The 137500-nt window shown below is 43.8% G+C and overlaps 4 protein-coding genes across 9 annotated transcripts in view; 3 read left to right on the top strand and 1 right to left on the bottom strand.

The window, feature by feature from the left end:
• Positions 1-23819: 23819 nt before the first annotated feature.
• On the bottom strand, positions 23820-87393 carry kdm6a (lysine (K)-specific demethylase 6A). 5 transcript variants are annotated; one of them, XM_080785627.1, is made up of 31 exons: positions 86920-87393; positions 86714-86777; positions 78735-78843; positions 78390-78439; positions 76000-76058; positions 74003-74047; positions 70844-70964; positions 67111-67165; positions 66350-66384; positions 59655-59748; positions 51597-51723; positions 49201-49299; positions 47902-48121; positions 47161-47295; positions 44757-44843; positions 44326-44406; positions 43707-43814; positions 42833-43294; positions 41102-42057; positions 38644-38773; positions 37872-37977; positions 35167-35372; positions 33865-33917; positions 33294-33368; positions 31665-31813; positions 31268-31382; positions 30451-30638; positions 29236-29377; positions 27058-27184; positions 25777-25947; positions 23820-24927 (listed from the first exon to the last, which is right to left on the bottom strand). In XM_080785627.1, exons 1-31 carry the CDS (start codon positions 87087-87089, stop codon positions 24901-24903), a joined length of 4566 nt encoding a protein of 1521 aa, XP_080641753.1. In that variant the 5' UTR covers positions 87090-87393; the 3' UTR covers positions 23820-24900. The 5 variants fall into 5 exon arrangements, with proteins under 5 accessions (XP_080641753.1, XP_080641754.1, XP_080641755.1 ...); XM_080785628.1 differs by lacking the exon at positions 74003-74047; XM_080785629.1 differs by lacking the exons at positions 78735-78843; positions 86714-86777; positions 86920-87393 and adding an exon at positions 76355-76422 and having other exon boundaries at positions 78390-78411.
• Positions 87394-89163: 1770 nt separating this feature from the next.
• fundc1 (FUN14 domain containing 1) lies at positions 89164-94624 on the top strand. Of its 2 annotated transcripts, XM_080785632.1 has the most exons (6): positions 89164-89254; positions 89659-89818; positions 90336-90411; positions 91319-91447; positions 92742-92816; positions 93725-94624. In XM_080785632.1, the coding sequence occupies exons 1-6, from the start codon at positions 89236-89238 to the stop codon at positions 93800-93802; spliced, it is 537 nt and encodes a 178-aa protein (XP_080641758.1). In that variant the 5' UTR covers positions 89164-89235; the 3' UTR covers positions 93803-94624. The 2 variants fall into 2 exon arrangements, with proteins under 2 accessions (XP_080641758.1, XP_080641759.1); XM_080785633.1 differs by lacking the exon at positions 92742-92816 and having other exon boundaries at positions 89165-89254.
• A 471-nt stretch (positions 94625-95095) lies between these two features.
• Positions 95096-111198, top strand: efhc2 (EF-hand domain (C-terminal) containing 2; the record flags this gene model as incomplete). The annotated part of the gene is made up of 17 exons (XM_080785257.1): positions 95096-95137; positions 95784-95972; positions 96327-96477; positions 96709-96932; positions 97042-97293; positions 98328-98438; positions 98518-98656; positions 100083-100248; positions 100427-100569; positions 102613-102809; positions 103487-103620; positions 103866-104060; positions 106626-106718; positions 108448-108547; positions 109674-109774; positions 109886-109895; positions 111067-111198. The coding sequence occupies 17 exons, from the start codon at positions 95096-95098 to the stop codon at positions 111196-111198; spliced, it is 2379 nt and encodes a 792-aa protein (XP_080641383.1).
• A 10297-nt stretch (positions 111199-121495) lies between these two features.
• ndp (norrin cystine knot growth factor NDP) overlaps positions 121496-137500 on the top strand; it is a 25306-nt gene continuing 9301 nt past the window's right edge. Inside the window, exon 1 of the mRNA XM_080786500.1 lies at positions 121496-121622. The gene's annotated coding sequence lies outside the window, so the exon portion shown is untranslated. The remainder of the gene's footprint in view (positions 121623-137500) is intronic.

Below are 137500 nucleotides of genomic sequence, written 5' to 3'. Positions count from 1 at the left end.
CACTGTCCACAGACAGGTATATACTGTATAGGGACCGGGAGCATCAAAACACCTATTCAAGGGCCCTCGGAGATGCACGGTCACTATTCTATTCCATTATCATCAATAACAATTGCAAATTGCATGCACTGACTGCACACACAAGCCCAGCTTCTAGAGCTGGGCTTGTTTCTGCGGTGAAGTAAAAGGACAGAGATGAGAACTACTACACTGGGGTCAGTCACAGTTCAGCCCTCATAAATGGGATTAATTGAAATGCTTATATAGGAGAGAGATGGTCTATGTGTTCAGGTGAGTGCCAATGTCTGTATAGGCAAAAAACACCTACCTTCAGAGTAGTAGCTGACACCTGCATGACGTGAGACCGGTCCCAACTGGAAACCAAGGATGCTCTTCTTCTTCAGAGAGAGAGAAAAGGACAGAGATGAGAACTATAGAGACAATGTGGAAGCTCAGTTCCAACAAACACAAGGTCTGTGACAAGGACTAAAAAACAATCACAGATTACAAGGGCAAGCAGCAGCAGTCGATGGGGAGTGCTGATGCTGTATACTGGCGAACAGACTGAATGCTTTCTACAGAATGTTCAAGGCTATACACAGATGCCAGCACTATAGCCTGGTAGCTGGAACGATTAGCTCTATGGACAATGATGGAAGTTAGTACTCCGACCTTGTAGCAGACAACATACTCGTTTTCTGAGGCCTCGTTCACACGTACCAAACACCAATCAGGCAAATGTTTGGTCGTTTTTTTGTTTTGCTATGAGCTTGTAGATCTGCTATTTTTAATTAGCTAAAACATAACATAATGCTAACACCACAAGGGGTTCCCGCCCAAAATGGGTTAACTGCCAGACCCCAAGTGGTCAGGGTGGGTAATGGCACGTCTACCACCCACTCCCTAAACACTGGAGCCCACCAGGGGTGGGCATTGAGTCTTCCGCTCTACTCCTTGTACAGCCACAGCTGTGTGGCCAATTAAGACCACTTGCCATGTACATGTATTATTGATTAGAGGACCACAATGGAAACAATACTTTTTTTGTGTGTTATCCTTTTAGCCTAAATATCTGACTGTATACCTCGTGCCGTTTACATTCCTGACTAATATTGAATCAATCAAGAGGTGGATTTATCTGATTCTAAACCACACATTTGGACAGGGGGAATGGGACTGTAAATTGCATTTTCATGTAGGGAAGAAACTGAAGGGGTGTCACTGGAGAGGAAAGTGTTAAGTTCCCATGGCTGGAACCATGAAATCTGAGAAGTGACGGGAGGAGAAGGAGAAGGAAGGAGAGATTTTGTGGGGACCGGAGAAAAGAGGAAGAGAGCTGTGCGGAAGACCCAAGAGCTCTTCCATTTACTATGCTCACTCTCTGGTGGCTCTGTTGCTCAACCCCACACTGTAAAGTCCTGAGTGTCCAACTGGAGATTTTACAAATGGAGATGCGTTTCAAATGAACACCTTCACTAAAACAGCCGGGACAGTGCTCCACGCTACTCGCTCCCTTCTGGCTGCAAAACTATGGAATGAACTTCCCAGGCCATTACAATCAGAACGGCAGACTAACTCCCAATCTTCTAGTCTAAAAACCTCTTCCAGACCTCTTCCAGACTCCACCTTAGCTTGCAGTACTTGCCCTAGCCTCGACGACCTTGCAGGCATATCACCACAAAGGCTAGAATTATGCAATTTAGATAGCATATTATTTAGACATAGAATTCTATAGTGTATACTGTTGGATGTTAGCTTTTTAGCTTACTTATGACACTTGACTATTTGTGTTGTTCTTGGGTTACTGTACATCGCTCTGGATTAAGAGCGTCTGCTAAATGCCTAAATTTTAACACTAAGAATTTTATACTGTGTACCGTCACATTGTTTCTTCTGTTTTCTCCTGGCTTGTCTCACTCCTTCTTTTTGAGGTTTCGTGAGGTTTCTCTACTGGGTGAGCAGAATGCGTGCACATGCCAACGTGCGTGTGTGCTCATGCGGGAGAGTCTTGGCAAAGAGCACGTGTTCACGCAGCCCGCTTCACCACCGGGGGACACTTTTGACAGTTACACCACCACCCCAGACAGGGTTCTTCTTTCCCTCCTGGTGTTAAAGCATCGGCTAGCGAACGTTTCCCCACTTCCTGTTCAGCGGCTGAATCAGCCCCTAGGAATGTACGAGGCACTGACTCACACTTCCTCCTGGATATGACAGAGCTTCCTCTCCTCCAACCAACTGATTTAGCCACCTCTCTCCTCTCCTCCCTCCCTCTTCCTTTCACTCCCCACACACACACGCAACCTCCTTCCTTTTTACAGTTGAAGGTTCGAGGAGGGGACCCGGGGAGTGGAAGAAGTGACTCCAGAGTCAGCGTAGCTTGTGTGTGTGTGTGCATGTTTGCCAAGGGGAGTGTGGCGGCCGGCCCGGCCGCGAGCGAGCGAGGCACTAAAGAGGGGCAAGTCACTCATCCCTAACTCATTGAGCATCTGAGTCATCTGAGTTTAATTCATGGTGTCTATATTTAGATGCCTCAGCCCTGCCCGATGACCATTAGTGAGCAGAACAGATGGATCTCTTGTGTCACGTCGCTCCAGTTAGCAACAGGTCCACCATTAACTGGTCCTGGGCAGGGCTGGCCTGGGGTCAGTCACAGCAACAGGTCCACCATTAACTGGTCCTGGGCAGGGCTGGCCTGGGGTCAGTCACAGCAACAGGTCCACCATTAACTGGTCCTGGGCAGGGCTGGCCTGGGGTCAGTCACAGTTCAGCCCTCATAAATGGGATTACTTGAAATGCTTATATAGGAGAGAGATGGTCTATGTGTTCAGGTGAGTGCCAATGTCTGTATAGGCAAAAAACACCTACCTTCAGAGTAGTAGCTGACACCTGCATGACGTGAGACCGGTCCCAACTGGAAACCAAGGATGCTCTTCTTCAGAGAGAGAGAAAAGAGAGAGAGAGAGAGAGAGAGAGAGAGAGAATGAGAGAAAGAAAAGTTAATAAATGCCATATTATAGATATATTATTATCTTCATATTGAAGGCGAAGCATAACATTGTTGTTAGAATGGGATAAAACAAATCTTATGGGAAAACATTCTGTATGAATCAAGGGTTTTCCATAATCCAGACCAGTATGCTTTATAATAAAATACATCTGACTGGACTTTTATTCTGACTTTGACTATTATTCAAGTATTTATATTGAAGTTTGTACATAAGATAGGACAGACAACAGATACATGACAGATACAGGACAAACCAACAGTACAAACCAACCAGTACTTTTTGTATACATTCATGTATAAAATATAAAAGTCTGAAACACAATGTAAATATAAATAATATTAAATAAAAATACAAAAAAAGTGGGTAAATAAAAAAATAAATTAAAAGGGGGGGGGGGGGGGGAGATGGCCAATGACTAGGTAGAAAATACTACCGCAAAGTAGGTTAGAAGCGGTTGCCAAACTCTGGTATATTTCTGAGTGGAGCCCCTGATCGTATATTTAAGTTCTTCGAGCTTGAGATGTGACATAACATCCTCCACCCAACGTTTGTGAGATGGCGGCGCTGCCTTTATTTCCAATTAAATAGTATCAGGCGTCTGGCGAGTAAAGAGGAGAACGCTATAGCTTCAGCCTGATGAGTTGGTATTTGTAACCCTCTAGGAGGGGCAGCAAACAGCGCCGTTATTGGATTGGGATCTATAGTTGAGTTACATACAAATATACGAGAAGGTATTAAATATCTCTGTCCAAAATGCAGTCATATACCTTTGACTTAGCTTAAAAAAACATCACAACACATTCCCCACGCAGTAAAATCCTCATTGTTAATTCATCAATTTGTAGACACTCAGATTGTACTTAAACCCCCCCCTCCCTGCTGATCCCCGTCCCTTACAGTCAGCTAGTCTTGACTGTCCCTCTTCCAGATACGCAGCGAGAGACGTGCATCCCTACTGTGCCTGCAGATGGAATAACAGCCTGCACAATTGTCTCTGCCACTCATTACTGCCCGGCGGTCTCATCTGTAAAATGTAGGCCATTCGCCGACGACTACTCAAGTGTGAAGCGGACGTCTTTCTTTGAGAGCACAGTGGAAAGTTTACCTTGTGACCAAGGTGCGCTTGCGGTGCTGATTATGCAAACATCCCACAGCCAGTATGACCCTACATGCATGCACACACACACACACACACACACACACACGCACACACTATGTACGCACAGAAAGAAACGCATGTATTTGCCTGAGTCATAGGTGACGTCACCTGCAACAGGTGCCTCGTTGGATACAGCAGGATCTGGAGCAGCCCTACTGTAGGTGTGTAGATGTGTGTGTGTGTGTGTGTGTATGTGTGTATGTGTGTGTGTGTGTGTGTGTGTGTGTGTGTGTGTGTGTGTGTGTGTGTGTGTGCGCGCGCTTGTCGGGATGTTTGCGGTGTTTACACATAACAGTGCAATCGTTAAAGGGAGCGCACGTTGCACGTCAGGGGATCTGGGAAAAACGGCAAACGCTAAGAGGACCTTGTGATGTCACACAGTCATAACCAAGGAAAATGTTGTGCAACACCTGCGTCACGATCTGTGCCGGGACACAACAGCAGGTCACAGCAAGGAGCGGGGTGGTCATCCTCTAAACAACATCTGTCATGTGAAGTGTCCGTGGTCCACGTCCATGCATACGCAGGGAACCACACAGCAGGCACACCACAGAGGTGTAGGGTTTGTCATTAGATCACGACTGGTGACTTATAATGCATTAGAGAGGCTGGAAAGCACCGTACTGTCCGGGCAGAAGGGCAGATAATGTGATGACTGCGAGAGCCTATACTTCAGATGAACACAACTTGTGGTATGTTTATAGAGAGAAAACTCATACAGTCCAAAACTCAGCTGAGACTGATTCTGACATGCGTGCACGCGGAGTCGCACACACAGTCACACACACACACACACACACACACACACACACACACACACACACACACAAGGAACTAGGCTCAAAAGAAGTCATGTTTAATGGGTGAAACCTATACTCATCTGTGCTTCTCATCCAACAAATGCATGTGCCTTACATAGGCAATTGGGCAGCATTATAAAAGTTACTGCCAAGGAGCGTTGTTACAATAGAGAAATAATCTAACGTTTGTGTGCTCTATCTATCTATCTATCTATCTATCTATCTATCCATCCATCCATCCACCCATCCATCCATCCATCCATCTATCCATCCATCCATATGCATAGTGTACACAACAATTTGTGTTGCGTTGGACCAATGAGATGATTTGTCTGCATTAACATGAGACCATCTGCTGCATCAGTGGAATTCCCCCTTCCATTTCAGGTAGGAGAACACCTGCACATCAGGCGACGTTGACTGAGCAACAAACACACCCCTCACTGGAGCACTGACCTATAAGCAGAGGAGCAATTGGGAATAGGTTGCTTGCTCAAGGGTATCTTGACAATATTGTTCAAGAAGGCTGAGGTTTTCTCAATCGCTTTTTTCAACCTGGTCCAGGGATTCCGACCTTCAGATCAAAAAGCCTACATGAATCCCATGTCCCTATTCTGAGGCTAACATTCAGCAGATTGTGTTGCAACACGTACATTTGTAGATCAGCTATCTTAGGCAAAGAGATTTGACGTAGAGGGGGAAAAAGTAGTGTACCCAAGTATAGAGCCCTGGGGTACATCGGGCTACTAAGTATATACAGTAGGATTTAACCACTTAAAACACATATTCTGGACCAGAAAACATTGCAACATAGCAGATCTATGCCCATGCACATATTTTTGTTTTTTTATCTAGCACTTTGAGATTTGCTTAACATGTAAAGTGTGTTGGGGCGCCCGCTGGCCAAGCGGTCCAGGCGCATCATGCTACATAGGCTTTGGCCTGACAGCGTGTCGCATGTTCGAGTCCCGTTCATGACAACCTTTGTCTCTCCCCTTCAATCTCTCTCTCCCTCTTTCCTGTCAGTCTTGATACTATCAATAAAGGCAGAGAATCAAAAAACTAATCTTTAAAAAAAAAAGAAAAAATGTAAAGTGTGTTACAAATAAAATGTATTATTATTATGAGTCGCAATGCAACAAATTGTGAGCTAGTGTATTTTCGGTTTATATGAGATTTGGTGTAGAAAGAAGAGAACCTAGTACAGACCCCTGAGGGACTAAGTGGCTAATGGCATGGATGCTTTCCACGCCAGTAAAAAGAGGATGACACACACCTCTGCATCTGTTCCTCAGTAAAGGAACCAAAATGATTAGTCAATGTTGTTTGGGCACATATTCAGTGTGTCGACCTTTTACCTACTGTAAAGTGTATGTGTATGTGTATGTGTAATGCTAATGGAACCTAAATGTGACTAAAAAATGACTAAGAGGCCAGAGTGGATTAATATGCCCACTGTTTCAAATGAGTCATGTAATCCATCCAGAGGACGGATACTGTTACTGAAAGTCACTGTCACATTCATTAATACCCACAGAACAACAGTTGTCCCTTTGGTGAGTGATATTACTCAGAATAGAAGAGTCATGGTGATTCATGCATGAGGGATAGAACCGTAACAGTTTGCCCATTTAACCTGTGTCAAGTTGGCTGCCCTTTTTCCATTAACTTTATCTCCATCTAATTAACGATGGTGATGATACTTTTTTGCACTCACGTTAACTAAACATTCCTATTATCAGGCACAAGGACAATGACAGAAATTATACCTCCTGCCACATTGGGAGAAAGCTCTTAAAACTGGTCCTTATTTACCTTGCAGACGTTGGGATGGGATGGACTGCCGACCTTCGATTATGTTCGTCTTACAGTATTTGTGGACACTGCCACCATGTGGCTTCCATCCAATCTGAGAGCCTGGCTGCAACCAGAGTGACCAGATGGTGGGTGGTCCTTGGCTCTGCAGTCCTGTATTCACTGAGCATCCATCTATATTCCAGACACAAAGTATGCACAAAACATGGATTAGGAAACATATAACATTTAATTCAGGTGCATTAGTGGAATGGGGTTAGAAAGGATGCCGTTTGCAGCATTATAAGTAACCCCAAGTGGTTCAGCTACTTATGACAAAACATTTTAAAATACAGAATTAAAACATAATGATAATGAAAAAGTTTGAAAGGTTCCACTCAAATTCTCCTGAAAGATTAAGCCAATGGTTTTGCTGAGCTAGATATTTATTAATTTATATTTATGCAGAAATCCAACATAACAATGAAAAGAGTCATGACTTTCAAATAATTATGTTGTGGTATGGTATCCATTTAACAGTAAGTGTAGAATGCAGCTGAATTAATACTAATAATAAAGCATTGAAATTGATGGCTATCCCTTCATCCATGCCTAGCTCTGGTCCATAGCTCTAATGCGTAATGAAACACATTAGAGCTATGGACCAGAGCTAATCCATGCCATAGAATAGCCGCAATTTGCAACTCTAGATGTTTTGATAATGGGATGAATCTAGAGTTGCAATACCCTCCATTGACTCTCCACTCATCTTTTTTGGTTTGCGATTTGCTCGTCTTAAACGACGTTAAACTCACCAACATTGCAGCTGTAGTACAAGCTTGAATTATCCTCTTTCAATCTGCCAAGCTTGTTTTTCATAAAATTCCACCGTAGAGATGTTATGAGCTACTTTCTGTCAAGACATCCTCTGCAAGTGATTATTTTTTCTAAGTGCTGGAGTTTGGAAGCACTCGTCGTACGTCACTGAACGGCCCTGCGTTCCACCTGTTTCGAATTGGCACATAATGCAGGAGGCAGCAGCGCGACCCGTTAATAAAAATGAGTGCTTCCAAACTGCAACACTCACAAAAGAATCACTTGCAGAGGATGTCTTGACAGAAAGTAGCTCATAACATCTCTACGGTGGATTTTTATGAAAAACAAGCTCAGCATATTGAAAGAGGATAATTCAAGCTTGTATAGGCCTACTACAGCTGCAATGTTGGTGAGTTTAACGTCGTTTAAGACAAGCAGTTCGCAAATCAAAAAAGATGAGTGGGGAGTGTGTAAATGAGCCCGTTTCATGAGGGCTAGGTGCACAGAAAAATGACATACCAAAAGATCTCCATCGTTGCCAAAGGTTTATTTCTCAGGAAAATATTTTTCACAAAAATAAACTATAACTTTCAAATAAAATCAAAATAACAAAATTAAATTACATGCTTAAATTCAAGCATCCAGTGTGGACATTACCAGTCCCTACACTGTGCTAGGGCAGAGCTTCCCGCATTGTGCCCCCTCTCTCCATGTCTCACCATGGACTGACTACATGAAGTCCAACTCAGGCCTCTCCCTAGTGGCCCATACCAACTGTCTAAAGACAGGTTTCCCCAAAGCATTCACTTACCCAACTAGTGAACATGTAACCTAGAAACATTTCCAAACATTTACAGTATAAATTGTCAATCCTAAAATGATTAACAAACCAGGTTTTAAATAACCCGTCCCGTTGCAATCATATTAAATAATATGTATTGCCAGACTCAGGCACCCCTGCAACATGGTGCCACCCAATTGAACCCTCCACCTACAAAAGGAGCAGTGGATGCAGTAGTGACTCTTTTGTGACCAGGAAATGAGGATGGTGTGAGTAGTGGGTGTTTGACAACATAGTAATGGTAACTTAAACTGTTTGACTTTGAAATAAATAAAAGTATGTTGACCAACCCATCTGTGCAAATGATTATGAAATGAAATGAATATATGCATATAAAACGGTAGAAGTCAAGATCAACTGATTGCTAACTTAGCCGGCATAGTTAAACAGCAAACTGTTGGATAATGACTGAATACCGACATGTGGGAATACTGAGTGTGAAATGAGGTTATGCCAAACAGAAAATGAAAAACAATTAAACATGTGTGGCTCAAGAGGAAAGTGAGAAAGCATTCTGTCTTTATCACAGAGTCAATGGAGGGTATTGCAACCAATTATAAAAAAAATCTAGAGTTGCAAATTGCGGCTAGCCATAGAATAGATGCTAACATGATTCATATAGTACCATCATATAGTACCATCGAAAGAAAATGTTTGTTAGAGAGAGAGAGTGTGTGTGTGTGTGTGTGTGTGTGTGTGTGTGTGTGTGTGTGTGTGTGTGTGAGCTGCTTCACTTCACACTGCCAGAAAACCCCCCAGACAATATGAGTTACTAATCAACTAGCAAGGAGCATCCCATTGGCTAAGGCTCATTAATACAATTAACTCAGAAGAGTTGCATTAACCTCCTAATAACACACAGGTGAATTGTATAGGACTTGTTAACCCCCACTATGGATCTTGCAGTGTATGCTCCAACACTGCCCATTGGAAAGATACATTTGTCCCGTCAGTATAACTATATGGCAATAGAGAAAGTGGAAGCTGGTGTTCCGATGTCAGCCCTTGCTGGTACCATTTCGAAACATTGGACCAAGTTCTGTGAAGTGGCCATGCCAGGAAGACAACAGCCCAAAAAGACTAGTGTTGACATCAGATCTAAACTTGAAATAAAAATCATTAAATAAACAAAAGGAACGTCAATTGGAGGAAGTTAAAATGTTAGGAAAAAAAGGTACTTTCCTAAGGCTTGACAAACTGTCATCATTGCTGACAATATTATGATTTTGTCATGTCATTTAATTGTGCCTCTTCTATGGACAAACAATGGATTTTGACAATCATTAGCTATATGGCAGTGCACGTTATTAAACATTAACACTTTGTTCCTCAAAACTAGATTGGACTGAATCCAGTCCTGTTTGTTGCCGCTGATCAGAGCAATGGTCACCCAGTTCTGGGCATTTTAAATGTTAAACACTGCCCTGGGGCCATGTCTAGTTAGACCCCTGAACAGTGTTTGTATTTTGTACCAAGTTTGGTGCGGATTGGGGGCCCCGGGGGTAACATGTGTGCCTTAGGTGTGAATGTCATGACTCATGGCAGACCCCTGAACTGTGTTTGTGGCAAGGCCCCCCTGATGTAACCCCTGTGCTGCATGCTATTCTGCTCTACTGCCATTGCTTATGGCATTTGAACTACAGTTTTGGTACTACAGCTTTATGCTTAACATTCTGCACATTTTGCATATCATGTTCCATGTAGGCAGCCTATCATTTCCACATTCAGTACCATCTTCTAATCTTGTTATCTGTGTAGCCTAATAGCATTATAAACTACTACTGTAGTGCATGTGTTTAGTGGGCGTGACAATTTAGCCCCATATTTCTCATTTACCTACACACAGTAACTCTTAGATGTGAGTAAAACAAGGCAAAACTTGTGTAGCCTATGACTATGACTCACAGCTTCAAGTTCAAACCACCAGTAACCACTAATCTGAGAGGAATCCAGGGGACTTTCACCACATGGGGACCTTAGCTGGGAATTTGACAGAACCATATGTTTTAAACATTGTTCGTACCTCGTAAGTGGTATAGGCTATTATAAAGTTGCCATTCCCACAAACAATAAGATTGTGCACGCTTCCTTACCTCAATTTTGCAATTTTAAGTCAATGTGTCGCAGACTCGCAGTGCTCGTCTTCTTTCAAGTTCTTTGTCGATAGGTTGCCAAATGCCAATTAATAACATCCGGTAGCCTACTAAACAAACAAACGACAGCAAACAAGCGCAACGCACGCATCCGGTAACCTATCTATAAGTTTCCTAAAATAGGCTACAGTACATTATGCTCCATTATAATCTTTAAAGTATTAAAGCTTGTGTGCGGCCGTTTCAACTTTGCGGTAATTTATTCATTCCAACAGTAAACGGCGTTGCCGCCTGCGAAGCACACGCGACCGACCGCAACGGCGATGAGTCCCCGGTGAGTCACCGAGGCGCACAGGCCAGGCCTGTGCCTATTTCTGTGCCGTATAAGAACAGCAGCACAGGAGGAGAGGAGACTCAGAGCATCAGCCCAGTCTGGACTGGAATGTCTGTCTGACTCAAAGACTAAATAAAATGTCTGATTTACAAGGGAAAATAAATCTTTAACCCTAGAACACTAAACATATGTTTTGTTACACCATCACCCAATATAAAATATTCCATAAAAAAAATATTTATCTTCAAAATATATTGCAGTATAGCAAACATGGCAACTTGAGGTACTCAAGGGGGGGGGGGTAAATCGGTGAAAAATGTGCAATTATTTTTTATATATATTCCTAAAAACGATAAATGAAGTTAGGAACTTGTGTTCTTTGAGTCCTTTTCTAAATGGGGACCATAGTAGGCTATACCACCCAAAGGAGCTACTAGTTTAATTGAATTACAATTCATTTAAAATGACAATACAAATAATGTATGCATTGCTATTCTAACAATATGTTTCAACATCACCACTGAATAGGCTACCATAATTCTATTTATAACATGTAGGCTATACAACCTTTTGTGTCAGTGTCATACAATGGCCCATGGTCTGACAGTAAAATAATAAATGACTTCAACACGTACAGTCCTTTTAATCATACTGTGTAGCCTACATTCAACCTCATAATTGTAAATAATCAGTATAGAACATATTATATTCATAGCTGTCAAATCTAGCCTAACTATATGAGCTCCATAATGAATGTATTGTAGAACTTTGATCAGATCCTACATTAGATACTATAGGCTACAAATAATTCATAAGTAATGTATGTTAATGTAATAGAGCATTAACCTTTGGTATGCGGAGGGTGTGTATTGTAATTTTGATTGTGATGAGTCACTACTATACCTGGAAAAAGGATAGGCATACAGTGGTGGAAAAAGTACTCAGTTGTTTTACTTAAGTAAAAGTATCAATATTGCAATTTAGAACTACTCCATAACAAGTAAAAGTACGGAATTGAAAATGTACTTGAGTAAAAGTACAAAAGTATCGACATCAAAATGTACTAAAAGTAAAAGTGCTCATTATTGCAGAATGTCCCATTTCACAAGTTCAAAATGTGTACAAGTAAGTCTTTTGAAAATAGCAGATCTACAAGCTCACAATGTGTCACGTTGGGACGCATTGTGAGCTTGTAGATCGGCTATTTTCAAATGGCCAAAATGTATAGGGTTGAAGTGGTTAATGCATGTTTTCTAATTAAAATCGCCAAAGTAACTAGTAACTAATGTTTTCAAATAATTGTAGTGAAGTAAAAGTAAGAATGTTGGCTCTGAGATGTAGTGGAGTAGAAGCTAAGTACTGGAAATTGGAAATACACAAGTAAAGTACAAATACCTCAAAATTGTACTTATGTACAGTACTTAGGTAAAAGTACTTAGTTACTTTTCACCACTGTAGGCATATATATAGCAGAACAACAGTGCTTCAATCCTGCTACCCTAATAGACAGGGGTACATGAGCACCTGGCCGTTCATTCGTGCTCTATCTCCGACCAAGCCACACTTCCACCACACATCTCTCTATGCAAAATAAAACCTGCACACTCCCACAAAAGACATAGACTACATTGCATTCGCCAAAAATGTCTTCTTTACTGTTTAAATATTACTTTTCTGAAACACGCTATTCTTGCTCAACCTCAACAGCCTACGTCAGAATCGTCATGTTGGCGTCTACTACGCCAACTACGTTCACTTAATGGGGCCAGTCCTTCACAGTGACACACGCGTTAGATCAACCACGCGACCGGGATGGTTTCTACCCCTCAATGTCGTGCCTACTCTACACTGCCATCCGAAGGCCCCTCCCCCTTTCACTGCTCCTGTGTGTGACCTGTGAACTACTCTCTGACTGCACTGTGGCTTGATTTATATGTGCGAGGTTGAAATGTAATGCACATAAATTAATTATAGGTCCAGCAAGCAAATCATGATTGTCTGTTTGTGCTCAATAGGTCACCATCACATTCCGATTTTAGGTGTTGTGTTTTCTATGACATTTATTTGGGCCAGTAGTTTCATATCTATCCTTTTTCCGACCAACACAGAACATGCTAACGGTGTTAGCGCGTTAGCATCCATCTTGCTTCTGATTTATATGTGCGAGGTGGAAATGTAATGCACATAAATTAATTATAGGTCCAGCAAGCAAATCATGATTGTCTGTTTGTGCTCAATAGGTCACCATCACATTCCGATTTTAGGTGTTGTGTTTTGTATGACACTTTGGCCAGTAGTTTCATATCTATCCTTTTTCCTTTGACCAACACAGACCATGCTAACGGTGTTAGCGCGTTAGCATCACACAGCTTACAGCGTCAGTGTTGCATGAATACTTTCAACCATGACAATGCCGACTACTTTTGCTACACACACTTCCCAAGGATTATGGAGATGTCTTTATTTTTTTTTTAAGGTTGAGAAATGAAATAATTATGGTCGTTTCTAATCTCAGCATTTCACAAGAGAAAGACGTGGATGCCTTTCGCTGCGCTGTTGGCGTTGCCATGTCTCATAGAAACAAGTAAATAGGTCTTTACAAATAATCCCAAAACAAGCGCATATAACAGGGGTCTGTAACCTATTTTAAATGAAGTGCCATGTTTTTATTTTCTAGATAGTGAGTCAGCCACAAGCTCACATCACAACAATAATCCATGTAATAATCACAATAACAATACTAATAATAATAATCATAATAATCCTGCTACCCTAATAGACAGGGGTACATAAGCACATGGCCGTTTATCCAACAGCTTTCTCCGACCGAACCACACTTTCACCACACATCTCTATATGCAAAATAAATTCGGCACACTCCCAGAATACATATAGGCTACATTTCATTGAAAGAAATGTCTTAATTACTGAATAAATATTACTTTTGTCAACCACGCCATTGTTACTCAACATCACCAGCCTACGTCAGAATCGTCATGTTGGCGTCTACTACGCCAACTACGTTCACTTATTGGGGCCAGTCCTTCACAGTGACACACGCGTTAGATGAACCACGCGACCGGGATGGTTTCTACCCCTCAATGTCGTGCATTTGCTGCGCCCTTCTAATGCTGCGCCACGCCTACTCTATACTGCTCCATGCGACTCGAACAGCGTCAGCAGCAGCAGCTCCGAGCCTCCGTCAGAAAGGCTGCCCACAGCACTGCACAGCCCCACACCCAAATGAATCGAATGAATGAATAAGGCGCTTATATCGCTATTGCTCAGTGGATGGGACATTTACATTAAAAGCAATCGGATGGACGCGTGGATAACGGCATGGTTGTGTGCAATCGGAGGGAAAGCTTCCATAATCCATATAGCTTCCATGCTAGCTGCTTCAGACACAGGGGAGGGGAGGGAGAAATAGTGCGAAATAGCGCTTATGCAACAATTACCCTAAAACACAAACACCTCAACTCGATGTCATTGTGAATAAGAATTTCGAGCGAAATAATAATTTTTGGAAGGACACTTTCACCCAGTATGAAGCTAAATGTGGAAGCCGTGTGTGTCACACCAAAACGGCTGACCTATAGAATCCTGTAACCAGCCTCTCGCACTGCCTGCGAGTTGGCTCCGTCTAAGGCTCCGTCTTATGAGCAAATTTAGAACTTCCGGTCTGACAGCTAGCAGATTTAAGACATCCGGTTGCTTTCAGAATAAAATAAGATTATTTAATTCGTTAATTAAATAATTTTTACATTACATTATTAGTATTATTATTACATTACAGTTATTGTAAAGACACACATTATGTTTCTGTGTAAAAATAAGTAATTAAATAACATAAAAAAGTTATCTAAATGGATAAATGCTATTCACTGGAGTGCATGGACTTTATAAAGTGGACACTGGACAAAAGACGGCTCCGCCAGGCAACTATCTGGACATACCCACGCGTTTGGGAAGATGTCCTCTACCACCCCACAGTCTCCGCTAAGCGGGAGAGGTGTAAAATTCACAGCAGCAGAGCTTCTACTGGGGTCAATGCAAAAAAATGTACCGTTTCCGGACCCAGAATGGACACTGGACAAAGAGGCCTCCGCGAGGCAACTATCTGGACATACCCACGCGTCCGGGGAGATGTCCTCTACCACCCCACAGTCTCCGCTAAGCGGGAGAGGTGTACAATTCAGAGCAGCAGACCTTCTATTGGGGTCAACACTCAAAAAAGTGCCGTTTCCAGACCCAGAATGGACACTGGACAAAGAGGCCTCCGCGAGGCAACTATCTGGACATACCCACGCGTCCGGGGAGATGTCCTCTACCACCCCACAGTCTCCGCTAAGCGAGAGAGGTGTAAAATTCAGAGCAGCAGAGCTTCTACTGGGGTCAATGCAAAATAAATTACCGTTTCCGGACCCAGACTGGACACTGGACAAAAGACGGCTCCGCGAGGCAACTATCTGGACATACCCACGCGTCCGGGGAGATGTCCTCTACCACCCCACAGTCTCCGCTAAGCGGGAGAGGTGTAAAATTCAGAGCAGCAGACCTTCTATTGGGGTCAACACTCAAAAAAGTGCCGTTTCCAGACCCAGAATGGACACTGGACAAAGAGGCCTCCGCGAGGCAACTATCTGGACATACCCACGCGTCCGGGGAGATGTCCTCTACCACCCCACAGTCTCCGCTAAGCGAGTAAATGGGTGCTTATTTTTCTATGTGAAATGTGGTGATGCTGGCATCACAATAGATGCCAGCATCACGCTGCCTCCGTCTACAACTTACAACTTCCTGTTTGGAAACCGAAACAGATGCTTCTGACATTTGCCTGTGCGTGCTTAATCGTTGTACTTCTGAACACATTTCCCAAATCTCAGTGATTTATCCACACATCGCTCTGTGTGTGTGTGTGTGTGTGTGTGTGTGTGTGTGTGTGTGTGTGTGTGTGTGTGTGTGTGTGTGTGTGTGTGTGTGTGTGTGTGTCGCGCCGCCCTCCAGCTGCAATTGCGAGTGTGCGCTGTGTGCAGGGCACACTACTGAGTTTCAAACCACAGCTGAAACATGAAGTGGAGTCTGTCAATTCCCGCAATTTCCTTCTTCCCATATTGCGCTGCAACGACACTAGGATTGAGCCCCCCGAAGGGGGGCGAAATTCTAGTATCTATATATACAAGTGAGAAGTGGTACCCATACTCATTCTTTGTGCTCTATCTCCGACCGAACCACACTTTCACCACACATCTCTATATGCAAAATAAATTCGGCACACTCCCCGCACTGACATAGCCTATTTTTTAGCCGTTCAAGTGTCTCATTTACTCTGCAAATATTACTTTTATGAAACACGCTGTTATTGCTCAACGTCAACAGCCTACGTCACAATCGTCATGTTGGCGTCTACCAAAATCGTCATGTTGGCGTCTACCTGTCGTATTTGCTGCGCCCTTGGCTGTTGCCACAACACGCGAGAAACAAGGACTTTAACCACGCTACTTGCATACACTGCAACTCGCTTACAATTCGCAAACCTGGCAACCTGCCTGCCCTGCCTCATACGTCACCAGCTCCGTCGAGCTCAGAATCTGTCGCAGCCATCTTGCTTTCCATTTCGATGGGAGAGTGGACATTTAATGCAAATAAATTATTTATAGGTCCAGCAAGCAAATCATGATGGTCTGTTTGTGCTCAATAGGTCACAATCACATTCCGAATTTAGGTGTTGTGTTTTGTATGACATTTTCCCCAGTAGTAGTTTCATATCTATCTCAGCTTTTGCCTGATAGCACACATGCTAACGTTAGCAGCATTTGATGACAGGCTGCCACTTGCCGTAGCAACGTACAGTGTGCGCAGATGGGAGAGTGGACATTTAATGCAAATAAATTAATTATAGGTCCAGCAAGCAAATCATGATGGTCTGATTGTGCTCAATAGGTCACAATAACATTCCGAATTTAGGTGTTGTGTTTTGGATGACATTTTCCCCAGTAGTAGTTTCACATCTCTCAGCTTTTGCCTGATAGCACACATGCTAACGTTAGCAGCATTTGATGACAGGCAGCCACTTGTCATAGCAACGTACAGTGTGCGCCGCAGACCTAACATGAGTTGCTTACAACAGAAACACACGGCCTTTTAACCACGCGACTTACACACAACAGGTCGGGAGTTATTAAACCGAACGTGGACGCTGTTTCAGTGTTACATTTGCTGCGCATATCGGATTAATTGTAACGGCATGCATGATAAATGTAACAACGCTACAAAACACCATTAAACATATCGTTTTCAGCTTAAAGCAATTATATTTCATTGAAGCAACTCCTTAGCATTGTTTTCATACCATGGATGTGACAAGAAAATGTATCAAACATAAGGGAAATATTAAATAGTATCGGGTGTACCAGTTTGGCCATTTCTTTTTCTTCAATGGGGCAATACATTGATTAAACAGTTGTACCATGTTATACAACCCTAAACTAATTTTAGAATACACTACACAATACAATACAAATTTAGAACATATTTTGCACGTTTCATTTTTTTACTCAGAGATCCGTTTAGCTACACATGTGATATTTTCAGGCAACGGACCTACACATGTCAGCTACCATAAACCACTTCAAGTTATTTTTTTGATAAAACAGGTCGGGAGTTATTAAACCGAACGTGGACGCTGTTTCAGTGTTACATTTGCAATAGATAAACAAGTCCAAAGTAGCTTATAATGATCAGACTTGGCAACACTGTCTCTAGGTTGAACGTTCGACTTTACAAGCTCACACATATGAAATATGTTTTTTTGAATCTTCAAACTGAGACATATTTTATGATAATACTGTTAGCACAGTCATCATACTCCAAGAGCATACAAATGGAACCAAATGGACCCTGATTTTCCCAGAGAGCAAATGGTATCAAATGGGGGTCTGTGGCCTAATGCATTTCAAACTGGGGGTTCTTGGTATTATATTCTCTGCATATCTTATCAACTTGGGGTGAATATTTCACCACAATACTTTACTGAATATTTCACAAGAATATAACACAAGAGTCAAAAATTCCTTCTTCCCATATTGCGCTGCAACGACACTGGGATGAGCCCGGCGAAGCCGGGCGAAATTCTAGTTTTATTAAGCCAACAATGTTACGAGCAAGCTTCAAAAAATATGAAAGTGTCTTTTATTTGAAAACAAGCTACATTTACATGTTACTGTAGGCCTACATAAAAAAGGAAATAAAACTAGTCACTACATAGAGTCTGATTTCAGGAGACAATTAATTATAATTTAGGCATAGCAGACGCCTTTTATCCAGAGTGACTTACAGTAACCAAGAAAGAACAACACAAGGTAATACATCAAATACATAACAAAAGTATCATTGTTTTGCCAGCTATAGTACAGTAGACTAGATACAGTATGGTAGTCTTCACTACCCTCCGACACATTCCTCCCAAACCCAGCACTTCCACAAATGACTATGATTTCCCCTTGGCTGATGAAAGCACTTGACCCACACATACAAAATAAATATCATTTTGCACTCCTGTACATCCACTTCCTGGCCTTAAAATACTTGCATGTGTTTTCTGTGTTAACTTATGAGTGAGTCATTTGGTTTAAGAGCGAAAACAAATGGGAAGGGAAGAAATACAAGCTGAGTCACTGGACTGACTAAGACATTTGGAATACACCTTCAGGATTTAGGAAGCTTTGATCACATTCTTAATATTGTGTGCGTGCGCGCGTATGTGTGTGTTTTCATGTGTATGAGAATCACTGTGAGTCCATCTCATTCATAACTAGAGTGACACCTACTGGCAGTACACTGGTTCTCTAGGTTCAGTGATTTGGATATCTTGCTTCACAACAAAAAGGTTTTGGTAAACTTTCTGTAATACGTTTGCATGTTCTCCGCGTGTGCAGGTGAGGGTACTGCTACCCCAAAACATGTGCATTTTAAGACACATGTATACACTCTTGCCAAAGCCCCTGTCACAGCATGATTGAGCTGGTCCGCAGGCTCTGGAGAATAGCTGCCCCAAGCACCCTACCCTTATGGGTATACCGGTAGCCTATTTTTAAACTACTATAACACTAAGGACTTCACTGTGTGATGGTGCCATCTCAGTCAGTGTGGTCAATAAGGATGTTAAGGTCACGTGGTCAGGAAGCGCACCCATGGCAACCGAGTTATCTTGTATCCTTGGTGTTTTCCTGTTGAGGTGCTATAGCTGCAACTCTGTTTGGGTGGAGAAGCACACGTCAGTTAGCAGAGTTCTGTACAACCACTGGTTGAGAGGGTATATCGCTCAATTTGATGGGGCTCAGGGTGAGCACCTGTGAGGTGAGGTCTGTGCGGATGTTGATGTGTGTTGTGGTGGTTTTGTCGTGGGCTAAAGTGGGTCTGGAGGCTGTCTCATCAGAGCAGAGAAGTCGTTGCACCTGTTCCTTGGCCTGGACAGGTGCAATGCCTGCGTATATAGGTACATCGATCTACAAGAAACTCTTTAAGGACCACATCAGGTAAGTACAACTGCTGAATTGGTCTCTCTCCTACCCCTTCAGCCAACATGCTTTTATCAATAACTAATAAGGAAGAGAACGACCCATTCTGAGTTACTCTGAAGAAGACACTGTGCTGTCGAAATGTCATTCATCCTTTTTTGCAGCTATTAAAAGTTTTTAAGATGATCTGTGTGCTCCATCTTTTTCCTTTTTGATGCAGTGCTGTGTTCCCTGATTGCTTGAGCTCACATCTGGTACTGGGCACTGGTTATGTAAGGATGGTTGTTACCTTAGCATCAACAGGGTGCACCTACCCATGGCCAGTCACCTTTGCAAATTCAAACTTTGCCAGGGTAAGTTTCAGAGAACTTTTGTTAAGCGGTTGAATACTATACCCAAGAACTTCATATGCTCAGACAAATCAGAGCAATACACCGACACATAGTTTAAGTATGCTACAAATTGGGACATCACCAAGCAGTGAAGCACCATATTCATTAGGTGCAGAAAAGTACATTTGAAATCCTGAATGGCACAAGAAATAAAAGGGCCCTGCCAGTATCCTTTTAGTAGATAAAAACAGCCGACCCAACATCACACAGTCCTACATGCAGGGTAAGGGGAAGGAATATGGCCCAGTGACAGAATTTCCATTGCGATAATCTGCGCAAAAAGCCAAAAACTAGGGGAACCATCAGTTTTAGGAGGAGTCAATAAGCAAAGAGAACTCCAAGCACTATATCTATAGGTTTTTCAAGATCATTTTCCGTTACAAGATACAAAAGAACAGGGTAAACTGTTGGCCTTTGTACAGGGTCGATTGAAAAACATAAAACTGGCTCTCTGCATGATCTATTAAGGAAGACTTCTTAGACAGAAGCCCTGAAACTGGGAGGTCGGGAGTTCGATCCCAGTATCAAACCTATGTCCTGTTTTCTTTCTTCTTTCGTTTCCTAGCGTTCATTATTTGTGAGGGAAGTATAGGCTACTGTACGCACAGTACGCTCTACGCAGTCTGTTCCTCTTTTTCTTAACCGTTGATTGACAAACTTCCTCTTTTCCTCTGCCCCCTCACTTGTTCTTATATATTTGTTGTATAAACCAATAGACTCTCAGGTTATGTTGTCGCCCCCGTGTGTGTCTAGGTTATGTTGTCGCCCCGGTGTGTGTCTAGTGTGAATTACTTTCATAGACTGATACTTGCCGCTCTTTGGCTACCTTCTCTTTACTTAATTTCTAAGTCAATTTGGACAAACATGGGGACTCACGATGCATCACGCTGTGAGCTTGTAGGCCGGCTATTTTCCGCAAAGATATTTGGTAAATATAGGTGACCCTGGTCAACAAGGTATACATTGTTGCTGTCCGGAAGAAACCACCCAACTCAATTTTGAGTTTTTTTAAATTATCGTTTTCATAAATCAATGCTATTGAACACCCCTTACGTCTGTGTGTTGGTTAAAAGAATATCGAACCAATGGAAAGTATTAAAGTTGCTCCTCCTCACTCCATTGGATCCTCAAACTAAATTATCTGCCAAACCAGTTAACTCCAGCTAATCTTTATTTATTTATATAAACCAGTGCTATTGAACACCCGTCTGTGTGTTTGTTTCGACAAAAACCTCCTAACTTCACTTGAGCTGGATTTTGGAGTGTTTTTTTCCAGACAGCAGAGATACTGGACGACCAAACCTTTGCCGACAGCAAATGTTCTCTTACAGCGAGAAGCACACTGCATACCTCAAAAGAAAGCTTAATTTGTCCACTCCAAAAAAAAAAAAAAAGATTTGACCATCTTCCATTATGGAGATATTTACCTTTATGTAACACCTGCTTTTGTAGTAACGTGCTATTCTTGAACAGAAAGCCTAGTTAGGGACAGTTTTATGACAGACGTTGACAGGCAGTTATAAAAATGAACACAGAAAATATCCTATACATTATTATCGAATGAAAGCCCTGAATGTCTACTTTTACACATTGATCCCATCTACCCTTCGTCGGTAATTGGCTTTTGTATGAGCATAGGGACTGAGGGAACATATCGGGGTACTACCGTTTTGTTTACATCACAAACAGGAGCGGATGGAAGGGATCTATGGCTCCTGTATGTGGAACACAACCAGGAGCGGATGGAAGGGATCTATGGCTCCTGTATGTGGAACACAACCAGGAGCGGATGGAAGGGATCTATGGCGCTGTATGTGGAACACAACCAGGAGCGGATGGAAGGGATCTATGGAACTGTATGTGGAACACAACAAGGAGCGGATGGAAGGGATCTATGGAACTGTATGTGGAACACAACCAGGAGCGGATGGAAGGGATCTATGGAACTGTATGTGGAACACAACCAGGAGCGGATGGAAGGGATCTATGGAACTGTATGTGGAACACAACCAGGAGCGGATGGAAGGGATCTATGGAACTGTATGTGGAACACAACCAGGAGCGGATGGAAGGGATCTATGGCTCCTGTATGTGGAATACTGTGCCAACATGTATGTACCAACAGGAGACATTCTAGGGCTACTACTACTAATGAAGATACTGCGTATGCTCAGAAGGCTTTCAGGAAACAGGTTTGCTGCTGAATACCTTTATGAGATCTTACGCAGCTGCGAAATCTGAAGTCGCTTTGGGAAACTCCATTGACATAAAGCAGGCTTGTTAAATGAACATCAAATGATGCACACGGTGTATTGGCAAGTTGCGAATGAAAAGGGATCAAATTGACTGGGATTAATTTTAAATCCAGAATCAAATCGAATACCAAAAGATTAACAACCCTATTCATCATCATCATCAATAAATCATTGAAAATAACACTAAATCAAAACCAGCAAGACAAATCTTTAAATGATGGATAACAGAACACGACAGAATGAGACAGTTAAATAAACAACATACAACAAACATCGTGCAACAAGGAAATCCAAAGTCCATCTGTAATGATGCGTTTCCAAAGTGAACAGATAGCAGCCAAATAACGTCGTCACAACATATAATCCATGTTGAATGTTGAATACTCACGGACTAGGAGACAGATGGACAGGAAAACCACAACCTCAGGGGGCACGGTGGCACAGTTGGTAGTGCTGTCGCCTCACAGCTAGAAGGTCCTGGGTTCGATTCCCGCTCGGGGCGCAGTGGGTGCTGGCGGCGTGTTTCCTCCTCCGCGTCATCAGTGCCCATACCCAAGGCGGTGTTGGCGAAAGGGCCTTTCTGTGTGGAGTTTGCATGTTCTCCCCGTGTCCCCTAGGGTAGGTACCCTCACAAAAACATGCAGTAATCCTGGTCTCTAAACTGCCTCCCCCTGGCCAGCCGGGGCGCCTGATGGAGGGGAATGGAACTGGTTGGAATAACGTGTTCCTTCCATGCGCTACGTCCAACCAGGGAAACTCCCCCCTGTCAGGTGTAAAGGAGCAACTTGGACACTCGCATGAAGGAAGCATGAGTTCAAGTCCGTTGCTCTCCCCAGGTTGGCGGAGGGTGTGTAGAGCCCAGGATCACATTAGATAATTGACACAGGGTGAAAAATGGGTTACAAAATCGTGGGATAAAAATTATAAAAAAAAAAAAAGGAAAACCACAACACTGTGCACGTTCATTTTGCAGCTGAAGAAGCTGTGAAGTGCAACCGTCTTTTTATAGAGACACACGCGGACTACAAATGCCACGCCCCCACCAAAACGAGACAGCGGCCCCGCTTCTGGTCCGTTTCAACGGTGTACTGCAGCTGCCAATGCAATCCCTATGAGAGGCATCATCTTGGAGGTCAAGAGTCTTCACCACAAGTTCACAAACAACCACTTGCAAACATGAACAACCACATGAGATCGTGTCGCTTGGACCCGCTGATGGGAGATTATGATTTAAAAAAAAAGGCGAACGGATGGAAGTGCGGATAAAAGCTGCCAGTGCTGGCTATGTCCTCTATATGGGATAACGTCCCATATAGAGGACATAGCCAGCATTGGCAGCAGTCTTCTGTTTGCGAGTGGGGGTTTGTGAACTTGTGGTCAAGAGGTCTTGACCACAAGTTCACAAACCCCCACTCGCAAACATGAACAACCACATGAGATCGCGTCGCTATTATCGAGGTGAGCCCCGTGCGTATTATTAAGCCAGTCACAGGTGCGTGCTGGTCACCCTCGGGCCCTCGCCTCTGTGCGTCCCTAACCAAGCCAGGATGAATGACAAATTAATAATTGTATCCACCTGGACTTTCAGTTTGTCCTCCGGCAACCAACGACTTGGTGAGTCATTCAAATCCATCCATCCAGCCATCTTCAACCGCTTATCCGTAGTCAGGTCGCGGATCTAGGGAGACGACCGAGAGGCATCCTAACCAGATGCTCGAACCACCTAAGCTGGCTCCTTTCCAGGCGGAGAAGCAGCAAATCCAACGAAATGGATTTCAACTGCAGAATGAGCACAAGAGAGCTGAAGGTGTAAATAAAGACAGTTTTATTTATTGACGCATAAAACATCCTTCAAACAATAAACCCATTTCAAGGAGGGTCTCTGTACAATGCTTACTAAGCAGTATCATTTATATAGAAAACGTACGAAGGGCCGTGCTTAAAATTTCATGGCTCCTTCTAATTTAATGGCAGGTACTCTGGGAAAAAAATTACAGCATTCCATCAACAAATATTTTCAAGCAATAAATATGCATTTATAAATAGTGTCCATTTACATCAAAATTAGAAAAAAAAGAAAAGAAAATTAAAGTCTACTCCTTTGTCTATGTGCAACCCATTTTCTCTGTGACTTGGCTGTTGTTTCTCTCAAAATGATTTAATCTTTTATACCCAAGAAACAAGCAAACCTAAAAAATAATAATAATAATAAAAGCTCAGCGTGGTTTCCGACAAACGAGATCAAAACATAAGACCAAATAAAAAATAAAATAAAAACGAGGGGAAATGTTTCAATCAAACATGTCACTCGACTCTTCACATTACAAAACACTTTTCTTCTTTTTTTCCTGACCCAGGAGATGTCTATCTATCCAACATACAAAAGACCAGCTATGCTAGTTTACTCATCTCTGGGGTGGGGTGGGGTGGGGGGGGGGGTGTTTTAAGGTAACGAAAGTATGAGAACTCGTGTCAACACACAAACATAATACGAAGAAAAGGAAAGAAAACCTCAAGTCAGTAGTCTTTTGTGTGATGTTGATGCCAGTTGTAACATAATATATACAAAACTTGTGTATATTGGGGTGGGGGGGGGGTGTTTTCTAGAGAAGTCCAGCTGGGCCAGCAGTAGAACAGTCATGGTTGATGAGGAGAGGCTGATGCCACCCCCCCTCCAGTCCACCGGGGGGAGCCACACCACTCTGGGCAAGGTTGCATAGACACAACAGCTTTCACACAGCTGCCTTATGGGATAGCTACAAAAGCGCAGTTTGAAGGACTGCTGGGCTTTACTTCCTGAATATCAGAAAAGAAAGTAGGGTCTCTCTCGGAGAAGTCCGCCAAGAACTCTTTAAAAAAATTGTCCTCAGAACAATTGTTCGTTTACCATCAGGAGGAGGAAGGCAGAGGACTTGCCTGCAGGAAAAAGAAGAAAGAACACAATGACGCTCGATCTGTTCTTCCATTTGTGCTTGTAGGTCACATGTCATATATGTATGCACATGCATAAAGTGAGTGGCAATTCGGGTGGGAAATGATGATGTCACACACATACCCTCTATTTTTGTGCAAAACGGTTGCCAAGTATGTAATTAAATAGGGCTTAGGTGGTTAATCATACTATAATATCATATAGATGATAGATAGGACCCCCAAAATGTATTTGGACCGCAGACCCCATCTACAACATTTGTGATGCACTATAAGCTTATATATCTGCTATTTTTGAATAGCCAAAGTATGGTTAAAGTGGATAAAATATTTGTGACTCTATATTAACACATTTTTGCTGGGGAGCGCCTGGTAGCCAGCCATGCGATGCCATGTGCCGTATCGCACAGCACACGTTCTGCCACAGCAGTAGCAGCTGTGCATATTCAATCATAATCACTACATCTCTTCTAACTTCTTACTGTTACCAGGATTACGTGCTAGACATTGTGTGACCACCACATTGTGCGGACCCCCATTTGAAAAGATATGCCAGGGACCCCCACAAGAGAAGATTTTTTTTACCGCTGTAGAAATTATTCTCATCCCGTTTTAATTTCAAGGACCCCCCAGTTTGACACGCATTAGTCTACGCAACCCCATTTAAGGTTATTTCTATCTCTAGGACCCCCAATTTATATTGTAAAATCAATGTTAATGTAACTATCCTTTAGCAGGGGGCCCCCCTGGAACTGCCTCAAGGACCCCTGGGGCCCCACTTTGGGGACCACTGCCGTATACAACATCCAGGCGGCCCTTCTTTCTAGTACTTACAAGTGTGAACTGGTCGTAGACCTGCATGAGGTCCTCTACCCTGTACTGCTCTAGCACCACAAAGTTGTCCAGGTTAGTGCTCCCCCTACGGGCACAGTCCTGGCAGTGCACCACGTAGGTTTTCCTGCGGTTGCTCTCACTGGTCACAAACAGCAGGTCAAACACCTCCACCTGTGGGGACGAGAAGAGTTTGGAATTGTTTCAACAATCAGACACAAATAAAAATCCCACGTCAACATTCTGTCAGACACCACTAGCACATTTAAAAACGACAACCACATAATAATAACACTAATGCTTTTTTTTGTTGGCTAGCTATCCTACAAAACATGCACACAGGACATTCACAAAGGTTGCAACATTCAATTAAAAGGACACTTCACCCTTTTTGTTAATGTTAATGACGTTTAGAAGATTTAGAACACTTTCCTGGGGTCTTTGTGTATTATCGATTATCGATGTATTATTATTATGTGGTTATCGATATTTTAGATTTTAGCCGTGTCTATGATGTCACAGACATTGGTCTCACTTCCTTCTTGTCTCAGTAAAGGCCTATTCATAGTCTGGATTTTCGGTGGTAAGGTGACCACCGCTCCGGTGGTGAGCTGACCACCGGAGCTGAAATAACGTTGAGCGGGGGTGAGTAAAAACAGAGAGAAGGGCTGGAGCGGTGGTGGTGGTTTGCTCTTCACCGCGGCTCGTGACATCATGTTGTAGTTCGGTGGTCACCCCACCACCGTAAATCCAGACTATGTATGAGCCTTAAGACAGCCCTCCTGAAATAGGTTACAATACAATAACATGCAAGTCTATTCATTATTGACTCGCAATATAAATCATATTCTCTTTATAACAACAGACTAACAATAGGCCTATGCATCGACACATTACAGAGCATTCAGTGGCCAAGACCCGACCCGGTCGAAACCTAAGGTTTTTTGAGTGAAATCACTTACTCTACCTTTAACTATCGTAGTTAATTGTGAATAGAACGTACAATAAGTAGGTGTGAACGACCGAATGAGTCCAATATTACGCGAGAGAGGGTGTGCGTCATCGTGGTAATTGGCACGCCAGTGATGCGCAGGAACGAGGCAGAGGCCGAGAGTTCTCTCACTGTCAGTTAAAACAACAATGAGTATTTCACTGTGTATATTGTACCCGGTGAGGGTTGATGGATCGATTCACATGCACCACATCTAGGCATGCGTGTGTGTGTGTGTGTGTGTGTGTGTGCGTGTGGAAGAGGGGGGTGCCTTTACTGCCTTACTACTGTACCTCACAGATGCTGCAATAATGTGCTGGCTCGTCCCTGCTTCTCCCGTGCCACACCAGGTCCTTCCCAGCGGCCAGTAGCAGCTCCCGTAACATCTGACACTGCTTGAGAGTTCGCAGCAAACAATATCTAAACACACACACACACACACACACACACACACATAAACGGAGGGAGAATCAGCCAAGGATTCCTATCCGATGCACATAGTTTGTGCATCGAACTGAATACCACATGATTGTAAAACAAATTTAAAACAATCTAATGACACTTGTGGCAACCCCTTTGGACAGAGAAGAAGACACTTTTGGAGCTGCACATTAGATTCCAATTTGATGTTGATTGGATGTTATGAGGTTTTTGTTTGTTTTTTCTAAGTCCCTCCCCAACCCGTCCTTGTCCAATAGAGCAGTGTTTCCCAACCTGTGCTACGCGGAGCTATGGTGCTCCTCTTGATGTCTCCAAGTGTTCCGCCTGATTTTAACTAAATTAACACTATCCCTCCCCCGAAAGCAAAAGCTATTGAGCTGCAGGCTTCCTATTGTTGCGTCGTTGTTGTCACACGTCTAACCATTAGACACGCGATAACTACAACACGGAACAATAGACTCTAACGACCCTCGGCCATTGAAATGTTAATGCTTAGATGCATGCAGAAGACGCTACATTTCGCTCCCTCCAGAAAGACTGGAGCGCGCAGAGTGCATATTCACGTAGACGGCAGACACACACAGTCCCGACCCAAACACTGAGGAGGTAAAGTAAACGTGACGTTGTTGTGATTAAACATAATGTGCCACGAAAAATAGCTGTCCAAAATAGCTTTCCATAGATGTCCAAACATGATCGCCTCGTTCGGCCAACAAAATATATCTCCCTCCCTTCACAGAAGCGCAGCGATGCCTGATTTATTCTTCGTCGTACACGTGTTATGCTTGCATGCTGAAAATGGCTGATCTACAAGCTCACAGCGCGTTGCGGACGCAACGCGTTGTGAGCTTGTCGATCAGCTATTTTCAGCACGTGGAAATAAGCAGGCTGTGAGAACTGAGACCCTTCACAATAAAAGCATGCAGCATTCACAAGTTGGCTCATAATAAAGAAAGGAAAAGGATTAGGTGGCATTTCACATTTCATATGAGCAATTTTTTTGAAACTGAGGCTCTGTCTCTGTCCTTTTCTTTCTCTTTGAAGTTATTTGATGAGTGCTGTCATGTGTGTTTTTAAAAGTATATTTACTTTTACGTTTTACTATATATTTAATATATATATATTTAATATATATATATATATATATATATATTTATATATATATATATATATATACACCCCCCCCCCCCCCAGGTGTTCCCCGAGATTTTAGGGCTATGAAAAGTGTTCCCTGGGACAAAAAAGGTTGGGAAACACTGCAATAGAGGGTATGCGCGTGACATCATCATCAAACCAGGAAGTTATGCAGGAACGCCTACTGAGTGGCAAAAAACTACTTTCTGGCCTTGACAGCCCATACATCCACACAGAAAAGCCCTATCTGATTGCATTAAACAACATTAAACAATGTTAAACTCACTTTGCATGTTGCTTTGCCACTCGATGTGCCATTCACTTTAAGCATGCGCATACCCTCTATAGCCACGCTAGCAGCGAGGAGACATGGCAAGCATGTCCTACTCCCCCATTGAGATGCATGTTAAATGACGGGGATTTCTCCAAATAATCGATCGTTTCAGTAGCACAAATCTTCAAAAGGTCTTCTAAATCTAGTCAACCAGGCCTGCAGTAGGCCATGCACTGGACAAATGTGCATGACGTCATTTCAATAATCTAGAAATACGAGGACATTACAGAAGGGAGAAACAGTGTCCAACAATCAACTCTTAACGGGAGTTTTCATGTTGCACGGTAAGATTGCGGTGATTAGTAATATTGCCATCACATCAGGCGTGTAACTTCCCTCGACGTTAAGCTGTGTATGTGTTCAAAAACACAGCAATGCAACATTGACTGCTATGAGGTGACGAAAGCTTGTCCTGCATAGCAACGGTTGCTAAACTATTAGGATTTGGCATTGGACAATCTCTTTTTTGGGGTGGGGTTTAGCGAAGGGCTAATTATAGGAAGTCTCAGTAATAAGGTGTGTGTGTGTGTGTGTGTGTGTGTGTGTGTGTGTGTGTGCTCACTTGATCATCTCGAACAGCTTGTGGTCAGACACTTTGATGTTCCTGGCCATGTTCCAGGAGAGATGGATCATGGGAACGATGGATTTGACACTCTGGAGTTTGTTCCACTCATAGCGCTCCACTGCCAACTTGTACTGGTGGGCTGGGGGGGGCAAGAGGAAGACAAGGCTTTTCATTTTCATCTCCGTCCGACTGTACACATTTATTTATAAAAACCCATTCATCTAAGTGGGCTTTTGTTGTTGTCTATTCACCCCTGGGAGCTGCCTAGTAGACCAGGAGCTTTCTAATATTAGTTGCTCCATTGGATCAGCAGTCCTGCATCTAAGCCCCTACAAATCCTGCGCTAGAGATATTCAATCCAATCCACTTTATTTATATAGCACGTTATACGATGCACGGTTAACAACGTGTGTGTACAGAAAACTAAATACACTAGCAAAAACACAGAAAAGAAACTGCAAGAACAAAGTAAAAAGAAAACACCACAACACAAACGGAGACATATCACTGGAAAAATACAAGACGCAGCAGCGTCACGACAGTGACACAAAACGTAGACCATACAAACTCTCAACCGGGTTTAACCCATTTTGTGCGGGAACCCCTTTTGGTGTTAGCATTATGCTATTCTTTAGCTATTGAAAAATAGCAGATCTACAAGCTCATGGCACGCCACAAGCTTGTAGGTCTGCTATTTTTGAAAAATCGAAGAACGACATACAAACATAGCTTTTTCAGAAAACTGTCAGGATGTAGAAGACATTTTTTTAATCTGATCTCAGGTCAAAATGGGTTAACCCAATTTGGGGGCGGGAACCCCTTTTGGTGTTTTAAACATTATGTTATAATTTAGCTATTGAAAAATAGCAGATCTACAAGCTCATAGCTTGTACTGTAGGTCTGCTATTTTTGAAAAATCATGAACATGTGGTGCAAAGCTTTGAATATATACTATTTCAGAGCGAACGTTTTTAACTAAAATCTTTGCTTCTGGGAGGTGGTCCCTGAAACAACACATTTTCAGATGGGGGTCAGCGGCCAATTTCATATATTTTTGGGGGTGCTCGACATGAAATACTGAGAACCACTATAAAAACATGAGGTTTTTCAGAAAAAAATGACATTAAAAAAAAAAAAAAATGTTTAATTTCGACGTCAGGCCTAAATGGGTTAAAAGCCAAGATATAAAAGGAGCAGAAGGCCCATTCTCACCTGTGAGGGGTCCGACGTTCCATGCCACGTTGTTACACCAGCCGATGGCCTGGACCCAGTGGACCGTACCCGTGTTGAGCCACACCAGGTCCCCCGGACGCTGGATGAAGCGGTACACCGGCACGTTGGCCTCGTACAGGTCCTCCAGGTTGGGCCACCACGAACCCATCAGGAAATTGATGTTATTCCTACAATGTGGGGTTTGTGTTAAGCAGTGTTGTTTTCGTCGACTAAAACTAAGACGAAAAATGTTCGTCGACTACCTATTTTCACTGACAAAAACAAATGGAAACCAAATGAAAACTAAGCTACGATGACTAAAACCAAGACTAAATATACTGACAATTTCGGCGACAAATAAAAACTAGACTAAAATGTTAGGAAGGGACTAGTGGACAAGATATCCAGTATAAGTCATTTTACACTTGGTTGCATGCTGACAATAGCTGATCTACAAGCTCACAACGCGTCGCTGCCAAAAACAACACTGGTGTTAAGCCTGATTTACATTTTGTCTTGAAATGAAAATAGAACCCCATCTACAAGCTCGATGTGACACGTTGCGAGCTTGTAGATCGGCTATTTTTTGGACACCCGAGTCGTACAATGGAGAATAAATAAAGTATTAGACATTCTGATTAATAATGATTAAAAGTACCGGTGTTGCTTGTACTGTATATTACTGTATTGCACTCTGGTTGGACGCCACTATTCATTTCATTGTCAAAGTATTTGTATACTATGTGCAGTGACAATAAATTGAATCTAATCTAATCTAATATACTGCTGTATCACTGCTCCCTTTTACATTACTTACTTTTCACAGAAGTCATTGATCAGTCCCCAGTATGGCTCAGGCACGGCAAACCACTCGCAGTCCCCAGGACCAATATTGATGTTGACCGAACAGAAGTTGTTGTTCTCTTGGTGTCCTGCATAGAAACATGCATAATTCGTATAAAAAAAAGTTCGAATAGAGTAAATACTGTGTGCGTGCGTGCTGTGGAGAACCAGGGGAAACAGCCGTTTTCCCCTTTCCCTAACAATTTAATAAAAGACAATTTAAGTTACATGTTGAATCTGACTCTGAGCCTCTTGTTTTATTGTGAATCTTGCCTATTCTCCCCTGTGTTGCCACAGTGCGTGCATTATGAGAGAGAGAAAGACAGACAGTAAGAGACTTGCTTAGAGTGCGTGAGTGAGTGAGTGTCTACCTGGAGTCCTGCTCCCAGGGACTTTCATATAGAGCTGGACAGTGTTCATTCCCAGGATGGTGTGACCCACGTGGCTGAGCAGGTTGCCAGCAGAGACCACCCTAGAAAAGGCCGGCAGCTTGCTCAGCTCCTGGAGTTGCTGCTTCCACCTGCACGGGGGACAAAATGTTGGAGGTTAGCATTACACAGCTGTGCCTGTGGCAGCGGCGATGTGTTTTGGAAAGTGTTTTCCGAATATCTGTTGTATTCTATTCTAATTTGAATAGGCGGTGTATACCCTGTCGTGTCGCAAGATGTTGTGACCCAGCAAGCTCAGTCGGTTTCAACAGTCTTTCACAAATCGTTGCCGTCAGGAGGAAACAACATAACTCAATTTTTGAGGTTTTGATTTAAATCAGTGCTATTGAACACCCTTTATGTCTGTGTGTTGGCGGGGGGGGAAAAATCACTCCGTGTGAAGTAAGTGGCGCAACTCCATGTATGTGTGTGTGTGTGTGTGTGTGTGTGTGTGTGTGTGTGTGTTTTAGGCTGCGCAACAGTGACACTTGGTTATGAAAACCAACCAAACGCTATTTTTGTGTTTGGACAGACAGACCCAGGCAGCCAGCCAGGGACAGACCCAGCCAGACACACAAAGCTCCGTAATGAAGTGGTTGCACCACTTAAAAATATTGAACCAATGAAAAGTAGTAAAAAGCGCTTCGTACAAAACCTCTCAACTCCATTGGACACTCAAACTGTCTGCTAAAGCAACTACCTTCACCTCTCCTCCTCTCATGCAAGTAATTGACAATATATAAAGTCACCAACTTTGTTTGCTTTGTTTTTCTATGTTTTCATTATAGCATTATTGCAGTAATAAGCGCAGTACATTTATTTTGTCCGAATACAGCACATATAGATTGTATATCTACTGTAGGTCGCTACAGCATGTGTAGCTTACTTGGATTTACATAGAAATGACAGGCCGCTGTGTAAATTCTTCATAATCATTCTCGCTATTGATAATACCGGTACTTGAGAAATAAAATAAAAATCCAGGTAAAGCTGTGCTGTGTTTATTGTTTTAACATGAAATAAGAGATATGATAAACCAAAATAGTCTTAACTAGTTTATTTTAAGTATAACGTTGTGCCTATGCCCTGTAAGCCCCCTGCTGTGCAGTGGTCATCTGTATCCATTTTCCAAATGGTTTAAGTATGCACACATTGCATGGCATGTTCATGTGTTTGTTGTTGAAAAGCGAACGTCACACCATCTGTTTAGCTAAATGTGGTGTTGATTCAGCAACTTTGTCCTCACTTCTCAACTGACTGATCTCCTGACTTCCTAAGGACAACAACGTTTAGTGTCAAGCCCGCTTCAGAGGTGGGCAAACTCTCAGAACAGCAACCATCCAACTCAAGTACATGCATCATGTTAATTAACCCATTTTGGGTGTTAGCATTATGTTATGCTTTAGCTATTGAAAAATAGCAGATCTACAAGCTCATAACGCACCACCGAGTGGCACGCTACGAGCTTGTAGGTCTGCTATTTTTGAAAGAGCGAAGAAGGACTGACATAGAAACATAGCTTTTTCAGAAAACTGTCAAAATGGGTTAAAAAAAAAAATATTGTTCACTTACTTCTTCTCGTCAGAGAGGTCAATGTTGGTGCCAAACTTGATGTGCTTCAATGGCCCTTTCCGCCGCCGTGCCGCACTGTGGGATTATGGGAAAGTTAGTTAAGAGGAAGCTGAGAAAGGGCTTCCCGAGCAATGAGGCCACATAATCAAGGATGCTCAATTGTTTTAGGAAGATCCACCATCAGAATCTTCACCACAATAGGTACGACATGGCACACAAATGGTGTCATAACTGGTCGCCGTCTGATGAACGCATATATCTTGCGTTACTGTTGCTAGAGATATCACGAAAAGTTGTTGCTGTGACAGTCGAAAACCAAGTGCATTTTCTCCTGATTTGTGTTGCTGAATGTTAGTGTCAGAATATCTGGAGTGGCTTGTAAAGAATGGTTCCAATATTTAATTCAGTGACCGTGGGGGCGGAGCTAAAGAAGGGGTCAGAAGTAAGGATGTCCGATATTATCGACCTTCCGAAATGTAATCGGCAGATAATGGCATAAAAACGTTCACTTCTCCCATTGGAATACATTTTTACTTTGGACATAATCAGTTAAGAGGTGACAGAAACTCACTTCTCTGAGGTGGCTGCTTCTGCTTCCAATTCCTTCTTCTTCTCATTCTCCTCCTGAGGAACAGATACAGATCATAGTTGATAAGGGGTTTTTTTTTGTATTTGCAATGAAATCATTACACCTTTTTCTCCCCAATAGTCATTATGCCAATTCATCCCTCCCGACACATTCACAGATTTCTGTTCTGTCACTGCTGTTGTATGTATGTATCTATCTATCTATGTAAAATGTATTTGTGTGTGCTCGTGTGGAGATAGAAGAGGATAATTCAAGCTTTCCGTTTAGCTGCAATCTTGGTGAATTTAACGTTTAATACAATCATATGGGACATTTCTGTTTGGATCTGTCAAGGCCAGATAGTAGGATTTTGCCACTCGGTAGGCGTTCCAGCATAACTTCCGGATCAATGACCCTTCCCACCCAGCTTCCCTCACCCGAAACCAATTGTGTCCATATAGACGCTCAACAAAGCCGCGCTGCACCACAGAGGATTCGAACCCACAACCTCCACGGTGCTGGTCAGGCACTTTACCCCTGCACCACCTGATCGCCTTTTGTCAAAGCATTACACTATAGGTTCATGTAGGGTTCCAGAGGAGCAGTTTCATATTTTTTTAATTGAGTTGAAATTATTATTGTGTGTAATGTAATATTCTTTTCGTATTAGGATTAAAGTCAATTTCGGGGGCCGGTGACATGACAAGTTTGAAAACCATTGGACTATGGTACCATTTCGGGGGTCGATGACATGAACACATTTGAAAACCACTGGACTATGGTCCCACTCTTTCGGCCTCTCCCTCCCACAAGCACGTCTGTCGTGTGTATATTAAGTGCTAGTTCTGTGTGGAGTTTGCATGTTCTCCCCATGTCCCCTAGGGTAGGTACCCTCACAAAAACATGCAGTAATCCTGGTCTCTAAACTGCCTCCCCCTGGCCCGCCGGGGCTCCTGATGGAGGGGAAAGGAACTGGTTGGAATAACGTGTTCCTTCCACGTGCTACGTCCAACCAGGGAAACTCCCCCCCTGTCAGGTGAAAAAAAGCAACTTGGACACTCAGGCATGAAGGAAGCATGAGTTCAAGTCCGTTGCTCTCCCCAGGTTGGCGGAGGGTGTGTAGAGCCCAGGATCACATTAGATAATTGACACAGGGGTGAAAAATGGGTTACAGAATCGTGGGATAAAATTTATAATAATAAAAAAATAAAAGTGCTAGTCGTGTGTACATTTGACACACGACTAGCACTTTAATTTTTTTATTATTATAAACTACAGTTCGTATATCCGTGTGCCACTACTGACCCGCAGAGACTCCTGGAAGGAGGAGGCCTGGTACTGGGCGTATTTGACGATGGTGGTGTGGGAGCGGCTGCTCTCGCAGCGCCACATCTTCCTGCTGCCGCTGGGGTCCCAGTTCTCGTCGGTGGGCTGGGCGAGCTGGGTCCGCACCTCCACCAGGTGGTCCGGGTTGGCCTCCACCAGCGTCTTGGTGGAGAACAGCCCTAGGTCTAGAACACAGGCGGAGAAGGGTTGCAAAAAGAGGCATGAAGGGAGGAGAGGGACAGCATGGAATAGAACGTATAGAAGTCGTGATAATCAAAGCGATGTTTAAACATTTGCAGAACGTTGGTCTGCACAGCAACCTAGCCTCGGAAACCCAGACGTTTTTTATTTCCAGGGAGAGAAAAAAAAAGTCTGGGTCTGAGTCCACTTCAATTCGGCATAGAGTAGCGCAAACATTGCTCTCACTCTGCTGATTTCTGATCGTCTACACCTTTGTTAAATTGACACACGAACACACTCCTCTCGCTCTAAGTAATTAGTCTCATGTCACGCAGCTGCGCATAGTTTCTCCCAGCTGCCTATGCCATAAAAAGCATAGGTGAGTTCCAGGCTACAGCAACCTGACCTGAGCATACATTTGTTTGTGCTACTGCTAGAGAACTTTTGTGAAGGCAAACCATCCAGCCATTTCACTTTCCAGTGCTCAAAGTTGCAACCATTTTGTTAAAAAAATGCAATATTTAACCTGTGCAACAAAATAAAAGTGCTATTAATTGTGGTGAAATCAAAGTGGGACTTGGGAGTGAACTGCGATACGCGTTTTACTTCCCCCGTCATCTCGAAAAAATGTGCCTTGCGAGCTGACAGTGGGCAGCCTGGTGGTATGTACAGTAGTGTGGAGTACAGTATAACAGAGCAAAGACATTGTAGAGCGCTGCCTTGCCGACATTCCGGTGCCTTCGGTGTGGTCTCGCCGTGTGTCCAAAAATGAATTACTTCATGAATTTTTAAGCTTTGCAGAGACGAACACTGAATGAGAGGCAAGCTGCTCCATGTGAGCACCGGCGAGTGGGAGTGTGTGTGAGTGTGTGTGTGTGCGTGTGTGTGTGTGTATGTGCATGTGGTCTGTGTGTGGCTGTTGACGCCTTTCCTTTAGTCTAGGCAGAGACAAGTCATAGGAGAATGCATAGCTGGTATTATTGCTGTAAAAAAATGTAATCTAATATTACAAATCAATATGTAGCCTACTGTCTATTTGACAACAACTGAAACTGGATGATGCGCACATTAGGTCTGTAAAATAATAAAACTTTGAATAATCATTTTTCTTTAGACAGAAAAATGCACAATGCATTGTAAAGCGCTTTGAGCACATGGAAAAGCTCCAATTCATTATTCAATTCATTATTATTATCATTATTATTAAAGAATATAGCTATTATGGTTTGGCTATGGCTTATAATGACCACCAAATACACAGCTATGTAACCTACGTTTAGTACAAATACATTCATTCCATGTTCATTACATGAAAAACAGCCGGGAGACAATATTTTAAATCCTGGCCCAGTGGTGGACTATCAATGCATCTTTAACCCATTCTGACCCGAGATCAGATTAAAAAAATGTCTTCTACATCCTGACCGTTTTCTGAAAAAGCTATGTTTCTGTGTCAGTCGTTCTTCGATTTCTTTAGATTTTTTCAAAAATAGCAGACCTACAAGACCTATGAGCTTGTAGATCTGCTATTTTTCAATAGCTATAGCATAACATAAAGGCGTTCCCGCCCAGCATGAGTTAAGGCTGCTAACGTACCAGAACTAGTTTTGATCATTTGGCAGACCCTACTGTCAGTGTGCCCCACTTTAGAAGTGGGGCAATCAGTTATGATTGCGTTGCATTGTTTTATTTTATTTTTTATTATAGATTACAAAAATGATAATACTTCTTAAATAAATTGTGAAAATAGCAATACAAGCACAAATTTAGTCAAATACTGTATTTAAAAAAAGTTCGATTGGATTTTCTTTGTGTCGATTCATTATAACATTTCAATTAATGATTAAGATGATAATGGATAGTTGCAGCCCTAAGTTGCTATGGACACGTTTACAAGAATTTCAAGTGAACTACAGCAGCTTAGCCACGTATCTACCTGCTGAAGGGCAGCTCCACAGTTATGTGTGCAATAACATTTTCTACTTGCAGGTGGTGCTGTTGTCACACGTGTCAAATTAATTCGAGACCCACATGCATTCAGCCAACACAGACACACCCACATGGCCATGTGAGGGAGGGCATGTCTTGAAGCCATGAGCATACTTATGAGGACCCAATCGGATAATACTGCATGTAACCATTTGTAAATTAATACAGAGTATTTTACTGTGTACAACTACACAATGGCTTTACACTTGGGGGGATATTGTCATCAGCGTCTTCCCAGTGTTCATCTTTTCAGCATATTTTGAACAACACACATTTAGTCTTCTGAAATTATTTTTTGTTAGTCTAGTCTTAGTCGACACACACACACACACACACACACACACACACACACACACGATGATTTTGGGTGTGACAGTACAGTATAGGGGAACAGTCATTTCTCGACAGTCTTTTTCAGTCATTTGATACTAAAAAATAAAACAAGACATTTCATGCACAACATGGCCTTGATCTTATGGCCTGATAGAAAAATTGATCCAAGGAACACATCCTACCCAGTTTGAGGGCCCCGGCCAGTCCTCTGATGACGGTCACAGGGTTGGCGGGGTTGGTGCAGAATTGGTGGAGGGGAGGGAAGAAAGCATCCCTCTTGTTCTCCAGCTGGACGTAGGAGAGAGACGGCAAAGTCAGGTTCAACTGACAAAAACAGAAGTGTGTGTGGCATGGCCTACCATACGTTGTTTTAACCCATTCTGAACGGGAACCCCTTTTGGTATATTGTATGCATTATATGTATTTGACCTCCGACTCCCAACTCAAAATATGTTGTTCCAGGAACCCCCCCAGGAGCAAAGATTTGAGCTAAAAACGTTCGCTCTGAAAGTATATATATATTCAAAGATTTGCACCACATTTTTCACACTGTTGTGATGAAGAGATTTGAGCAAGAAAGGCAAAACTCTCTGTCTACCGAGCAATCTTCGTTCCTACTCTCACCTATGGTCATGAAAGAATAAGGTTGCGATTCGCGAATACAGGTGGCCGAAATGAGTTTTCTTCGATGGGTGGCTGGCATCTCCTACATGCTATTTTTCGATAACTAAAATATAACATAATGATTAAAACGCCAAAGGGGTTCCCGTCCTGAAATGGGTTAAAGATACTTTCACGATTGTACGGTACTCGTCAGACAGTTCCGATTTTATCGTCTCTCCTTACAATTTTGTGGGTGCGCCAACATTTTTCAACTTATTAAATTGGGAGCACCTGTGGTAATACAGTTAAGTCATTAGTTATCTTGATTTCACAGCTGTGCTTGGTACTCACGTAGATGCTGGGGGTCGGGGGGTTTAGCTTGTCCTTTGGCAGTGTGGGGGTGGGCGCGGGAGGAGGGCGCGGTGGGGGGCACTTGTCCAGGAGGACGCTGCTGGTCGACAGCCCGTTCTTCCCCAGGTTCCTTCAGGCCAGTGAATGAGAGAGACACACATGATGACAGGAACAGACATGGCAACCACTTCAACTAACATGTATTCATATACCGGTAGGCAACTCTATAACACACACACACACACACACACACTTAACTAGCCAAATCTACAACCTGCTAGCCATGTGTAATGCAGACACAAGCGGGTGGCACAACTACATGTTGTGAGGGGCACTCTTATCATCATACATCACATTCCTTTGCTCAGCCAATCAAATCAACACGACGTTCACAAAGCATGGGAATAGGAGCCGGGGCTATTATTTCCTAAAGAAACCGCTTTCAGGCGGTAAACTGCCCAGATGCCAGGACAAGTCACAAGTTGCTTTTTCACCGCAGTAATACAAAAATGAACACTGCCCCCCCAGCCCCGTGGGTGTCTGTCCCTCATCATATCTCATATGTATCACCGTGGACCAGAGGGAGTGATTTTCTGAGTTGGAAATCGGACAGATCGGTGGTGGTAGTGCAGAACAGTGTTGTTTTCGTCGACTAAAACCAAGACGAAAAATGATCGTCCACTACCTATTTTCACTGACAAAAATAAATTAAAACTAAGCTACGATGACTAAAACCAAGACTAAATATATTGACAATTTCGTCGACAAATAAAAACTAGAGGACTATTAGGACAAGAGTCATTTTACACTTGGTTGCATGCTGAAAATAGCTGATCTACAAGCTCACAACGCGTCGCAACGCGTTGTGAGCTTGCAAGTGTAAAAACACTCATTACGACGGCATCAAGAAAAATCTTATGACATCTTAAGACATTCCAGGTGACACTAAAACTAAATGAAGTTTCAGACTATGACTAAACTAAAATAGAAATTTGCCGCCAAAAACAACACACTGGTCCAGAACTAGGGATGTCATTTCTGATCCCATAGCTATATATATATATATATTATATATATCTCGTGTTGTGCATGTGTTTATAGCAGACTCCTCACTCAAATGTGCACTTGCAGTTTGGGCAACTCCAAAGCAAGCTCCACATGCCCCAACATTTTATTTACCTGCCATAGTGTCAACCTCTTACCCCTGTGTCGGATCGGTCGGTTAGACTGGCAAATTCACAGATACCGATATGACCCCATTATGACAAAAAAGGGCCGATACCGATACTTTTTTTCCGATACAGTATCGGGACATCTCTAATCCAGAACCATCTATAAATCCGCAAATCTCCATATCTGCACACTTAAACACAGTCAGGCACAAAGACCGGATCTGCAACCTGCAATTATCCTTTTTTACCACCTCTCGTTTAGTTATCGTTTGTCGCCGAACTGTCAATCTCACAAAATGGATTCATGTAATTCGCTGTGGGAAAGGTGGGAGTCTACTAGTGACGCTGGTCTTAGAAGTCAGGTATACGGTCTGGTCTAGTCTTTAAATTGAGATTCCCTTCAGGAAAGCAATACAACACCCAGTTTACATCAGATAATTTGAAGCATTACCCGTGTCTCATTCCGGTAGAAAAATATGATTATGACGATACATTTGCCCATTTCAGTGTGTAAAAACGAGTTTTCCATTGCCCAGGTTGGTGCAAAGGTGTAATGTAATGGATGGTAAAGGCACGTCGAGGCGAGTAAAATGCAAGATATGTCAAAAGCTAGCAGTATTATTCAACAATATCTCAGTATGACATATTGTAACCACTTAAGCACTGTTCATTACGGTTGTAGCTGGTCTCTATTTATCGATCTATATATACACATGCGTGTGTACCAATTTCATAATAATAATGAATGACATGTTTTCCCACTTGGGTCCCCGTCCGTGCAGCAACAACCAACCCAAAGCATTGACACGCAGTGCATTGACAGAATCTACTCCATGCAAGTAATGGACATACAGTTGACAATGACCGAATTCTAAAATCAGAAGAAAAACAACTGTGAGCCAGAGATGCCAGCAGCAGTCCTCGGCAGCAACAGCCCAAACGCACAAAATGTCAATTTCTCCACAGCTTGAAAAAAGTAAAGACACTACTGTTTAGTAGCCATAAACGTCGAGACGTCTAATTGCCAATTAAGTACTGGATGCCACGGGCGTCAAGACGTCTTCCCTTGGGAATTCAAATTCAATTTTTTATATTCTTAAAAAAAATATATATATTTTTTTTTCATCCATATTTTGAAAATTCCTCTAATCTGGTGTACAGGTGTTGACATGCACATTACATGCATAATAGAATTACAAATTCTTTCTTTCTTTATAACGGGAGAATTGGCACTCAAAGCCTAAACTGGTGACGACCAGGTGGCGCTGAAAGAGTTAAGGCCTCACCTGCATACTTTGAGCACCTCACTAGAGCTGGGGTAGATGGACACCGAGGACCAGGGCGCCAGACCGGAGGGTATCGAGTGCTTGTTGAGACTAGCTCCACCGGGAGGCGGCTCCGCCTTGACCGGGCTGCAGTCAGAGTCGTCGTTGGGGCCCTTGCCGTTGAGCGTGGGCCCCTGACTGTTGTTGGACGGGCTGTTAAGGCAGGAGAGGCTGTTGTTGGTGGTGGCGGCGCCATGGTGGGGGTCCGCCGAGCGGGGCGAGGTCGACGCGGACGTGGACATGGCCGAGAGCGGCGAGGAGGCCACGGAGCCGTGGACCCCCCCCGGGTGGACGTTGTTGACCTTCTCCGGTTGACCTTCTCTGTGGTTATTACTGCAGTTATTGTTATCGTCATTGCTGCCAACGTTGGCTTTTCCCTTTACCAAGGCCGAGAGCTGAGGATTGTCTGAACCGGGTGCAGGAGAGCCGGGCGTCGATAGGCTGGCTGTGCCGCCGTCCGTCGTCGTCACCCGCTGCTGGACGTGATTAGCCAATCCCTGCGCGGTGCTGGCGGCGGGACTAAGAGGCGTCCCCGACGTGGAATGCCTGAGCGCGTTCTCGGGACCCGAGGGCAACACGGAGGAGGAGCCACCGCTGCCGTTGTTGCTCCCTGAGGCCGCGGCTGCTTCTTTGGTGGTGTGGACCCCTGAGGTAGTGGCGGAGGAGGAGGAGTGGGGGTTGGGCGAGCACAAGTGGTGTGTGGGCGTGGTCCGCGGGGACGCGGGGGACAGGGACGAGGCGGAGGAGGAGGCAGTGCAGGGCCCGGAGGAGGAATGTCCGACCTGATTGAGACTAGCACCAGAGGGGCCGGTGGCGGGGGGCAGCGAGGAGGACTGAGGGGAGGAGGACGAGGAGGAAGAGAAGGGGAGTTCTCCATTGGGACCGGCCGAATGGGAACCCTGACTTTTGTGAAGCCCCTGGAGAGAGAGAGAGAGAGAGAGAGAGAGAGAGAGTGAGGAGAAAGTAAAATCAGCTACATATTATGATCAACACCTCGAAGATTCCAAGATGCTTCACCAGTTTTCATATGAAAAAGGCATCGGAACATATAAAACACACAAAATAATTAAAAAAAAATCATACAAATATAAACATGAAAAGGATGATGATAAAAGAAGAGTATGCGAGCCTTTACCCATTCAGGCCTGACGTCGGAAAAAATAAATAAATAAAGTTTTCTAAATCATGACAATTTTCTGAAAGATTTGAGGCACATTTTAATGATTTTTCAAAAGTGGCGCGCTACGAGCTTGTAGATCTGCCATTTTTCAATAGCTAAAGCATAACATAATGCTAACACCAAAAGGGGTTCCCGCCCAGAATGGGTTAAGGTCTTAGGAGTATATATGAATAGAGACGGCACCCAGAGGAAACCCTGAGGCGAAATGGACATAGTGGCCGGATTTGGCATTGCAGCGTGGGCCCAAACACATGAACGCGCTGGTCCATTGACTATCATAGTGCACGTTCGCGACGGCAGCACGTTCGTGTGCGTTCGTGTGCACGTTCAACAGCAGTGCGTTCATGTGTTTTGGGGCAAATCCATCCCAGAATGCACTCTGTTCCTACCCGGAAGGAGGAGTGAAATCGCCTCATGCGCTTTTGAGCAACTTAATGCAAGTGGATGGAAGGAGAACTCGGATGCCATCTCTATTCATATATACTCTAAGGTTAAGGTCCAGCCAGGTGTACCTGAGAGATGTTGCTGCGTTGCTGCTGGCGCCTCCAGGCCTCGTCTGCACTAGGACTGGGACTGTTGGTAATGCTGCTGCTGGTGCTGGGGGGGTGGCCGGTGGCTGTGCAGTGATGAGGTAGAGAGTTCTGCTGCAGGTAAGGCACGTTTCCGTTGCTCGCGCTCCCGCACCCGCCGCCACCCACCCCCGGGGTGTGATTGTTGCCTGGGGAGGAGCCAGTGCCCGGCGCTGGCTGCCCCGCCGCGGGGCTGCACGGAGTACTGCACGGTCCGTTTGACGTGGGCCGAGCGGTGCAAGGAGGGGGTCGGACGGCCACGTGATTGAGGAGGGGAGAGGTGCGGGAGGAGGAGAGGAGGGAGGCCGCGTGGGGGTGGGAGGAGAGCTCGGCCGAGGAGGAGGGGCCGTTGGGAAGGCTGGTGGGTCGCTGCGACTGGCCCGCTGCCGCCGACTGCTGCCTCATCTGACGGGGAAAGAGTAAAATCGGGGGAAAGATGTTAGATTCGTTAGGAGCCACCTGCCAAGAACTGCTCCAAATTGCCTTATTGTTACTTAATTTACTGAATTAAAACTAACAGAGGGCTTAAAAGGGTAGTGTAAGTGATTTTCTTTGGTTAAAATAAGTGTTAAATTTCTTTGGCTGAAATGTTGTCACCTAACTGAAAATGTTTTTTTCCTGTTTATTAAAGAGCTGGAGACAGGGAGACTCACATTACTGGAAAAAACACTATCACAATATAGTGATTTAAACCTTTTAACACAACACGTTTAACCAAAAAAATATCACTTACACTACCTTTAAGTAGTCAATGCAATGCCATGTATAATCTCTACTGTGTTTAATCCAAGGTGTGCGAGTTTACGTTTACATTTACCTGCTGCTGATGCTGCTGCATGAGAGAGAACTGGTTCTCGAGCTGCTCCAGCATTTGCACCTGGAGAGGCTTGAGGCTAGCCCGGTTGGTCCGCAAGTGATCCAGGAGCTACATGGGAAACAACCAGACCATTTAAATTCAAAACAACTCATAGCCACCGCTGTGTATAATTAACGTCGATAGCTGTGAAAAAGGCCACTACTGTATTCTCAATTAGTGAGCACCTGTATCCACTCTGCAATCAGCACCGCACACTTTAGAGTTTGTCAAGCCTAGTTTTCTGTGTGCGTCTCCTTGTTGTGAGTACCGATTTCTTTATGTGCCGTTGTAAAAGTGTTTGGAAATGTGTGCATGTTTTAGGCAGGGGATGTTTGTATGTTTAGCCAGTTGTATTTTGTTGATGGAAATGATTTGTAATTTTATGTTTATGTTTTTTGTGTGTTTGCAGAACCACACACGCATGCTTTCTGTACAACTCAACGTTCTTCAGTTAAACCCTCAACCCAAGTGCTTTGTTGTTCTTGACCGAACCACCTAGAGCAGTGTAAAGCTTTCTAACCACACTACAAAATAATAGCGCTATGGGGCAAAGCATTCATTCTCTCATGTGTCCTCCTACCTGAAGTTTCTGTGGCGTCAGGTACCAACTAGGTATCTGCTGCTGCCCTGGGTTCGTCGTGGCCCAGGACTCCGTAGTCCCCTGTGTAAAAGACATTTGCATCATTTATTTTTTAGTCATAATGTCGACTAGAGTTCATTTACAAGTTGCTCTGGATAAGAGTGACAGTTGCAATTATAAGTGGTTAGCTGTAAGAAAGTTCACTCACATTCCGTTTTGGTGTTAGCATTACGTTATAGCTTTAGCTATTGAAAAATAGCAGATCTACAAGCTCATAGCGCGCCAACGAGTGGCGCGCTACGAGCTTGTAGGTCTGCTATTTTTGAAAAATCGAAGAACGACTGACATGGAAACATAGCTTTTTCAGAAAACGGTCAGGATGTGTAGAAGACATTTTTAGAATCTGATCTCAGGTCAGTTGCGAGGCGTACCTTAGTGGGACTGCCGGTGCGTTTCCTCTTGGCAGGACTGGCCTGAGTATCCGAGCTGGAGGACTGGCCCGCCTCTCCTTTGCACGCCTGGACAACCAATAACGTGACACCGTTTAATCATTTAAAAAGGAGCAAGAAAACCTTATTCAACCTGTGCTCTAGTTCTTCATCGTTTTAGCATTTCAAAAGGAGCAGAAAACCTTATTCAACCTGTGCTCTAGTTCTTCATCGTTTTAGCATTTCAAAAGTCGGATGGGAAGGGGGGGGGGGGGGTGGATACAAAACATTCAGAAACAAATCCAATCCACACATTTCTGCAAAATTAAAATTGAATAGTATGACTACATTTACATGCAAGCCAATAGTCATAATGCAGCCATGACAATATTCCACCAGCCACAGAAACACCTTAATCCCTAAAATGGCAGATCTACAAGCTCATGGCGGGCTATGAGCTTGTAGGTCTGTTTTTTTTTTTTTTTTTTTTTAATCGTGAAAATATCTAAATGGGTTAAGGTAATAATCGTTCATACTGTGATTAAGATGCATGGTAATGCAAAATCTGTGACATATTTTACAGTTTATTTGGGAAGATCTCCAGGCCTGGAATGGAGATTTTAAGTGTTAATAAAATATCACACAGACTGTGTGTGAGTGTCAACAGACACGACTGAAGTTGATGGCAATGTATTGATTACTGGCTACTTGTTGCCAACAAGGGAACAGGCAACTGGCATATTCAATAAAAACTCTCTCTGCCACCCACTGTTCTGCTTAGCAATTATTATCATAGCCACAGGAAGTGCCATAAGTGTATCAATAACTTATTAAATTAATAATGTACGTTATATTGACCGACACATCACTGTGTGTGTGGGAGTCATCTTTAAGACTGTTGTGGTTTCACTTGTTCAAAGTCTTGGTTCTTTGGGATGGAAACATGGTGTGTCACCATGTTTTGACATTAAAATCGACAAAAAAAGGCTAGCTTAAAAGCTAGTTTGAAATGCTAGAGGGCCGGAATGCCGGATACAGGATGTGGCGACATTCTGCCGAGTTGAGGGATGAAGTTAATCAGGATATTATATTATCCAGGAGGAGCAAAATATTCTGTTCTTTTTTCTATATATATTTATTGCATTTTAAAATATTCTGTTCTTAAGCCTGCGAGAAGTTTGGAATGAGCCGTGCTGCTGTAAATTCCTTCGGAGGAAGCCGAGGACATAACTGAAGACACGTGTGGGCATAATGCCCACAGGTGTTGGGCATTATTGTAGATTGTAGAGCCGCTGTCAACGGCCCCTGGTGACATAATAGGAAACCGTTCACGTGTCATTTTGAAAGAGCAACAGGCAATGTGTAAATCTGAAACTCTACTGGACTACCAGTCGCGTAACTTCATCAGTCAGTGACTCGGTCGGTCAGTCAGTCAGTCAGACGTTTTGCATTTCTATGGCTGGCCCTGCCGTTGCAGTCCAACAAAAACAAAATAAAAAGACACACAGAATATAGTGAATGAATAATTATGCATCAAGCATGCGTTTCCAGCTTAACGGAGTGAGTTACAATGTACAATGACAAGGCATCCTTGTATGACTAAAACAGCATAACTTAAAATGAAATCCCAGGCGCAACGGGACCGGGCCGTTCCTGGCAGCAAACACGAGTGCAGTGTGTGGAACATGATGAGTGGTAATAGCATTGCCTAATTATTTTTACACTTAGGAAGTGACAAGGAAGAGGCACCATGAAGGTTATCTATGACTCTAGGAATTAGGCTATTCATGCTTACAGGCCCCGTTCCAGTTCTTTCAAACTGTGTCCTGATTTCCCCCCTTTTTTACAGTTGTTGAGTTGACACACTGCTATGAGTTTCACAGTATAGAACAGAGGATTTAAATATCACTGAAATAGGGCATCTGTGGTGGTGCAGGAGTAAAGTTCCTGCTCACCACTGTGGAGACGGGCTGTTCGAATCATCCACGGTGCATCCAGCTTTGGCCGGGTGTGCCAACAAAACAAATGGCTGCATTTGCGGGTGGGGAAGTGTGTTCTGTCCACCGGCATTAGCACCAAATACAACTTTAGCTTTAAGGAGCAGAACTGAGTGCGTTTTATACTGTCCGGTGAAACTCTTTGCCGTCAGGTGAAAAGAGTATATCAGAGGAGAACGTGGTTGTCTACAACCTCCCCAGCACCAACCAGTAGAGGTCAGCAGTGACAACATGGGGCTGGATTTTGAATAATGACTACAATAGCAAAAATAAAAAAAATCAATAGAAAACATTTGAAAGGGCTGGAACGGAGCCTCTGCCATAGCTAAGCTACTGCGACTTTTTAGTATGCTAGATGGGTTTTCCCCTGAAAGGACTGGGATCTTCCACTCTGTTGCTGGGGGTCTCACCTGCTGTGCAGTGTTCAAGGCGCCCTGCCTGGATGTGAGCTCAGCGGGGATGGGTAGGCTCCACGCCTCCTCAATACTAGGAAGCATTTTGCTCTTATTTTGCAGACTACCTGGCTGTAGGTTACACAACTGAGCCTATAGGAGAAACCGCGTGAGAACAAATGACTTCAGTGGCTGCTCTTTGGCTTCAAATCAGAAAAGTCACTTCTATAGAGGCACCTACAGAGATATTTGCACTGTCAATTCTCAGTGTCAATTTCACTCAGACATGGTGCAAATGTAACCAAATGCACCGGGGTCCATATAACACCCCCTCTGAGTAAATGTTACACTGAGGATTTTTACTGTGTAGAGTTAATATCAAAACATTGTATATAGTAACCCCATTTGGGAGATGGTACAATCAAATTAAACAAAAGTAAATTTGTCAAAAAAAAACAATGTTCAATGCCATGGAGTTATGCCTTTACAATTACAGGTGATAAAAAAAAATGTATTCAAACACACCCAATATGAATTACTATTCATATCTCAGTGATGACCATATATATCAAAAATAGATCATTAAATAATAAATAAAAAAACAAAGCCAATAGCATTGGCAATGCTTGCATTATGCAACAACAACTTTAAAATGCAGGCTATATGCACAGGCACCGACATACTGCACAACATCCAACAGACACAGCAAGTGGTATAGCCGCGACTCGCCGCGCGCGCCACAACGGCGCCCGGCCCTACCTGCAGCAGTTTGATGCGCTGCGTGAGCGCGGCGGTGTTGAGGCAGGCCTTGCTGCGCGTGGCGTTGATGTAGCACTTGATGGCGTCGTGCGGCTGCCCGCACGACTCGTAGAGCGTGCCCAGGTCCATCCAGGCGGCGGCGTGGCTGTGGTCCAGCTGCACGGCGCAGATGTAGGCCTGCAGCGCGTCCATGGGCTGGTTCTGCTGCTGGTACAGCACCCTGCAACACGGGCCACACGCACAGAGAGGAAGAGAAACACAGTCACTGTCAAAAGGCTCACGGAGAGCAACTCCCATCCAATCAAGCCTGAGTGAGTGGCAGCTTGTCCATTGGCCACGCAGGTGTTGTAGGCTCTATAAGTAGACCTGTCCAGTCCTGCACTCATTCCCTCATTCATGCTCAGAAGATCACCACACTATATCCGAGTGCCACTCTTTCAGTCACCAACCGGTCTGTCCTGCTGGATTTAACCTTGGAGTGTATATGAATAGAGACGGCACCTGGAGGAAACCCTGAGGCGAAATGGACATAGTGGCCGAATTTGGTATTGCAGCTCGAGCCAGCGCTGGTCCGTTGACTATCATTGCGCACGTTCATGTTATCGGGGCCATGACACGTGAACGAATGTTTCATGCGTGAACGCGCACAAACGGCACAATGATAGTCAACGACCAGCGCGTTCATGTTATTGGGGCAATCCATCCCAGAATGCACTTGTTCCTAGGAGTGAAATCGCCTCATGTGCTTTTGAGCAACTTAATGCAAGTGGATGGGAGGAGGAATCCGGTGCCGTCTCTATTCATATATACTCTAAGGATTTAACCCATTCTGACCCGAGATCAGATTCTAAAAAAACGTCTTCTACATCCCGACGGTTTTCTGAAAAAGCTATGTTTCTACGTCGGTGGTTCTTCGACTTTAAAAAAAATAGCAGACCTACAAGCTCGTAGCGCGCCACTCGGTGGCGCGCTACGAGCTTGTAGATCTGCTATTTTTCAATAGCTAAAGCATAATGCCAACGCCCAAAATGGGTTAAGTCCTTATGGGTTAAGTCCCATCTCTCGGTCCCGGAGAACCGCCTCCCCTCCTCCACCTCCTCCGTCCATACATCCACACGTCCTCCGCTATACCTTCCCATCCTCTCCCGGTGGTCCCCTGTCGCAGTGCAGTCGCGCGTGCCTCGTCGTCTTAACTGGCACAGAGGCTATACAGTCCTCTCCCTTTCCTTTCTCAGCGGCAATATATACATTGCAGTAATTGTCGGCGACAGATTGTGGTTTCCAATTCAGGTCACTTACCCTATGGAGCACCAGGTGTCAGCGCTGGCCTCCGACTTATCAATGGACTGGCGGTAGGAGATGAAGGCATCTTGAACCTTCCCGATACTGGAATAACACCTGTAAGGGGGGAGAGATGAGAGGGAGAAAGAGCACAGGACATGAGAAAGACGACAACAACAACTCAAGACACTTCAAGCGCCGTCACGTGCCTGACGAAGGACATCAATACAACAGTGGACGTCGTCCTCCTCCGACTCCTCTGCAATGGAGAGGGTGGAGAAGACAGACGATCTGTGGGTGTGAGCTTTTTGTTATGTAATGATGTTTTGATATAGTTGTATACTGTTTTTTAATTAATGGACTGCAAGTCTGAATAGCCAGACAAATTAATTTCACCCTTTCTATTGTAAAGTTTAAGGTGTGACAATAAAGTATTTCTGACTCTGAAGCCAGTGTTTCATCAACGAACTAAAGAGAGAAATGCTATGCCGGGTTAGCTTCACTTTAGCATCACCGGTCTACTACCCCTCACATACCACAGCAGATCACTGAGAGCGTTCACCACACAGCATGTAAGCTAGTTTCGCAAACACCTGCAGGGACAGATTGGACACGGGGGACACAACCAGAGGGACTGACATCGATTCAGTCTTTCACGTTGTTGTATGGCCTATGTAACAGACATTTTGCCATGAATACGCTTAAAAGGATATTTCACTTTTAAACATTTTGGGGGTATATTAGCCGTCCCCGTTTTTAACCCATTTTGACCTGACGTCGAAGAAAGAAAAGAATATATATTCAAAGATTTGTGGTTCATTTTTACGATTTTTCAAAATTAGCAGACCTACAAGCTCGTAGCGTATAACATAATGCTTTAAAACACCAAAAGGGGTTCCCACCTAAAATGGGTTAACCCATCAAAAAAGAGAAAGCATCCGTGCAATACAAGTACGACAAGTTGGCTATTAGAAAGAGCAGATCTACAAGCTCACAGTGGCTCACTTTCTGCTGCGCTGCAAGCCTGTAGATATGCTATTTTAGAAAACAAACGTGTGGAATGATTTTAATAGATACCACTAAAAAGGGATAGGTCAGATTTTTGTTTAACTTAAGCTGTATGAAATACATTAATATAGTGGTTGCAACAGTATTAATTGATTGCCCGAGTCCCGTGGTGAGAGTTCTGCTCTGGTTTTGCTCAATATTAAGTAGTTCCGGTCATTTTGTGTGGGGCACTGGGGCCACGCAGTAAAAGTAAATTAATTCACAAAACTAACGTCATTTGTATTGATGTTATTTTATTTATTTCTAAATTATTAGCGCAACTTTCGTTCAAAGTTGAACGGAAGTTCAACTTTGAAAACTATTGGACCGGGTGCAGGTAACAACCGGAGACAAGCAGACTCATTGTGAGGAAGGGACTGATTCTCTAGACGTTGTACAGTGTCAGTGAGAATAGGAGTCACCAGTGTTGATGGAAATGCAAGAACCTTCCAGGGAATAAGAGAAGCTTGAGATGATGGGAAGGCATCCACACAGTGAGTTGTAAGCCAGACATGCAATGATGATCTCTTCAACCCCGTGTGGCAGCCAATATGCCTGGAGGGCCTTTGATCCCCTTTCAAATATTTATATTGAGCAGGTTGCCAAATTCACCCGTCCTTGGATTTTTTTTCATTCATTCTTTTTTTTTAGGGGAGCTATCCCCTCCTATATACAGGTTTAATGTTTGTCTCGTCTAGAAAAATATAAAAAACGCCATTGACAATGGATAAAGTGACTATCACAAACATTAAATGCCATTAACAATGAACAGAGTTTAATGTTTGTTTTGTCTGTCACTGCAACTCGGCATATGATATTATGTTATATCGCGATGATGTAAGATCATAAGGGTTGGTAAAGCGCCCCTCACTTCACACGGGTGTGATTTATTTTCTCTCTATCTCGATAATTTTCTCAAAAATATCTTCCATAAGCCAAACATGTCAATTAGCCTGTACATAGTGAACACTTATTTAGATAGATAGATCTTTATTTGTCATTGCAACGTGTACAACGAAATTAAAAGTGCCAACCAATCAGTGCATCATATCACAAAACAACATACAAGCTAAAACAAAACACAGATGACTTCTTGTTATTGCACTACCCCTGTAGCCCTAATGCACAAACATGTAATTTTAGCTGTTATCGCACAACAAACCCTTATTGCACTTAAGATAGCAGAAAAACGAAATATGTGTCACAGCAACAGATCATTTCTTAGCAGCATTGAGTTAACTCTCAAAAAGGCACTGATCGCTCCTAGTGAAAAGTGTCCATACAGCTTTAACAAGCACAACATCTCCATTCAGAGACAGAATGTGTCACACTTAAAACCAACCACGCTCATTTATTTCCATCTTTACCTGCCAAGGAAGTACCAAGACTGGCCCGAGTTGGGGTCTGCTTCTAGAGACTTCTGCAGACACTGGATGGCATAGCTGTCCTTGGTGCCTTTATCTCCAAGCTGCTCCACCGTGTGATGCATCCAGCCTGGTATAGAGCAGAGCAGAACAGAACAGGGGCTGAGCCATACAGAACCATATTCCAATCATACAATCGTAAAACAAAAACAAGACTAAATAAAATACCACTATATATAGTGGTGGGGTTCAGCAATGTCCAACAGCTGCTACTGGACGTATATTTACAGAGGGTACTAGATCATAATGAAGGATCCATTAGGGCCAAAAGAAGCTGAAAGCTAGAGTAAAGACACAGGGAGAGCCAGCCAAAAGAGGGGGAGGTGAGCCGGTCTGCTGTCTGATGTGTAAATGCTTCCCCAAGTCTCATAAACAGAACAAATGGCTCATCTTTCTGCAGCTCTCTGATGACCGCAGTTGAGAGCGAGGCAGGCTGTTCCCCCCCCCCACACACACACACACACACACACACACACACAAGTCTCAACCGAGCCAAAACTGTCACAAACAACAACTCATCCCTGGTCGCCACCACACCTCTGGCCACATGCCAACTCAACACACACACACACACACACACACACACGCACGCACGCACGACAGGATAGGATAGTAACGAGCTGCTAAGGAGTAAGTTTGTTTCTGTCATATTCCCGAGGGAAGACACACACACACACACACACACACACACACACAACTCCCATTCATTTTCCTTAACACCTGTGGCGCTTCTCATGGGGTCACCATGACGACTCCCGCGGGAGAGAATGAGATTTTACGACGGGGAGGTGCATTGTGCACACTGCATGCAAAGGGTTAACCTCCGTCTGTGTTTGAACAGAGCGATGTTGCAGAAGTGTGTGTGTTATACTTGGGCGGGGTGATTTAGGGCGGTTCATCTAAAAAGCTCACCGGTTTATTTATAGATTGATTACTTGATTTGTACAGATAAAACATTTCCTTCCAGCCTTGAAAAGTGGAGGTTTGTGTGCTCTAGGGGTGGGACGATTCACTTCACCTCCAGATACGATACGATCCCAATACCTAGGGTGCAGATTCGATTGATATTCTTAATTATATAGAGATTCGATATTGTGATTTAGCCTCCAATGTTACTTTGCTTTTTTTTAATACTAGACAACATTTTAAAACTATTATATTTAGTTCCAGATCCACAGGAAAGCACCCGTGTGGCGGTCCCTATACTGTACTGTACTGTACTGTACTGTACTGTACTGTACTGGCACACCCGGAATCATATATACAGTTAATATGTACATGTGTGTTTGTGTGTGTGCGTTAGGTTGCACACAGGTGGTGAAAAACAACCATGCTGTTTCCGTACTCATACCCAGCCGGCAGGCAGGCAGGCAGGCAGGCAGGCAGGCAGGCACCCACCCACCCACCCACCCACCCACCCACCCACCCACCCAGCCAGCCAGCCAGCCAGCCACCCACACACACACAGCTCCGTAAGGGCTGTGTGTGGGTGGGTGGTTCAAAATTAAATTTCAAAATCGTGGCATTCTAAATTGCGATATTTTCATCCCTAATGTGCTTGTGTGTTGGGGGATACATTTTGGTCACCTGCAAAAAACATGCCAGTATTGTCCTCTCACAAAGAAACCATCCGACAGGCTGTCAACTGAGCTAATAAAGTTGGCTGATTTTTTTTAAAATTATAATATGTTATTATTGATTCATTGCATAGAAAAAGAGGCACAAAATGTAATCTCAGAACTGTTCAATACAGCCATATCCACAAGAGGACACTTGCCATCTGAATGTCGAGAACACGCTTATAAAGGTAATGTGAGTATCCTCTGCCCCCAGCCCACCTTTCTCTGAAAATATACCTTTTGATCCTACCAAGTTTTCTACCATTATGCATTACTGGTGAATTGATAATGGGACCACAGTGGAAATGTATTATGAAATGTCCATTTAGCATAACCTTTGACTGTACAACCTGTACCGTTAACAAACTTCTTAAAACAAGCTTGTAGATCTGCATTTTACCAGCCTCCAGAGTAGACCACCATTGAAACGAACGGCTATTATTAGCGCAGGCTGTTTATCTTTTGCCAGAAACGTTAACATTTCGGGAGCGATGCGATACAAAGATCACAAATGACACCTTGGATGGATGCCGATCACCATGGACAGCGCTCGCATTTCCAGAGTTACAAGGCTTTGAAAGTCCTACTTTGAATGGAGGTCTATGGGGCTGTGTGCAAAGATCCTGGTGCTGGGGGTGACGAAGGAGTTGCCTAGCAACCGGACCAATGTTAAAAGCTGATTTTCGGCTCAACTATTCTGTATAACTGATTGGCTGCATGTACATGTATTTAAGCCAGCATAAACCCCAATGCGGGGCCAACAGTACAGTAGCCACTAGCCTGTGACTACAATTATATTTCTACCTCCAATGACAGGCAAGCAAAACATTCTAGATAGCCTTACTTACTTTTAGAATCATTATTATACAATTAAGGGAATGTCTGTCTGTCGCTGCTCCTCTCCGACTGCACCAATGGCTCTGCACTCGGACATTGACCATTAACCTTAACAAGGCCCTTTTCTATATATATATATATATATATATATATATATATCTCGTTATATAAATTATAGCAGACTCCTCGCACTTGTAGTTTGGGCAACTCCAAAGCAAACTCCACATGCTCCAACATTGAATTTACCTGCCATAGTGTCAACCCCTTACCCCTGTGTCGGATCGCACCAATATGACCCGATATGAAAAAAAGGGCAGATACTTTTCCGATAAGGATACAGTATCAGGACATCTTATTTATTCATCTGTTTTATTAGCGTTTAATGCCCGTTGCGTTACACCAGAATCGGTTTCCTATCAAATTTTGTTGACTTCTGTAACTACTGAATTGTATTGCCTTTGAGTAACTGCACGCGTCGACAAATTAAGAGGTCGCGCACGCGTGCGTGTCCGCTGACATGTTGCAAGCACGTGTGTGTCGCGTGCTAACTGCGTTACTAATGCACAATCTCTTGAGAACAAGGCAAGCCTCTCTCTCTCTCTCAACGATCATCGTGTGTGTGTGTGTGTGTGTGTGTGTGTGTGTGTGTGTGTGTGTGTGTGTGTGTGTGTGTGTCAGAGAGAGAAACAGAGAGGCAGAGACAGTGCTTTGCTTGCTTCGTGGACCACCTGCCTCAAAATTCATAATTCATTAATAATAGGCTTTCGAACGGGTAAGGACTAGTTTTAATAATCTAATAATGAACTAGAAAAGCAATCCGTCCACACATTTCGTCCTCCCCCTAGAGACAGTCAGAGCGCCCTGCTGTTGAATTCATCACACTATAGAGCACCGAAGTCTGACGTCACTTTCAGTAGAGGGCGTCAGTCCCCAAGGTTCATGTATTTGTTTAGTTGCATTGAAATCCCCATTGAGGCGATTTTAGATCGCCTCATATAACAACTGTGTTTGAAAAATAAACATGTCACCCCGGCCGCTTCACTCATATGGATATGAAGAATCAACTGACTGAGAGAAAACGCTAATGTTACTGCTGCTGAATTAGTTAGATTTTCGCTAGAAGCAGACTGTATCATATACGAGTGACTGACTGTTGCAAACGATACAGAGACACCTCCCTAACAATAACGCCGAGACAGCTTGTTTATTTTTGGACCACAACAGCTTATAGTAGACGATATTATGATCACCCCATGTTATTCTCCATAGAGAAATTACTTCCGCGAACCAGGGGAATCGTCGGGATGAGCGAGTTACGTCAGGACTTCGGTGCTCTATTATATAGTCATATTATTACACCGGTGTGTTATATGGAAGTTAACGCGGTGCGTTACGGAAGTTAACATCCTGCGCTCTTTGCACAGTGGAATCAGATCCACCACGCACGCTTCTGTACAAGCAACAACTGGTGTCACCTACTGTACGCTCTTTGCACAGTGAAATCCTTGCAAACAAAAACGCAACTCGCTTACAATACGCGGACCTGGCAACCATGCTTCCCGTCTTTCTATTGGCTCCCAGACGCCACCATGTCACACAGACACTTCCGATGAGACTCCCGGAAGTTACATACTACGGCGATTTGGAATGGAATCCACACACACGGAAGCAGACAAGTCAAGCTTTCTCTGAAGGTCTTTCGTTGTCGCACAGTCACAACAGAGACAAGACAAGTTTTCAATCAATAAATAAGCAGAAGCCAACAACTACAGTGATTTCACCAGAATCTGCTCCCCCATGGTGGATCTAAATTCTGAACACTTGGACAACAATTGGCAGAGTAACGCTGAATAGGTTTTAAGTTATTGAAATTATGTATACATTTTTGAACCCATTACAGTGGGAGTGAGTCATTGTAATAGGTTTTCCATCATTCTCGCTTGATGCACAATTAGGTAATTGTGCTCATATTCAAAATATAAAAGGCACATTTACCATTAAATTGGCTTGGTTGAATGCTTGTGAAAGTTCCTCTGATTGTGAACAGCCCTGAAATTCAGAGCAACTGATTGCACCTCTTGAATTGTTAAAAAGTGACCCCAAGTTACAAGAATCAGTTGAGAAAAGAATGTGTTCCATTCCTGGATGTATACCTTACAATTGTGTTTTTCATCAAAAGGATGACAGAAAATGCTATGTGAAATATTTTTTTAGATTAGATGGAAACATATTGGCTGACAAAAAAGTAAAGGGCTAAAATAATTGTCAGACTAAAACTAGACTAAAATGTCAACAGTTTTTGTTGACCAAAACTAGACAAATAAATGTATGGATTATTGAACTAAGATTAAGACTAAAATGCTCGACTTTTAGTCGACTAAAACGTGACTAAATAAAAATAGGATGAGTTCGACAAAAAAAAAAACACCCCCCCCCCCCCCCCACAGTATGTTGCTCCACCTATCCGATCAATATTCAATATGTGTCTGTGTTATAGTGCCGGGGCTTTGTACCAGTCCCTTTTATGCCCATATATGGAGCTCCCTGATGTCATTAGTATATGCCCATAGCCTTTTTTTTCTTCAGCTTTAATACATTCTCTAATGTACTACATCAAATTACATTGCAGGTTTTCAGCGAGGCCACAAAGTTTCTGCAGGAACTGCTTTTCATCTTTTAATTCATTTCAATTTGCATGCACAGAGCAACAAGTATATCACATCATATCGAATGACTTTAGGGAAGGGAGGAGATTAGCTCAATAATTACTCAATTCTCCCCTTTACTAAGCTGGCATGCAGCGTACAATCACATATGGTAGTGCTGACTACAGAGTAACCAACATTAGCAGCATTAGCTGTGTCAGCAAGCCCTAGTAACCTGCTTCCTAATCCTAGTCTGGGAACACGCAGGCGACAGAGTGACCAGCAGTCATTGACGTTTATACCAGTACTGTGACGCTGTGTGTAAAAGCGTCCAAAATGAAAATTGATTACTATACTTCAATATCAACGATAAATTGATAGTCAACGGAAGGGGCGGCCATTTTCTTTTTTTAACTATAAAAAAGCATCAAAACATGTATTCTGTGAATTCCATGCATCCACATAATTGTTGCCTCAATCAGGTTAATGATAACAGATACCATTACCATCAATACCAATAATGCAGTCACACTTTGGTAGGCCTGTAGCCCGGGGTCGACCTATGCTTTGGTAGGCCTGTAGCCTGGGGTCCACCTATGCTTTCTATGGCATACTGTAGGCAGCTCCGCTGGGAGAATCTAGACCCAGCTGCACTACATGAGACTAATTAAGTGTGTGTGCGTCAATTTAACAAAGGTGCAGACGATCAAAAATCAGCAGAGAGTGATGGACATTTGCACTACTAAATGCCAAATTGAAGTGGACTCGGTCCCAGACTTATTTTTCTATCCCTGGAAATACAAATGCCTGGGTTTCCGAGGCTAGTAGGCGTAGCCCTGTACTCATACTCAACATTGCAAATGCAAAATGTACAGAACACAAATCATGTCACGTGTTCTATGAAACAATGTAGTAGAGATGTACCGATACTGGTATCGGCCCGATACCCTCAAGTACTCGTACTCTGAACCGGGCCAGATACACTAGACCCGAGTACCGAAACATTTGATTGACACTAGGCTGCAACGGAAGTAAGACGCGCAAATGCGGGAAGCAAACGCAGCTATACGTCCAAATATGGAGTGTGTTGCATCAATCACAAACAAATCACTCAGCTCCATATATGGGCACAAAAGGGGGACACACAGACAGACAGACATGATCTGCTAGGTCTCATAGTAAGTGCTCACTGCGTTCACAAACACTGCAGCAAATGGCCAAAAGCAGCCGATCTACAAGCATAAATGACAATTGACAAGTGTAGATCCATCTGCATCTATGTTTATAGATGCAGAAGGATCTACACTCATATTTTTGCCTCAAGCATAATGAAAGAAAGTCAGCTATACAAGGTACACATTTTAGAATGTGTCTGAATAGAACAAAATGTTTTATTGCCAATAAGCAAAATAAAGAGAACATTTTGGAATTAGATATTTTCTCAAAATCGTTTCAGGCTATTATTATTACAAGTACAAGGAAATGAAACTCAACAAAAACAAAACGTGCTCGTATCGCTACTCTGTATTGGCGGAACTTGTATTTGGTATCGGGACATATCTAAAATATAGCCCTTTTTTATCTCATGATCAGAATTCAACCTTAAACACTCGTGACAAAATCTAAATCTTTTAGTGCCTCAGAACCACTCACACATCCACAAATGGTATGTTTTTCATCATATAGCAACAACGATGCAACAACTATCAAATGATCCCATTGTTTCAACGAAACCAACATTATGTATGAAGACCATCTTGAGTTGAGGGTTTGTGTGGAATGGCTGCATTTATTCGACAGCACCGTTTAAATTAAGTGCACTATGTCTCAGGCTGCATGAAACATTGGTGAAATTAGTTGTATTAGTGCAGCTATAAAGTCCAAATATGAAATGTGATTGATATATGCCCCAATACGCTTTCCGCAATTCCGCTAAAAACAAAACAACAATCAATGAGCACAGCTGCACAGACTTCATCCCAGAGGCTCTGGAGCATAGGGAGCGACTTGGGCAATAGTGGGATGAGAGAGGAAGGGAAAGCGAGAAGCCATTTGGGAATTGCTGGAGCTCAGAGCCAACAGCATGATGCAACACCGTACGAGTGAGTTCATTCACCAGCACTCAAACAACAACATGTAGTAAGAAGCCCCATTACTAAATTGAATCAGGAGAAGAAATGAATTGAGAAAAAAACTAGTCTAGGACTGAAGAGTGTGAAAAGAATATTTTGTAAACTTGTGGCTCAAGTCATCTGGCCACGTGTTATAATAATACATTTTATGTATTTTACATTGCATTTAGTATCGCAAAATAGCTTTTATTAGTCTTTAATGTTGTTTTGTTTGTCTGAGACCAAGGACGACAACCTAAGTCTAATTATTCTTTGTCTTTTATCCTCAACGTATCTTGCTTCCGAGAAGACTATCTATGTCTTGCGTTTTCAATCAAGTGAGTGGTGACATGAATTAAAAACCCATTCTGGGCGGGAACCCCTTTCGATGTTAGCATTGTGTTATGCTTTAGCTATTGAAAAATAGCAGATCTACAAGCTCATAGCGCGCCACCGAGTGGCGCGCTACGAGCTTGTAGGTCTGCTATTTTTGAAAAATGGAAGAACCACTGACATAGAAACATAGCTTTTTCAGAAAACTGTCGGGATGTATAAGACATTTTTAGAATCTGATCTCAGGTCAGAATGGGTTAACAATTCCAGTAGGATAGCAGTTCAGTGGGTCAGTCTGATGCAGTCAGTCAATCAATCAAAGCACGACAAGAATTCAAGTCACTTTTTCAAGCCAATGGGGACATGATGCGTTTCGCGTTTGACACCGCAGGCACAGGAATGTTCTGTGAAGGCGGCCATAATGGGCTCAGAAGAAGAAGGAAAAAAAGAACTCACCAAGCTGTTGCAGTGTGGTCGCCTTCACCTGCGCAGGAAGATTCTCCGTCTGTAATAGACTTTCATATGCCTCTTTTGCTGCTCTGTATTTCTTCTGCAGACAGAATGAGATTGAGAGAGAGAGAGAGAGAGAGAGAGAGAGAGAGAGACAGAGAGAGAGAGAGAGAAGAGACGGACAGGAGAGAGACAAGAGTGGTCGTTTAAGCCAGACAGAAGGGTCAGTGTGTTTTATGGTCTCGCTAGATGGACACAAAGAGTCTGGAGATCTTCTCACACCCACTGTAATGACCGGACACACACACACACACACACACACACACACATAGGGGGGGGGAGGGTCAGAAGTGAACAGGACAGGCCAGACTCAACATGTCTGGCAGCCTTTAAATGTGTGTTGTTTAGGTGCGTGTTCGCCGAGGTGCATGCTTTGTATTTTGGGAAACCCGAGCTGCCGACTCCGAGGTGAGGCCACAGTTTTTTTTTCCTTCTTTCTCAGTGACCTTATTGACCTTGGGACTGATCCGGAGTGTGTGTGTGTGTGTGTGTGTGTGTGTGTGTGTGTGTGTGTGTGTGTGTGTGTTTGCGTGCGCGCATGTGTGCAACCTCAGTGTTGTGCTGTTATCAGTCCCAACTAAGCAATCACCACAGCCACCCGCCCCCACGTCTGCAGACCCTTAATCTCTCAGCGTGTGCAGCACGACCACACACACACACATACACACACACACACGCACACGGCTGTTCCTGTCTGAACAAAGTCATCTTGGGGTAAACACTGGCCACATTTGACAGATTGGCACTTATGTGGTTCCTTCCTGGTTAGACAAGTATGGGACCGACATGGGGTCTGATCAGGACAACTAGACAAACAGTGCACCATGAGATTTTTAACAGGTAACTGTGTAAAAGTGCAGGAAGTGATTCAAGGGCATGATGAATGCAATGGTAGATCAGATTGCAGACAGTGGCCTTGTGGTTAGAGTGCCCGCCCTGAGACTGGGAGGTCGGGGGTTCGATCCCCGGCCGGGGTCATACCAAAGACTGTAAAAATGGGACCCAATGCCTCCCCGCTTGGCACTCAGCATCAAAGGGTTGGTTTGGGGGGTCAAATCTACTAATCAAATGATTCCCGTGATTCACGGCTGCAGCTCACCGCTCCTTGGCTGCGGCTCACTGCTCCAAGAGTGGGTCAAATGCGGAGAACAAATTTCACTGCGGTAACGTGTGTGACAAATCGTATGACTTTGAGATTGATTTGTGTCAATGCATCATGATTAGTAAAGCATTGTGTATCAGTAAATATTCTGATAATATAGTAAAATAATTATGCAGTGTTTACACTTGACTCAACTACCAGCCAAAAAAAATCACCCTCCTTACCATCATGTGACTGTTCTTGCCGTGACTATATGTAGGCTGAAAGACCATCTAATTAACTCTACTCTGGTCACAGAGTAGAGCCTCTCCCCCCCCTCTCTTTGACGCCCACTCACTCTCTACACCAGGGGTGGCCAGACTCATTTGACTCGAGAGCTACTTTCAAAATGACCAGCTCAACAAGATCTACCCACCAAAACATTATCCCATTGCTGAAGATTGCGACGTTGTTTTCAACAGTGTTGCGCACACATGCTAGTAGCATTACAAAGTGTTGCATGGGTGGGTTTTAGCTGATATAGGACCTTTTTGATATCAATCAAGTCACCTTAATTCAAATGGCAATTTAAATTATTTTTTCAGGGACATGTCATGTGGTATACCTGCACACCCTTTGCGATCTCCCTGCCCCACACACACACACACACACACACACACACTTCTGTCGGGAAGAAACGAGTCACCATATTTTAACTTCTTGTTGGTAAATTAATACCCCACTTGATCATACTACAGCATCACCCAAAAGCATCAAAAGTAGCAGATACACAAGCTTGAAATGTGGTGCAATGTGACACGTTTTGAGCTCGACATATGAGGTTTCCACACGACAGACGATATATTGTATTTTTCACCTAGTTACGTCAACATTGGTCTGAAGCATTTTGTCTGTCGAACAGTGTTTCGCCAGGTTTACAGGCAAACTTTCCGTCACACACGCTCTCTCTCTCCAAATATAATCGAGGCTCTCTCAACGTCGCTCGTATTGACATACACATTCCCTTTTGAGAAGGTGAAAACCATGCACTGTACCAAACCTTTTCGATGGTCTGTTTGTAGAAGCCTAGTGGTGAATGGCGAGTGTGTGTGTGTGTGTGTGTGTGTGTGTGTGTGTGTGTGTGTGTGAGCGTGCGATCGTGCACGCATGTTCACTATGCGGAGCCACCGCAGCAGCAGGTGATGAGATTTCAAAATGGGACATGCATCATTAAAGCATAAATATGCTAAATGATACATTGCAGACAATGAAATGAGAATTTCTCATGTCCTAGATTCCATTCAAATCACAGCTCAGTTTAACCTCTGTCCTCTATTCAAGCAACCTGAGGCTGAGTTTCTTTCTTGTATGAGGTAATGGCTCAGGACTCCTGAGCCATTACCTCATACAAGAGAAAACGTGTCTAGCGACTCCAACAATGACCCTTAATTGACAGTGCCACTGAATCTTTCAGAATTAAGGCGCTAGAGTGCCAAGCAGATGAGGGAGATTTATTCTGAAAACGCCCGCTGTCCGTTCCCCCCCCAAAAAAAGGCTACATAGCAGCATAAGTCTGATCTCTCTTTAGAAGCGTTAATATTGGTCAGCCGCTGGCCTAGTGGTCCAGGCGCATGCCACATATAGGCTCTGGCCTGACGTGTTGCGTGTTCGAGTCCCGTTCATGACGACCTTTGCTGCATGTCTCTCCCCTTCTCTCTCTCCCCCCCTTTCCTGTCAGTCTTCACTGTAACCATCAATAAAGGCACAAAAGCCAAAAACAAATCTTTATAAAAAATTTAAAAAGGGGGGAAAAAAAGAAGCGTTAATATAGCGAAAATAGGATTTAAAGTTGGGCTGTAAACAAGGAAGTGAATGGGTGCGCTGCCATGCACCCAAACTGGCTTGTAAACCATCCCCATGAGTCACTTACCGGTGCAGGTTTACACTTTACAAGCCAGTTTGTTTCACTTCCTTGTTTACAGCCCAACTTTAAATCCTATTTTCTCTGAATCTACGCTGCTTCTGTGCCGATTGACAATAACGCGGATGTTCTAGGCTAATTTCTGACTTCATATGTAAACCTAACTAGGGATGCACCGAAAGGGAAATTCTTGGCCGAAACCGAATACCGAATATAGGAAACAGTTGGCCGAAAACCGAATACCGAATAGCCGAATACATCTTTGTTGTAAAGCTACCTGATTATGGCAAAAGACATGATTATGGATTTTTATAATCGATTCATCGGGCAATTATTTAAACGATGAATCGATGAATCGGATTATGGCACCTTTTTGCAATTACCTTTAAAAAAATGCTTCACGTTATTGTAGGCATGTTGTAACTAACAATAAAGACAATACAAATGAATACTCCTTCAAAATTAATATTTTACCCCGTTTTTTATACAATTTGATTTGCCATTCCTTGTACTTGTAATGATACTGTTATCTGTAATGTTGACCGTGTATAGCTGACTGTCTTTCTTTCCATTTCTATCTCTGGGACCCCAATTTATTTTTTATTTCTATTGTAAAATCAATGTAAATTTTGAGAGTCTATTTGGTTCCATTTTTGCACTCTGTTACAGACCCTTAGGGTCCACTTGGTTTACTTTCTAACTATCTAGCTCTAGCTGGAACTCCCACTATGAGAACCACTGTCCTACACACAGTCTGTGTGGGCACGCGCGCGCGCGCACACACACACACACACACACACACACACACACACAATAGCACGCTAGCTGATGGGGGGAAAACTTTCTTATTTAGCAGCCATATTAGCATGTTCTCTAGGCTCTAGTATCACATATTGCCAAAGTTAAACAGCACTGAACAACTGTTCATTGTTAAGCAAAACGTTCACGGACGTTCTGCTTCTGCTTTAGCCCTATGTCCACTTCAATGCGCTGCTGAGATTACAGTACACAGGTGGAACAAATTTGAGAAGCTAACAAGCTAGTGCTACACTGCTAGTGTTCGTCCGTCGTAGCCTGCCTGCAAGCTCACAGATTCAGACATTTGGGAGCATTTTTGGTCATACGAAAAAAGAATAGACAGTGGCGGTGCTCACAAATACCATGTTTTGGGCATTTTGCAACCTGTTGATGAGCTCGCAGTTTTCACGGAGCGCATCACAGTCACAGAGAACTTGACGCTCCGTGTGTGTGTGGGAGACTGAAGTTGGGGAGAGAGAGAGGGGTAGATGCGGAGCGCTCTGGTTACGTTCAAGACAATCGCGTGTTGTGTTTATAGCGACCCGGTGTTTTGACTATTCGGTGATATATTTTCGGCCTATTTGAGCCGAAACCGAATAGGCCGAAAATACATTTTTAGACATTTTCGGCCGAATATTTTCGGTGGCCGAATTTTCGGTGCATCCCTAAACCTAACCTTAACCAATGACTAGTCTAAACTAAGTATGCACCCCACGCGGGGTAGCAGGGTTACCGTCCCATCGCCTGAAGGGATGCAATGCTCTGTCTGATTGGTTCAGAAACGTACAGCCTTCCGTTTCAGACTCAAACTTCAAAATAAAATGACCGAAATAGCCATTGCACTTACGTCTTTACTTTGGAAATGTTGAAATAAAATACTAGTACATACTACATAGGTTCGCCAGTAAACCCTGGTGGCTGTGTTAAGAATTATTATTTGTGCTGAGAAATGGAAATATATGTCGTGGCCTGGTTATAGGCCGCAAGTAAATGAATAGAATCACACCCGTGTGAACTGAGTGGTGCAACTCCCCTCTCTCTCCCCTCTCCTTCCCCCCCCCCCCCCCCCCCCACCCCATCTCTCTTCCTCTCTCTCTCTCTCTCATTAGCAGGCAACAGGCAGCACTAATAGTATCTCTCTCTCCCTCTGTTTCTGGCAAACAGCACCCCTACTGATACTAATAGTCATATACTCGTGCTCATGGCCACATAGATAGGCACGGACATTGCTGGTTGTACGAGTGGTTGCACCACTCAAAGGTTTTTAACATGAAGAACTGAGGAAAGAAGGGAAAAGAAAGCAAACTAATTGACCAAAATGGACCAAGTGGTAAACGTAGAGACCTCATTGTCATTCTAGTGACTCATTATTTACTGCTTAGGTCAACACAGGAAGCAGCCTGGGTGCATTGGGTGTGTGTGTGTGTGTGTGTGTGTGTGTGTGTGTGTGTGTGTGTGTGTGTGTGTGTGTGTGCAAGCATGCATGTGTGTGTGTGTGTGTGTGTGTGTGTGTGTGTGTGCGATGACAAGGCATGATAAATTATCTCACAACTAGATGAACGAACGCGCAAGACCAATTATTACCGACTGCTTATTATTTCTAAGACAAAACAAGGAACTAGGGCTCACAGTACCATCACTGCTATATTTTACCATTTACACTTGCGCTACTTTAACGCACAAGCACTCCAACACCAAAAACTCACAATGAACGTCATTTAATTTCCCACTTGCATGTCTCACGCGGCGGCGAAGGAGGCGAACAGGGCGACGTGAGTGAAGCGAACAGTCGACTGACATCTTCGCCCCCAGCTGGAAAAATCAGACTGAAGCCACCCCCCCTTTGGGCCACATTTTCATGATTTTTCAAAACTAGCAGACCTACAAGCTCGTAGCGCAGCACTCGGTGCCACGCTATGAGCTTGTAGATCTGCTATTTTTCAATAGTCAAGTAGACATAATGCTTAAAAACACCAAAAGGGGTTCCCGCTCCCCAAAATCGGTTAAAATAGCCATCAGGTTAATCGTATGTCTCTTCACTGAGATCATTGCCCCCTCGAAAGACAACTAATTTCCCTTCCGTCTCCGTTCCGAGTTCGTCCCTGCTGCGTTCATAGGGAACATGGAGTGTCCGTTTGATAAAGGACAAACACACGCCTGCTCTGAAGGATGTAGAGTCACCTAGTTTTCATAGCCCCCCCAGCGGAGTGCTCCGTTGCAAGCCTGATGAATTCATTGCAACACACACACACACACACACACACACACACACACACACAAGAGATCTCATAGATAGAATCAAGGACAACTGGACACACTCTTAAACGCACGGTGAGATGCAGAGGTGCTTAGTTTGTGTGAAAGCAGAGAAAGGAAAGTATCCAGGGATGTCACACTGCTAATGCAGTACAACCAAGGGCGTCCCAGCCTGATGAGTTCATTCACCACATGCACTTAAAGCCAATAAACGTCGACTTGTTTTCGTTTCATATAATTATACAAGTTGTATGTTGTGAACTTCAGCAATGTCTCAGTATATTTTACTCGCTGTAGAAGTGTAATAATGTCCTAATGCCGGCAGAAATACACACCAACGTGAATAAGAAGAGTACTGGCAATCATTTGTTTCCACTTCAAGCTCGGACATGAACTTAACGACCAGTCCTCATCATCACAGATCCCAACAGCAAGACTGGATTGTTAACGTGTATATTATTGGAATGAAGAAAATAAAGAGGAAACAAAACAAGCCAAGAAATCAATCGCCAGAGAAGTAAGAAGAGTGTACAAAAGCTTGCACTCTGTAAACTGGATATAGAATAGGAATAGGTGCTTGCTTACCTGAATCTCATACAAGTGAGCAATGTGGAACTGAACTGTGGAGAAGAACGAGAGAAAGGGAGAATTAGGAATGGTGGGTATAAAACATCACTCTCTCCTGTGGAACTCGGTGGATGCAGATGGAGGACTGTAAGGAGCATGGACAAAGATGAGTGTGTGTGTGTGTGTGTGTGTGTGTGTGTGTGTGTGTGTGTGTGTGTGTGTATATCGAACCTTTGCCTGGATTAACAGGACTTTTGTTTCAGTCACCATTGTACAGCGAAGCATGATGCATATGTGCATAATGCATAAGTGGTTATTCAAACTAATCGATTTCGTAAAAAATAAAGAAATATATTCGAACTGTTGATATAATAAAACAAAACCACAATTTAAGAAAAGTCTGTGATTATTCAGTATTTGGTTTTAATATATATATAAATTGCCCAGCCCTAATATGTGTGATGTGAAATTACAGCCCGTTATGTGCACTGTAGAGGCAAAGCACTTCCAGCTCTGCTTTCCCTGTGCAGTCTCCTAGGCAACCACTGTCTCGGGCAGAGTCAGCGGGGAAATGGCAGCAGAAAGGAAGAATTGCACTGGTTGAAATAAGAAAAGAGGAAGAAAAAAAAGAAAATAATCCCTCCACCTACTTCTGTGCCCTTTTAAAATGCACAAGCTATACCGACTGAATGGCTGAAAGCCAGATCTAACAATACACTGTGTACATTCACGTGGTTGTTAGCATCCACGGGAGGTAATTATTAGTAATGCCCACTTACTTTCAGCTTTGGACAAAGTGCAGAGATTTGAGTCAATCAAAGCCAGCTGAAAATGCTGTGGAGACAGAGAGAGAGAGAGAGAGGAAGGAATGACATTAGTAAAGTAAACACAAGAGGTTTGTGAAGCATCTGCACATTATTGTTGCTAATAAGAACGAAAGGATGAAAAATGACATCGGATCGGTATAAGGAAAACCGAGTGCCTAATGTATGCAAGATATCCTACTGCTTATATGCAAACGAGAGACAAGTTGATGTTGGAAGGCGATTTATTTCTCTTGAGCCTCTTGAGATCCACAGCCAGCTCTCAAACCTCACTGACTGTAGCAGACAGAGATTACAGAGGAGGGGAAGGCGGAGCTCTTATTATTCCTAGATTTGTCTGTCCATCCCGAGAAGCTGAGACCCGGCAGCTGTGAGTGCGTGCCGTGCATGTGTGTGTGTATGTGTGTGTGTGTGATCAGTACTAGTAGCCAGCAGCGCAGGGTTGCTATGGGCAGGGCAGATGTCTGCAGAGGCTTAGCGTGGCTTGCTTAGGCGTGGCCAGCCACCACCACCACCACCACCAGCCACAATGCATACCCAGGGTCAATGGACCCATTAACCTGTGAGAACCAGAAACGCTCTTGGAAGCCCAGAATCATAAAACCCACCAATTCCCTCTTCTTTAGGTGTGATCCAAAACGCATCACCACCCCCACCATCACGCACATAGGTTACCGAGCTGACATTTAAAGTTGAGGAACACGAGTATATATATATATATATGCTGATCCGACATCTTACAAGTCCACGTGCATTGGTCTCCTCCAGGACGAATGAGACGCAGGCATCCGGCTGAGGTTAGATTACTGGTAGCTGGGTGATCCAGTAGACTAGAATCAACTCACCTACCACCCCCCAAGTAACCCCCCCCCCAGCCCCCCCAACCACACACCCACAAATAGGTGGCTTCAAGGTGACAAGTGAATTTGGTGTCCTCAGCTGCACAGTGACACGGTGCAGTGAGCATGTTGCATCACATGATTAGTGCAGCTGCCTACCGCCACTGGTACCTTGTTGTAGTTATCTGGGTCAGGCTGGGAGAGAGCGGGTTCTGTGAGCAGTGGTGAGAACCCAGCCAGCAGCACATCCAAAAAGAGACACGACTGGGCTTGGACAGGCTTGGAGGAGGTGGGCAGGCACGCTTCATACCGGCGTGGACCACAAGTGGTGGATTTACGTAGTGTCATTTTAAACAGACCCGCCATGGCCTGTATCAGTATTCAGTATAGTGCCATCTAGGCCAACCCCCCCCCCCCCCAAATACCATTACCAGCATCAGCACGCACACTCACAAAAAGGTTAGCAAAATAGCATCGGCTGAGGTAGTCAAATGTCAAGAGATTATATATATATATAAAACAGTAGTCCAGCTGGCTCTTCCTTTGCAAAGCTTCGGTCTCGGCCACCAGGGCTTTGCATGCTTGCACCTGCATTGGTCAGGTGTACATAGTATAGTATAGTATACACACATAACTGAGGATTATAAGCCCCAAATAGACCTTTTTTTTGGAAAACAGGCAAGACAACCACAATTTAGCAACATCAAATGTAGTCACCAATAGGTAGATGGCATCACGAGTTCACGACAAATATGCATACTACAGGCGACCACACACGCACACACCCCTTACCTAAACCTTTGGCACATCGCCCTCCTGCCTGGCACCCCGACTGCATCTTCCAGCAGATCTTTCCCTCCAAGTCTCTCACTATCCTTCTCCTCTTCCCTTCACAGTCCTTCTTCTACTACTAGGCAGATAATGCAGCAGGATTGTCAGCTTGGCATTCCACCTCCCCTCACTGTCTCGCCTCCCGCCCTCGATGTTCTCCCTGCTATCTCTCTCTCTCCCTCTCTCTCCCTCCCTCTCTCCTATGCCGGTGTCACTGATTACTATTCAGCAGACGGTTGCAGTGGAGGGAGAGTGCAGCGAGATGACACACAATACCTCAAAGCTAGAGAGGGCGGGCGGGCGGGCGCGTGCAACCACCTCTCCCCTCTCCCTCCTAGCTCCCTTTTTTCCCCTCAGCTGAAAAGGTGGTCTCTGTGGATACACGCGGCACAGTAGAGGCAGTAGACTCATCACCTGACTAGTAGAATGCCATGCTATACAGTCTGTCTCTCTCTCACGCTCTCTCATTTTCGCTTTTTCTCTCCATGCTTAAATTAGCAGCCACTGGGGGAAATGAATGGGGGGGGGGGGGGGGGGGGAGAGTGGTGCGTGTGTACTTCTTTGTAAGAACCAAATGTCCTCAGAAAGATGGGGAAAACTGCTGGAAAGGGACAGATGAGGACAATTTACTTATCCTAACTTTTCGTGGTGTCCCTTTTAGGTTGAGGACTTGGGTTTAAGGCTAAATTGTAGTTGGGTTAGGCATGCTTGTTTATGGTTATGTGTTGAAAGTGTTGCGTGCTGTGTGTGTGTGTGTGTTGTGTGTGAGGTAGTGGGCAGGCAGCATAGGCAGATAAGGCACTACATCCAAACAGTGCCAAAATGCAGTGTAACACTTACACAACAGGCTGGCTTGGAGCCTCGCCTAAAGTTCATTGACTGAAACTACCAATGTCTCATTGTCGTTTAAAGCGTAATTTATCTAAGCTTATTCTTAGGGAAGGAGGAGCAGGACGACACCGTCCGTGTGCCCCCTTCCAAAACAAATCACTAAATCCTTTTTTCCTTTTCCTGTGCTGACGTAGTACTTCTTGCCTCCTTTACAATGATTGAATTCTGTTCACCACTCCAACATTAGCCACTTGCTCATGACACACACACACACACACACACACACACAGCTGGGGCAGTGCAACCTCTGTGTGTGTGTGTGTGTGTGTGTGTGTGTGTGTGTGTGGCTGGCAGTGAGTCAACAGTCAGTGTCAGTGTGTAGGGGTGTGTCTATGGCAGAGTGAGGACGTGCAGCACATGCAGCCTGCTTGGCTCAGTCTGTTACACACACGCATGCATTGTGTGCACTCACCAACAATGGAGCAACTACTAACCACTCCTTATTTGGACATTACCATACTCAAATTTTTCGACATGCAAATCCACAGGCAACCGTCAGATCCTGCAGACTCCACACTGAAACGCCTAAGTGTTCAATTATCCACACTGCCTTTGAGTATAGTTGCAAAGCGATGCTCTGCCTCTCTCAGGGTAAAAAAAATCCCAAACTGCCAACTAAGTCCTTTGGCAGGTAATGCAGTGGTATTCCACTTGAGTAGCATGCCCCTATTCAAGCCCAGTCAGACGTACAGTTATGGTAGGTCTGCTGTAGGGCCTGAGGTCCGTCTGTGTGCAGGACAAAGGCCAGGATCAGATAGCTCCCCCCGTCCCCCGAAGGGAACCGGCACTCTCAGACAACAATGGATCCATAGGCTCCAGCCCGGATCACAGCTCTCCGTTACAATCTGGACATGGTGTCAATAGACAGCAGCCCAGGCCCAGGGACACGCAGACAGGACAGATGATCCACACACCTTTTGTTCACGCGAGGGCCACGTGAGGCAAACAAACACTCTTCAGACCGAAAATAGCCTTTTATGATTACACGTAATCGCGAACAATACAAAAAGAGGATGAATAGGATTTATTCTGCCACACTGACGCCTCCGTCACTGCTGCAGTCCTGCCGTCAAGCTGACCAAAAACTGAAAATTCACCGCAATGCTATGTGTTGTTATATACGTTACCTTTAAGCTTGACTCATAGTCTGTGTTGACTTTGAACATGAGGCCCAGTCTCAGGTGGATCTCTTTAGCGCGGGAGAAACCGGGGTCAATGTACAGCACCTCCTGGAAAGCCTTGATCGCCCTGCAGAGGACAGAGACAGACGGCACACATTCAGTACAGGCTCAGGGTTTCCTGCACAATGTTATTGGCGTGGCGCCGCGCCAGGCTTGAAATAAATCGCGCCATGCTTCGCTGCAAAAAAAGGGGGTCTAGTGAATAATATGAAATGTCCAGTCCCTCCCCAGTGCCTCCCCCAGTGCCAGCCCAGTGTCTGTCCAGTGTCTCCCCCAGTGCCTCCCCAGTGGCTCCACAGTGTCTGCCCAGTGCCCCCCAGTGCCTGCCCAGTACCTCCCCAGTGTCTCCCCAGTGCCTGCCCAGTGCCTCCCCAGTGTCTCCAATAGCAATACAAGAGCAATAATACAAATGAATCTTAATTAATTAAACTCATTAATTATTAATTAATCAAAATGTTCAAAGGCAGCGCACCAGAAGGTTCCCCCCGTGCCCAGCACCATGCCAAAGCTTTTTCCTGCAGGAAACACTGAGGCTGATTGTATTGTAATAATGATGTTTAACACTCAAATAAATATCCCTGCATCTGGATTTCTGGAAACAAGTCACGTTGTCAGGGTGATTCTATTCCACAAAGCAAACTCGTTTTCACAAACACGGTCAAAAATCGCCATTTACGTTGTATCAGTGAGAGAAGCAATGTTCAGGTCTAAATGGACGATTGTAGCATCCATTTAGAGTTTTAGACCCAAGATGTGCATTTTTGCACTCTAGTGAATACACAGAGCACCACTGAAATGTTCCCACTTCTATGCAACAGACGGTAAACAAAAAAAAAAGAAAAGGCGATTTCATCCAACACTGATTTTAGCAAAAACATTGACGACTTTCTAAGAGTGAGAGTGTATGATTGCGAGATAGGAGCTCGCAATGGCTTTGTACACAAATTAAGTCTCGTTTGCAGCCAGAATCACGGCATAATTTCGACTAGATTTCTAGTTTGAATTAACCCAATAAAACCGGGAAAGGCATCTGTGTAAATTATTCTTCGGACACGCGTGCACGGCTCTTTTGAAGGCATTCGTAGAATCAGCGTCAGGTCTTAAAGGGTTAAACCAGGTTGAGGAACAGGTGGTGCTGACGATGGGTGCAGGGAGCAGGAAAGCATGGGAGAAGAGAGGCTGAAATGATGAGTAAAGTGCCAATTTTTTGCCGTCACCATGACAACAAAAAGCTTCCAAATGAAGCCACTTACGGAGTACTTTTAACAACAATGGCAGTCACATGACAGCATGAATCCCCTTTCCTAGCAGGAGATAGAAGAGTACTGAGCTCTCTGCTGGCGCACAGACACACACACACACACACAATGTGCTACTCCGAGGGAAAACGCTCTGAACTCATTGGCCCCCTTTTTTCCCTCCCTCCCTCCTCCTCGGTTATCTGTTCCCTCCCACCCTCCCTCCCCTCCCCTGTGTTCTCCCTCTCCCTGCCTGGCTCCAGCATGTATGCTTGGCGGCGTGTCCTTCCTCTGCCGAGGACTCGATAGGCTGCGGCACAGAGCGCAAGGCTGACTCTAACGGAGCAGTTAAACTAAGGGCAGGGGGTTCTCAACCTGTGGGTCCCAAAATAAAATTTACTTTTATTTTTGCAACTGAATGGCTGGGGAAATGGAAATTAAGAGTGCATAAACGTTCCGTAAATATTATATCTGGTTCTCAGTATTTATTTGTGATGTATTTTCGCTGTTATTAAGGCTATTGCAGCGGTCAATTTGTATTGGGGGAGGGGGGGGCGGGGCGGGAGTTGCGAGACACGGCCAAAGCATCTCCAGGGGTCGCCAGCCAAAAACGTTGAGAACCCCTGAACTAAGGAATACCCTATGCTCCCTAGCCTCCCTCTGACGGAGGGCAGCTGAGGACAGCACCAGGTCTACCTCTCAATGTCTGCCGAATAACAGTTTAGCTTTGCTAATAAAGAAGGTACTGCGGTACGCGCATGCATAAAATGAGTGGAAAATCGAGTGGCAATGTGAGTGACAAAGTGACTGAGTTTAACGTTATTTAATGCAATCAGATTCAGACTTTTTCTTTTGGTTGCATGGGCTGCCAAGGCCAGAAAGTATGTTTCTATAGATGCGTTCCTGCATACGTCTGTATGATGATGGTGTCCCGCGCAAACCCTCCATAGCTATGGCACTGGTGCTACGTGACAAATTATCCAACTTTGGACAGCGTTTGTCTTGCACGGTCACCACCAAAACTCATTCAGGCCTACTACATGACCTACTACATGACCTACTACAACCATGTGATGTATACAAGTTAATTTGGCGGTATCTTGTGCCTCTCCATAATGAAGGGTCGGTGAGCTAGCAGCGCTGCACCAGAGCTGTGAAGTAACATTCACCATCTGACAGCTCAGCATTCCTTTTGGGTGACGTAATTTCTGCCCGAGAGAAACCCAGTTGACCCGCTAGCCTCCCATCCCCCCCCCCCCTCTCTCACACACATTTCCCTGGCCTGGGAGATTGGGACATGTAAACTTGGCAGAGCAACAGCATTGGAAGACTTCAAGGCAGAGGATGCAGTGGCTTTTTTTCTTTTTTTTGGGGGGGGGGGATAAGTCAAGCAGAAACGTGGAGAGTGGGAGGCAGGTTGCAGAGGCCATGGGGAGCTGGGGGGGGGGGGGTTGGGGGAGCAAAGGGAGGCGAGGAGGCCCGGTTTGAGAACCAGTGCAGCGTGTACACCAGATGAATGCTGCCTCATTAGCCTAGCCATGGTAATGGACCACACGGCCACGGTGGGGGGAACGCAATGGAGCCTCAGCATTGACTCGCACCATTCTGATGAAAGAGACCCCAGCAGTCTTTAGTTAAATGCTAAAAAAAGAAAATCACGATATTTTATCTACAGCTAATCCAGTTCTTGCCCAAATAGCAGCAGCATTGAACTAGCTAGGTCTAATGAGACAGACAGACGTGGCTTAATGTACTGTACAAACTACACACCCATTAGGGCTCTAAATGTACAAACCGCCCAATATACACACATTCCTACAGTATGGGCTTCTACATGAGCTAAACCAAGGTAGGTAGTGAGGCCTACCTTCTCTGTCCTGCCTGGGCCTCTGCTGAGGGGGGCTGCTCTGGCCTGGACAGTGAGAGAGGGGAAGGGACCTGCAGCAGTCAATATTAAGCCTTGCCAATCGACACCTTCCACCACTAAACTACAATGTGTCACATTTATTATTAGGGCTGAACGATATTTCGTTATCGTATGGTTATCTAGATATGAAAATGCGAGAGATCCATATAGCAAAAAAGCAACGATATGGACGATGTAAATCCCTTGCCGTGCGTGCATGTAAGCTAGAAGCTACAGGAATATACCGCTTAAGTCAATAACAACTCCCTTTGTTTTTTCGCCAGTGCCAAAGGAAAAATCACCCCTCTGTTTCTCTGCACGTCGAGTCTTGGGACAGGTGGGCACTGAGCATGTGCGTGCGATGAGCATACACTTGTACGCTTGTCTCAGATTGCTCATTCCTCCTACTTACTCGCTCGGCTCTCAAAGAAAATGAATTTCTGGGTGCCATCTGAATAGTCCTAAATGCAGCAAGCCGTTTGACAAAACCTTGCGCAATCCGTATGAAAAGTTTGTTTACGTTGGTTGGTCGGACTGACATCTGTTTATTTCAAGATCAGTAATTAAGCAATGACTTAGCTTAGCATGTTCATCAAGTCAGAGCCAATGGAGCTGCTTCACATGCATCAAATGAACAGTTATGTTTTGACTTCCGGTCAGCCTTCAAAAAAAAGTGTTCATCGAGTTGTAGAAAACCAAACATTTTCACAGGTTGCTACACATAAAATATCAAACAACAAATGTGAACCCATCATATATAACTATTGAAATAGTTGGACATGGATATTGAGATATGAAATGTTGTCCATATCGTTCAGCCCTAGTTTGAACAAAAACTGTGGAGAAAAAAAAAACATTTTTTTAAGCTGAAACAAAACAAAAAAATGAGTATGTTTGTCCACACAAAACACCATATTTTCTTCTTTTTACTTTGTTTTACTAGAAAACATCTCATGTCAGCTATAAACTGAAATACATTGGGGGGGGGGATACTAACACCAAAGTAGAAAACATTGCAAATCCAGACTTAACTTTAACTAGCAAGCACACCATGACAAATAAACTAAAACAGAGTTAACTAAAAGGAACAAATCATACAAAACAGTAAACACAAAACTGTAATAAAAATCACTATCAGCCAGGATGAAAATCTGGGTGACAAAGTTGAGCTGAGACCAAGCAGTGGCTCCTCAAACTCGTCATGTTAGACTCCAGCCCTTACAAAGGCAGACTTCTCCACGAGGAAGTCCAACCAACCGTAAAACACTGCTGAGCAAAGACTTATGGTGGCTGCAGTTTGAAAACCCTGAGCCAGCATCTCCATCTATGGTAAACACTGTACACACACAGACACGCATATAACTAACTTTGGAAAACAACAAACCCCAGTGCTTGAACTTGGCCAAACAGCTGGGCTGCTTGAAAGGCCAAAAGTGGTGGAAAGCCACAGCGGGGACTGAATGCATTTTCTAAGGTGACCGTGAACCCATTATTCCAAAGAGGATAGTTCAAACAGGGACACAATCACACCGACCCCAGTGCCCTTCCTCTGTGTGCGTGCGCGTGTCTGTGTGTCTGCCTGTGCACGTTAGTTTACAACTGGCCCCCCCAAAGTCAATACAGAGGATATGATAGGTGCACGACGGCTTTCAAACAAACTCACTCCCCTGCAAACACAAGGTCTGCAATAGAATATGAAGCAGATATACTGCCTCCTTGTTCCTCCCCGCTTTGGACACTTATCTCTCTTTTCAAATTACAAACCTAAGCTAAACTAGGACAGAGAGGCAAACAAACAAACATGTGCATGTTATCAACAGCTATGTGACCCTAGAGAGCATTAATAATACAATCACACAAAGAGGAGGCCAAAACAAAAGATGGGATTGAGAATCTGAAATAGGCACAGAACTAGCGGAGAAATCAACACAGAGGCTTTTTCACAATGAAGTACTTACCATTGAAATGCATTGTAATGGAAGTAAACCATGCCAAGGCCATATAGAAAGGCAGCATTCTGAAAGAAAGAAAGAAAACAAAAAAAAACATAAAACAAGGATAGTAACTGTGTTGTAACAGAATAAATCAGACATTAAGTAATAGTTGTTCAGAAACCAAAATTCTCAACACTATTTCTTAGCCTAGTTATGAACTGTGACCTCTCTTTAAGACTGGGTGTCGCCGCAATGTCACTTTCTCCCTCATTGGCCTCAGGTCTAAATGGGTTAAGGGGAAAGTAATGTGGCTCTACGACAATAAAACTTCTGCATTTAATCTCTGCACAACTTAGGTATTTTAAAATGTTACGCTTACAAGAAGAGGCCCTCTTTGTTGTTATGGAGTACTTTGTTCGAGGAGTACGGTTGGAAATAACGAAACTTCTGAACGAGCTGAAGTCACAGTGAGTAGAAAGGACAACAACAGACATCACAACGCAATAGGCTAATGATAGGCTCATTAATCAGACAGCGTTGCTTGCCGAAAAGACACAATGTGTCATGATGCTTGTAGATCGGCTATTTTTGGCAAGCAACACCTTTGGATTGAATGGATTCAGTCATAGGGAGGGGATTTCTCCAGTGACACAGTAACTGTTGCCTCGGCCTGGGGATCAATAAAGGTCCATTTACTGTTCTAGTCTCAATTGTAAGCGGATATATGCAAAGCATCAAATAAGCATTGTAAGATAAGACAGACTTATAAGAAAATGTCAGCATTCCCTACTACTGCCTCTGCTGCGTTGGACAAACGGTTGAGACAAACTTATTCTCTGCAGTCCCACAATCAGTACCATTACCCCATAGTTACCAGACACCAGTGGATACATGGTCTCAAATACAGACGTCGGAGGATACAGGTTACATAGTAAAATAAGAGCCATCCTAAATACGAAGGGTAGGCTAAATGGCTGGAGAAATCTTTAGAATATAACCTTGAGTGCCGAATACAGCTGTACTGTTCTTCAACGCTAGCCAAAGCAGACTATGCAGAAGGGATATATATAAAATTTGCACTCAATACCATGGTCAGTACACCAGTTACTAGTAGTTTTAATTTGGACGCATATAGAATAAAATAAATGCCTATACTCAGGGAGTATACTACCAGTATTCTGCATAAAAGCATCTACTGAACCAACATTTATTACAGTCTGACTCACTCAGACAGCCACACTAGCCCTGTCCTAGTAACCGTGACATGATCAATGAAGCCTTGCCAAAGAGCTCATACAAAAGGCCAAGGTCAACCCAGTCCAGGGCAAACCTTCTCACCCACAGTCAGTGAAGACTTGGGAGGGAGCCCATGGCTGCCAGTCCCATTCACTGTCAAACTCCAGACACCTCTCCTATTGGTAAGACCCCAACATGCACATGCACCCACATTTGGTAGCCAGGACATGACTAGACAGTGTCACATCAGTTCTGATTGGATCGATTATCTCTAGGACACAAATAGACTTAAACTTTGGTACTGTAGACATTTGCCCACAGATGAGATGACCGTAATAGTTTCGACATTCGGATGTGCTCTTTATCTGTGACTAACAATCAGTTCATAGGATCAAAGTGTCCTTTAGATATATAATGCCGCCACTTTCTCAGACACATGCATCATAAAAGGGTCCAGGTTAATGAGAATTGAAATGACCAGAATTATATGAAAAGCTATAAAAAGTTATAAAAAGCTATAAAAAGTTAAGCTAGATGACCACACACACACACACTTTTCTTGACCACTTAACCATTTCACAGTCAACAGTACACTTTGGAAGGATGTTTTATAAAATAGCCATCAAAATGTCGTAGAAATAAGTGAAGGTTCAAACTTTGAAAGCTATTCCCGTTTACAGTAATTCACAAAAGAAAACTGGGAATGTCACCAATAACAAAAACGATGTAAAACTAACTTTGTACCTCTCCCTGAATGAAGAAATATACAGTATTTAAAAAAAGAGAAGACAAAGCAAAAGATTTGGGGCGCACCTAAATGCACCAGTATTGCAACGACTGTAAAAAAGAGTTATGTAGCCCTGCAGTAATGTGCATTTCTTTGAAAACCATTAGTAATGACAAGTGAAAACATTCAATCCAAACACTAATCTAAAATTTTAAATGGCTGTGGTTTTCTTAATTTCTTTGCTGAAACGAAATCAAACACTATTTGGTTAGCTCGCTACATCTAAACAAATAATTATGCTGGTCTGCAATAAAATAAATTGTTTCAAACTTTTAAGCCGATCATTGGTTCAGTGTCAAGTATAGACAAGAGATCTGTACAAAAATAGGTGCATTGAATGCAAACAGTTGAAGCAGATACAACGCCGTTGTGCAGTGTTGACTGAACTCACCTTCCAGTAGTCAGACTGTAAACTGTAGTACCTCTGGTATGCGGATAATGCTGAGAGAAATGGAGAGATGGAAAAAAGAACATGATACAGAAAGAGAGAAGGCAACAGAGGAAGATGGGTGCAGTTAGTCACAATATCACACACACAAATGCCCTACATATTTAAAATCAGCTGTGCCTGAGCATTGCCCAATTTGTGTATTGCTGGGTCTCATACAGAATCGCTTAAATTAAATGATCAGATTTTCTATAGTTATATAGCATATACTGATAAATAAAATGGACAATATTTTTTGTAGGCTCTATATAAAAACACTGTGTGCAAAATAGAGAGAGGGATAGAGACCTTTTGGATAGTCCTCGAGTAATAGGTTGAAGTGACCCAGTTGACAGAACATCTCTGCGTCCACCTTTCCCTCTGCTTTCAGGATGAGCGCATCATAGCAGCTGACAGCCTAGAAGAGGGTGAACGGCATAGTGTGGTTAAATTAGGGTGGGCATATTTTCAACCCCCCAAAAACAGACCCTTAACACAAAAACTGATCGTGACAGAACGTTGAAACGTTCCACCAATTAGAATCCAACCGGCAACTGCTCCTGGCATCGCCGATTTATTTTCTCTTTTTTTTTTTTTTGGCTTTCCTTCTTCAGCGATCCTAGTCCGGTTTCGCACATGCACAGTGCCGTTCACTTCTTGTATACAGGCCGACTAAAAAACTGAATAACTCTAAATCTACGGAGCTTTTTCTTTTTGACAAAGCACCGATGTTCAGAGGTCTTTTCTGATTATCCGGTGATCCCGATTGGAACATTGGCCTTTTCTAGAGCAAGGATGGCCTCATTTTAGCTCACTAGAATTGACGCTAATATTTTAGCATGTAAAATGGACGCCCAAAACGGACGTGCATCACACTAAAACCAAGTAGATCCGTTGGCACTTGCGTCGCCAGGGGGCAGCGATACGGTTAAATGAATGTGAATGAATGTCAAATGAATGTTGTGAATTCACAACACGCAATGCATTGTTAACTTTTTCCGATTGGTCGGGTGTGATAAACAAATAAACATGCATGAAACTGCTGAAAAGAGCAATCATAAATTATGTCAAAGATGTGGACAATTTGGTAGTTAAACTGAGATTAAAGGACCACTTCACCACATTTCAATTTCTCTTCATATAATTGGTCCTCACTAATGTTCATGATAAAATACCACATTTGTGTGTCAGGTAAAACCACCTGACTAATGAAAGCTCATGAAAACTAGACGACCTGTTCTAGCCCTAGTCATACCGACGGCCTAGCCTCTAGCCTGATTGGCTGCCTCGTCTGCATCCATGAGCGCACGCACCTCTGGCCAATAGGATGGGACAGCAAGCACTCCTGCTACAGGCGGAGCCAATGCTGCCTACCGTCTGCATCCATGCACACACGCACCTCTGGCCAATGGGATGGGACAGCAAGCACTCCTGCTACAGGCGGAGCCAATGCTGCCCAGTGACTACCGTCTGCATCCATGCACACACACCTCTGGCCAATGGGGTGGGACCGCAAGCACTCCTGCTACAGGCGGAGCCAATGCTGCCTACTACGGCTATCCGGTCAGTCAGACGCAGTCAAACGCGCTCCAAGAATCACTCACAACATCTTTCATACCGTCGGATCCGTCACGACGAGTGGACAGTTTGAAAATGCGGGTCCGGCGTGCATTAAGCCAATAATGTGGGCTGTGGCACACAAACATAAGTTACCAAAATAATTATCAAACTAATATGGGGTGGGGGGGGACAGACACATACAACAAAGACAGCGCACGCAAACAACTGCTGTGAGGTGTGAGGTTGTGACACACAAACATACACGTTACTAAAATATGAACGATCATACTAATATGGGGACACACACACACACACACAACAGGGACAGCACTTCTTTCACCTGACAAATATCACTATGTGATCATTTCTCGTTTCTACTCAGTCTGTGTCTTATAGGAGGGCTGTGGGCAGTTCGGAAACCCGTCCAGTGTCATCATCGTTAGGCAGATTTATTTTTAAACAAGATTTTAAAAGTATATATATATATATTTAGATTTTTATTATCATGAGAACGATTATCGCATTGCAACTTTTCAGGAATAGAAAGCCTGCAGTTTCAATTAGCTTGGACGGGTCCACAGCCCTCCTATGAGACACAGACAGAGTAGAAAACTAATTGTGGCATTTTATCATGCACATTAGTGAGGTTGAAAAGTGGTGAAGTGGTCCTTTAACTACCAAAATTTCTGGACACACTTGTTACTTTATATTTGTAATGTAAACTATTATAGGTAAAGGGTTCTTTTATTTTACATTCCACAGAGTAGAAGACAGAGCGCTCTGGCCATATTCAGTTATAAGCTGATTTAGTAGGGTCATTTACCTACCAGGGGCAGGTGGGCAACCCTTAGTGTCAACGCCTGTGCAGTATATACATGTCATAGCATATCAACAAATGTATTACATCAAATATTAGACTCCAATAATAAGGCCTGGGTTGAAAAACAATTAAACAAAAAGACCATCAGCACTCACTTCAAGTCCTTTTAGGATATTGTATTACGGGCAGCCAGCATAGCGTACACGTCGTGTCAGTGTGAGCCTTCCTCAGTGTGTAATTGTACAGTTACTTCAAAAAACAATTACCCCTTTCCTTAAGGGATCGACACAGGCTAATCCATTGTGTGCTTTGTTGGAGATCAGCCAGGCACAAATAGCCCAATTAAATACTATTTCATGAAGATGTCCCAAGTGCCAGTCCTGGTAACTCAACCAGAGTTATTGCTACATAGACAGTGTCTACCAAATGTCAATGTTATAGTTGAATCCAATACCTCTCATACACGCTTTAACATAACCTTATTAAATCCATATCCATAGCTGGGGTAGAGGTTTAGGGCAAAACATGATGAGTTATGGGATTTGGACAAAACACTAAACTAATACCCCAACACTGAATTGTTTCCCTCCCATCCTAGCTTGTTTTGCATTAGACTAGTCACTCAGAATTTAAATAACGGCTAAGCAAATCACTCCATACTGCTGTGTGTGTGTGTGTGTGTGTGTGTGTGTGTGTGTGTTTTATCAATGAATTACTTAATTGATAACCTTATCAATCGATTAACCGGTTAGTTGATAAGCGGCGTTTTCTTTTTTTCCTTTTCATCTGAGAATCTTAATATCCCTCAATGTCTAACATAAAGATCTACATTTTGCGGATATACAGAAAGAATACATAGGGCATATTATATCCCTTAATCAAATGACCGTTTGAGATACAGGGCCAGGCAATGGCATCGTTGTATAGACCGATTCCGTAGCGGGTCTCATGGTCGCAGCCTACGTATTTCCGTAGGCGGAGACGACACATCTGCGGTTTCCCCGCACCAAGCTTCTACTACAGTGAATGGAAAGTGACTGATGTTGGTCTGCTTCAAACGTTACCATTTTACCTGCTTTTTACTAACACTAACATTACAAAGATGCCCAGAACATCGGGCTGAACCTGTGTAGTTTATGGCTGCTCGAACAGTAGTGGCAACATTAAAAAAAGAAAAAAAGAAAACGGAATGTCAAAATATCTACCGCGGTGGCTGAGACCAGAGCCATCGAGTAATGGTTGAGACAAAACAGTGAAAGGTCCTGAAAGATACATAACGTCAGTCTTACCCAATACCCAATCTTTCTATTTTAGGAACACATGGCTGCTGTACTTTATACCTCATACTTTAATGCTTAGTATGAGGTATAAAGTACAGCAGCCTTGTGTTACTAAAACAGAAAGATTGGGTGGGTATTGGGTAAGACTGACGTTATGGATCCTTCACTGCTTTGTCTCAACCATTACTCTATGGCTCTGGTCTCAGCCACCAGATAGATATTTGTTCTAGGCATCTTTGTAATGTTAGTGTTCGTAAAAAGCAGGTAAAAAAGTCACTTTTCCATTCACTGTAGTAGAAGCTTGGTGCGGGGAAACCACAGATGTGTAGTCTCCGCCTACAGGAAATACGTAGGCTGCGACCATGAGACCCGTTACGGAATCGGTCTATAGGAAATGAAATGAAATGTGCACCGCCTTGTCTGTCACATCACATGCAAAAGCAGACATTTCTGTGGCTACCAAGGTGGGGGGGGGTGATTTTTAACCAGCCCACATGCGTTCCTCGGCCATGCGAACACAGGCAGCATTACATTCACAGAAAACCACCCAATGATAGAACTTTATATTAGAGATATAACTAGCGGTTAATTTCACTGACGTGCACGCAACATTTTTAAACTGTTTATTCAAAGTTGAAAATGAATTAATTAATCTAGTTATTTATTGAAATGAACACACAGAAAATAGCCAAAACTGAGCACATTTCGATCTATAGCGTCAGTGACGAAACGAAGTAGAGTTCCGCAAGCATCACTGAAGTCCTTCTCCATGTTCTCACCTCAACAAGTTGGATACATTCTTCAAATTGATCGCGGATCACAGAGGCAGGGGGGAGTGTGCAGTACAAGGTAACGTGATTCACATCACATGGGGGCGCTTTTTTTACAGCGCCGGCTACTACCGAACGACAACCTACCTCAAACCCTAACCTAACCATAACCTCAAGCACGGAGCAGTGCATCCCTCACCAACCTTAATCCGGTCGTTTTAAACAGACCCCTCACCAACATTAATCCGGTCGTTTTAAACGGACCCCTCACCAACCTTAATCCGGTCGTTTTAAACGGACCCCTCACCAACCTTTAATCCGGTCGTTTTAACAGACCCCTCACCAACCTTAATCCGGTTGTTTTAACGGACCCCTCACCAACCTTAATCCGGTCGCCTGTAAAACAAGCGCCCCCTCAGTGACCATCGACTCTGCGTAAAAGGTCATCCCCAGCAGCTACAGGTGACCACTGACCAGCAGTGCGCTAAACAGTTTCTGCTGACTGGAGCACCATCTTCAAGGAATCGTGGGCTTTGTTTGTTAAGCTTGCTCAGCTATGTCATTCCCAGTGATTAGAAGGACACTGTGTTAAGTAACTTGCATTCAAATTATTCACCAATAATATGAAGATAATGCTAGGAGAAAAGTCTAACTGGACAAAATAAATTATCAGCCGTTTGTAAGACCTGCAGTGTTAGATCTAGTAAAAGACCCTTTGACCATTCAATGACCTATCTTCTAAGAGCGGTTGTACATGTGTTAAAACCCATTTTGGGCGGGAACCCCTTTTGGTGTTAGCATTATGCTATGCTTTAGCTATTGAAAAATAGCAGATCTACAAGCTCATAGCACGCCACCGAGTGGCGCACTACGAGCTTGTAGGTCTGCTATTTTTGAAAAATCGAAGAACGACTGACAGAAAAATAGCTTTTTCAGAAAACTGTCAGGATGTAGAAGACATTTTTAGAATCCGATCTCAGGTCAGAATGGGTTAAAACTAACACATTTTGCATTGCATAAAAGTAGCTCAAGTGAGCTTTCTTTTAACGAGACAGACTGTAGAGGCGTTTGTAACATAACTTTAGAGCATTACCGGTATACTACATTCAAATAAATTTATCCCAGCAATTTTGCCAATGAACTACAGCCAATTAAAATACAAAAAGCTTGAATAAAGAACGCAGTCATTGACAAGTTACTGGGATGTTTTGCTTTCCCATACTATTAAGTATGAAGTTATCCCATTGGATCAGCACTGGCCCGGCAACACATTCTACAGGGACACAAGAGTAGTGCAGCCACTCTGGAACAGCGATGTGTGTCTGTCTGTCCCCATGTCTGTGTCTCATAGAGTAATAAAAGGATAGAGATCAAACCGGAGCGTTACCCTCCATTGACAGCCCATTGATCGAAATTGAATTTCCGATCTGCTTGTATTAAACGACATTAAACTCATTGCAGCTGTAGGGCAAGCTTGAATTATCCTTTCAATCGGCAAAGCGTTTGTTTCATAAAAACCCCACCGTGGACACGTTATGAGCTGTCAAGAACTTGTGATGATTATTTTTTTAAGTGTTGGAGTTTGAAAGCGCTCGTCAAAGTCACTGAACAGCCCTGCGTACCGCCCAATTTGCACATAATGCAGGAGGCAGCAGCATGACCCATTAATAAAAAAACGAGTGCTTCCAAATTTCAACACTTAGAGAACAATAATCACCTGCATAGAAGTTTTTGACAGAAAGTAGCTCATTTTAATGTCTACTGCGATTTTTATGAAACAAACGCTATGCAGATTGAAAAAGGATAATTCAAGCTTGCTCTACAGCTGCAATGTAGGCGAGTTTAACGTTTATTACAAGCAGATCGGAAATTCGATTTGGATCAATGGGCTGTCAATGGTGGAGGGTATTGCAAATCTAGATTCATTCCACTATAAAAAAAGATCTAGTGTTAGAAATTGCAGCTACAGGGACACATGAGATCAGAAAATCTTTAACCAACTATGAATACTGTGAGGGTATTCCTCACGGTCATTGATAAAATGTATAAATTAATGTTAGTTGTAACCTGCAATATCTATCCAGGTGTGCATATCATAATATTAGTACTCGTCTCATACATTTGCAGCAGAAACAGGAAATAGCACAATAGATTCAAAAAGCATTAATTCAGTATGAATTCATAGTCCAGAGTGAGGAGAATCCTGTTGTTGATGTATAGAGGGCTGCCCCTGTGAAAGGATCTTGTGAGAAAATCCATTTATGCTTATGAAAGGCCTAACTTAACTTAGTTGTTCTAGCAATAGAGCATGCAGGACAGCAGCAACCAGAAGAACCCTATGCATAACTGACTCAGAGCAGTACTAGGCCAGGGCTGAAAGTACGCCCCAACAACAATGAAACAGGCTAAAGACACAACTCCAATATAACGAGAAGCCACATGTTGATGTCACGTACACCGAACAGACTAGAGGTAGTTTACACACAGACTCGTTCTAAACGTCATGGCAACTGTGTGAACAAAATTACATTTGCACCGTCTAGTCAGTGCCTCAGCCATCTACTTTTATGTAGCAGTTTTTGGTCAATTTAGACCCGATGTTGTAGTTTCGTCTTTTTGTCTTCCTTTACGTGTGCGCACTGTGCGGACTGGTTAGCCTAGCGGCGACAGCTATCTAGTAGCTAGCTAACTAGGCTAGGTATTTTTCTGTCTACCCCGCCATCTTGGGCCGAGCTAAGCAGCCATTATTTTACTAACGTACAACTAAAAACGCTCGCTTGTTTATCTGACCATTAACAATGTTGTTTATTTAACAACACTTGGTTACTGTTGGCGGCGTGATCGTTAAATGGAGCAAAACTGCGGGACAGTTGGGCTTAATTTATAGCTCTTCGGACGAGACGACTCGATCGTTCCGTCAATGTTGTCGACAAAAATGACGTTCTTTCAAGTGGAAAAGTAGCGACGCGAGTCGCGTCAACACTTTTATCGGTTGAAAATTACGTTATTTTTGTCGAGCGAAAGGCCCGTGCGACAAGTATAAATGCAGCAAAAGTGGGCTGACGTACGAGCCAAACTCTGGCCGTCGTATTGTCGCTTGGACTCCGAAAGGATGGACAGATGGCACCGGTGGAACAAACAGTCCCGTGCCAGTACACTTTGTCGCCTTCCAAAATTGTTAGATATGCAATCGCTCTAATAATTCATGTTCAGGATTCAATTACGTTTGCGCGCTACACGCACATATGTTCCTTTTATATACACACATTTGCGTTCTCGTTGAGTCTCATTGGGTTACAATGGCTGCTTAAATATTTCAACAAATGTAGCTAGCACAGCAATAGTGTAAAATAGACTTAATCTGTTAGTTATCACGAAGGGCTTTGCTGATTATAGTACAGACATTGCAGAATGCAGATGACGATTCATTTTAAAACTCGATGCATTGTTATCATCACCCAACTCGTTGCCTTACGGCACCTGGTGCCACTAGTGAATTAAACAGGGTGGGGAATGGGGATTATTTTCGTTTTGCCATTTAACTGTGGACTATGCTGCCAGCCTTTATGGAAGTATGTATGTGTACATAAACAATATAGAGATTACGACACAATTGTAACGCTGCCCAGTGCCTATGCACAGGTTGCTTGCCCAATGCATCGATCATCTAAAGCAGGTTTACTGCCAAAGCAATTGTCTGATTCAGCATGAAAGTTGGTGAAATTGGTGCTTGTGTAAAGTGGTGGCCAGGCATAACTAGCATGCCGTTGAGGTCTGTACCACTCATTCCAGGTGGGATTTGCACAAATCAGGGGAGATAACGGAGAGCTGCGACTGTGATCCTATTCAGTGGCATACCTTTAACAGCAAGGCCTTCGTTCTGGCGCCATCTTCATGAAGCCTCTGAAATCCAAACAGTGAACTGCAAGTAGAGGACAGACAACACAGGCGGTTCCGTATTACTTGAGGGGCATTCGTTTATATGTTTTACACGGCGGCGTTGGAGGATTACAATATATAAAAAAATAGAACGGGTAGACTGCTTGGATTGCGTATAATCTAACCTGTCAATTCCGGCCAAGCTCTCTCTCTCTTGCGCTGTTAGCTTTGGAAAGTCCTCTTCGATTTCATTCGCTTTTCCCGACGCCATTTTCTTCTCCTCATCACCAGCAGCGCTGAGACTCCGAGCAGCAGCGGAGGCAGCGGCGGTGAGCGATACTCCGCACGATTTCATGGAAATGGAACGGGGCAACGGCCGACGAGGTCCACCAAAATGCAAAAACAACCAAAGTGCAGCACCAGGACTGAAGTGGGGCGTAGCGTAATTGTTGCCAAATCCTCAAGGAAATGATCCCTTCAAATTATCTTCCACACACCTCATTGTACACCAAAACATAGCGTGTATTCCAATGCCAATGTATGCATGAAGTTGATGGAAAGTTGGGTTTTACGATGGGGTGTTATTTGATAATGTCGCAAACTTCCCCAACCATCAGCTCAAAGTTGTTGTAATTGTGTCACATAGGCAAACGCACGCCGCCACCGTCGGCACGCCCTCTGGTCTCCTCTGACCAATGAACGACTATCGTGTGGAGTCACGTGACTGATTTGTCTTGAGTGTTTATTGCACGCGCGCGAGCACGCGCGCGCACACACTGGCAGTCTCGCACACAGAGGAGGGACATCGAGATCTATCTCAAACACTACGATTGGCTTTTGCATTCTGTTATGATTACGTAACTGCGCTTTGGAGCAGCTCATTGGTCGAAGTAACAGTCACTTACAGTATTGGCCTTTGGGAGGAAAGGGCTGTCAAGGATTACGTTTGCAATTTTAACAGATCTGCAAACCCACACATAATTTGTAGAATATGCAGTTATAGTCCGATTTTTTTGAGGGTTCCACAATTTTTGTGTTTGGTTTTGGTTTATCTTTTGCCATTATTTTCGGCCAACTGTTTCACTATAGTTAAATCTGTTGGTTGGGTTATTTATTTATTATACTTGCAGAATGTATTATAACAGTATTCAACTCCAATGCTACAACACCGCACACCATTATTTGCTGTTGTCTTATTTGATCAAATTGATAGGCTATACATAACCTACAGTCCTACATCACAGAAGCCCCCTGTGTTGTTTACAATGCTTTTCTGCTTGATCACTCACATTTTTTATTTAACATAAACATAACACAAGAGGTAGGCTATGTTTGTCTGATGGACACATTTCACAACATTTGTTCCATGCTTCAGATATGGTGAGAGAGATTTTATGAAGAAAACCAGAGGTCACTTTCTAGTTTGATTGGAGTACAGAAGCCCCACTGCCAGAGACCGGCTGGGCTGTAAATCTGCCATCACTGTCAGAGCATCAGGAATTGATGGAGACTGTCACCCTGCTTGGACAGGCAGGGATGAAATATGAGACATAAAAAAGGATCAAATCAAGCACTATAGGCCTAACTGAATAAATACAATACGGTATAGTCACTGCCCACAACATGATTCAAATCCAGTCGAATATGAACCAAATATGTGTATGACTTAAAGTTAAATCAATTAGATATGTCTAACCTATGGTTTACAAAGTCAAAAGGATATCTCAAGGGGTTTGTTTCCATTGTGGTCCTGTTTATTAAATTCATTAATAAAGTGGAAATGCGTGGCCTGGGACTTGCGTCCATCTAAGTTTATTTCCTGTCAGCTATACTGTTGTGCACATCAAACGTAACAACAAAGGAATTATTACACTTAGACTCACGTAGAATATGTTTTTTGTGAGAAAAGTGTGAAAAGGCTATATATGAAAAACATTCTGTAACAAAATAGAACTCTCATGTTCTTTATTCTGTAACAAAATGTAACATTTGTTTTGGCCTTCATCAGAGCAAGTTGACATTTTGATGCTCATTGAAATCCAGTCAAACAAAACAGACATAGGGTACGTACCAGACTGAAGGAATGAAGCCTTATGATCTAAATAGGCCATTCTTGAAATAATTATGCTAATATTTCTTGGTATTAGGCTACATTAAAAAATACATAGGCCTGCCGCCTACTCTGTATTTTGTAATGGCCTAGCCTACTTGTAGGCTAATGTTGTAATACCCGGTTTATGTATATTATTTGTAATTTGTTTGCATGGACCTCTAGTGGCATATGATTTGATTGATATGTATGATATTGTGTATGTAAATATTATTTATTTTTTCAGTTAGTTCTCTAATAGTTGTGATAATCATTTGCACTCAATATTTTTTATTTTGAATATAAATCTTATCAACACTGACACAGGATCTAATTTCTAAAAATGACGTTCAACGTGCAGTGATCCTGATGCGCCAGTTGGACAGCAGAGGGCTGACTAGTACTTTCCAAAATGGCGAACCGTGACAAGGGTAAGTTACAAACTAATAACAACGTTGTGTTTGAGCTATTTATTACGAGCATATGTCTGAATCGAAAATGTAAACATACATGTTTGTGCAATTAGCTTTCGTCTGAGTATCCTTTATAAGTCTACACCACGTCGAACCCTGTTCAGCGTACTTATAAGTAGTCATGCTATTGTTGAGGCGGACTAACCATAGATTTGGGACTAACTCGAACAATCTTTCATTATCACTGGCTTTATGACATTGTATGAGATACTGAAAACGACGTAAATGACAATGTTTAAGCTACTGCCACCCCTGGACCGGCTGAATGTCGTTAAGTTAGACAGTTACTGGTTCATTGTAGCCGTTAGTGCTGGGCCTTTAATATGACAGTTTTCATCATGGCTCTTTATGTTCCTATTCAGTTCAAGAGATTGAAGAGGAGATTTATGACAAGGTCGTAGATTTGACAGAATATGCCAAACGTCAGCGATGGTGGAACCGCATCTTCGGGAACAACTCCGGACCCATAGCGGAGAAATACAACGTGGGAACACAGTTAGCCCTAGGTGGAGTCAGTGGATGGTAAATAGTCTGTCATTACCTTTTTCAAGGACATAAACAATAAAATGGTCCACTTGCCATAATGTGAACCAACCCAGGCATGATGCACCAAAGTTGTATGTTAGAAATGTTGAGTATGGGTGTGTCCCCAGCATGTAGAAACTGCCGGATGCTAACTTGCATAATGTTGAGCAATTTTCATAATTGAGATATATGATAATGTGACCAATGACCATACCATAACAACCTAACCTATAAGGAGAACATTTTCACCATGCTTTAAGTAGCATGTGACTTGTCAAAATAGGGGGTTTTCATGATGCTGAAGCATTAGTTTTGCACAAAAAACACTCCTTGGGCTAAAACGGCCATATAGTCATCATCACAAATGTGATGAAATTATGTCAGCACATTTGGGCAAGTGGCTATGTCCGTTTTAGCCCAATGAGTGTTTTTCACAATGGGGATCTATGGGATGGCAAGTAAAAAAAAAAGTGGTGACATATACTGAACTCTAATGGCGAACTTCCAATTTTAGGTGTGCAGGATATCTGTGTCAGAAGGTTGGCAAGATTGCGGCTACAGCTGTGGGAGGAGGCCTTCTGCTGTTACAGGTATTACTTAATACTTACTTACTGGCACTGTTAGCTGCAATTTCCAACACTAGATTTAAAAAAAATCAGAATCAGAATATCTTTATTGTCATTGTACAAGACAACAAAATTGATTTGCAATCCCGCAAAATACATACTACAAAATATATATACATTTAAGACATATTGCACAGTAAGTCCCTTTAGTCCATAAAGTGTCAGAGTTCAAGTGTCAGTGTTTAAGGCTATGATGACTGGGGCTATGAATGGGTTGAATATAGTTTCAATACCTTCCATTGACATCCCATTGATCCAAATTGCATTTCCGATCTGCTTGTATTAAACAACAAACATTGCCGCTGTAGGGAAAGCTTGAATTATCCTCTTTCTAACTGCAAAGCGCTTGTTTCATAAAAATCCACCGTAGACAATATGCATGTTATTCCGTGGTGTGCTGCTTCCTTTTAAGTGTTGGAGTTTGGAACGGAAGCACTCGTTTTTTTTAGGGTCGTGCTGCTGCCTGTTGCATTATGTGCAAATTCAAAACTAGTGCTTCCAAACTCCAACACTTAGAAAAAGAATTCCTGTCAATTTCTTAACAGGAAGTAGCTCATAACATGTCTACGGTGGATTTGTATGAAACAAACGCTTTGCCGTTTGAAAGAGGATAATTCAAGCTTTCCCTACAGCTGCAATGTTTGAGTTTAACATCGTTTAATACAATATTACAAGCAGATCGGAAATGCAATTTGGATCAATGGGATGTCAATGGAGGGTATTGCAACTCTAGATTCATCCCATTATTAAAAAAAATACTGTTGCAAATTGTGGCTATGGCACTGTTTGGCAGTCACAAAAGGGTTTAGGCTACATATATTTCAATAAATAATTTGTTTTGTTTCACTGCTTCCCCTCGCCTCTGTTCCAGATAGCCAATAATACTGGTTATATCGAAGTGGACTGGAAGCGAGTGGAGAAGGATGTCAATAAAGCAAAGAAACAGCTGAAGAAGAATACTAATAAAGCTGTCCCAGAGCTAAACTCTTTTGTTGACAAGGTGAGTCCAGAGATGTCATGCTTATTATGTGCTCTGAAACGTTATTTCAGCTCCGGTGGTCACCAAAAATCTAGACTATGAATGAGCCTTAACTCAGACTGGATCAAAAATGTTGACATGATAATGTCAGAGTCAGCCACTACCCGCAAGCAACTTTGAGGCTATCCAACCTCTTGTTCTGATACCCATTACCCTCCTCCATTGACAGCCCCAGCTCCATTAATCTGAATGTATTAAATGACGATAAACCCACAAATATTTCACCTTTACGACAGCTTGGGATATCCTCTTTATCACCGTCAACACTTCATTTAATCATTTGTTGTGGCATTGCAACTTAGAGGTTGGATAGGCGGTAAGTTGTTTGCGGCAAGTTAGCCACATGCTTTTAACGGCTCCAGTTCTATTCTTTATGGAGACACGTCTTGCCCCCTCTTCTGCCCTGATAGCTGCCTGTCTTGTCAAGTTCCTCCTAAATTAAAGGGGGGGAAATGCCTAAAATGTTGACATATTCAGCCTTTCTGTACTAAATCATTATCATGTCTGAAGTAGTAGATTCAGTAGAACATAAATTTTTGCAATGTGTATCTCGATCAGTAACAACATTTTGTATTCTGCGTACATCCTTGGATAGAGTGAGGATACTCGTTTTCCACCACTGTCAATATTGTTTTAACTTATTTAAAGACAATAGGCTCAGTGAATATCTTCATAATTATTACATAATCGCAATTATTTGGGATAATCACACTTATTTTGCATGATTGTTAAAATGTTTCCATTCATTTGTATTAAACCGATGGAATGACCAGAAATGTCCATCATTATCAGTGCCACTTATTTGAAAAATGTTGATAAATGAATGCCAAAATTAAGCAAAAAAAAAAGCGCATCACCATGCGATATGTTGTGAGATTGTAGATGATTCTTTTTAGAAATTATAAAATGATTAAGGGTATGGTCATAATAATTCATAATACGTATAATGTAATACATCTGGTGCCGCTCCAATCAAGCAAGCTATGGGAAACGTAGTCTCGTTATAGCCAGACAACTAGCCTATTCCACAATCTCCAAATGAGTCTGGAACTACTACGCCTCCAGAAAGCTGAGAACAGAAGCTCTCAGATGATCTGTTCGTCATTTCTGTTACATTTAATTGCATTTCTGAAAAGCAGAAAGTTATACATGTGCTTTGATTATTTAGAATTCATATGAGGGCAAATTTGCGCAACTGTAAAGACGAAAACAGAAGCGGGGCGTCACATCCGCTTTATCCTCTGAATATTTTCAGATGACGGAAGGATTTGAAAATTGTGGGAGGCAACAGTCGGGCTCGCAAAACTTTTGGAAACTGAACAGGAAACGGGTATGCCATCTTTGGGGAAGTGGGATTTCACATGGGATGTACAGATATTATTATTTTTGTATAAACAAGTACAGTGTCAAAAATACACTAATCCCTTGACCCTCATCACCCACCCACACAGGCACACACATGCAAAAAAGCATTTATAAACCCCAGCCTTAAACACATTCACATGATACAGCATTAATATAGCATCTGATTGATGGCAGAAACACAAAGATTTTTTTTTTCATCAGAAATTAATTCAGTCCAAAAGGGGTTAATGACTAACTACTCCACCCTCACAACTCAGACCATATAGTATACATAATACAGCAACACTACACAGTCACACAGATACACAGATCTTAACACAACTTAAGATCTGAGAAAAACGTACACTCAGTCACAGAGGATGTTCAAATTTAAGTGATGTTGAAATTTACTAGCAATCGGTTGGCACAGGGTTAATGTACCTGCCCAGTGCCCACCAGAGCGTAGTCTAGGTATTTTTTAAATCCACAGGACCACTAGCTGTCACTTGGCAGAGCGTGTATACGAACACAATTGACCCGTGTTCGGGGGAGGGAAGCCGGGCGAGAAGGGGGATGTTTGTCACTGCATGCATATACTCCTACGTTCTGGGGCAGCGCCTGTCGGTGGGTAAAGTTGAGAAGGAGGTCGAGGAGGAGTAGGACAAAGGCTCTATCCTCATTGGCAGGTGAGACAGCTGACACAACAGCGATGGGAGGAATTAATTGGCATAACTAAAGTGTACTAAAGAAATGGGGTTTAATAAATAATTGGCTTCTCTAAATGTAAACAAATAAATAAGTTCATATGGTTTTTTTACTCATGCTTTGAGTGGAGCAGGAATATATCTACTATATTGTACCTATACTATACCTATGCCTTCTTTTCTTTTTCAGTCCACAGAGTTTGTGAAGAAGAACATTATGGTCACCAGTGGGTTCATCGGAGGCTTCCTGCTTGGCCTGGCATCTTAGAGGGTCTCAAGTGAAGTGTCTATACCTTTTGTTCTAAAGAAAGAACACATAAAAATACAATATATTGTGGCTGTTGATTGCAAGCAACCATGTCATTACCCAGTAGGTGTGTGCGTGTCTACAGAAGTGGCACATACTTGTCTACCTTAATACTGATAATGTTAAATGGGACTTATTGATAAGCCAGAATATCCCTCTAATTCAAATTAGCATCATCGACAAGACCAAGGATCTTCCCATTTTGCTATAACTATGCACTGAAGTGGTATAATAATGCAATAACACTCCCACTGTTCAAGAGTCCAGTTTTATGTTTCATTAGGGCAACATCCAAATATATATTTAAAAAAATGCTGCAACTTTTTATATGAAGTTTAAAATGAATATAGGAAATGTTTGCACTTTTATTGCCGGCAGTTAAAAATAATATTACAGTGCTGAGTGCTGGAAACTGTTTGGTATATGTAAGTACACCTCATACTGTATGTGTGATGGTGTCCATGGGATTCCCTAAGTGTCACTCAGTGTTACATTGCTTAGTGCTGGGTCAAAACAATCATTTTCAGAGTTGAGACTTGAATTGTATTCTAAGTGCTGATAAACAGGGTGTTGGCCTTTAGTAGAGCCAGGTGTGATAAATGCAAGTGATATATATTAGCCTCCAATGCATCTCTTTTCTTCTAAGGAAGGCTTAGCCAAAACTTTATTTTTTAGCAATACGATATTGATGCGTTTAGGATGGTTGTTGTGGTTGCTGACGTATTTTATATATAACGCTGTTGAATGAATAAAAGTTTTCAATGCAGCTCGTGCATTAATGCATTCATTTCAAACTTGTTTTTATTGCTTACCAAACTGCTATAACATACTCTGATGCTATTGATTATAAATTATATGTATTATATATTCAATTATAATGTAGAAAGGTGCTATGGACCAGAGCTAAGTTTAGGTCTAATTTCTATACAGTAGGTGAAGTTTTTACTTTACTACAGTTTTTAGTTTTTGAAAATGACTATCGTAACATTCACACATTGATTAGGGACTCAGTTTTGCCGTGAGAAGATTCTATAAATATTTAAATATATAATAGTAGCCTAATTACTTAATTATTGTTTGAAAATTCCTATTGGTTAGTAAGCCATTTGTTTAAGTAGTCCCGATACATGGACACAGCTCAATGAGTTCGACACGTGAAGATGGACGTTGCTAGGAAACGAACGCAAACAAGGCACGTAGCTTATTTCAAAACTACCCCTACAGCTACAATTGGTGATTGCTACTAGTACTGATATGCCGCTGCCATTTCTCCCTGGGAACTCCCGCAACAAAAATGTAAGTATGATAATTTAATGAACCACAGTATCAACTATCAACACTGATTGGGTTGGGTATGAGATTATGAGAGCTGCTACAGTGCTACTGTTCTGAACTGTACGAGGTGGGGGCGAGTCCTTGCTGCGAACACGAAAGAGTTCCACCGACCACGTCGACCACAGCAATTAAAGTAACACAGATAATCATTACATACTACACAGATTATTTATTTTGAGTAGGTCTGCACGAGGACTCCAATAATGGAAACAAGCCAATGGGCTTTCTTGGATTCATCTTTTTAGCAGAGCTTATAGCCTATTGGGCTACTGTAGCCTACTTCCCTATGCTTGTCCATGCAAACTGTTAATAAAGTATTCAATCAATCAAAAACAGACCTTGGCGTGGCCTATTTAAACAAATAATGTATTGTGCGTAACAGGCTACATGATAACATTTGTTTGAATAAAATACAATGATGTCATAGCCTAAAACAAGCCTATTGTATGTTTCTCTTAACAATGTATTTTATGAGTTGCCTGCCCTGCAATGCAACAAGACAAGACTATGTAAAAAAAAATGTTTTAAAATGTTTGTAGACTATTTACTTGGCTATATCTGAAACTATACTATAAAATACTATATCATTCCTACACTCTGACTCTAGTTGGGGAAGGAGAGATTCCACAAGTCTCAACATTTTGACTACACTAATGGTGTCCCTATGCTGGTGGGGTCTGAGAAGCCAGGCATCGGAGGAGAGTTGTTAGTTGGCCAGAAGATCCTACCAAAGTATTCCATCTACCCACAAGTAGAGGGTAATGCTCTCCCGTCATGGGTTGCCTTTGACAAGCAGGTGAACTCTTAATTATTCATCCGAAATGTATTTACCATGCTAATTTTGATCATATTTCTGACTTTGATAATATTGCTGACATTGTCAATTAACACAAGATGACAACATTGATATTTCGGTCAATAGTGTTTTATTTAATCAAACACATCCTATGACCCCTTTGGTCTGGAGTCTGGACCATTGGGCTACCATAACCACATAAACCCTAACGTCCCAATTGTGAGCGTATAGATCGTGGGATAGTCTGGTATACAGTTTAAGTGGTTAACAATAAAGCTGTTGGTGATATGTTTCATTTGACTCTGGCTGGATTCTTTTAATTGTCTCATGCCCAGCCACCCTTGTCCATTGTAGGTTCTGTGTTTTGAAGCGTACTTCCAGGAGGCTGTGCTTCAGAAACGGGAGGAGACGTACCGAATCAGGAAGTGTAAAATCTACTTCTACCTGGAGGATGACACCATACAGGTGGTGGAATCAGAGTACAAAAACAGTGGCATTCCTCAAGGTTAATATTGGGCTATTCTATCTCACCCGCTGCATGGCTGGAGTCTTCTAGAATGTACATATAAAATGTTTGCGTGCTTAAAGCTGAATTTCACCACTTCTGTATACCCACTTTCTGTTGCTTTACTTCCAAGCTGATGAAAAGTGCCAAATTGAGGATACCATGCACTGGACAGTATATATTCTCGAGAGATATGCTTGCTAACAACTGTGCTCTTGATCTTTGTGGCAGGAACATTTATTCGCCGCCACCGCATTCCAATGCCACCCCCGCACGACAACATGTTCTACAACGTGCACCATTTCAACATTAACCAACAGATGGTGCTGTACTCGCGCACCTTCACCATAACCGACTGTGACCCTTTCACCAGGAACTTTCTCGCCCAGCTGGGGGTACGCCTAAATGCCCCTGCCTCAGTACCCCCAGACCCGTACAGCCACCTACGAGAACAGGTATATAAGGCAGAGAGGGAGAGAAAGAGAGACCCTTAGTAGGGGCATATGGTGCACTTCCAACGATTCTGTGCATACTAATTCTGTGTGTGTGTCTCTCTCCACCCAGATGCGGGAGAGTATGAAGCCACTGAGGCCGTACCAGAGGCAGGACACATTGAGGCAGTTCCTAGAGAATGATCGCAACGTCCTGTGCTTCTACTGCTTCTGGGATGACACCGAAAGCATGTTCGGGGACACACGCGAGCTCACGCTGCACTACTTCCTTGGGGATGACACCATAGAGATACGAGAGGTTATCCACCCAAACTCGGGCCGAGACGCCACTGCCAAGTTCCTGCACCGTAGCAAATTGCCCAAGGTGAGCTTGGAGGTGGTCGCACGTCACCCCTACCTTTTTTGATGAATTGAACAAGATGGACCCTCTTGTAAACAAGTGAAATGCGTTATTGGGTCGTCCACTCACAGTTAACAGCTAGTCTTTGTATTGAGTTGTGCTTGAATTGTACTGTAATTCTGCAAACTGTTAATAAATATTTCAATCAATCAATCAATCAAAAACCTCAAACCCCCTACCACATGGTGGTCTGTCCCTTCTTAAGAAATCTCACTGGAAGTGACAGCAGTAAAAACTGATGTCAAAAGGAAGATAATTGAAGATTTCTCTCAGAAATGGAGGCATTTCATTGTTTAAAGCAGAAATGTCTCTGATTTAAATAATTATTTGATCCTCTAGCAGGATTTGCTTTTTTTGACGTTGATATTTCAGATATTAGAGGCTGGGTGTTGCGAGTCCCTTTAATTATATTCCTCCCATATCCCTGCTTTCATCTGAGCTCTCATCCACTCTGACATGGGCTGCTGAAGCATCCCTCCTCCCTCCAGCCTTTTGGCTTCACCATTCAGTTAATGTCCAGAGCACATCTTGAAATACAGCCAGGACTCAATCATCCATCTTGTAATTTTTTTGGTATGTGTGTGTGTGTGTGTGTGTGTGTGTGTGTGTGTGTGTGTGTGTGTGTGTGTGTGTGCGCGTGTGTGCTTGCATGTCCGCGCGCATGCCTTTTATTAAATGTCAGCCCAAAAGGTTGAGCTGGTTGTTCCATCCAATGGGAAAGCGTCACATCCCCACAAACAAATTAAATTTGTCCTTCAAGACAAACCACTGCTATAATTTCATTTGTCTTTATCTGTCTTTCTCCCCCCCTCCCTGTATTTCTTCCCGAAGTGTCAACTCAGGCTACATTGGTATAGCGTATGAATGAATCAAATTGTGCATGCCTTTATCGCGTTCAGTTATCGTGTATATTATTACCTTGTATCATGTGTGATCTTATCCGTTGCACTTTATGTAACCAATTGTTTCTCAGCATGTTTTTTATCTCTCTCTTGCAGCATGCTCCCACCACCACCACGCGGCAGCCAGGGGAGATCACAGACCGCACGGTGCTCAATGTGTTTGGCCCCATGGGTCAGGGAGGACGCTACATTCTGGACAACCGCAAAGTATGTCCCCGCCGTTGTGCAGAGGAACAGATCAAAGATTAGCACTTTATTAAAAACTCTCTCTCTCTCTGTCCTGCAGATAGGAGCTGTTCCTGAGGAGTTTTACGAGGACTGTGATCTGACTCTGGGAGGGGTGGTGCATGTGTGGGGCAGGAAAGTCGTCATTTGTGACTGTGACAATTTCACCAAAGAATACTACCGCACCAAATATGGCATAGGTAAGCCAGGTATCTCATACAGATAGTGCTGCGTATCTCATAGATAGAGATGATCTAGTATATATATATATATATATATATATATATATATACATAGAGATAGCAGGTATCTCATAGAGATAATGCTGCATGACACTTCTCTACTCTTTAGTGTTTTATCATTGAATTATAGAGCATCAGAGATGTCATATTGTACCGGCCTGAGCCTTTGGTGACAACATAGTTATTTCATGACACGAACATTCCGGTTCCTAAGAATTACTGACCGTGCTTGCAAAAGTAGAGGTCCACCACCTTGCATTTATTCTTCAGCAATAGTGCTACAGCCATACTGCAAATATTATACTTTACTTTTTCATTCATTGGACTTGGATTAGCAAATGTATTTACTCTACTGAGCATTTAAGTACCACACAGGCTGACACAGCTTTGCTTTGCATAATTATACTTATTTATAATATATATATACATATATATATATTATTTTTAAATAGTTGCTTGTATTATATACATATGACCACTTGGGGGCAGTAGGAGTATTCAGTAAAAGCCCCTGCAAACTTTGAAACAATTAACAGTCCTGCAATTAGTTTGTAGCCGTACAGTTAGTTTATCAGGATGCTTTATAGTTATTATAAAATGTATATATGTCATTCTTATTTCTCTAATCCTTGGCTGATGTTAACATACAATATTTCTGAAGTGTTTGAACCTGGAATATTGGTTGGGGTTTTGCCGGAGCGTGTAATGTTTTCATAACCATGACCAACAGTTGCAAAAGTCACGCCAAAGATGCAGAATGCATCTCAGCCAAGTGTTGTTACACTCAGCAGCCTAACGATATGCTTTGGTCGCTTTAGTCGTCCCCCCCCCCCTCCCTATACGAGCTCTTAATTAACAGGCCCTGCCTTCATTGATGTATATACTGCCTATACAGCCACGTCCTGTCTTTCGGCCTTGGACGTCTGCATGACACCAGACACCACATCACCCCCACCACCACAGGTCTCTCTCTACCATACCTCTAGGGCTGTGTAGTCACGGGGGCCACGTAGAGTCACGCGGCCTCCCCCAGCAACAGTAACCCAAGCTGGGCCCGGCCTGTGTCTGCCACCCTGGGACAGGCAGGTTGCAGGGCTCGTTGCATTAGTCACAGCAGTGATCCAAGGCGGAGCCCCCCCCAACTGACAGGCCACTGTGATGGAGGACCCTGTCTGCCTCTCGGTTGGTCAGAGGTCAGCACAGGGTAAACTGTCAAACCGGGCCAGTGTGCTCCCTTCACGGATGGATTATACCTTTGCTCCCCTCTCACATCCCCTTCTCTGATTCGTTTCTTTCTTTCAAATGCTTTATTTTTCATCAAGTCTTTATCCACATAAATGCACTACCTTAATTAAGACCACGACATCCTCTCTCTGTCTCTCAGAGGAGTTCAACCCGGTGCAGTACAAGGCTGCCGCGGCCTGGAAGCCCCCCAGGCCCGTGCCCCCCTACAATGGCTTTGGCTCAGAGGAGGACTCATTGTGTTCCTGCCAGGGCCTGCTGCCTAGGCCCCCGCAGAAAGACTTCCACAAGCTCATGGAGAAAGACAGGTTGGATGGAGTTTCCACTAAACAAAAACAGTTCACTCACTGAAATGTGTGTGTGTGTGTGTGTGCGTGTGTGTGTGTGTGTGTGTGTGTGTGTGTGTGTGTGTGTGTGTGTGTGTGTGTGTGTGTGTGTGTGTGCACGTACTAACCCCCACCCTGGTGTATATGTGTACCTCCCCAGACATGGCCTTGAGAGTAATGTGCTACGTTTCCTCGCTAAAATGGCAACCACTGACCCCGTTGACAGAGATAGGGCGTTCATCATCTCCTTCTACCTCTGCGATGACACCATCGCCGTGTTCGAGCCCGCACAGAAGAACTCAGGTGGGGTTGTTTGCTCGTTTAAGAGAGCACAGACGTCCCAGGACTTACAGGGCTTTATAAGGGACATTTTAAATGTATGATCAAAAACATTAGCGCTGCCAGACCCGATTTGGCCTTCCAAATTTCCACTGTAATTAGATAAAAAGTTAGCCTGTTATCAATCAACCTTTCATTTGTCAGGAATTGAGAGCAGCTTATTTTCCAGCTTATGACATTTGATATTTTTTATCAGTTATCAAAGCTTGGCTTCACCATCGTCATGGAACGTTTTCTTGCCAGGGGAGTAAATGTTAGCTGTCAGTTAAGGTACAAAGGCAATACCTAGATTGTATTTCTTGTAGCCTGTGAGGCATATTTGTGTAAGGAAGACTTAATTGCCCTTAACCACTTGAACCCCAGCATCCAAATTCTGGGTGGAACATTAGGCAGGCTCACAGCGTGACTCGCAACGCGTTGAGCTTGTAGATCGGCTATTTTGGGTGAAGAGACTTGGTGTAGATGGGGAAAAAGCAGTCTAAGTACCGTCTAACTCCTTGCAACCAAACGATTGCGAGTAGTTGGATGTAGTTGCATGAAACCATTATCCTCAATGGCTTACTTGTCCTTAAAACAGTTTAGTTGGAGTTGCATTGCTGCGGTTTGGGCCTTAGCTATCACTTAGCTGTGAACTTTTGAGAAAGTGTACCATCCAAATTTAATTTAATTTAATGCAAAACATGTACATATGTATAAAACATCACATTATTATTATTATTACCGTATGTAATTAATTACAGTCAATGCTTCTAACGTCACTATTTATGTAATCAGTGCGTCAGCTTTTTTCACAAGTTATAAAATGACTCCCACCTGCCAGTGATGCCTCTGATCACCTCGTCTCATCAGGTATTTTCAGGTGGGATGCCAATTTTGGCTTTATCAGGAGAGTATACCCATTATCAGCTTCAATTTTAGTGTTCTAATTGTGTATGTTATGCTCACAGCTCACTAAATGGACAGAGTATGAGCATGTGATGGGTAAACTGGCTACAGTTCTTCCTCCATTTTGTGATAAATATAATCTAAAGTCGAAATGATCTTTACGGAGAACATCAGATGAACGTATCTATCTACCCCCCGATTGGCCATTGCCAAATTGTTGTTATGTCACTGCTTATTTGCATAAAGATGAACCCTGCCAAGTCGCCAAGATCTCTATATCAGCCATGACTTCCCCCTCTTCCCAGGCCCTCATTTAACAAAGTGATGTAGACCAAAAAAATCATTCCATCGTGACTTTGGCTTTTGATGCCAAAGCTCACGTTCTATTCTATTCTATATTTTCTGGTCTGATTACAGCAAAAAAAACAAATTTTGACGCACTGGAAAAAGGAGGAGGCTCCTGCATTTAAGCATTGGCTAAATGAAATGACTAGTACGCTTCATCTTGAGAGAATAAGGTATTTCCTGAGAAACAGGGAGAGACAGTTTGATAAGGTTTGGCTGCCCCTTGTCCATTACTTGAGTAGAAACAATTAATAGACAGGATACCACTGATATGGTTGACTGTAGGCCATTTTCTTTTCAGATGTTTTCCCTTACTATTTTATTCTATAGTATGCGGTGTCATTATGAGCAGTATGGGTGGGAGGGTTGAGGGTTTTTTTCCTCTTTTTTGTCCTTTTGTCATTTTTTGGCTTCTATAAAAGAAAAATGTAATTCATATCACAATGTTTAATCTACAACAAATTTTAATCTTTCTCAATAAAAACCTATTTGACAAAAAAAAGAAAAACAGGTGGGGGCGAGGATGTGCCACATTTATCAACAGCGGACAAATCCTTCAAGCTAGAATTGCCAGGGTACAGCCTGTTTGATAAATCTCACGTTGACGTGACCGTACACTAAAACCTGGCCTCAAAATGAAGATGGTTTGTACAGTCCATTGATAAATCAGGACCAAGTTGACTTGTCTTCCAGTAATCTTTGGTATTGCTGCCTGCTTGTCACCCATAAGCTTTACCTCGACATCTCCTTCATTCTCCCTTCTTTCATCTCAATCAGGTGTGCTTGGAGGTAAGTTCCTGGAGCGTAGTCGGGTGAAGAAGCCAGGTCAGGAGCTGTTCAAGAGCGAGATGTCTGAGTATCTCTCGGCCCAGGACATGTACGTGGGAGCGACACTCAACCTCAACAACCACCTCTTCCAGGTGGTGGATGCAGATGAATATGCCTTCAACTACATGGAGCAGCATGCAGAGGAGGTGGGAGAGAACACACTATAGAGGACACGGTCTATATGTCTGTCCATTTTCTATTATGGCTACGATATGGTGAATGTACGAAGAACAACTTGAACTTGAAGAATGTCACTCTAAAATGTATAATTATTTTGACTTGTGTTTGCATGCTGCCAGTGCATAAACAGTCTGTCCTTCTCACAATAGGTAGAATGTTGATGTATATTAAAAAAAAACATTGAAACAGCTTGGTACACTAGACCAGTGGTTCCCAAACCTTTCAGCCCTTGACCCAAAACAGAAATTGGATATTCGACCAGGACCCAAACTAGTGATTTTCACTAGTTTTGGTCTACGAGCTGTTGCGACAAAGATTTTGTTATTATTTCATGAAAGGTTTTGCTTTTTTGGGGAATGTTGTTTTTTAAATTGTTTTGAAATAATAATACCGTTAATTAAAAACCAAATGTAGGAAAACAAAAACTAAGGCGACCCACAAATGGGTCCCGACTCATATGCACTAGACATACAGTATGCACTGAGGTTATAGGTGCCTTCTCAGTGGCACTTCATCAGGTGTGACACCACTAAAGTGCCACCTTTTCTCATGGTTCGGTCTAATGTGACTGAGGTATAATGTGACTGAGGTGTGAAGCATAATTATGTGTATATAACTATATATGTGTCTCTCTGTGTGTAAGTTCCCCAGGGCCAACATCGGCACAATCCTAAGTAAACTGCACTCCATCTCGGAGGATAAGCAGACAGAAATCAGGCAGTTCCTGTCTCTCAGTGACCCCAACAACACTGGTATCATCCCATATGAGCCCTTTAGGTATATGTACTGTATGTTACTGAAACCTATGCGGGAGAATTCAAGATGTATTTCCCATCTAAATGCACTTATTCAATTATTATGGGTTTATGTTTTTTATCGGTCTGCACATGTAGTAGGATGTGAGCCATGATATCGAATGAGACACGGGCAATAATATCTTTGTGTGTTCATCACTTTGCCTGTGTGTGTGTGTGTGTGTGTGTGTGTGTGTGTGTGTGTGTGTGTGCGTGCGCGCATGAAAGGGGCCTGCTGGTTGGCATGGAGTGTGCTCTATCGGAGCATGAGGTGATGATGCTAGGCCGCTGTTTCTCGGTGCGAGAGCAGCCCGAGGTGGACGTGGGCTCCATGCTCGCCGTGGCGCAGGACTACCTCAAGAAGAAGCACTTTGAGAAGTTCCCTGACATGGCCAGAGCCTTCATCCAGGAGGACAGACAAAGGTATGGGTGGTTGTAAACTCACAAGCAAATATACACACGATAGGATAAAGAAGATATAGGTTCATACTGGCAATCATAACAGTCGTCGAGCAACAGCAACAACACATGCACACACCATCAGGTGCTCACACACACACACACACACACACACACACACACACACACACACATACACACACACATGCACAAATGTCCCACTCCCACACATGCACACACACAGACAGATAATGTCACAGTCAGCCATCAATCGTGCGTCCAGCGGCCCCATATCTCAGAAGAACGATTTGTTCCAGCAGTGTGAAAGTGGAGCATTGGAACCAGATGATCCCACAAAGACCTGTATGGCATGTAGTTCTGCAGGCCAGGTTCTGCACGCACGCAAGCACACACACACACACACACACACACACACACACACACACACACACACACACACACACACACACAATTTATCTTTCTTTCTTTCTGTCTCTAATTCTTTCTTTCTTTCTTTCTTTTATTATCTCTCTTTCTCACACCCCCATCATTCACTTTCACATACCCTCCTTCACCACCACTGCACACATTCACACACAGTCACACACACACACAGTCACACACACACATGTGCACGCACGCACGCACGCGCACACACACACGCACACAGTTGAGCTGGGGGGGATTAAGAGGGACTTGGGTAAATGGATGGTTCACGGTGCAAGGGGGTCAAGCAGCATGGCGTGTTTATCTGGCCGCGTGTAGACAAGTTTGCTGGAGCTTTTCTGCAGCGGTCTCCTCTTCTCTCCCTCCCCGTAGTGAAGATGGCATGACAAGAATGAGCCCCAAACCCTGCATGCGCCATCACAGTGGAAAACTGTCGTGATCTTATTATCCAATTACGTTGCGTCTCCGTCCGTCAATTTGATGTTTTGGTTCATGTTTTGTCTCTTTTTTCCCCCCGTTTGTCTAGACTTGTTTTAGTCCCTTTTTGAGCTAGCCCCTCCTATATACAGATTGAATGTATGTTTTTAGTTCAATGTTTGTTTTAAAAACGCCATTGACAATGAAGGGAGAATTCACGCCCTCTTGTCCCTAACACAAACATTAAATCCCATTAACAATAAAGATAATTTAATGTTTGTTTTGACATGACCGTTTGGTTTACATCACCATTACATCGCCTAATCAACATGAGACTTTAATATATTAGCACCCCTCACTTCACACAGGTGTGATTTTATTTTTAATATATTTTTTATCCCACGATTTTGTAACCCATTTTTCACCCCTGTGTCAATCATCTACTGTGATCCTGGGCTCTACACACCCTCCGCCAACCTGGGGAGAGCAACGGACTTAACTCATGCTCCCTTCATGCCTGAGTGTCCAAGTTGCTCCTTTACACCTGACAGGGGGGGTTTCCCTGGTTGGACGTAGCGCGTGGAAGGAACACGTTATTCCAAACAGTTCCTTTCCCCTCCATCAGGCGCCCCGGCTGGCCAGGGGGAGGCAGTTTAGAGACCAGGATTACTGCATGTTTTTGTGAGGGTACCAGGTGTGATTTTATTTCCCTTTGTGAACTGATGAAGTGCCTCTGTGAACGTTTTCCTTTGCTGTATGGTTTTATCGTGTTCTTTTTCTTTTTCAAAGCAATTATTCACATTGTATATTCCCCCCACACCCACATGGCAGCAGAAACACTAAACAAAATCTTCAAAGAAACATCAGGATATGTCCATAAATACAAAAAAACTAAAACAAACAAAAAACACATTACATGCAGTTAAACAAACAAATGCACAATGTCCCCATCACAGTTCCTTACCCCCACTCTACAGCTGACTACTCCAATTAACCACTAAACATCCGCTTCAATGTCTCTTTCTGAGAGTTTAATGCTTTGCATTCTACTATTGTGCAAATAAACCGAGCTAAATTAAATCCTTACGTTTGAAAGTTATCTAGTCAAAGTGATCACTACACATTTCATGTGGCAGTGGTGATTTCTTTATTAACACGTTATTTATTGTTTTCAACACAGACAGACAATAGATGATCACAGACGAAGACAAAACCACAACACAAAAGCCACAAATCAAAACCAACATGGGCAAAGAAAACAACCAAATTAAATCAAATCAAATCAAAACAAAAATGTCTGCATGGGGTCCCTGCCTGGTGGCTTTGCATTATGGTCTGTTCACTAACACTAACATATGCTCCTTGTGAGTTGTGAGGACCCTTGTTCGAATCTGACCCTGTCTTCTCTCTCCTCACTCTGCCCTTGGTTTCCTGTCTCTCTACACTGACTGATCAAAATAAATCATAAAATACAAAAAAAAAAGAAAAAGAAAAGCCTTCAGAAAACAAAAATATTTCTCTGTCAGCAATACCCAATGTCCATCCTTATATCCCTCCACACAGGCCACATATCGCACGGCATGTCAGTCCTTCAAGGCTTATTAAAATACACATTTTTTTGTGGGGCCTCACTCGAAGCCTGGGTATACTGCACTGACTCGTGGTTCTCTTCAGTCTTTCCCCTGATGTTGAATACCTTTCTCCCATCTCTCCCCGGGTCTCCAGGACTGGCCGTTTGTCCAACAAGGACACCAGAACCATCTGTAAAGCTTTCCAGCTCCCTCTGCCCAATGACCTGCTCAGAGCCCTGCTTGAGAAGTAAGAGAACACCATAGTGTGTGTGTGTGTGTGTGTGTGTGTGTGTGTGTGTGTGTGTGTGTGTGTGTGTGTGTGTGTGTGTGTGTGTGTGTGTGTGTGTGTGTGTGTGTCGTGCGTGCGTGCGCATGTTTTCATGCATGTGCATATTCTTGCAGATATTATTTATACATTCTGAGATGGAGGGTGACTGATTTAAGCAGTCACACCTGGCCTGAGTCAAACTAGAACTGTAAAATAATATTATTTTACACAGGAGAGGCGATCTCTCCACTGTCCAGACAGAGTCTATCTCCTGAGTGTTTGTGGAGATGACTGATTTATCCTGTTGTGCCTTGATCAAGTCCATGATGCACAACAGGTGCGCAGCCACACCCAGCTCTGAGTCCAGTTCTAGTTTGACTCAGGCCAGGTGTGACTGCTTAAATCAGTCACCCTCCATCTCACATACATACAGTATGAAAATATATTCAATAATTATATACAGGCTCTACACAAATAAACAGAATTGAAAGATCAGTCAATGTATAGGTGAATATCATGCACTAGTCCGTGGTTGAAATTGTATGTGCAACATGAGTCTTATAAGGTGTGAACTGAAAGGTCAGAAATACAACAAACTTTTATTTGAATAAATACATTCACTTTACAATCCATGAGGAACTGAACCCAGCAAATGAAATGCTAGTCCTGCTGGGATTTCCTGACGCTGTGGGGAGGGAGTTGGCTGATAACACTGTAGGTGCTGCTGCTGGCTGCTAACCTCACCATATTACACAGCCATTCTGGTAACCCTTAGTGTTTTCCGCTCTGCATTTTTATTCCTTTGAATTAATATATCTTCTCATTTATAAAGGGGCCTTACAGACACAAATGACAACAAACAACAAACATCAAAACGCAGTATTTCATAGAAAAACACAAAATACTGAACACTACACACACATAGATACAGATTGAGCTGGATAATAAATCAATGACATCAGCATAAAGATCAATTGAAGCAGTTTGCCTTTTAAGTCAGATCAGCTCCATGTAGATACAGATACTCTTCTTGGAAGGGGGCCTGTAAACCAGCAATTACATAGCATGACTAAACTAAAACCCTTCATTATGACAAATAGGCCTACATAAACTCCTTTACATGGTTGCAGCTTCCCAGCTGTCACTGTTTGAGGAAAACATTTGACTCTCCAGACCTTCATTTTTTCTTTTTTTGTATTTGTCTGTCTTCATATATTCTTTGTATTCTCATGATGTGTTTTGCGGTACAATTTGGCACATCTCATTGGACATGGTTGTCATTTAATGATTGCTATTTGACTGCAATCACCTGTTTGGCCAATATATGGCAAAACATTTTAGCACTCACATACTTTAAATATCAACTCTATGATTCAATGGCAATTTAGAAACCTGCTCATGAATGTTAAATTGTTCTAGTTTTAATTAAGGTGTCTTATTGTTTTGTTGTTTTTATACTATTTTTTAAAATTATTCTGTTTATTGATGGGTCCCCGTCAATATGCCGACGGTCTATTGGTCCGATCGACAACCTACCTCAAACCCTCACCCTAACCCTAACCTCCCCCGGGGCAGACACCTAAACCTAACCACCCACCCTCTCCCGACCCCCAGCGCACCTCGGACCATTGCTCCTTCGGTAATGTTTAATGTGATAATGTTTACAGTATAGTTTGGTGTGTAATCTGGATACATATTTGCTGCACAGGTACACAGATGGAGAAGAGATTGGCTACCACGCCTTCTTGGCTGGCATCAATTGGAGGGAGAACCCTGCTCCCCCGGTCCTGCCCGATGAAATCCTGAAGGTGAGAAAGTCCGAGACTAAAATGGAGAGCGGCGTACTCTCTCTCACGCACGACATTTTTGAATAGCCATAGAACTGAAGTACCAGCTCAGTGGCCTTGTGGTTAGAGTGTCCGCCCTGAGACTGGGAGGTTGGGGTTCAATCCCCGGCCGGGTCATACCAAAGACTCTAAAAATGGGACCCAGTGCCTCCCTGTTTGACATTCAGCATCATAAGGGTTGCATTGGGGGTAAGTCCCTGCGACATACTAGCGTCATGTCCAGGGGGTGTACTTGTACATCAAGCTGCCTCGCGCTACAGAAACAGGAGATAGGCTCCTGGCCTCATGGCTCGGCAAGGCTACTTATAGAACTGAAGTAATGTTAGAGAGAAAACTTAAAAAACTAAAGTTGACAGTGAAATAAGCCGAAAGCATGTCTTGATAGTGTGTATAGGTGGGAACTGAACATTGCTGAAATATAATTGAAAACCCATGGCCATAAGGGTGAGCTGATTTCTTTCAAGAGTGAACCATCAGTTGAATAGACAAGTGAAGCAATTTAATGGTCACTTTGGTCAGGGAAAATGACCTGAGACAAGACGGGCAGGAGAAAACAGAACAAGAGTCCCTCTGATCTCCTCTCCCAGGTCTGTGTGTTTACTATGTAACGCTGATTTAGCGTGCCATGAGCTAAACAGAAACAGGTGACTGCGGACACACACGATGCAGAGATGGCAAATACGGGAGAGAGAGGCATTGGCAGAAGATGAGGGAATGTGTGTGTGTGTGTGTGTGTGTGTGTGTGTGTGTGTGTGTGTGTGTGTGTGTGTGTGTGTGTGTGTGTGTGTGTGTGTGTGTGTGTGTGTGTGTGTGTGTGTGTGTGTGTGTGTGTGCGCGCGCAGGGCTTAAAGTTCTCAGTCCTGGGGACGGATTTCAGTCCTGAGCAATTTCATACTGGGTCAACCGTCATTTAATGAGATCAGTGCAGATTTGCAAAAAATCATTTTCAGTCTTTTCAGTCTGTGCGGGGGTGCGTGCGTGCGGGGGTGCGTGCGGGGGTGCGTGCGTGCGTCACTCACTTGCTCGCCATGCATCCCCACTTCTTTCTCAGCTCTCTAAATGTTCTTATTTCCTCACTGGTTTCCAGCTGCTCTCTCCCTCTCACGGTCCTATGCCCAAACCAATGCGTCGGTCTGCCATCAACTACTCTGGCTTCCTCAACGATATCCGTGGAAACACTGAAGAACAGTGAAAGCACAGCACTGACATATACAGTACATATCCCAAACTGTGTTGGTTTGATTGGCCCGCTCTAATTCCTATAAACACATTGTTCTCCTCTCTTGTTGTTCATTCCAGACGGTTTTCTGTATTTTCTTTTCAGTTCATGAGATTCATAAATACCTCAACTACAGTGTTAAACAGTGTTAAACCCTATAACTACACATGTGAATTGTTATCTCAAGTTACAGAGAACTATATGTTGTTGTTTATCTCTTCAAATATGTAAATACCCCAATATTGTGGTGTCGAGTTTCATTATCTTTTGACAAACCATTATGAACGCTTTGTCGAACGACCAATAAAAAGGTGAGCTATTAAATTCACAATTCTATACCTCTGTTCAACCTTTTATTATTCCACATCTCTACGTCAACAGTGGTTTGGTCATGCAAACAAACCCATACTATATAATATATAATAAATGCCTAATATTTACAGATTGGTGCGATAAAAGTCTTCAATGGATGAATTGACTTGGTTTCTCTCTCTCTCTCTCTCCAAAATGTGTCACCGATTGGACAACTTCAATTAAAATCACCAGTACAGTGTCATTGCACTAGAGAAGTGTTTCTCAAAAGGGGCTATACGTGGAGGTAGTTAGATGGAGATAGAAAGTAGGTAGGGGCTACAGGGGTATAGTTACATGGAGATAGAAGGTAGATAGGGGCTACTACTGGGGTAGTTGCGAACGCCAGTGAGCCATTTACTATGTAAACCCAGCAGAACATGACTGTGCGTGTGTCACGCTGTGACACCACCCGCCCGCCACCAGAGGGCGCAGCTGTATCACACAAAGAAAACACGCGCACACACACAGTAGAAAACTTGAAAAAAAGAAGAAAAAAAACTTTTGAGAAAAAGAAAAAAAACCTAGTACGTAATTTATTCTAATAGTTGTTATTGCAATTTACGAGCTGCGTTGGCTTCCCGCGCTCGCGCGTCTTACTTGTTACATGGAGATAGAAGGTAGGTAGGGGCTACTACTACAGGGGCTATGTGAGATCAAGTGTAAAAAATTATAAATATACATGGTGGCCAACATTTGTGAGTTGTTCTTAACCCAATGGCATATCCAGGACCATGGCAGCATGTGTGCAGTAGTGTATACGTCCGTTATATTATACGAGTGTTCTTTCCTGTTGTGTTGTGTGAGAGAGAGAGTCTGGGAGGTACTAGAGTGTACAAACTGTACATCCATCCAGACTCATAATAATAATAAACAGTGATAGCTGTGTGTTCCTCTGCGTGTCTCCAAGGTCAACGTGGGCCGGAGCGGTGACGAGGCCAATAAGGGACCTGCTGTGAAGAACGTCAACTTCTCCATTTTGCTGGAGGACACGTTCAGCCGTCGTCCCCCCCCCAACAACGTCACTGACCCCCCACAGTAGCCTCAGCACCGTCAAACCGTCTCGACAGAGAGCTAGGTGGGAGGTGAATGTCACGCTGACTCTTCAAAACACACAACCCGGCCGCTCCCACGCCACGCCACGTCGCCACCCACACACTCACTCACACGAACAATATTTATCCTGAATTAAAGAACACGTGGTTGCATTGGCAAGGCGACGTCTGTGTTTTGATTTCGGTTCCGCCCCTGGAAATGTGTGTAAAACAAAGACACGTAAAGCTGGAATGTGAAAAGCTGGAGGGACCGTTTAGGTGTGTGTGTGTGTGTGTGTGTGTGTGTGTGTGTGTGTGTGTGTGTGTGTGTGTGTGTGTGTGTGTGTGTGTGTGTGTGTGTGTGTGTGTGTGTGTGTGTGTTTGCGTGTGTGTGCGTGTGTGTGTGTGTGTGTGTGCGTGAGTGTGCGCGCGCGCATGTGTGTGTGCGGACATGAATCTGCGTGAAACCCTCAGAGACACAGTAAAAGATATGAGGCGTTAAAGCAGAACCATATTTCAGCTCCAGGCAGACAGGCACGCACACACGTTATGATTGCAGCGCAGTGTGCACTGTATCCCCCAGCCCCGTGGTTTTAGCTTGATAAGAGAGGAAATTGCCTTCAGAATGCATGAGTGTACCAGAATGACTGTATATACCCTGGCTAAATCCACCAACAAGACGGGAGCCAGCTCCACTGTCAGTCAGCACGCAGCGCTGAAGACACCGGCCAGGCGATAAGCAATACTGACACCGAAAAATATCTGCAACGCGTGTCTACAGAGCAAAGAGCCTTTATATAATACCTCATACCTTGGAGAATATTTTTTTATAAGCTGTTCCAGCGCAGCCTGACAGGTTTTGGCGTAAAAATGCAAATGGGAATGTAAACGATTAAATGGAGAAAATTCTCCTAGTAAGCCTGTCACAATTTCTTACTGCTGCTCTCCTTTGAGTATCCTTGGAGAGTCTTACTGTGGTCAGTGTGGTCGTTATGTTGGTTTCTGTTTTAAACAGTGGAACATAAAGGATGAGGGTTGGGATGGTTTTGAACACTTGAACACTTCTCAGAGGTGAAGGGTCAAACGTATATGGGGAAACACCTTGTTTCCCACACACGTTGAATTAGTGTGTGTGTGTGTGTGTGTGTGTGTGTGTGTGTGTGTGTGTGTGTGTGTGTGTGTGTGTGTGTGCGTGCGTGCGTGCGCGACATGTGTGTGTGTGTGTCATTACGAGTATAAAAAGACACAGGTTGCTCAGGTTGGGGCGCCACGTGTAATCTGAGCCTCCATCTCAAATGCTGTTCTGGGGATAACTCAAACATTTGATAATCAACCACCATACCTACACCCACACCACGACCCTTCTGAGACTGGCAGGCACACACACACACACACACACACACACACACACACACACACACACACACACACAGTCAGTCACTCTCTCTCTCTCCCTCACATTCTCCCCCAGTGCCTCTTCCCCTTCACACCACAGGGCACACAGAAAGAGTGCATGACATCATTGCTGGCATTATCAGGTCCTCGCCGTCTGCTTTCACACATACTAAAATATTAGCCTCCGGAGTCACGACCCGCCACATGGTCACCGAGTGACATAGATGCGGTGGTGGTGCATGCAGGAAGGGCATCGGGGAGCTTTCCCCCGAGCGAGCACAGCACATACTTAGCCTTTTATGCCTTCTGAAACATGTTCCAAGAGGAAGGACAATGGGCGTGTAGAGGGAGAATTGTTTGTGTGTGTGTGTGTGTGTGTGTGTGTGTGTGCGCCGCGTGTCCGTGCGTGTATCTTTCTATCCCTCTTTCTGTGTCTCCCTGGTTCCCCCTCTCATCTTTGTCTGCATGTCCTTTTCCCCTGTCATTCTCACGCAACCCGCGGGTTCCCACATTGTGCCCAGTCATGGCATGTGGCACTTGAGCAACTGTGGTTGAACTCGGAGAAAGAATAACGGCGACGGACATTGTCACGCAGCCATTTGAATTGGAACGCAACATTTGGTATGCCTCTCCCTCCACACATGACTTGCATGTGAACCGCATAGTCCGTATAACATTTATGTATTTTAGGAGAAAGGGGGTAGGTGGTAAAAAAATGAGCAAAATAAACAAATCAACCTCCTTGTTAATGTGTCCAGCTTAGCCTCATCACAGCAGCACGCAGTGTTGCTCTTCGGCTGGCGTTCTCCCCGGATGAGGGAGACAGAGTGGGGGAGTCTCAGCGCTGCAAAAGACTCTCTTCTGCCTCTCCATCCTATATATCGGTTCCACTTTACTGCTGTTCTGCTCACGACTACAGCGCTGTAAAAGATGATATGCAGGAAGGTCTTAAATGTCTCTGGGATTACAAGGATCTTGTGTCACTCACTCTCTCATTCACTCACTCACTCACTCACTCACTCACTCACTCACTCACACACATGTGTGTAAGTGTGTGTGTGTGTGTGTGTGTGTGTGTGTGTGTGTGTGTGTGTGTGTGTGTGTGTGTGTGTGTGTGTGTGTGTGTGTGTGTGACAGAGACACACGAGCGCACACACGAATTGCATGTCCGATGCATGTCACAGCTAATCTATAAAGTCCTAAACCGTTAGAGACATCCGAGAACAAGAGGGGAAGTGCGTCTGTTTACTGGCTGTCTCCCTCGCTTTCCTCAAGACAACAAAATCCATAACCTGAGATCATCATACACTCATCATATCAATGGGGGAAACGTGTGTTCACATTTTCCCTCTGAGCATGTTCTCCCTGGAGGATCGACGCTGCAGGCCCATGTTGTTCATATACTCTTGAGCAAAGCTGAAGGTTCTTATAGCAATTTATGTCATGTCCCCGGGTCAGGCGTGGATATGATATATGCTTTATATGGACAATGTATGATCCGTGTCAAATTGGTTCAATAGTGCCGCAACGCCACAGTATAGGCCCAGTAAGACAAAAGGGCTCATGGCCTATACTGTCGGCTGCCTTATCTGAAGATGGACCGTACTGCGTATACTGCTGATGGTCCCATGGGGAGGAGAACAGATTGAGCTGCTTGTGCCGAGTCTTGTCTGCAGGCCGGGGCTGTAATAATGTAGTGTATAGGTCTCCTGTTTTAAAAGGCACTTCTATAGAGAGATGAGGAGAGTTTAGCAGACTGTTTTCTGGCTCTCGCCGCTCTCCCTCAGTCATTCCAGTGATTCCTCGGTGCCTATGGGCATTGGCACCGAGAGAGTATATACGGGTGGAGGGAGAGGCGAGAGAGAGAGAGAGAGAGGGCTAAGGCGTAGAGTAGTAGACCCCCGCTTTACAGGGTCAGCCACTGCCCCAGGTGCACATGGGGAAACAGTTAGTCTCTCTCGCTCTCTCCCCCCTCTCTCTCTGCAGTATCTTCCATGCAGCCCAGGCCCTTTTTCTGTCTTATTCTCCGAATCTTTCACTTTCTCTCCATTATCCTTCTGTATTTCCGGATTTTCCGCCTCTACTAATCCCCCATCCAGTTGCAAGCTAGGGCTGCTGTTCTCGTTCCACACGCTGAAATATAACCGGCACATGCGGCTGTGTGTGTGTGTGTGTGTGTGTGTGTGTGTGTGTGTGAGTGTATATGTGTATGCTTATGCCTGTCTGTGTGTGTGTGTGTGTGTGTGTGTGTGTGTGTGTGTGTGTGTGTGTGTGTGTGTGTGGGTGGGTGGGTGTGTGGTTGTGTGCGTGTCCGTGTGTGCACATGCTTATGCAGTTGTATGTGCATGCGTGCGCTTATGCAGCTGTACTGTGTATGTGTGCGCGCGCTTATGCAGTTTTATGTGGGCGCGCGCACACATACAACTACACGCGCAAGCGTGCGTGCGTGTGTGTGTGTGTTCACTATATGAGTGTTAAAGATCACCATAGCTCTCATCTCGGTGGTCCACCACAGGCACACACACACACACACACACACACACACACACACACAAACACAGTGTCCCATGCTTTTGAAATGTGCTCCGTTTGCTTTGATATCAGCCATCTCAGTCCCTCAGCAGACATCATCCATTTACTCCTTCTGCCTAAGAGGCTCTCTCTCGTTCGTAGTACACATGTACCGACTAGAGAGTGTGTTCCCTCAGCAGTCCAGATCGAGAGTCCATGCCTGGTACACTCATCAGAACCATGGTTGTCTTTGGCAGCCGCGGAGACATTATTCTACCTGGTCAAAAGAGAAAAGAGAAGTTATTCTACACCGGCTGTAAATTAGAACTATGGGACTATTTTTGTTGGAGTTTTGGAGCTTCCCGGCGGAGCCCATTTTCAGGGGCGAATACGCCTGTTTTCCTCCATGCACGCCGGTCCACATAAATCTCCCAAAATTATAGCCCCCTTCCCTTTTTTTCATGTAGCTTGAAATAAGGCTGGAAATCAATCACATAAATGAAGACTGAACGTGTCCTTGCATCGTCAGTCAATCTCCCGTGGCTCTCACGCATAATGCGGGGCTAAAACAGGCTTTCGACTGCCCTTCCAGAGGAAGAGGAGAGCAAATGAGTTCAGTTAATAATACACAGATGAAAACATTTAACTCTTTATGAAAGGTATATAGCCAGAGCAGGCTTTTGTAAAAAAAATACCGTATGTTAGCATTACAAGCATTTATACCATTGTCTTATTTTAGCTAACCTGTGTATACCGTAGATGCACATATAGCTTGTTTAACCCATTTTGGGCGAGAACCCCTTTTGGTGTTTTAAAAAGGATTATGTTATTGTAACCCAGGTTTACTGTATGTCTTTGTATCTGGTTGTATGCATCAGTATGCATGCATTTGTATGGTCACAGGTACTGCATCAGTTCACAGCTCATCACTCACTCACTCACTCAGTCACACCAGTTTCAATCAGCAATCATCACCACACCCTAGTCATCACCACACCCTAGTATAAAGCACAGCCATTTTGTCTCAGTCAGTGAGGTGCACATCACTGGCTGTGGCAGGTCTGTATCCCCATTTCTTCTGCAAACATTTTATCAATTTTACTCTTCCTCACAATACATGATATTAACACTGACCCTGATGATTGATTTTAGACTCCAAATACAATACTGAACTGAGCTGATGAACTGAACTGATGAGCTGAACTGATTGAACTGAATTGGCCAGGTTCTTTCCTATAGGTCATAACACCCATGACGAACACAATGGCGAGCTAGCCCCCAGAGCGATCCAGAGCAATGCCCCCCTTGCTGTCCTACCTGGACCTACCTTGAGTATTGTATTATTCAAAGGTAGGAATCACTGCTCACTCACACACACACTTCCCCTCCATAACTGCTGCATACATTCCAAGAACTGCCTCACATTCCCCCCTGACTTGAGTGACTATGAACAATTGACTTGGACGACTGAATCTATATTTTGGGTTGAATTAATTGTTGAATTAATTGTTGTTGTTTATTTTTCTTTTGTTTTTTCAATAATAATATCATTAAGTGTAATTTTCAGTCTCTTGGTTCTTTATGTTCTTCAATGCAAATTCCTTTCTACCATATACCTACTTCTGACAGCAGTACTGGTCCAATCGTATTCCCATATCACTAACAGTATATGCTACATTATACTTTAGCTTTTGAAAAATAGCAGATCTACAAGCTCATAGCGCGGCACCAAGTGCCGCGCTACGAGTTTTTAGGTCTGATATTTTTTTTAAATGTGACGCAAATCTTTGAACATATTCTTTCAGAGTGAATGTTTTTAACTCAAATCTTTGCTTCTCGGGGGGTCCCTAGAACAGTCGGCCGCCAATTTCATATATTTTTGGAGGTTCTTGACATGAAAATGTTTGAGAGCCACTGACCTAGAAACATGGGGTTTTCAGGAAATGGGTTAAGGGAATGCTATAGCCTGTGGGGCTGATGATGTGTGTGCGTGACTCAGGAGGAGAAGAAGGGAGCTGCTATGTGACCTTCGGGCCTGTTAATCCCATTCTGATGAGGTGATGACTCATGGCCATGTTGTCGTGTCCAGTCACATCTCTGTCTCGTCATGGCCGCCCGTGGGGGACAGCGCACATGGCGGCCTGAAGGCCAGGTGGGGCTATCCGTCGATATAGAGTATATGGACAACTACAGGAGCTCTGCTCTGGGTGGCAGGGAGGCACGGTTTAGCTGCTTATAGCTCCCGCTGTCGAGTCGAGCTTAACGTCGTTTGACGTTCCTTAATACAATCAGATAGGACTTTTCTGTTTGTATGAGTATATGGGCTGTCGAGGCCCATACATTGCCACTCAGTATAGGCGTTCCCGCATAACTTCCGGGTATGATGATGTCACGTGCATATTAGTGCATATACCTATATTGCCATTGAGGCTCTGCTTCTCTTCCAAAGTTCAGTTCAGTTCAGTTTTATTTTGGTCAAAAAGCAAAAACATTACATTACATGTATTCTTTCTTTTTTTTCCTTTTTTCTTTTAGACCAAAAGGGTTTAGGCTGAAGCCAATGGCTTATTGTGCCTATCCCAGGGTGGGGGGCATAAAACAGACAGAGAAACAAACAAACAACCAAACACAAAAGAAAACACAAAAAGAAAACAGAAAGATACTTCTTCTGAACAAGGCACTGCAGCCTCCTCCCCCCCCACCCAGGAGGGACAGGCAAAAATGACCACAATAAAGCGAACTATAAAAACTATAAAGCGAAATAAAGCTTATATTCCCTGGCTATACTGTATGCTGATGTAACAAGATGTATACAACGTACTTGGGCCTCTGTTGAGCCCTCTTGTCTTCCCTCAACGTGAAACAGCTACAGGCCTGTTGTGAGCTACACTAAACTGACTCTAAGTCGTCGTCAATAACATGGGGGGGAGTACAAGGATATTATTTTGGATGAAAAGGGCTGAGAAACAAGAGTAGTCTGTTGTAAATCTGTAATAGTAATAACCCGGTCCTTGTCAACAGGCCCAACATGACAAAGCCTTATACTTTCTTTTTTTTTTTATTGTCGGACGTTTAAAGACCCCAGCCTCTGCTAAGGCACTTTTACAAGTTGTGCTTTGTCAGAAAGCTGCTGTTGAGGTAATATATCAGCCAATCTCGATATATCTCCTCTTTCTGCTCAATATATCTCCCTAGCTCCGCTCTCTTTCCTCCTCATCCTCTCTGCCTGTTCAACCCCCCCCTATACGCTGTCTCCCTGGAGGTCCTAGCATATGGGATTCGCATTTGGGTTTTTGCAGGCCCATTTTCTTAATGTGATATTATGATACATCGTCTGAAGCCATTTAGTCTCTGTCACCACCTCTCATGCTGAACACATGCCGGGGGAAGCCAAGGAGAGACACTCTCCGATGCCGTCCCGGTGAGTTATTACCTATTAATTTGACGCTATTCACTGGGGCGATCATTTAAAACGGTTCCAAAGTGTTACCAAAATACAAACTGTGCACTCTCTCTCTCTCTCTCTCTCTCTCTCTCTCTGTCTCTCAAGGCATCTGTTGTCGGTGGATATCTTTCCACCCACTGGTGGTTGTAAATCGCCTCTGTCGAAGGTGTGTGTGTGTGTGTGTGTGTGTGTGTGTGTGTGTGTGTCTGTCCGCATGTGTGAGGGAGGGAACAGAAGGTGAGAAATTTGGGGGGGTCATCCGAGGTCTTGCAGGTAATTGTGTTGCTTAAACTCTTGACCCACTAAGCCCTACTTAGTGCGGTGCAGCTTGCTTTCCTTATTTCCCCCGAGAGTTTTCGACTCCACATACCAGGGTGTGTGAGTTTGTGGGGTGCGTGTGTGCGTGGGTGTGCGTGTGCGCATGTGTGTGTGTGTGTGTGTGTGTGTGTGTGTGTGTGTGCGTGCACGCACGCATGCTAATAGTGACTATAGTGAGCGAGTATCTAAGCATATAATCTTTATGCTGTCAGCCACACACGGCTCAGGTTTTTCTTTTTCACCATATTTTGGCATCGGCCTCATTGTTATTCTCACGCTGCCTGACAGGCCTATTGTCGAGAAATCAGGTTTTGGGAAAAATACATGAGTTCACACAGTGACACGTCTCACCCACCCCTTTCCCCTGCATGTCCTCTCTCTCTCTCTCTCTCTCTCTCTCTCTCTCTCTCTCTCTCTCTCTCTCTCTCTCTCTCTCTCTCTCCCTCTCTCCGTCTGTGTGAACGATGTTGAAAGGGAACGAGTCTACTGTGATACTAAAGCAGTGTGAGATGGCATGACATATTTGTCTGGCTCTGTCTTGTTCCTCTCACTCTCTCTCTCTCCTTGGACTCCGTCCACGCCTCAATTAGGGGATTACGCCGTTGCCATCGTCGGTTGCCAGTTTGTGATATAGCATTGATCATCGTGGTAACTCAAACTGCTCTAGACTTTCCAAAAAGGCTGCTGACATTCCAGAGATACTGGGGGGGGTAATGCTGAATGTAATATATACATATTGTCACAATTTGGCAGCAGTCATGCAAAGCCTAAGAGAAGGTATGGCATGCAGGAATTGTCTCACAGCGGTATATCAACGATGCCTCCCTCAATATTAGCTTTCCATTTCTTATACAGTGTTTCCCCCGTGTGTGTCTGGAGGGTCTCTGTCTTTTCATAAGGTGCCAATAGAGCTAGATAGGTGAGGTCATTATAGTTTGGAGCTGTTTTAACCCATTTATCTCGTTTTCATATTGTTGTTTTCATAACACACAGACACACATGGGCCCGCATCGACTTTACCCCCCGGGGCATGTCAACAAAGTTGCTCTTAATTGTTTTTACACACAAAAGGCAAAATATAATCGTCGCTATTGCTACAAATGGTTGAAACTAGTCGAGGCGCTCGAATGATCGCACAGACAAAACATTATTTTGGCCCTGAAGCCCTTTTCGTGCGTTTTTTCCAAGGACTGTTCTGTCCGTTGTTGAAATTTAATTAAAGGCTGTAATATATATCCTCTCGGTCCAACGTGATCCCGTTGCCTTCCTAATAGACGCTCAGCGACAAGATAAGTCGCTCACTATAGCCCAGTGGCCTTCCTCTATAATGAAGTGATTTGTCTCGTCCCAGATGCTTTCTCAGGCCTCCGAAGCCGGAAATGTAACATAAATCTCTCTTATGATTCATGTGAAAAAAAGATTATATTCATATTTAATTTTCTTTTATGAACTTCACGGTGCAGTGCAAGGAGGGAGGTTTCTCTTCCCCCGTGGGATGAGGTGAGTTATCCCTCTCCTCTCACCTCTGTCCCTTCCTCTTATACCCATCACCCCCCCTCCCCCGATGACCCTTGACCCCCCCCCCCCCCCTAGTAGGTGAAAGCGCGTGAAGAGGAAGGGACAGGAGGGGGGGGGACATGTTTGTTTTTAAATAAACTAAATCCGCTAACAGTTTTATAACGCTGACCTCGTAAAAGTAGCCACAGCGTTTGGTCAGCTCTCTCTCTCCACAGCAGAGAGTGCAGGGCTGGAATTCCCATTTGCTGCTGTGGAGCGTGTCACTGCGTCAGCTGGTGTTTGTGTGTGCGCGCGCGTGCGCGCGCGTGTGTGTGTGTGTGTGTGTGAGAGAGAGAGAGTGTGTGCGTGACTGTGTGCACGCGTGCGCGCGTCCATGTGAGAGCGAGAGACAGACAGAATATAGAAAATAAGAATGTGTGTCTGTCTGTGTGTCAACACACACAGGTGTGTGTGTATGTGTGTGTCTGTGTGTGTCTGTGTGTGTATGTGTGCGCATGACGGATATAGGAAATTAATGTGTGTGTGTGTGTGTGTGTGTGTGTGTGTGTGTGTGTGTGTGTGTGTGTGTGTGTGTGTGTGTGTGCGTGCGCGCCTGTTTGTGTGCATGCGTGCATGTCCATGATATATGACTGCTGTGTCACGATTCACATCCGACAGCCATCCTCAGAGGCAAAGAGGCAATGCATTCAGCCCTCTCTGTTTTCTAGCGAGTAGTTTCCTCCTCTTAAATAGAGGGAGTGGGACTGTGTCAGACAGGGAGTCGGGGAAGGGGAGGGGAGGGGGAAAGAGAGATACAGAGAGAGTACTGTGAAAGAGAGAGTATATGGAGTTTAGTGGAGAGAGAGAGAGAGAGAGAGAGAGAGAGAGAGAGAGAGAGAGAGAGAGAGAGTAGGGGGTGAAACAGAGCAAGACAGAGGAAAGGGAGAGCAGAGCTCAGACAATCAGTCAGTACACAGCAGTTGCACGTGTGTGAGTGAAGGTATACACAGACAGAGAGACAAGAGGCTTTGGAGAAAACAAGAGTTTGAGCTGCAGAGAGAGGGGGGGCTATCCTGTCCGATGCTATACATGTGTCTGTGAGTGCGCGTTGCAGACTCCCCCCCCCCACCCCCCCTCCCTCACTCCCTCCCCCCCCCCCTCCTCCACACCCCCACCCCCCCCACCCCCCCGGCCGGGGGCTGGCTGGGTGGGCGAAGACCGTCCGTTCTCCAACTGGTCATCTTTGCTGTGCTGGAGTTGCTCAAGGTAGGACCTCAAGGAACCCCTGCATCTTCTCCTCTTGACTGCCAACCTGCACCCATGCAAGGATCTATAGTGCACCTGGACTCTCCTATATAGACAGTATACACAGTCAAACCCAGGGCGCTCATTTAGCTCACAGCCGTGGTGGTGTGCTATGCGGGTCACCTTTGACACATGGCGGAGTTAAATGAACCTTCTGGACGTCACTGTGCACGCCCACCTGTTTGCTGGGATATTTGTCTTTTTTTTCCTCTTTTTTTTCTTCCTAATATCTTTTTCCTCAAAATGTATTGCGGTCACTCGTCACCGCGGTTATTCTCAGTGTAGACCATGTGTGTTGCTTTGAAGCTGACATCATCCCAACGTTTTATTCGGCTGGATGTAATTATTTTATTCTGGGCATGTTGCACGCTCAAGATTCAATTACTATATAGGTTGTGACGCTGGGGATAATGTTAATATTTGAATATGAGATGAATATGAGAGCATGTGGTCAGCTAATACTATCATGTCATATTTGTCATATAAGCAGTGAGAGTCTATACTGCTGAGTTTTGAATTCTGCTCATCTTAACAAGAAGGGTCCACCTGACCATCTATAATATGCTTGTCATCCGCACACCTTCCTCCTTCACTGAAGGTATTTTCTCTGCTGCGAGTGGTTGTGATTAAGACAGAATAATGTGTAGATTAGAAGAAAGGCAACGTGTTTGTGTTGGCTGCCTGTGGTAGACTTATAGGGTCTGACAGCCACAGTTTGGAAAGACTAAGAGCCTTCGGTTGAAACAGAGATTAAGAGCAGTTGTGTGTATGAGAGATATTAGACGTGCACTGCTGTGCATGCCTGTGCCTATATGAACACGTAATAAATGCACGGGTTAGTAACTGCGTTGATAACTGCAGGCGTGCGCGTGTGTGTGTGTGTATGTGTGTATGTGCATGCGTGTAGTGTACGAGGGGGGCTGTTCTGTTCTGTGTTGGACCCCGAGGCTGCTGGTTTATGCTGGAAGGAGATGATGACAGATGTAATGGACTCTGTGGTAGGTCCAAGTGAGAGACGAGCGCCACCTCCATCCAACTAACTGCGGGAGAAAAAAGAGCGTGCGTCTGTGTCTGTGTGTGACTGTGTCGTGCGCGTGCGTGCGTGTGTGTGTGTGTGTGTGTGTGTCTCTGTCTGTGAGGGAGGGTGGGTGGATGGCAATATAGACGGAAGAGGATAGAGAGAAGGTGTTTGAGTGAAAAATGAAGTGAGTATAACGAGTTTCTGGATAACGAGAGAGAGAGAGAGAGAGAGAGAGAGAGAGCGTGGGGGCGAGGTTGGAACGATAAAATCCATAAGAGGACGGACCAAAGGAAACAATAAATAGAAGAAACAGAATGAAATGGAGACGTGTGAGATGGAGTCAAGGAGAGACCTGGAGGAGGAGGTGCCAGTGACAGAGTTCTTGACACAGAGAAGGAGGGAGAGAGAGAGAGAGAGAGAGACCAAGTGATGCAGACATCCCTGTCCAGATATCTCCACTATATAGAAGCCATGGTGACAGATGAGAAACAGAAACAAGCACAAAAAAAAAGTTTGATCACCCTTGTATTGTTTAGGGGGGGGGGGGGGGGAGACAGTGGATTGAGGTGAAGGAGGTTTGTTTCAAGTGCCTGCGTGCGTGCGTGCATGCGTGCACGCGTGTGTGCGTCAACCCGCATGTCTGTGTGCATCTGTTCTCATATTCGTCTCCGTCTCGCTCACATAGAGGCCGCTGCATGCGTGTATTTATTTGGTGGGTGTTGAAACTAGCGATAGGCAGTTCACAGCAGTGTCTCTCAGCGCCGCAGGAATGCTGCGCTCCTGACAAATGGATGCTCCGCACGCACCGGCCAGGGCCACCGACCAGTGACCACGTAGACACATCTTTAGCGTGACAGATATCTGCGCCATAGCCATGCCCCAAAGGAAAACCATGCTCCACTGTGATAAAATCCTCAATCACCTCCATGATTCTTACATGCTATATAGGTCTGTGTACAGTAATATAACTCCTTGTGGTTATAACCTAATAATAGAGGCTTGACTATATACCTCATGACAGTGCAGGCGCTTGTAGATCTGCTATTTTCAGAGAGTATAATATCGCCATTGTGTGACGGAGTGTGTATATAAGTTAAGAAATATAGCTCTCGGGGGGTCAATGTGTTCCCCTCATGTCATCTATCCTGATGTGGATATAGAGCAGTGCAGAGTGGCGTAAAGAGAGGAGAGGAGATTGGTGGCAGGGCTTAATTGGAAAAGTGTGTGTGCGGCACTCACGTGTGTGTGTGTGTGTGTGTGTGTGTGTGTGTGTGCGTGTGCGTGTGCGACGTGCGTGTGTGCGTGTGGGTGTGCGTGTGTGTGAGAGACTTAACAACTGAGCTATGGAGATGAGGAGGTCTGTGCATCAAAGCAAGGTTAACGCCATGATGTGAACAGGTCAGACACACGGTATAGACATAACAGGCAGACACGGAGGTATATAAGTAGAAGCAATGCACAGATACTCACAACTTATAATGCAGAAATGTGTAACATACTATGTGTGTGTATGTCATCTGTGTGCTTTCTCTCTCTCTCTCTCTCTCTCTCTCTCTGTCTGTGTTTCTGAGAAGCCCAAATTGTAAAGCTAACATAAGCTTAGCCCTGGCTCACATGGGCTGCCTGTCATTGGCTGCGGACTGCCCTCAAATCCACGCTGTTTGTCTTATCTTTACCAGGCTGGGGTATATTTAGTGGGGAGCTTAGCTTTTAGTAGGCTGGCGTGTGGAGAGCGCGAAGCCTCGTTTTATATACTCCACTGCACGGCGGTGTCGCTCGCCCCCCCCCCCCCCCCAAACAACAGAAAATCCGTTATTTTTGGTGAGCAACGTGCCATATGTGACGAAGTATTATGTAGGTTAGGCTTAAATAACAGCAGAAGGTGTGTGTGTGTGTGTGTGTGTGTGTGTGTGTGTGTGTGTGTGTGTGTGTGCGAATGCGTGCGTGTGTTTTGGGGGTTTGGCGCCAGCACACATCGACAGTGGTCAGCTCGGTACTTGGTATGCCAAGCGGTCTGTGTGTTGTGTTGCAGGTCTGTGTGTGTGTGTGTGTGTGTGCGTGTGTGTCTGAGTGTGTGTGTGTGTGTGTGTGTGTGTGTGTGTGTGTGTGTGTGCGTGTGTGTCTGAGTGTGTGTGTGTGTGTGTGTGCGTGCGTGCGTGCGCGTGTGTGTGCATATGTGTGTGCGACACTAGTGCGTGCGTGTGTACCCCTCCCGCTCTCCCGTCAGGAATCTGCCCTTTAGTTTATTAAAAGCTGGTGAAACAATGGAGGGAGGTGAGATGGAGGAGGGGGGGGGGAGGCGACAAACAGAAAGCAATGACGTAACCTCTGGGCAGAGAGAGGTAGACGACGTATAGAGGTAGAGAGAGAGAGCGAGAGCGAATAATGAATACTAATGACACGGAGAAAGTCGAGGGGGGGGCGGGGGAGGTGGGGGGAGCAGAGGGAAGAGGAGAAAGATATTCATGAGCATCGATCTATGAAAAGCACAAAACATATTTCGCAGACTCAGTGACGCATGCCTCTATATACCTGCCAGTCAGTCCCCCTGACTGACTCCTCTCCTCGTCTGATGTCATTGCGTGCACCTGTTCATGGGGTTGGTGGGGTTGGAGGGGGGGGCGCCACCGCCGCCCTATGCAGACAGCTAAGGCCTCATGCCTGGCTGTCCCACGGGCGGGCAACAACTGTGGACTCAGCTGCCATGCAATGTGGAAGATCCCTCCAGAGATCTGTCTCCCTGCAGCAGTCCCTGCCCACCCCCCCCCCAGAGACCACCACACCAGAGATCCCTGCCCACCCACCCCCACATAGACAAGTTACCACAACAGAGATCTGTCTCCCAGTCCCCACCCCAGAGACCACACCAAACCAGTGTCCCAGCAATGCTTCCACTCAGTCACGCACCTGCAGCAGAGCGGCCACGTGAACGCCTTCGCTACACGCTGGGCAGTTTATAGTCCATATAGTCCTCGTCATCGTGTAAGTCAGAGAGTGCACAAATGTATAACCGAATGCATCCGTATAAAGGTTCCGTAACTCTCTGAGTTACAAATGAAAACAGAGGATTTGAAAATGAATTAGCCTGTCGCTATAAGTCCCACCCAAGCCCGTTGTTGGCCAATACCACATTAGCAACGGTTACTTTACTAGGTTAGGATACTCGGTCAAGCTTGCAATGCTGGTCAAAATGGTTAAGCAGTGTCAATACATATATTTGCTGTACAGCATGTGTGGATTTGTTTTCTTACCTTATGAGCAAACTAGTCCATTCCATTAATTATTTCGCTCTGTTGTGCAGTTTAATAGTAGCCTACATATTAGAAATAAAAATAGGCTCTCATTGACTTCAATTGTAACAGGGAAACAACTCTCAAACTCACTCTTTTAGAACACTAAGCTGATTATGACCGTTTATAACATCAGGAAAACTCATGCGGTTTTATTTTTAATAAAAATCAACTTTGTTTAATGTTTTTGTTTTGACTTCGGTGTTGCCACATTGTGTGAGAGATATAAGCCAACCCACCTCCAAAAACAAGCCAACTCTTAAAGCCAAATCAAGAAAAACAAGCCAAAACAAACACAATAATATGACCATATATAATCCTAATAAAGATATTGTATGCATTTATCATTATAAATACTATGTAGGCCTATGTCTATGATAATTAATGTTTTGGTAATGTATTACAGTACTAATTATTAGCCTTAAGCCAAAAGTAGCGGGAAATAAGCAGACTTGGCAACCCTGTCAAGTTTGCCTACAAAACGATCTGATTGGTCCAAATCTGTACACACACTCCTGAAGTAGCCTCAGTAGGATGTAAACAAATGCATTTGATCTCGTCCACTTGTCGCAAACACCATACACAATTTTGGACGTGTTTGAGGGAGACGCTTTAGGAGAAATGTCTGGGACTGCATGGGTGCAACAGCATGGCGACTTGTTTACAAACGAGGAACACCAGAACCGCTTCACTGTATATCTCCAACCAATATAGTTACTTTATAAATCTATCAAAATACGAAAATAAGACGGCATGAGTTTTCCTGATGTCATAAAGTTTATGACATCAGGAAAACTCATGCCGTCTTATTTGATTGTGACAGTAAACTGTCAGAATCAGCTTTTGTTGTGTTCGCTTATGTGCTAACTGACTGATTTTGAGAGCTGTTTCCCGTTACAATGGAAGTCAATGAGAGCCTATATTTTATATTAAACTGCACAACGGAGCAAAATAATTCATGGAATGGACTAATTTGCTCATAAGGTAAGAAAACAAATCCACACATGCTGTACAGCAAATATATGTATTGACACTGCTTAACCATTTTGACCAGCATTGCAAGCTTGACCGAGTATCCTAACCTAGTAACCGTTGCTAATGTGGTATTGGCCAACAACGGGCTTGGGTGGGACTTAGCGACAGGCTAATTGCATTTTTAATAGCGCTTTTTGCTCAAAGCGCTTTACAGTGGTTCATTCATTGATACATCATAGGAGGTGAAGAAGCAAACAGTCGACGCCTGCGTCCTCACTTCCCACATTCACACACCAATGGTGGCAAGCTAGCGCCGAACGACTCATTGGAGGGACTGTATAGGTGTATATGGGTTCAGTGTCTTGCCCAAGGACACTTCAACAGGAGGAGCCGGGATTCGAACCGCCGACCCATGGATCATCGGACGACCTGCTCTGCCTCTCAATAGGACGACCTGTTGTGACCGTATAGGTCGCATTTACTATGAAAACCTGCATCTCCCGTCCGTCAGTTTCTCAGTCACCCCCCGCCTCCATGGTCACACCTCATGACATCACGCCTCCATATATGGTCACGCCTCATGACATCACGCCTCCATATATGGCCACGCCTCGTGACATCACGCCTTGTGACACGTCACGCCACCATATAAGGCCATCTCCATATATGAAGATCACGACACTGACCTCATCAAACCCTGGATAGCCATACATGGAGAAGACTGGATCATCACCTATAGATCTGCATAATATGGAGCCGGGCCAGCAACTCTACATATGACCTCAAACCATTAGATCTCCATATATGGAGCTGACCATGTTCTGACATTCCATATGTTGATCTGACCTCATCAAACCCTGTACACTCAAGACACGCTCCATATATGGCCAGTACAGGATTCATTCTGCCGTCTGCCGTCACCCAAGCAGATGCGTGCACACGGTCGCTTCTTGCCCTCAGGGCGTGTTACTGGCTGTATGGTGTGTGTGTGCGTGCGTGCGTGTGTGGAAACAGAAACCCATACATATATGTGAGGTGGGCAGGGGGTATTTATATATACAGTAGCATAGATGCAGCCCACCTATATTGTGCATCTAAACTTGGTATGAATGAGATATTATTGACACAACATATGGCTGCAACAGTTGGAGGAGTTGCACTTTGGCTCAAACAACCGGGGCACGCATAGCGATGTGTTGTGTTGTTTTGTTGATTGTTTTGTTTGCCTTAACAATTATATACAATCACCCTCAAACAGTGAACACATGCAGTGCAGTATAGTTCCTCTGCTGTAGTCTGCACTGGTCTGTGAACGATCCCACTTTCTTTTAGGGTACTTTTCTTAACGACGGACGGACTATTTATTGATGCCGATCTGACGACTAAAACAGATAAATGAGAGAAAACGACATAACAGTGCGTGCCTTTATGCACAGCAAAGACTGTGCATCAACAGCTCGAAAAACACATGCACTACATATAGTTCATCATAGCCACTGCAGCAATCCTGTCATTTTGCTTCAGCGTAATGAGCAATATAATTCATAGAGAAATTGGCACGGCCTCAGTTCATCCTATACTCACCAAGGGTATACTCGGTGAGTCTTGCCCTTCGTCTTTAACCCATTCTGACCTGAGATCAGATTCTAAAAATGTCTTCTATGTCAGTCGCTCTTCGATTTTTCAAAAATAGCAGACCTACAAGCTCGTAGCGCGCCACTCTGTGGCGCGCTATGAGCTTGTAGATCTGCTATTTTTCAATAGCTAAAGCATAACATAAAGCTAACACCAAAATGGGTTCCCGTTCAGAATGGGTTAATGTTGTGTGCCATGCATGCACAACGACACATTATTGTATTATTAACGGCCGGGTCAGAATAATCCGTCATAATGTTGATTGGCTCAGCTGGCCCTGCAATCAATCAAACATTATAAGTACTGTCCGTGCATCTGTGGTTATGTAGAGACAGCTTTGGGTCGGTTGATTAAAGGAACACTTGACTTTACCCATTTTCAATCTCATCTTCACATACTACACTATACAGTAAGGTCATCAATCAGTTCTGATTATATAAGTCACAGTCACTGATAGGCACGTTTCTGAACTGTCCACAGCCCTCCTCTGAGACACAGAGCGAGAAGACAGGTTTCTGAACTGTCCACAGCCTTCCTCTGAGACACAGAGCGAGAAGGTTTCTGAGACCATTCATGAGAACCAATTGTATGAAGATGAGTGAAGTGCTCCTTTAAGCTTTTGTACAGATCAAACGAGTGGTAACATTTTACGGGACAGGGCCATGTTTTCCGTGTATACCTTTTATGTGATTGGCGCTGTGTTTTCACCTTGTGACACGTGACGCAACCATATGGTTGGACAGCTGTTGTGAACTCTCTTTAGGCATCTGCGTTGGATGCTTCAAATGCGTGTGCATTGTTGTTGATTTGTGATAGGACAACTTGGCATTGCACGGCTTGCGTTTGACCTTGTTTTCATTACTACTCAGAAGTTCTCACACATGCCAATCCCTCCATCAATGCCGTGTGTTACCCTCCGTGTGAAAGTCTGTCTGTGACGCGTGTGAGCGAGAGAGTGAGAGTGAAAATAATATTGCAATTATCGCGATTACGACAATTGCAAGCCGATTACAATTATTGTAATCGGTTTGCACATAGTCGTGATTGTGTATTGCCTCTGGACAGCACTTGAGTGAATGATTGTGAGTGTGCGTGTGTGCATGCGTGCGTGCGTGCGTGCGTGTGTGTGTGTGTGTGTGTGTGTGTGTGTTGATACTGGTACAGGTATACTGTAGATACACAGACAGACCTGTATTTATCCTGAAGGACATTCAGTTGATATAGCTGCACCCCAGTATAAGCATGAACCGCAGTTATAGTTAAGCGCAGAGGGAAGTTAACACTCGTTAAAAATAAGAGGAAAAATAAAATAATAGTACATGCGTGGGACCGTGCGTGCGTGCGTGCAAGCCTGCCATCACCTGCATGGGAATTGGGAAACACAGCATAATGTCTGCCTTCTCATAACTACAACCTCCTGAAGCCTGTCAAACCAGAGGAAATGTGGTACAGTACTGTATATGTAAGGAAAGGAGGGATTGGATTGTGTTTGTACAGTATGTAAGGAAAGGAGGGATTGTAGTGTGGTTGTACAGTATGTAAGGAAAGGAGGGATTGTAGTGTGGTTGTACAGTATGTATAAGGAAAGGAGGGATTGTAGTGTGGTTGTATGCCTGCACGTCTCCCCGAATATTATTCTCAAGCCAGGTTGCAGCTCACCAAATGTAGTAGAATGTGCAATATTTGATTTAGTCATGTCATCTGATATGTCGTCTTATATTGAGCCATAATGACATATCTTGACTACATGTCTACATGATGTTTAATTGTCTCAGCGTTGCTGAGGCTATGTTTTCGCCCCTGTCCGTCCTTGTCTGTGTGCGCGCGCACGCGTGTGTCATCCGTCTATGAGCAGCTAATCTCCGCTTCCATTAGACCGATCAGCGAGAAACTGAAACGAACCCAAATGTTTCAGGTGGCCAATTTTTGCTAAACAAATCTTTTAATGTTATTCATACAGATTTTGTCCAAATATTGTGCAATTCTTTTTAAATCAGCCTCATGGTGGCGCTATAACAGGCCGATTTCTGTGAGCAGCTAATCTCCAGCACGTTGGACCATGCACAGTTGCACACTCCCTGGAGGCCAAGGAATAACCTCAGCCACAAATCCTTCACATCCACCTCCACCAGGCGGACCATCACATCCACCTCCACCAGGCGGACCATCACATCCACCTCCACCAGGCGGACCATTCACATCCACCTCCACCAGGCGGACCATCACATCCACCTCCACCAGGCGGACCATCACATCCACCTCCACCAGGCGGACCATCACATCCACCTCCACCAGGCGGACCATCACATCCACCTCCACCAGGCGGACCATTCACATCCACCTCCACCAGGCGGACAATTCACATCCACCTCCACCAGGCGGACCATTCACATCCACCTCCACCAGGCAGACCATCACATCCACCTCCACCAGGCGGACCATTCACATCCACCTCCACCAGGCGGACCATCACATCCACCTCCACCAGGCGGACCATCACATCCACCTCCACCAGGCGGACCATTCACATCCACCTCCACCAGGCGGACCATCACATCCACCTCCACCAGGCGGACCATCACATCCACCTCCACCAGGCGGACCATCACATCCACCTCCACCAGGCGGACCATTCACATCCACCTCCACCAGGCGGACCATTCACATCCACCTCCACCAGGCGGACCATCACATCCACCTCCACCAGGCGGACCATTCACATCCACCTCCACCAGGCGGACCATTCACATCCACCTCCACCAGGCGGACCATCACATCCACCTCCACCAGGCGGACCATTCACATCCACCTCCACCAGGCGGACCATCACATCCACCTCCACCAGGCGACCATTCACATCCACCTCCACCAGGCGGACCATCACATCCACCTCCACCATCTTTTTTTAATGGAGAAAACAAATTGTAACATTCAGCCATTAAATAACACAGCTCTCCATAGACATTGTTCTAGTTAAGACTGTGATATGTGTTCTTAATGCCCATGATTTGGCATTAAGAACAGCTTCTACTGGCTGCCTATAGCCTAATAGGTATGTAGGGTGCTAAATACCAACACCCGATAATTTAGGAGGCTAAATAAATGCCTGACTGAACCTCTTCTCCTGTAAATCTACATCCATCACTGGGGAACTCTGAGGCAGACAGAGTCGAGACGGGCCTCCCTCATTGCCATGTTGGACAAAACGTGCCTCAGGGTCCTCTTATGGGTGTTCTTATACTTTGTAGCTCGCCGGTGTTGCGCACTGCAAATAGCCATACAACATCTGCTATTTCCTGTGCGCGACACAGCACGCAACCAAGTATAACTCAGGCCTTAACGTCCTTACATTAATATAATGGGGGGCCTTTTGGGTATAGGACACGCTTTGGACACGTTGTGATAACTCATTCCTGCGGGCTGTGTCCCTCAGTTCTTCTGGAATTAGTACAGAGGCCTATAAGCCTTGTAGGTTGCAACCAGAAGGTGTATTTATTCACCATAGAAAATACAAAACAGGACAATTAGAACACCACATGTAGCTCTTAATTCACCCTCAACAGACTCAAATCAACTCAACTGGCAAAGTGGCAGCCTTTCATGCTCAGCCTATAGAGTGTCGCAGTCTCGCCCACTTTCATGACGACGCCAGGCCCAGGAAATAATTCCCAATGCATTTTTCCCATAGACATTTCAAAAAGTATTTATTTAAAGACTGTGAAGTTGCCCGAACGGCCAAGGCTCCAAGAACAGTCAGAAGTGTTTGTTTCATTAAAAACAAAATCCACTGTAGACATGTTATGAGCTATTCCTGTCAAGAAATTCCTTGAAGATGATTATTTTTGGGTCAGACAGAGTTTGGAAGCGCTCATTATCAGTAAAGCAACGTCCTGCTGCCTCCTGCGTTATGTGCAAATTCAAAACAGGTGCTACAGGTCCGTTAAGTGATCCAACAAGCACTTCCATACTCCAACGCTTAGAAATATAATCACCTGCCATGTTGGTGAGTTTGACGTTGTTTGATACAATCAGATACAACTTTTCTGTTTGGATGTCAATGGAAAATTGCACTTAGTTACCACCTTCCTGGCAAGATGAACGAGATCTGCATATGGTCAATTGCACTCATTCCCATTATACACATTACATCCGCCCCCTGATTACCACCAAACATGGCTGCCCACACAGGTGGAACTAATTAGCTGAGTGGCCAGCTCAACAAAGACACGAAACACAAAATATTCAGCTAAAATGTATTCAATCAACAATAAAAAATTGTGCAAAATAAAACTGTGCAAATGAATAAAGTGCCAATACCTAAAGTGCCCATATGCTGTGCAAATATTGTACAATGGACCCTTTCGCTGAACCTCACCCCAAAACAAGCGATTGTCCAATGCCAATCCAAATAGTTTATAGTGACTATAAGCTGGCATATGCTCTGGCAAGCTTCCATCACCTCATCATAGCTGTCAGTGTTATTTTGCATTGGTTGTGTTGATGAACTAATGTCTGGAAAATGACACGACTCACCCACCCAGGTGATGGCAATAATACTAATCGCCGGAGTCTTACCGTGCATTACATGAGAACTCCTGTCAGATGTTAAAGTTGAGTGAGTTGGATACTGTTTCTCCCCCTAACATTTTCTCTTATTTCTAGTTTATTGAAATAATGGCATGCACATTTTTTCCAGTGCATATGGCTTACTGCAGGACTCGTTGCTAGATTTAGAAGGCATTTTGATCGCTCTTGCTAATGAAATGATTGATTATTTATACAGAGAAATCCCATCATTTAACATACCATTTGCAGGCCGCGGCCATCTTGCCATCAGAGTTTGGAAGCACTCGTTTTCATGTTCTGCTGCCGCCTGCAATTCAAAACAGGTGGTGTACGCAGGACAGTTGAGTGATATCTAACGAGCACTTCCAAACTGCAACACTAACAGAAAAAGAATGTCTACAGTGGATTTTTATGAAACAAACACTTAGAAAGAATAATTCAAGCTTTTCGTATACACCTGCAATGTATGAATGGACTTGCCCAATGGAAGGTTTCACCTTGTTAGCGCCTTGCCATTAACTTATATGGTAAGATGGCTGTGGTCTGCATATTGTCCTGGTGAAAAGCATACAGCTTGAGAGTGGAGTTGGTGGGGCTTCTTAGCGATGGGTCCATTAATATGGGTTACATTAGATGTGCAACAGAAGTCCTCTCTGTTACGGCATGATTTCAAGCTGGGAGGTAGAACATGTGTTGTCAAGGAGCAATACAGTATGTGTTGCATAATGCTGCAAAAACGCAGATAGTAGTCATTATTCAATCACATTTCATCACATGTATGAAATCCCCTTCATTAATCCAACTACCTTGAAAAATGACTCCACGTTATTAATCAAAAAATGCTGTTTACATGGACATTTTATATTCAGGCTATTGTTTGAATTAGGTAAATATTACAGTGTATACTCTGATTGGATGTTTTGTATAGCGTGTACAGTACACAGCACACATTTTGAGAGAAAAGGGATATGTGAGGTTTTTGAATACCGGTAGGCAGCACACACAGTCACTCATCACATCACACATGGGATCTTTCTAAAATATATTTGAACTCCCACCCTGACAAGCACTTGGCATTGTAGGAGTTGTGTACCGGATGTGACAAAAATAACAGATCTACAAGCTCACAACATGCCGCAGCGTGATCCTATGCCCAGCTAGGATAGGTGGTGTAATGTTGCAATAAAGTTGGTGCAGAATTTGGAAAGGAATTTATAGTTTCTATAGTCTATTCTGTATTCTATATTGTCTATGCTTCGTTATATAATATCCTGGTCTGGAAAGGTTTTGGAAATGTTTGGGAAATTCATTGGTAAAATGTGTGGGAACCCTGGGGTCTAGATGGGTTGGTTAAGGCCTGACCTCAACATTTTAAAAAAAATCTTCTAAATCCTCCAGTTTTCTGAAATAAATATTTTCACGATTCTTTCAAAAATAGCAGACCTACAAGCTCGTAGCGCGCCACTCGGTGGTGCGCTATGAGCTTGTAGATCTGCTATTTTTCAATAGCTAAATTATAACATAATGTTTAAAACACCAAAAGGGGATCCCGCCCCAAAATGGATTAATCATCTGGGGATGTATCTTTTTTCATTTCTGTTCTCACTATAAGCCCCTTGAGTTGCACTTGTTTTCGAGGGGTACACACCATCTCAAACCCCACTACACAGTACATACTGTAGGTTTTCTTAAATAAACACAAATACAAGAAATACAAGAAATACAAATACAAGAAATAAGACAATCAATGCAAATTAAAGTATATGATGCCAATATAGGATCATCATTAAATACATACGTTCGTAAATAAATACAGTCAGAAGCAGGAACAGCTACAGTATGAACCACCAATGAAGTCTAACAATAAAGTGACAAGGTCATTGTTCCAGTCTGACGGTGCCCACAGGCTGAGATTGAGAACCATTGATTTTTAGAGGGTTAAAAGTTCACAACCACTGGAAACTGTACTAAAGCAACTGCTACGTGTATGTCGCTGATGAAGTGATGTCATTAATGCTATAGTATACATTCTATTGTATAGCATGTAAACAGGATTCAGGATGGAATTATTATACGCAGCCCCTAAACCATAGCTTAATCACTTTCAACCTTGCATGCCTATTTTGGGCATGTCAGGTAAAAAACATTTCAAAAGATTTCACAATCTAAAAGAGCAGGTCTACAAGCTGCACATTTAATTGTCAATGCGCTGTGAGCTCGTAGATTGTCTTATATTTTCACTAATTTGAATAACAAATAGGGCTTAAGTGGTTTATCAAAAACATCGTCTTCTTTAGAATAAGTCCAATATTCAGATTATTGCAGTGCATTGCGTAGACATGTTTCCCTCTTCAGTGAGGCCAGAACAGGCCACAGATTGGAAGGAGAGGCTGTATGGTTGACTATACTGGGGCCAAGGCCTTGGCACTGGGCCACACACCGCTATACCTAAGACATTAACCATGGCCTGATTCAACAACATTTTACTTTCCCAGACCCCAAAGTCGCTGGACCGTCACACCATTTCTCAAACATACGGTATTTATGTTTTTCTGAACGGAGGCAATACAGGTTCTTGCTTTCCAAGAAATCAAGCTCACTTTCAAATGGAAAGTTTGGATTTGTTCGATGATGGTTTGCTGGATCTGCTCATGGTCTTGCTGCAAATGAAATGTCCTACAGTGCAAATAGAGTGGTGGAGTTGTTTACTTTAATGGAAATGAACATTTCATGGGGTAATTCAAAATGAATGGCTTGATTGTACTGCATTTGGGCCTCGCTCGGCCGCCAACATAGCTGTCTTGGTGTACTGAAAACAGTAACAAACCAAGGTGATATCGGCAGCCACGATCCAACAATCCTCTGTAACCCAGGCAGACAAACCTCTAAGGCCCCAATCTGGGCTTAAGTTCTGAGCTCAGCAGTAAAACCAGGGGAGGGGGAAGTTCGGAGTCGGAGCTCTCCCAAGGGGTGAAGGAAAGGAGCAGTGAGGAGATGGAGAGATGGAAAGGAGATAGGAGAGGAGGAGGAGGATATGATGAAGAGAGTGATGGGGAGGGTGCACTGGTGGAACGTGCCGAGGATTTGTTTTCCTAGATCGAGTAAGAGAATCCCAATCGGACGATGAACGGGATTGATTCCAAACGAGATCCAGGAGAGATACAGAGGGAGGTGGAGCCGCTGATCATTACAGTGTGATTGAATGTGGGGGGGGAGTGGGGGGGCAGATCAAGCTCAGGGTGAGGAAGAGGAGAGAAGAGGAGAAAGGGAGGATGCAGCTGCTGTTTGTGGACACCCAGGGTTCTATAAATCTGATCCCCAGGCAGGTGTGGGGGAGTTGGGAGAGAGGAGCAACAGAATGGCCTTTACCCTGCCTCAAACTTCCTGACCCCATTTACCTCCACACACACCAGCCCACCAGCGCAGCGCTGGCAGGCACCACACACACACACACACACGCACACGCGCACGCACGCACACTTGCTTGCAATAGGCATTGCTCATCTCCGTCTAAAGGGATCAAGGGAGGCATGCAGCCTCTTTGAACATGTGGATTCACACACACACACACACACACACACACACACACACACACACACACACACACACACGCTAGTATCTCCTCCTATTATTCTCCCTCAAGCCTGCATTATCTGAGCGGGGCTGCCATTCGTAGCTATGCCTTGAGGTCACCACCATAGCTCTCAAACCCACCGGTATGGAAGTCACGAATAGAGTCGGTAATGAGGAATGCGTAATCACCTTGTACTGAGGGATGCCCCCTGCTCAAATAACGTTGTGGGGGGGCTATTCGACATAGCAATCCAGTTACAGCAGGGCTGCCTCTGCCCGGCCGGCCGGCCGGCTGCATAGCAGGTGGATGACAACGATAACGAAGCGTCTTCTGTTTGCTGCATATCCAAACTGATGTGATAGGAGTGTCTGTCTGGCTTGGCTATGGGCTGACCGCTAATCAGTCCCTTCTCATGTGTGCGCGCTGAGCTGGCAGTGTACCCAAAATGACAACCGACCCCCGTGAAAGATCAGTCTATTTGAACTCGCACGGATATTTATTAGGTGAAGTCATTGGCGTGATTAGGTTTTTAAAAGGTTGCCAATGTCTTATTTTGCCGTGGGGCCTGCACAATCTGTTTTTTAAAGCAAAAACACATGTTTTTTGTGTGGATTTGTGATTTATGATAAAACGGTGAGCAAGTTTTTCCCCGCATGTAACCATAGATATGGCGTCAGTTGCGGCGTTTGATGTGAATTGATTTTGCAGATATATTCTTGTTTATAAATCTCCTTTCTGGGAGGCTCAGGGTGGACGACTCTTCCCCGGCATATTTGTT

Source organism: Protomyctophum bolini (assembly GCF_963924005.1).
Source record: "Protomyctophum bolini genome assembly, chromosome: 16".
NCBI lineage: Eukaryota > Metazoa > Chordata > Actinopteri > Myctophiformes > Myctophidae > Protomyctophum > Protomyctophum bolini.
This window is presented reverse-complemented; position numbering and strand designations above follow the sequence as displayed.

Bases quoted from the DNA above. Each gene is read 5' to 3' on its own strand.
- kdm6a (XM_080785627.1), bottom strand. From the start codon at position 87,089: ATGAAATCGTGCGGAGTATCGCTCACCGCCGCTGCCTCCGCTGCTGCT. The intron at 31,383-31,664 runs GTAGACACTCAC...GTTTCTATGCAG, and splicing joins CCCTGGGAGCAGGACTCCAG to GACACCAAGAGAACAACAAC. The intron at 25,948-27,057 runs GTACAGTAGTAA...TCGTCCCCACAG, and splicing joins ATTATTGCAGCATCTGTGAG to GTGGAGGTGTTTGACCTGCT.
- fundc1 (XM_080785632.1), top strand. The intron at 91,448-92,741 runs GTGAGTCCAGAG...GAATATTTTCAG, and splicing joins TAAACTCTTTTGTTGACAAG to ATGACGGAAGGATTTGAAAA. The intron at 92,817-93,724 runs GTATGCCATCTT...TTTCTTTTTCAG, and splicing joins GGAAACTGAACAGGAAACGG to TCCACAGAGTTTGTGAAGAA.